Genomic DNA, 140,943 nt, shown 5'->3' with positions numbered 1-140,943 from the left:
GGGCAGATAGGGCGAGGTGAGGATGTATCGCGTGGGGTCATCTGATATTTCGGGGACAACACCGCCGGGACAGGGGTGGGGGGGAGGCTGGGGGGCGGGGAGGGACGGTGGGGGAGGGGGGGGGGGGGAGGGGGGAGGAGGGGGGAACAGGAGTGGTTAGTCTGGGGGGGGGAGAGGAGTGTGATGGGGGGGGGGGGAGAGGGGGGAGGGGGGGGAGAGGGAAGACTAGTCCGGACTAAATGGGTGTTTTAGCGCGTCTGAGGGCGGGGGGCACATGTGGAACTATGGGCATTCCTAGCCTGGATGATGCTGGCCCTGGTCTGGCCCCGGATCTGAGGACACTCTCCCTAGCTCCAGGGGAGGGAGAGAGGGACAAGTCTCGCTTCTAGACGGATGGGGAGACGTGGCCTGAGGGTGGATAAACAACGAGAGAGACGAAGTTGTGTCGATGAGAGAGGGAACATCCGAGACAACACCGCCGAGGGGGGGTCAGAGAGACAGGGGACACGCAGGTGGGTGGAGGGGGGGGGAGGGAGAGGGAGAGGAGGGGGGAGGGGGGAGAGGGAGAGGGGCGAGAGGCGAGGAGAGAGGGGGCCTCGGAGGAGACAAAGAGAGGGGGGGTGGATAGACAGGGGGGAGAGAAATAGAGAGGGCAAAATATAGGGGGTCAGAGGGGGCATGGGAGAGAGAGGGGAGAGAGAGGGGGAGGAGGGGGGAGAGGAGAGGGAGGAGATGAGGGGGGAGAGATGGGAGGGAGAGATCTAGGGAGAGGGACATAGAGTGAGGGAGAGAGGGACAAAGATAGAGAGGGGGGGAGAGAGAAAGAGGGGTGAGAGGGGGGAGAGAGGGGATAGGGAGATAAGAGAGAGGGAGAGAGCGAGATGGGAGAGGGGGGAGAGAGGGAAAGGGCTCTAAAACCGAGGGTTGAAGGTGGGGGCTTTGGCAGGGAGCAACGGGGAGGTTGGGGAGACGGTGGGGGGAGGGGAGGTCAAAGGAGGGAGGTTTGAGGGTCTGGTCGGTTACCAGGGGGGGGGGGGAGAGAGAGAGGGTGTGTGTTTGTCCATGATTGACCCCTCTACCCCACCCCCCCCCCCCCCCCCCCCACACACACCCCCCCCCCCCATCATCCCAAAGGGACCCCCACCCCCATCTGGCTACCCTCGGGGGTCGCTGCTGCGGGGTACGTCTCCTTGTTGTCGCTGTGGGTGAAGTTTCTGTTTTGGGTCTCTTCCTATCAGGGGATGTCCCGTCCAGCCCGGGATACCGGGCTTCGAACCCTCTGTAACATCTTCCTCTAACCCCCCCTTATTCCCCCCTCACTCCCCAAGATCTCTACCCTATAAAAAAACTTTCTCTCCCCACACCTTCTCCCCTCAAGCCTTACCCCTAGTCTCTGCCACCACTTTACCTCTACTACCTCGCTCTACCCCCCCTTCTCCCCTAAAAACTCCCTCCTATCTCTCCTCCCCTCTATCCTAAAAACCCCCATAGCTCTACCCCCTCTCTACCCTACTCTCTCCCTAGATAACTCCATCACCTACGCTCCCTATCTCCTAGAACTTTCCAACTCCCCAATTCCCTCCCCTCACTCCCAACAATCCATGTATCTCTCCCCCCATGCTTCTCTACCTAAATTCTCTCTACATCTCTCCCTCTCGCTTTCTCCCCCTCAATCTCTCCCCTCTCTCTCCCCCTCTACCTCTCCCCCCTCTCCCCCTCCCCATCTACTCCTCTTACCCCTCTCTACCCCAAAAAATAGCTAATCTACCCCTACACATCTCTGCAAACCTCCCTCCCCATCTCTCCCCCCCATCCTCTCTATCTCCCCCTCTCCCACATCCCAATCTCCACTCCCCTCCCTCCTACTCTACCCCTAATCTCTACCCCCAACGGCTCTCACCCCTACTCTCCAATCTCTACCTCCTATATCCCCTCTCTCCCTCCCCCATCTCCCCCCCCATCTCCCCTCTCCTCTCTCTCCTCTCCCCCGCCCTCTCTCCCCCTCTCCCCCCCTCTCTACCCCCTCTCTCTACCCCTATATCCCCCCTCTCCCCCCTCTCTCCCTCCCCCCCTCTCTCTCCCCCTCCCTCTCCCCCCCTCTACCCCCCCCCCCCTCTCTCTCCCCTTCCCTGACGGTGTCCCTGTGTTACAGACACGGCTGCCCAGTGTTACCCGGGTCGGGGAGAGGGTTACCGGGGTACGGCGAGTGTCACCGCCTACCGGCCGCCGCTGCCTCAACTGGAACCTGAGTGCGGTGCTGCGCTCCCGCTACAACGGCCGCTCCGGGCAGGGGCAGCGACAGGGGCTGGAGAACCACAAACTACTGCAGGTAGGGAGCTATACCCCCCCCCCCTCCCCATCACCCCTCCCCCCATCACCCCTCCCCACCTCCCACCCCCCCCCCTTCAACATCGCCCCCCCACCAGCGTACCCCCCCCACCCCTCTCCCCTCCACACTGACACTTTCCCCCTCGGGAACTCCAAACTACTGCTGGGAGGAGCAATACCCCCCACCCCTTTCTGGCACTGACGGGGGGGGGGGGGTGTAGGGATGAGTGTGTGTGTGGGGGGGAGGGGGGTTTGTGTGTGGGGGCGAGTGTGGGGGTGTGTATGGGGGTGAGTGTGGGGGTGTGTGTGGGTGGGGGATGAGTGTGTGTATGGGGGTGAGTGTGTGTGTGGGGGGTGAGTGTGTGTATGGGGGTGAGTGTGTGTGGGGGGTGAGTGTGTGTATGGGGGTGAGTGTGGGGGTGTGTGGGGGTGTGTGTGGGGGTGTGTGTGGGGGTGTGTGTGGGGGGTGAGTGTGTGGGTGTGTGTGTGGGGGTGAGTGTGTGTGTGGGGGTGAGTGTGGGGGTGAATGTGGGGGTGAGTGTGGGAGTGAGTGGGGTCGAGTGTGGGGGAGACTCTGTGTAACGTGTGCCCCTTTGCAGGAACCCCGACAATGACACGATGCCCTGGTGCCACGTCTACATTGGACATGTGGTGAGCTGGGAAAGATGCCGCCTGGACTCCTGCCCTGACCGTGAGTGACCACCGCCACAGGGGGGGGGGGGGGGGGGGGGGGGGGATGGGAGGAAGAGGGGGGGGAGGAGGGAGATACGGGGAGGGGGTGATAGGGATAAGGGGATAGAGGGAGGGTGGGCAAGGGAAGTGAGTGGGATCCCCCCACCCTCACGGTGCTGATTCCGCCCCCCTCTGCCCCACAGAAGCAGCATCGGAGTGCGTGTCGGGCAGCGGCGGGGATTACCGGGGCACGATGAGCCATTCAGTGTCGGGGAGAGTGTGCCTGAGCTGGGACAGCGAGGAGCTGCGGCCGCGGTTGTACAACGCCTGGTCAAGCAAGGCTCATCAACTGGGCCTGGGCAGCCACAGATACTGCAGGTACGGGGGAGAGGGGGGTTATTGAGGGAGGGGAGCATGAGGGGTGGGTGAGGGAGCGAGGGAGAGTATGGGTCGAAGGAGAGGGTGGGCAATGAGTGGCGGAGAGGTCGCTTGGTGTCAAATGGTGGAAAGGACTTCCATTGGAAACTCAACGCAAAGACGTTGTCTGTTTATGTTAAAATGTTATTGTGTTTTTGTGTGTGCCCTTTATCATTGTATCGCTGCTGACATATCATTTCACTTGCACTTTTTGTGCAATGTGACAAATAAACCGTTGTATTGTATTGTATTGTATTGTCCCACTTAAGGGCCTGTCCCACTTACGCGATTTTTTTTTCAGCGACTTGCAGGCACCCGTCAAAGTCGCAGTAGGTTGCCGAAAAATTTCATTATGTTGAAAATCCAGAAAAAGGTGCGACTCATTGGGCGACTGCTCACGACCAAACAGGCGTCATAGTCGCCGAAATTTTCCAAAGTGTTGACTTTTTCCGGCGACCTGCTGCGACAACTACGAGTGCCGGCAAGTCGGCGAATAAAATCGGGGAAAAGTGGCACAGGCTCTTAACGTGGGTGGCTGTGTGTCATTGCAGGAATCCCAGTGGAGACAGCGAACCTTGGTGCTACATCAGGAAGGGACGCAGGGTCATCAAGGAGCACTGTGGCATCCAATCATGTGACCCAGAAGGTGAGAATAACACACCCCCCCCCCCCCCCCCCCCCCCCCCCCCCCCCGAGGTGAAGGTGCTTTCAGAGTTGCATCTTTGCATGTGTTGTTGTGTTGAAGATCTCTGATGCTGGCTGTGAGGGAACTCCAATCCCTTGCTGTCCTGTAGAAAAACGAGTTAGAAAGTTAAAGCAGAGGGTGGTGGGTCTGGCTTAGAACATAGATCAGCAGCACAGCACGACACACAATACTGATGGGGCAGCGGGTAATGCCGCTGCCTCACAGTGCCAGAGCCCCAGGTTCGATCCTCGCCTCTGGTGGGAGTTTGCACGTTCTCCTTGTGACCGCGTGGGTTTCCGCCGGGTGCTCCGGTTCCCCCCCCCCCCCCCCCCCCCCCCCCACATCCCAAGGTCGGTAAGGTTTGTAGGTTACACAAAAAAAAGCTGGAGAAACTCAGCGGGTGCAGCAGCATCTATGGAGCGAAGGAAATAGGCAACGTTTCCGGCCGAAACCCTTCTTCAGACTGATGGGGGGGGGGGGGGGGGTGGGGACAAGAAAGGGAAAAGGAGGAGGAGCCCGAAGGCTGGGGGATGGGAGGAGACAGCAGGGGGGCTGAGGAAGGGGAGGAGACAGCAAGGACTAACAAAATTGGGAGAATTCGATGTTCATGCCCCCAGGATGCAGACTCCCCAAACGGAATATGAGGTGCTGTTCCTCCAATTTCCGGTGCTGCTCGCTGTGGCCATGGAGGAGACCAGGGACAGAGAGGTCGGAGACGGAGCGGGAGGGGGGGTTGAAGTGCTGAGCCACCGGGAGGTCAGCTTGGTTATTGCGGACCGAGCGGAGGGGTTCGGCGAAACGATCGCCCAACCTCCGCTTGGTCTCACCAGGTTTGTAAGTTAATTGGCCCCTGTGTAAATTGTCCCATAGTGGATGAGGATAACATATAACCAGTGTGAATGGGGGATCGCTGGTAGGCGCGGACTCGGTGGGCCGAAGGGCCTGTTTCCGTGCTGTGTCTTTAAACTAAAGTAGTTGTTCGTGCTGAATATGACACTTCAGAGAAAGACACAAAAATGCTGGAGTAACTCAGCGGGTCAGGCAGCATCTGTGGAGAACATGGATAGCTGACATTTCACAGAGTGCTGGAGTAACTCAGTGGGTCAGGCAGCATCTGTGGAGCTAAGGAAATAGGCAATGTTTCGGGCCGAAACCCTTCCGGGTTTCGGCCCGAAACGTTGCCTATTTCCAGAAGGATTTCGGCCCGAAACGTTGCCTATTTCCTTCGCTCCATAGATGCTGCTGCACCATAACTCAGCGGGTCAGGCAGCATCTGTGGAGAACATGGATAGGTGACGTTTCACAGAGTGCTGGAGTAACTCAGCGGGTGGGTCAGGCAGCATCTGTGGAGAACATGGATAGGTGACATTTCACAGAGTGCTGGAGTAACTCAGTGGGTCAGGCAGCATCTGTGGAGAACATGGATAAGTGACGTTTTGGGTTCAGCCTGTAGTCAGTACATGGGAGGTCAGGGCCACTCTCTAGTTGGGGAGAGGACGGTTCAGTTGCCTGATAACAGCTGGGAAGAAACTGTCCCTGAATCTGGAGGTGTCCATTTTCACACTTCTGTACCTTTTGCCCGATGGGAGAGGGGAGAAGAGGGAGTGGCCGGGGTGCGACTGGTCCTTGATGATGATGCTGGACTTGAGGTGTGGGAAGGGGCGGCGGATGCTGGTTTTTTTTTTTTTTTTTAACCGAAGATAGACACAACATGCTGGAGTAACTCAGCGGGACAGGCAGCATCTCAGGAGAGAAGAAATAGGCGACGTTTCGGTTCAAGCTCTTCTTCGGACTTCTGGAGATGCTGCCAGTCCAGCTGAGTTACTCCAGCTGTTTGTGTCTGTCTTCAGCATGAGGTGTAGACGGGGTGGATGGAGGGGACGGTCTGGGCTGGCGAGAGGCGGTGTTAACTCTGTGTGTATGTGTGTCTATGTGTGCAGTGGAGATATGTGGCAAGAGGGAGCCGGAGATGGCGCAGTTCCGGATCCTGGGCGGCTCGCCCGCGGACATCAGCTCCAATCCCTGGCAGGTTGCCATCTTAACCTTCAACCGCAGGGAGAAGTCGTGGAACTTCCTCTGTGGGGGAAGCCTCATCCGCTCCTGCTGGGTCGTGTCTGCTGCTCACTGCTTCGAGAACAGGTACGGGGGCCGCAGGGGCCGGCGATGGGCAGCCCACTGACCAAGGTGTCATAGAGTGATACAGTATGGAAACAGGCCCTTCGGCCCAACTCGCCCACACCAACCAACAACGTCCCAGCTACCCTAGTCCCACCTGCCTGCGCTTGGTCCATATCCCTCCAAACCTGACCTATCGATGCACCTGTCCAACTGTTTCTTAAACGATGGGTTGGTCCCTGCCTCAACTACCTCCTCTGGCATCCCGGGGGCATGAACATCGAATTCTCCCAATTTTGTTAGTCCTTGCTGTCTCCTCCCCTTCCTCAGCCTTCGGGCTCCTCCTCCTTTTCCCTTTCTTGTCCCCGCCCCCGATCAGTCTGAAGAAGGGTTTCGGCCCGAAACGTTGCCTATTTCCTTCGCTCCATAGATGCTGCTGCACCCGCTGAGTTTCTCCAGCTTTTTTGTGTAACCTATCTCCTCTGGCAGCTTGTTCCATACACCCACCACCCTCTGTGTGAAAAAGTTACCCCTCGGATTCCTATTAAATCTTTCCCCCTTCATCTTGAACCCATGTTCTTTGGTCCTCAATTCACCTACTCTGGGTAAAAGACTCTGTGCATCTACCCGATCTATTCCTCTCCTTCCTTTGTACACCTCTACAAGATCTCCCCTCATCCTCCTACGCTCCATGGAATAGAGACCCAGCCTACTCAACCTCTCCCTATAGCTCACTCCCTCTGGCAACATCCTCGTAAATCTTTTCTGAACCCTTTCAAGCTTGACAATATATTTCCTATAACATATTTTCTCTCTTTCTCTAAGAGCTCTAGGGCCTAGTGGAATCAAGGGATATGGGGAGAAGGCGGGCACGGGTTATTGATTGGGGAAGATCAGCCATGATCACAATGAATGGCAGTGCTGGCTCGAAGGGCCGAATGGCCTCCTCATGCAACTATTTTCTATGTTTCTAACACGGTGCCCAGAACTAAACACAATACTCTAAATGTGGTATCACCAACGTCTGATACAACTGCAACATGACCTCCCAATTTCTATACTGTGGCCAACGGGACTATTTTTAGTTGCCTGCATTTGACCTACAGCTGTCTGCGAGGCGGGTCTGGGGGAGAGGGTGTGGGCAGGCATGGAAATCGCTATCAAAACATGGGGGGGACGTGTGTACCCCCCAGGATTTCCGCCCCCTGGGTGTGGGCACATCTACAGCGGGCAGTGACGGGTGGCGCTGGGCGGGTGAAGTGGGTACAGGGCAGGGCTGTGTACGGGGTGTCTGGGGGTAACGTCCAGTCTCTGTGCCGCAGGTCGAGGAAGCCTGGGCATTTGCGGGTGGCGCTTGGCCGCACGGTGAGCTGGCAGGAATCGGCAGCAGAGCAGCTGCTCCAGGTAGATGACTACTTCCTGCACAAGGACTTCGACAGCGAAACATACGACCACGACATCGGTATGGGTACAAAGCCCCCCCCCCCCGAACCCCGACCACTCCTACTCCCCCCCCCTCCCCACTCCCTCCCTACCCCCCCCCGAAAACCAACCCTCCTGCCCTTAATCCCCCCACATCTCTCCTCCTCACACCTCCACACCCCCCCCTTCTGAGTGTCTGTGCCATGCGGTGACCCTCCTGTGATGGTTTATCCCCCCTGCTGCGACCCCAAGCTGGCGTCTGTGTCTGTGTGTCTATGTGTCTGTGTCTGTGTGCCTGTGTCTGTGTCTCTGTGTCTGTGTGTCTGTGTGTCTGTGTCTGTGTGTCTATGTTTGTGTCTATGTCCGTGTGCCTGTGTCCCTGTGTCTGTGTCCCTGTGTCTGTGTGCCTGTGTGTGCTGTGTCTGTGTGTCTGTGTCTGTGTGTCTGTGTGCCTGTGTCTGGGTGTCTGTGTGTGTGAGTGTGTGTGTGTGTCTGTGTGTGTGTGTCTGTGTGTGTGTGTGTGTCTGTGTGTCTGTGTGTGTGTGTCTGTGTGTGTGTGTCTGTGTGTCTGTGTGCCTGTGTCTGTGTGTGTGTGTGTCTGTGTCTGTGTGCCTGTCTGTGTCTGTGTCTGTGTCTGTGTGCCTGTGTCTGTGTGTCTGTGTCTGTGTGTCCTGTATGTCTGTGTCTGTGTCTCTGTGTCTGTGTGCCTGTGTGCCTGTGTCTGTGTCTGTGTGCCTGTGTCTGTGTGTCTGTGTGTGTCTGTGTGTCTGTGTGTCTGTGTCTGTGTGTCTGTGTCTGTGTGTCTGTGTCTGTGTGTCTGTGTGTCTGCGTCCCTGTGTCTGTGTGTCTGTGTCTGTGTCTGTGTGCCTGTGTCTGTGTGTCTTTGTCCGTGTCTGTGTCCCTGTGTCTGTATGTCTGTGTGCCTGTGTCTGTGTGTCTGTGTCTGTGTGTCTGTGTCTGTGTCTTGTGTCCTGTGTCTGTATGTTTGCCTGTGTCTGTGTCCCTGTGTCTGTGTGCCCGTGTCTGTGTGTGTCTGTATGTCTGTGTGTGTGTGTCTGTGTTTGTGTGTCTATGTCTGTGTCTGTGTCCCTTTGTCTGTGTTTGTGTGTCTATGTCTGTGTCTGTGTCCCTGTGTCTCTGTGTCTGTGCCATGGTGCCTGTGTCTGTGTGTCTGGTGTTTGTGTGCCTGTGTGTGTGTGTCTGTGTCTGTGTGCCTGTGTGTGTCTGTGTGTGCCTGTGTCTGTGTGTGTGTGTCTGTGTGCCTGTGTCTGTGTGTCTGTATGTCTGTGTCTGTGTGTCTGTGTCTGTGTCCCTGTGCCTGTGTCTGTGTTTGTGTGTCTATGTCCCTGTGCCATGCGGTGACCCTCCTGTGATGGTTTCTCTCCCCCCAGCGCTGCTCCAGCTGCGATCCCAGGATGGTGTGTGTGCCCGCCCCACGCGCCAGGTGAGGCCGGTGTGTCTGCCGCGGAGAGGCCAGCGTCTAGCCGACTGGATGGAGTGTGAGATCTCCGGCTATGGCCGTGAAACACGCATGTGAGTGACCACTGTCCGCACTGACTGTGTGGGGGGGGGGGGGGGAGCAGCAGGTCGGGGAGGGAATGGACAGACGACCTCTGACCCTCGCCCACCCATACGACTTAACAGATCAGCATGGAAACAGGCCCTTCGGCCCACCGGGTGTGTGCCGACCAGCGACCACCCTGTACACTAGCACTATCCTACACACACTAGGAACAATTTACAGAAGCCAATTAACCTACAAATCTGCACGGCTTTGGAGTGTGGGAGGAAACCGGAGCACCCGGAGAAAACCCACGCAGTCACAGGGAGAAAGTACAAATTCATTACAGACAGCAGCCGTGGTTAGGGTGGAAACGGGGTCTCTACCGCTGTGCCATCATGCCGCAATAATCTAGCTCCTGTGTTGGGGGTGAGGGTGGGGGGGGGGGGGGGGGCTGGGTTCTAGATGGGGAGTGGTACTGTCCCTCACTCCTAGACTCACTGTGGAGGGAGGGGGGGGGGGGGGCGATGGGGGGATGGGGGGTGTGTCACTGTGTGTGTGGAGGAGGGGGGGGGAGGGTGAGTTGCCGTCCCTGACCCCCCCCCCCCCCACTCTGTCCCCCACAGACGACCACAAGTACTCGAAGCAGCTGAAGGCCGCCAACGTGCGCCTGTACCCCCAGAGCCAGTGCACCCCCGCACGGCTGGAGAACCGAACCGTCACCGGCAACATGATCTGTGCCGGAGATACAGTCGGCACCAACGATGCCTGCAAGGTGAGGGGGGGGGGGGGTATTAGGAGGAGGGGGGGGGGGAGGTTGAGATGGATGGGGGGGAGTGATTAATAGGGGGGTGGGTGGGGTGGGGGAGGTTATGGAGGGGAGGGATGTGGGGGCTGGTGAGGGGGGTGGGGTAGTTGATGGTGGGGGAGGGGACGGTGGGGGAGTTGATGGTGGGGAACGTGAGGGGGGGGCTGATGGGGGAAGTGGGTGATGGGGGAGGGGAGGGGATTGATGGAGGAGTGGATGGAGGAGGGATGGAGTGGTGGGGGGGAGTGGATGGTGGGGGGGGGGATGGTGGAGGAGAGAGGGGTGGGGTGGGGGAGTGGATGGTAGGGAGAGTGGATGGTGGGGGGGAGGTGAGGGGGAGGGGAGGGGGTGACGGGGGAGTGGATGGTGGAGGGGGGTGGATGGTGGAGGGATGGATGGAGGGGGGTGGGTAGGTGAGGGGAGGTGGGGGACAGGAGGGTGGTGGTGGGGAGAGGGAGGGGGTGGGTGGGGGAGTGGATGGAGGAGGGGGGGGGTGGGGGGGGGTGGGGGGAGGAGGGAGTGGGGGGGAGAGAGGGGATGGGTGGGGGAGTGGATGGTGGGGGAGGGGAGGGATTGACGGAGGAGTGGATGGAGGAGGGGTGTGGTCGGTGAGGGGAGGTGGGGGACAGGAGGGGGTGGTGGGTGGGGTGTGGATATTGACCTGCCCCCACCCTGACGCTGCTGTCTGTTCTACAGGGGGACTCTGGGGGGCCGCTGGTATGCCTGGAGGGGGATCGGATGCGCCTGCAGGGGGTGATCAGCTGGGGGGTGGGCTGTGGAAAGAAGGGTGTGCCAGGCGTCTACACCAAGGTACAGAACTACCTGGACTGGATGCAGAAGCTGATGACAGCACCGGACATCAGCAAGTACAAGAGCCATCACTGGAAGGAATAGCAGGGTAGGGCAGAGTGGCCTTAGCCCGGGGGTTGGAGGTGTCGGTCACTGCTGTCTGTCTGTCTGTCTGTCTGTCTGTCTGTCTGTCTGTCTGTCTGTCTGTCTGTGTCTGACTGTGTCTGACTGTGTCTGTCTGTCTGTCTGTCTGTCTGTCTGTCTGTCTGTCTGTCTGTCTGTCTGTGTCTGTCTGTCTGTGTGTCTGACTGTGTCTGTCTGTCTGTCTGTCTGTCTGTCTGTCTGTCTGTCTGTCTGTCTGTCTGTCTGTCTGTCTGTCTGTCTGTCTGTCGCCCTCAGGCCCCCAGCGCCTTCGGCAGAATCTCACCGCTCCTGTCCCCACCCTCCCGCGGGCAGGGGGGACACTGCCCCTCCCACAGTCTCCTCCACCCCCACACTCCACATCGTACCAATAAATCTGGTCAGACTGGCAGCTCTGGCTACTGAACCTGGGCCTGGAGTCAATCTCCCACTCACATAGACACACACGCTCACACACACGCTCAGACGCGCGCACACACAATCACACACACACACACGTTGTGCCAGGGGGTGCCCACACTGCACTGAACTGTACTTGACCCACAGCTACACACCGTCCCAGTCCGGCACTGGGACAGCCCCCCTCCCCCGTCCTCAGTTAGCTGGCATTAGCAACATCAACCTTTGCTTCAAGACTACTGTGAATTCATCATTTGCTGCTTTTGCCTGCCTGCGTGCGTGTGTGTGTGTGTGTGTGTGTGTGTGTGTGTGCGTGTGTGTGTGTGTGTGTGTGTGTGTGTGTGTGTGTGTGTGTGTGTGTGTGTGTGTGTGTGTGTGTGTGGGTGTGTGTGTGTGTGTGTGTGTGTGTGTGCGTGTGTGTGTGTGTGTGTGTGTGTGTGTGTGTGTGTGTGTGTGTACACGTGTGTGTGTGTGTGTGTGTGTGTGCGTGTGTGCGTGTGTGTGTGTGTGTGTGTGTACACGTGTATGTGCGTGTGACTGCGTGTGAGTGCCAGTGACCGAGCGAGCAACCTCACGAAGGTTCAGTTTAGTTTTATTGTCCCGTGTACCGAGGTACAGTGAGAAGTTTTTGTTTCGTGTTATCCAGTCAGCGGAAAGTTTGTAGATTAATCGGCCCCTCTGTAAACTGCCCCCCCCCCCCCCCCCGTGTGCAGGGGGTGGATGAGAAAGTGGGATAACATAGAACTAGTGTGAACGGGTGATCGATGGTCGGCATAGACTCGGCGGGCCGAACGGCCTGTTTCCGTGCTGTGTCTCTAAACTAAACTAAAATGCACGAGAATCTGGATTCTGCTGTGCAAGTGTATTTGCACACTCGCGCAGATTGTGAGCAAGTGTGCGAGCCTGTTTGGGAGTGAGTGTGCAGGCACATCTGTGTAAGTGAGTGAGAACACACAATCCACCTTCACAGATCACACTTCCGTTCGGACTAAACTATTTATTGTTCTGTATTTTTTGGATGTTTTAGCTTTTTTTTCTGGATTATATTAATACAATATTTAAATATTTTTTGCAACGTGTCTTCCTTTTCAAAGGACAAGAATAAAAAAATGAATTATTTGCTTACTCCTGTGGTCAGCGTTTCTCTGTTTGTCTGGCATTTCCTGGTGGGGGGGGGGGGGAGTCTGTCTAGCCTGGGTCTCCTGCCCAAAGCCTTCTTGTGAAAACCTCACCCAGCGACTACCATCCCTCTCCACGGATCTTGCAGAGCGGCGCATTGCTGCCCTGTGAGTCAGGGAGATCCAATCTGTACATCCCCTGCTCCAGGCTGTGAGGAGGAGACGCGGCTTAGAACCAGGCTCACTCCGGGTGGGGAGGCGAGGAGAGGGGGGGTTGGTGGAGGATCTTGCATCAGGATGGTGGGAGGGGAGGGGGGTGGGGGGAGCCATCTGTGCCGGGAGGGTGTGGTCGCGGAGTCACACAGCGCGGGCAACAGGCCCTTCGGCCCACCTTGCCCATGCCGACCAACACACCCCCATCTACCTGAGTCCCGCCTGCAGATGCACCGATTTCTTGGTGATTTGTACTGGAGTAAATCACACACCTTCTGAACCACCTGACCTGCCGTCTACTCTACTGGAGACCCCCGGACTATCTTTAATCGGGAATAATCTTGCACTGAACGTCATTCCCTTCATCTGTGGAACTCTCTGCCGCAGAAGGTAGTTGAGGCCAGTTGATGGGCTATATTTAAGAGGGTGTTAGATGTGGCCCTTGTGGCTAAAGGGACCAGGGGGTATGGAGAGAAGGCAGGTACAGGATACTGAGTTGGATGATCAGCCGTGATCATATTGAATGGCAGTGCAGGCTCGAAGGGCCGAATGGCCTCTACTCCTGCACCTATTTTCTATGTTTCTATGTTTCATAAGCACACAATGCTGGAATATTACTCAGCGGGACAGGCAGCATCTCTGGAGAGAAGGAACGGGTTGGATCGCCATCAAGCGATGTGACTAAAATACTTCTGCACCTTCACAAGATATAGGGGTAGAATTAGGCCATTCAGCCCATCAATGCTACTCCGCCATTCAACCGTGGCTGAACTCAGCCTCCTGGTCTCATTTTCCTGCCTTCTCCCCCTAACCCTTGACAACCGTCCGAAAGTTAAAAACCACAACAATGAGTTTCCCGTTGAGGAGGAAGGAAATCCAGTGAGTCATCCAGTGTACACCAGGCCGGGATCCCAGCCAGTGCAATGAGACTCTTAGAACTGCAGGGAGGAACTGCACATGCTGGTTTCAACCTAAGATAGACACAAAATGCTGGAGTAACTCAGCGGGACTGGCAGCATCTCTGGAGAGAAGGAATGGGTGACGTTTCAGATTCTCAGCCCGCCAGTCTAACATTCGGCCCTTCGAGCCAGCACCGCCAATCAATGTGATCATGGCTGATCATCCCCAATCAGTACCCTGTTCCTGCCTTCCCCCTATATCCCCTGACTCCGCTATTTTTAAGAGCCCTATGGAAACATAGAAAATAGGTGCAGGAGTAGGCCATTCGGCCCTTCGAGCCTGCACCGCCATTCGATATGGCTGATCATCCAACTCAGTATCCCATACCTGCCTTCTCTCCATACCCCCTGATCCCTTTAGCCACAAGGGCCACATCTAACTCCCTCTTAAATATAGCCAATGAACTGTGGCCTCAACTACCTTCTGTGGCAGAGAATTCCACAGATTCACCACTGTGTAAAAAATGATTTTCTCATCTCGGTCCTAAAAGACTTCCCTCTTATCCTTAAACTGTGACCCCCTAGTTCTGGACTTTCCCAACATCTGGAATAATCTTCCTGCATCTAACCTGTCAAACCCCTTAAAAATTTTGTAACTTTTAAGAGTTTTGTAAGTTCTAGCTCTCTCTTGAAAGCATCAACTAGGAAGGGTGCTGATCCGAAACGTCACTTATCCATGTTCTCCACAGATGCTGCCTGACCCGCTGAATTACTCCAGCACTTTGTGTCTTTTTTTTTTATAAACCAGCATCTGCAGTTCCCTGACTCTCCGTGTTGCCGCCCGATATTCCCACGGTGAACACCGCCTTTCCCTGGCAAACTGCTCATCACAGGTGGGTGGACAAACCGGTCCAGGAACCACTTTTGGTGCAGGTGACAGAGTGTCGCAGGCAGCAAGGCTCATGCGATGTTGGATCGCAGCCATGCAATCCCGGCCTGCATTGACATCATTCACGCAGAGAACCATCTCCGTTCCCACCCCACCCAGACATGACGACAACTGCGGGGAAAGTACTCTAGCCCTGGCGTCGCCCAGGTGAGGGGTTGGACAGGCTAGATGCAAGAAGATTGTTCGCGATGTTGGGGAAGTCCAGAACATGGGGTCACAGTTTAAGGATAAGGGGGAAGGGGGGGGGGTCTTTTAGGACCGAGATGAGAAAAAAAAATCACACAGAGAGTGGTGAATCTGTGGAATTCTCTGCCACAGAAAGTAGTTGAGGCCACAGTTCATTGGCTATATTTAAGACGGGGTTAGATGTGGCCCTTGTGGCTAAAGGGATCAGAGGGTATGGAGAGAAGGCAGGTACGGGATATTGAGTTGGATGATCAGCCATGATCATATTGAATGGAGGTGCAGGCTCGAAGGGCGGAATGGCCTACTCCTGCACCTATTTTCTATGTTTCTATGTGAGGCATCTACAGCTGGTATTGCCCATGTGAGGCAACTACACCAGCCATCAGAGCCAGGACTAGGCTGCACCAAGGACACTCACACACACGGATGCGGGAGGAAACTGGACCACCACGCGGTCATAGGGAGAGCGTGCAAACTCCACACAGACAGCACCCTTGGTCATGTTCGAACCCCAGTCTCTGGTGCTGTGAGGCAGCAGTTCTACCCTGTGGAGCCCATTAGAAAATTTATTGTTTTAAAGTGCGAGAAGAAATGTTTAAAGGAGATGTGCGGGACCAGTGTTTATACATGCAGGGTGATGGGGCCTGGAAGACACTTCCAGAGGTGGTGATGGAGGCATTTAATAGACGCGGATATGCAGTGAATGGAGGAATATAGATAGTGTGCAAGCAATTATTGGTGGTCTTGACATCATGTTCGACACAGGCACACACACTGACCACCCACAATTCTGGAGTACAGTTACAGTAATTTATTTCCCAACCTCTCTGGCCGAGACTGTCGTGTTTTTGGAGCAGATGTTCGTTTGACCGCAACGTGGCTGCTTCCCTCTGCAGTGGTGTCTGTGAGTTACATGCAGGGAGACATCAGACCACAAACTATGCAACATTCTACAGCTAATGCATCGCAGTTGGTGCAGAGTCCTGGGAAACTGTAGAGCGAGCTCCGACAACAGACACTGCATAAACATGATGTCTCAGAAAGAACTGCAGATGCTGGAAACATCGAAGGTAGACAAAGATGCTGGAGTAACTCAGCGATACTGCCTCACCCGCTGAGCTTCTCCGCCATCTTTGTCTACCCTGGGTAAACATGAGATCGGGGTGGGGGGGGGGGGGGAGAAGAGAGATAGAGAGAGATACAGTGAGAAAGGGGAGATAAAGAGAAAAAATAGAGGTATATGAAGTGAAACAGGGAAAGGTCGAGTGATGTTTTGCGTCAAGACCCTTTTCCAGTCTCTTAAATCTGAAGAAGGGTCTCGACTTGAAACGTCGCCTATTCATTTTCTCCAGAGATGCTGCCTGATCCCAGCTTTTTGTGTCTAAGGGTGAGTATTGTTGGTGGGGAAGGTCTAATCAAGTAAGTGACTGACAATAGAGAATAGATAATAGGTGCAGGAGTAGGCCATTTGGCCCTTCGAGCCAGCACCGCCATTCAATGTGATCATGGCTGATCATCCCCAATCAGTACCCCGTTCCTGCCTTCTTCCCATATCCCCTGACTCCGCTATTTTTAAGAGCCCTATCTAACTCTCTTGAAAGCATCCAGAGAACCTGCCTCCACCCTCCTGAGGCAGAGAATTCCACAGGCAATGGGACAAAGTGGGTTAGTTCTATTCTCTGGGCGGTGCTCCATGTTGCTGGGGGGCCTCCAGGATTGCCATGCAATGGAACTGCTTGGCAGGAGAGCAGACTCCTGCTCCACATTCACATCACAGCTGCCCCGTGGCTTCCCTCTGGCTAACTCTGTGAGTCATTCCTCTCACTCCACCTGGCACCGACCAAGCTGCCTGGTGCCGTGTGGGAGAGGATTGAAAAGTAATTGAGTGATGCAGAGTGGAAACAGACCCAACTTGACCACGTCGGCCAACATGTTGGGGGAGTCCAGAACCAGGGGGCCACAGTTTAAGATTAAGTGGTAAGCCATTTAGAACGGAGATAAGGAGAAACGTTTTCACAGAGTTGTGAGTCTGTGGAATTCTCTGGATGCTTTCAAGAGCGAGTTAGATGAAGCTGTTAGAGATAGCGGAGAGAAGGCAGGAACGGGGTACTGACTCATCAGGGACTCGTTTACAGTTGTGTTGTGTCCTTTCAAAATGGTTGTTTTTTTCTAATATGTAAATGCTGTCTGTTCTATAGTTTTTGCACAATCCGCGAGCATTGCCATTTTCATTTCACTGCACATCTTGTATGTGTATGTGACAAATAAAGTTGACTTGGCCTGACTTGGATGATGTGCCATGATCACATTGAATGGCGGTGCTGGCTCGAAGGGCCGAATGGCCTACTCCTGCACCTATTGTCTGTCCTTGATCAGACGGTGCTGGCTCTACCTTGCACTAAACGTTATTCACCTATCATCTATTTGTGCTCTGTAAATAGGTCGATTGTAATCATGTATTGTCTTTCTGCTGACTGGATAGCTGGCCACAGAAGCGTTTCGCTGTGAAACTCGGCGTGCTGCCAAGCGCTTGCTAAAAGATGTCTTACATCCATCTTGATATAATGAACAAACATGCCGGACATCTGATGACTCACTGGTGTATGTGTACAGCATGGAGCTCGCCTTTGTCTTTGTTCCACCACACTGCTCCCGGCACCAGATTTCGTGCAGTGAGCAGTCTCTGGGACATGGGATTAAGTACCGCAGCCTACTGCCTTTCCACTGCTACTAAGCGGCTCAATAGGCTGATTGTCGGTGGTTTAAAGTCTCAGACAAAGGAAGACAAAGAGTCAATGAGAACCAGCAGCAATCTGGGCACTGTCCCACATAACTCTGATGGGTACAAAGGCAGTCAGAGCAGGAGACCAGCACCTCCCAAAATGACAGGCCCATCTTTCTGTAGCGCCCTTCAATCTTCCTTTGTGACTCGTCGCAGACTCTGGGGGGCATGAACGAGTTTAGTTTAGTTTAGAGATATTGCGCCCCGAACAGACCCTTCGGCCCACCGAGTCCGCACCGACCAGCGATCCCCGCACACTAACACTACCCCACACATGCTAGGGAAATGTACACGTAAACATAGAAAATAGGTGCAGGAGGAGGCCATTCGGCCCATCGAGCCTGCACCGCCATTCATTATGATCGTGGCTGATCGTCCCCAATCAATAACCCGTGCCTGCCTTCTCCCCATATCCCTTGATTCCACTAGCCACTCGAGCTCAATCTAACTCTCTCTTAAATCCATCCAGTGACTTGGCCTCCACTGACCTCTGTGGCAGGGAATTCCACAAATTCACAACTCTCTGGGTGAAAATGTGTTTTCTCACCTCAGTCTTAAATGGCCTCCCCTATATACCATGCCAATTAACCTACAAGCCCGTTGAAGAAAGAACTGCATATGATGGAAAACTCGAAGGTAGACAAAAGTGCTGGAGAAACTCAGTGGGTGAGGCAGCATCTATGGAGCGAAGGAAATAGGTGACGTTTCGGGTCGAGACCCTTCTAGTTGTTTCTGCACTGTATTGATTTGGTTCATCATATGAGATAGGAGCAGAATTAGGCCAATCAGCCCATCAAGTCTACTCCGCCATTCAATCATGGCTGATGTATCTCTCCCTGCTAACCCCATCCTCCTGCTCTCTCCCCGTAACCCCCGACACCTGTTTGCTTTTGAACTTTTTGTTGTCTATTATGATGTCTACAGCCCACTCTGTCTGCTGGTCTGTTGCGCTGCTGCTAGCAAGAATTCCATTGCTCCATTTCGGGCCATATGATAATAAAACACTCTTGACTATTATGCTGAACACCATCAAACCTTCCTTGGTGTCAGGCATGAATGGACACTGCCAAAGATCCTATAGTTATATATAGCTCCGCTATAGGATCTTTGGACACTACCACCACCCTCTGGCCACGCCTGAATCTGCTGGTAAGAATCCCCAAAAGACACAGATGGCTGGAGTAACTCAGCGGGTCAGGCAGCATATCTGGAGAACATGGATATGAGATGCTTTAGGGTCGGGAACCTCCATAAGTGATTGTAGGGGGAAGAAGGGAAAGCTGTGCCAATCTGCTGCCCAAAATGTGACCTGCCACACTTCTCTCTCCCAGCTTCCCCCCCCCCCCCACATCTACACCTCACGCTGTCTCAGCAAGGCCAGCAGCATGATCAAGGGCCAGTCTCACCCTCTTCTCCCCTCTCCCACCAGGCAAAGTGTACAGAAGTGTGAAAACGCACACCTCCAGATTCAGGGACAGCTTCTTCCCAGCTGATATCAGGCAACTGAACCGTCCTCTCACCAACTAGAGATCATCCCTGACGTCCCATCTACTTCATTGAAGGCCTTTGAACTATCTATAATCTGACATTATCTTGCACTAAATGCACTTACCATTTATGTATCCTGCATCTGTACACTGTGGACGGCTTGTAATCATGTATAGTATTTTAGTTGATTGGATAGCCCGCGATAAAAAAACATTGTAGCTTGTTACATGTGACAATAAATGAGCCCAGAAGTCAGGATGGAACCCGGGTCACTGGTGCTGAGGCATCAGCTCTACCCGCTACGTCACTGGGCTACCCTCCAAGGCAGGCAGTGGGCTTTAATGATCCTGCCTGGCTACAGATACACCAGCGAGAAGTGCCACAGGAGGCGTTGTACTTGACATTAACTACAGCCTCATCTAATTAGATTAGATATACAGCATGGCAGCAGGTGCACCGAGTCCAGGCCGAACTTCAATCCCCCAAGTGCACTAGCTCTATCCTACACACCAGGAACAATTTACAAACAAATTAACCTATAAACCCGCATAGCTTTGGGGTGTGGGAGGAAACCAGAGCACCCGGAGGAAACCCACGCAGTCACAGGGAGAACATGCAAACTCCATACAGGCAGCATCTGTCGTCAGGATCGAACCAGGGTCTCTGGTGCTGTGAGGCAGCAACTCTACCACTGCACTACCAGTAACCGCACCTTTCTAATACCTCTCTTGAATGGGCCTCTCATATGCAAAGTATAACCTCATGATCTCCCAATCTACCTGCTTGCGGCCCTTGCACTTTTTTTTGAATGTGCACTTTGTCTGTAGCTCCAGCACTACATTTTCCACTGTTTTCTTTTACCTAGGTATATGTAACGCTATTCAACTAAATCATGGCAGTCCTGTCTACCTCAGTGCCCACGTGGGCTGTTAGCAGCTCGTGTCCGTGGGACCACACAGCGCAGCAGATTTCTGATTCAACCGGGCAGACTAAAGTCAGGGTTGGACATAGAAACATAGGTTTAGGAGTAGGCCATTCGGTCCTTTGAGCCAGCGCCGCCATTCAATATGATCATGGCTGATCAGTACCCTGTTCCTGTTTTTTCCCCCATATCCCTTGATTCCTTTAGTCCAAAGAGTCAAATCTAACTCTCCCTTGAAAACATTCAGTTAATTGGCCTCCACTGCCACCTGTGGCAGAGAATTCCACAGATTCACAACTCTCTAGGTGAAAAATTTGTCCTCATTTCAATCCTAAAAGGCCTACCCCTTATTCTTAAACTGTGACCCCAGGTTCTGGACTCCCCCAACATCAGGATGTTTTTTCCTGCATCTAGCCTGTCCAATCCTTTAAGAATTTTCTGTGTTTCTATAAGATGTCCACTCATCCTTCTAAATTCCAGTGAATACAAGCCCAGTCGACCCATTCTTTCATCATATGTCAGTCCCACCATCCCGAGAATTAACGTGGTGAACCTTTGCTGCACTCCCTCAATAGCAAGAATGTCCTTCCTCAAATCAGGAGACCAAAACTGCACAAATATTCCAGGTGCGGTCTCACCAGGGCCCTTGTACAACTGCAGTAGGATATCCTTGCTCCTAAACTCAAATCCTCTGGCAATGAAGGCCAACATGCCATTAGCTTTCTTCACTACCCGCTGTACCTGCATGCTTACTTTCAGTGACTGCAGTTGTACCTTACCTTTTCCTAATCTGACACCATTCAGATAATAATCTGCCTTCCTGTTCTTGCCACCAAAGACACAAACTCCCACCGAATCGCAACTGATGCCTCTGTGCGTAGCTCAGGAGTCTTCCGCCTCAGAGTGAAGTGGTCAATCACTTTTGTAAACTTCGGTTTCAAAATTCCCATTTATATTTTATTAGTGAGAGATTGTATGTGGCGGGGTAAAAAAAGACAGTGGATTACAGGCAACGATTGTGGGAACCGATGGAGGAGTTTTTCCTCAATCTAACAACAGCTGCTCCTCTGCCTTCTCTCTCTGACTCTTTACACCAACTGCGGTGAAACAACTCGTGCACCCACCAGAAATGGAATACACTTTCTTCCATCAACAGCCACGCACACACTTACATATACACACGCACACAACTGCATATACACATGTACACACACTTACATATATACACGCACTTACATATACACACTCACACAACTGCATATACACACCTGCATATACACGTACACACACATACATATACACACGCACACAACTGCATATACACGTACACACACACATATACACATGCACACAACTGCATATACACATGTGCACACTTACATATACACATGCACACACCTACGTATACACAAGCACACGTACTTAAATACACGCACACACTTACATACATATATATGCACACACCTGCATATACACATGCACACGTACATAAATACAAGCACGCATTTACACACACACCTGCATATACACATGCACACACTTACATATACACGCGCACACACAAATGCACACACCTGCACATACACACATATACGCTCACTTGTACATACACACACACACACACACATCAAGACGATACAAGGTGAAAAGGGGTCAAGTCTCACCAAAATCTGGGGCATGTATATTCCTAAACTGACAATACTGAGAAAGCTGTTAAAAATAACAAAGAATTCCATGCTTCATAATCAAAACAAAAAATCCAGCAAGGAACCGAAACTGAACCTTTCTAGAACTTGTGTTCAGATCTAGCCACTTTAGGCAGGATGTTAGGTAGAGATCTGAGAATTACTAACAAGCAATAGAATGAGGGAATTCAATGATACTGAAGATGTTAGACCAGAGCAGGTTGATGGGAGATTTTAAAGTGATTAGTACAAAATCAGATATAGTTAGACGCAAAAAAGATGTTTCGAGTAATATTAATCAGTAGATGCAGAATTAATATAATTAACAAAAGAAACAAAGGAGAGGTGAGAAAGTTTTTTCCCTTCATTCCTGTCTTGATTTGAAACAAGTTACTTCAAATAGTGAATATTGAACACATAAAGAGGGGACTGCTACTCTGCTTCTGAAAGTACTGCAGCAGGGCAGACGGACCAAGCAGTGACTTTGTGTGGTAAAGTACACATACACATGTGTGTTGTGCACATACAGAAACATACATACATCCAAACATATACAAACAAAAGCAGACTTGAACATATACTCACACCCATATGCTGCACACATACATATGTAAACACACACTCAAACACTCACGGAGTTGTTCTATCTTTGCCGTCAATTGAAGTCAACTAATCTGCAGGAAAGGTGCTACATCCCCCTGAGTTTTTGACGATTGTCTGCTCTCACCCAGTGTGGCATCAAGAGCTTGTGGGCTCTCTACTGCATCCCCAAGCCTCAGTCACGCAAGTGTTCCAGCTCTCTGTGATCTGGCTCCCATGTGCCAGGTGCTGGAGGATTGGGGTCCATGAAGAAGTCATTTGGGGCTTAAGGCCACTCCAGGTCTCGGCTTTGCTCACAAGCCAGAAGACAGAAGGCAGATCACCAGATCACCGACCCAACAGTGTCCAAAACGGTCAAGCCAACTTGGAGCCCGAACCCCAGAGGGAGAGAAGGTGGTCCTGAGGGACTGTCAGACCGGTGGTGAAGGATCAATTGATTTCCAATTTAATAAATGACAATCAACCTGATGTTGCGATTGTTTTAATGCTGAGGGGAAACCCGGTGTCTGGTAGCCCGCTACCCACTCCGCATCCAGGCTGAGCTGATTGCCGGGTTGGTGCTCCCACCCCCCGAGGCTGTCTGCACGTCCTCCATCAACCCTCACCTCCACAGCCTGCACTTTATTTACGTTCTCCTCTATTTACAGAGCTTCTGTTCCCACCACGGCTTCAGCGTGAGGTCAGAATATCAGACAGCTCCAGTTTTCCTGGCAGTCCTGAGGCTGGAAGCTTGTCTCCCGGTTCATGCCCCTTCTCCTCCGGCGCGACCTTTCCGTGTAACACATTGGCCCGTTGTCGTCCGGCGAGGCCATTCTCCGCCGGCAATGGCCGCCCCTGCCCCTCATCCCCGCCCTGCTGGTGGGGCACATGCCGGAGAAGCGCTCCGGCGTCGGCTGCGGTGGGGGTTCGCAGAGGGTCGGCAGGCGGGCGGCTGAGGCCCGGAATGAGTGGCTGGGGTAGCCGGATGGAGTCACCAGCTGCTGCGAGCTGGTCTTGCTGATGCTGGCACAGGAGTCGGAGGAACTGCTATCCTTCTCCTCGTCCTCCTCCTCCCCCATCCCCGTCCCCGTCCCCGTCTTGGCGACCGGCGTAGTGTTCAGGCGGAGGGAGCAGGGCTGGAGACCATGCTCGGCGCTCGGACCATGGAGTTCGGCGCTCGACTCGGAGGTGGACGGCTCGGAGCAGTTGGGGGTCCCCTCGTCGGTCTGAGTCTGTGCGTCCGATAGACAGACGTTGCCCGGGCGGCTCTTGCCCCGCTCCCAGGGCCCAGATCCCCGCACTCTCCCGCGGCCCCGGCCCCACATCTTCAGCCGCACCTTGGCCGAGGTGAGAGGTGGAGAGGGTGGTGGTGGCGGGGGTGGCGGGCGGCGGGGCCGAGGCCCTGCGCCCGGGGGGGGTGGGTGAACACGGAGACTTAGGCCTGGGCCTTGCCGCTGCCAGTAGCCGCCCCATGCGGGTGTCGCCGTGCGTGCGCTTGAGCGAGAGCCCCCGGTCCCTCACCAGTCTCTTGCGGTTGTTGTCGTTGTTGCATCTCCTCCTTTCCTCCTCCTCCTCCTCCTCCCCCTCGTCCATCTCGTCGTCGCAATCATCCAAGTTCTTCCTCTTGCCTCGGCTCTTCCTGCAGTCGTGGGGGACATGGTCCATCGACGTACACGGCCTGGGCAGCGCCTCCACTTCCGGGTCGCTCTCCGTCTCCACTTCCGCCGGGTTGCCCTGGCGACGGCGGCCTGTGCCGCAGGCGGTTGACGGCGGCTCCACCAGCTCCTTCCACCACGAGCGGCCGCGGCCGGTACCGGCACCGCAGACACACCGGGTGAGTCCACGTCCACGTTCCCCTCCGTCCCTCGCCGGTGCTTGCGGCCGTCGCGGAGGTGGCCCCGCCCGCGAGAGCAGCCCTCGCCGCTGCTCACCGGCTCCATGGTGACGGTCCGCCGCTCGCCGCACTCACCACCACCGCCCGCCCGTCCCCGTTGGGGCCCGGCCTCGGCCGCTCACTCGGCATGACGGCGCCGGAGAAGGAGATACCTGCGGGAGGAGAGAGCAGGGCACACGGATGGATAGAGATCAATAATGCTTGTACTCGCTAATTAAGAGGGAGTTAGATGTGGCCCTTGTGGCTAAGGGCCACATCATTTCGTTGTAATGCATTTCGTTGTCTCTGTACTGTACACTGACAATGAAAATTGAATCTGAATCTGAATCTAAGGGGATCAGGGGGTATGGAGAGAAGGCAGGTACAGGATACTGAGTTGGATGATCAGCCATGATCATATTGAATGGCGGTGTAGGCTCGAAGGGCCGAATGGCCTCTACTCCTGCACCTAATTTCTATGTTTCTAATTTAGATTGAGGGGGGGGATAGAAACATAGAAAATAGGTGCAGGAGTAGAGGCCATTCGGCCCTTCGAGCCTGCACCGCCATTCAATATGATCATGGCTGATCATCCAACTCAGTATCCCGTACCTGCCTTCTCTCCATACCCCCGATCCCTTTAGCCACAAGGGCCACATCGAACTCCCTCTTAAATATAGCCAATGAACTGTGGCCTCAACTACCTTCTGTGGCAGAGAATTCCAGAGATTCACCACTCTCTGTGTGAAAAATGTTTTCCTCATCTCAGTCCTAAAAGATTTCCCCGTTATCCTTAAACTGTGACCCCTTGTTCTGGATCCTTAAACTGTGACCCCTTGTTCTGGGTCCTTAAACTGTGACCCCTTGTTCTGGATCCTTAAACTGTGACCTCTTGTTCTGGATCCTTAAACTGTGACCCCTTGTTCCGGATCTTATAGAAACTTACAAAGTTTTCAGGGGTTGGACAGGCTAGATGCAGGAAGATTGTTCCAAATGCAGTATAATGTGGATAAATGTGAGGTTATCCACTTTGGTGGCAAAAACAGGAAAGTCAGCTGTTAATTGGACAAAATCAGGACATGTTATTATTATTATCCGATTAACAGCTGACAATTATCCCATTCCTTAGCTTGCATCTGAGTAAAATTCATTTCAGAACGTATTTATGGTTTACGATTATTTAAATGGTAAATGTAGCTTCAGAAGCATTTTCTTTTTGCATGTTAAAACCCACCTGAGAACCATGGAAGATTTTGCAATTTTAATGATGGATTTTTTACTTTTAAAACTTTTTATATAACAAATTAATAAAGATGAAACATAATGCCTTACTTTTGATGAAATGCAGTGAGCAAACGAGATAATTCCCAATATTTTCTATCTTTATATCTCCACGGCCAATGTTTGCTAACCACTTCCGCTGTTGTTGCCCCTTCAGCTCCCTCTTGTCTTTACCTTTGTTTTTCTTTATCTTCTGGACTCTAAAGTAAGATAACTGTGCCTCAGTCACCCCGACTGGCACAGTTATTTACAGCTTAAAAACGGGCCGTTTTCGCGGTTTTTAACGGGTGTGAAAGTACGTGTTTCCAGCATCAATAACGTACCAGAAGTGACTTTGTACCCCAGTTAAATTTTGCGTCCACGTGGGTGAGGATCTATGATCCAGTGACCTTTCGTGAAATCACCCTATTATCTGAATGGTGGCCGATTAGAATTTAGAAGATTGAGGGGGGAATTTTCATTTGCCATTTTACAGTCGTACCAATAAAAAGCAACAGAACACGCAAAGTACATTTTAACATAAACATCCACCACAGTAGCTCCTCCGCATTCTTCACATGAATGCTAACACATAATGTTAGCTTTCATAGCAAAAGGTTTTGAGTGTAGGAGCAGGGAGGTTCTACTGCGGTTGTACAGGGTCTTGGTGAGACCACACCTGGAGTATTGCATACAGTTTTGGTCAAAGATCTTAGAGCAGAGCTCTAAGACCTTTGGTTTTGGTCTCCTAATCTGAGGAAGGACATTCTTGCCCTAGAGGGAGTACAGAGAAGGTTCACCAGGCCGATTCCTGGGATGTCAGGACTTTCATATGAAGAAAGACTGGACAGACTCGGTTTGTCCTCGCTAGAATTTAGAAGATTGAGGGGGGATCTTACAAAATTCTTATGGGGTTGGACAGACTAGATGCAGGAAGACTATTCCCGATGTTGGGGAAGTCCAGAACAAGGGGTCACAGTTTAAGGATAAAGGGGTAATCTTTTAGGACCGAGATGAGAAAAACGTGTTTTTTAACACAGAGAGTGGTGAATCTGTGGAATTCTATGCCACAGAAGGTAGTTGAGGCCACAGTTCACTGGCTATATTTAAGAGGGAGTTAGATGTAGCCCTTGTAGCTAAAAGGATCAGGGGGTATGGAGAGAAGGCAGGTACAGGATACTGAGTTGGATGATCAGCCATGATCATATTGAATGGCGGTGCAGGCTCAAAGGGCCGAATGGCCTCTACTCCTGCACCTATTTTCTATGTTTCTATCCACTTTGGCGGAAAATACAAGTAAAGTATCCTAAGTCCGATCAACTGAGAATTTATTGGCTGCAACCTTCCCCCCATTGATGAACTGTACACTGCAAGGGCCAGGAAGCGAGCGGATAACACTATCTCTGACCCCTCTCACCCTGGCCACAATCTCTTTGAATCACAAAAATGCTGGAGAAACTCAGCGGGTGCAGCAGCATCTATGGAGCAAAGGAAAAAGGTAAAGTTTCGGGCCAACACTTCATAGATGCTGCTGCACCCGCTGAGTTTCTCCAGCTTTTTTGTGTACCTTCGATTTTCCAGCATCTACAGTTCCTTCTTAAACACTATGGATAAGAAGAAGTGTGAAAACGCACACCTCCAGATTCAGGGGTCAGTTTCTTCTCAGCTGTTATCAGGTAACCGAACCATCCTATCACCAACTAGAAGATAGACAAAAAAGCTGGAGAAACTCAGCGGGTTAGAAGGTAGATTTATATTTAAACAGAAATAACTGCATTGGATTGGATTCAATTTATTGTCATTGCACATTTCAGTGCAACAAAATGGTTTAACATAGAAACATAGAAAATAGGTGCAGTAGGCCATTCGGCCCTTTGAGCCTGCACCGCCATTCAATATGATCATGGCTGATCATCCAACTCAATATCCTGTACCTGCTTTCTCTCCATACCCGCTGATCCCTTTAGCCACAAGGGCCACATCTAACTCCCTCTCAAATATAGCCAATGAACTGGCCTCAACTACCTTCTGCCTTCTACCTACTGTGGTAGAGAATTCCAGCCTGCAGTCATAACATAGAATAAATAACAAACACTCAACACAGTTTAAAGTCCCAAAGTCATTGCCTCTTCCCTCCTTGCTCTCACTCTGCATCTCACTCCGAATATGAAAGCCTGGACAGATCTTGGGTCACCGAAAAAATGTTTCCTTTTGATAGGGAAACTGTTACTATTTGCTTTATGGCTCTTAGTATTCAGAACTGACACTACCTGGTTCCTGTGGAGGGAGACTGCGTGTCATCCCTGGTCTGATAGGTAATTTGATGTCACAGCTTGTTTAAGAAGGAACTGCAGATGCTGGAAAATCGAAGGTAGACAAAAATGCTGGAGAAACTCAGCGGGTGCAGCAGCATCTATGGAGCGAAGGAAATAGGTAACATTTCAGGCCAAAACCCTTCCGGGTATCGGCCCGAAACGTTGCCTATTTCCTTCAGTGTGAAGATGGGTTTCGGCCCGAAACATTGCCTATTTCCTTCGCTCCATAGATGCTGCTGCACCCGCTGAGTTTCTCCAGCTTTTTTGTGTACCTTCGATTTTCCAGCATCTGCAGTTCCCTCTTAAACACAATAATGTGAGGTTATCAGCTGTGGCGGCAAATACAAGGGGGCAGATTATTATCTCAAATTCAAGACAGAGTTTATTGTCATGTGTCCCTGATAGGTCAATAAAATTCTTGCTTTGCTTCAGCACAACAGAACATAGTAGGCAATGACTACAAAACAGATCAGTGTGTCCATATACCATAATATAAATATATACTCGCATGAATAAATAAACTGATAAAGTGCAAATAACAGATAATGGGCTATTAATGTTCAGAGTTTTGTCCAAGTTGAATAGCCTGGTGGCTGTGGGGAAGTAGCTATTCCTGAACCTGGTCGTTGCAGTCTTCAGGCTCCTAGCAGGGAGATGAGTGTGTGGCCAGGATGGCGTGGGTCCTTGATGATCTTACAGAGGCATAAAAAATTATAAAAGGACTGGACAAGTTAGATGCAATAAAATTTGTTCCCATGTTGGGCGAGTCCAGAACCAGGCGCCTCAGTCTTAGAATAAAGGGGAGGCCATTTAAGACTGAGGTGAGAAAAAAAAACGTTTTCCCCCAAAGAGTTGTGAATTTGTGGAATTCCCTGCCACCGAGGGCAGTGGAGGCCAAATCACTGGATGGATTTAACAGAGAGTTAGACACATTACATTGTACTCAAAATGCATTACTATCTAACATTTGCAGTTTCTCTGCATTATTATCTAGATGTAAAGAGACTGTAAATGTGGAAGAGAGAGAGAGGGAGGGGGAGAGAGAGATCAGGGTGTTCTTGTGAAAGAAACACAAGTTGGGATGTACACAGCAAGCAACGTGGCAAAAGGCATATTGGCCTTTAATGTGATGAGCTTGTTTAAAACTAGACAAGCACAATGGTACATGACCTTGGTGAGACTGCGCCTGGTGTACTGTGCATGGTTGTAGTCCCCTTAATGATAACCACCGCCCGCACCTGTAGAATAGATGCTTGAGTGACACAGTCAAAACCCCACACTGATACTATACCCTGAGGAGTCCCTTCCATTGGGTGTGAAAGAGACATGGCCAGTCCGGCTCTGTCTCAACCGCCTCAGAACACAGGTCGGACAGTACAAAACCCTCATGCAGAAGTGGGGGTACAACAACAATGACTGGGAGGGAAGACAACCCAAACTATGGAGCACCTACATACCTGCCCCCTCCACCCAGAGCCATGCAAACCAGAAGATCTCAAGGTCTACAACCCACGTGCCAGTGCCTGTGTTATGCAGTGGCTTGGAAAAGTGTAGTGACAAGACAAGACAAAGATTTAAACGGGTATCTATTGCCATAGGAGGCAATCCGGAATAGATATACCAGTTATTTACGGGGTGAAAAGATTGTCCTATCGTGACTGCTGGAGCTCATGTTAACACGAGTAATAAACTACATGAGAGAGCGAACATATTTTTAAAAAGTTAATTATTAGATATTATTTGAAGGAAATGGGTGGCGGGTGTATGGAACAAGCTGTCAGAGGAGGTAGTTGAGGCTGGGGCTATCCCAACGTTTAAAAAACAGATAGATATGTACATGGATAGGACAGGTTTGGAGGCATATGGACCAAACGCAGCAGGTGGGACTAGTGTAGCTGGGACACGTTGGCCGGTGTGGGCAAGTTGGGCCGGAGGGCACTTCCACACTTCCAAGTTGGGCCGTTCCACACTGTACGACTATGACAAATGCCAGGGATACAGGACGGCCCGAGGGCTTATTCAGAGGCAGGAAAAGTGTTCATGCTAGCACTCGATGATTTCAAAGCTTTTAAATTCCCTGTCCCGGTGTTACGAACATCTGCCCTTTGCTGCCCCCCCCCCCCCCCCCATACAGCATGGGGTATCTGCTGGCTTCTGCCGGGCCTTCTCCCTCAGTCTTCAGTCATAATAATCATGGAGCAAGCAGAGCTGGGAGATGCTGGCCTCCTTCTTTGCTGTTTGTACAGTTTTACTGAAGTACCTACACTGTTGCCACCTAAATAAAAGTTGTGCTTTCCCAGTGCGTGCCCATGACTCTGCCCGGAGACCACAACTGGTTACGGTTCACTTGCAACGAGTGCAGTGAACGATGAAGTGAAATGGGCAGTGGGCAGTGGGCCCCTGCAGGAGCTGGATACCATGTCCAGTTGTATTGCAGCTTTAGATCCTCACAGTGACATTGGTCAGGGGCGTCAGACAGTTGAGGGCAGGTGGACCCTGGTCCACTATCCACAGGGAGGGAGGGAGGGAGGGATGGAGCGCAAGCCTTACTGACATTGCCCCCACCCCTGCGCAGGGACTCACCGCATTTATTGAGTCTCCTCTCCAAAGGCCATGATCTTTCCCTCCAGCCTCTCAGTTCAGATCAAATATAAAGCGGGTAGAACAAGGGCAAGCCGAGATGCAAGGAGGGCAGTGAGTGTGACCTCACAATGGCACAGGCGGTCTCACAATGGGTGAGGTGGCAGTGGCAGTGGCAGGTATGAGCAAGGCGAAGGCCACACACACAGTAGTAGGGTCCTCAACTCACTGCTCCTACATCCACACGCCACCAATGTTGGCCCAGTGAAGAGTTTAATCCTCACCACGGCAACAACGGAAATTTTAAATCCATGTAACATAAATCAGAATAAAAATCAAGTAGCTGAGAGGGTTCCTAAGTTATAGCAGAATTAGGCCATTCGTCCCATTGAGTCTATCCCACCATTCAATCATGGCTGATCTATCTTTTTACCCCAACCCCATTCTCCTGCCTTCCCCCCATAACCCCCGACACCCGTATTCCTCACGAATTGATCAGTTGGCTAGTTCCCAGAATGGGAATGAAGATGTAAAACTCCACATCCTTCTGCAATGTCCTTTTAGTACAAAATAACCCCATCTTCTGTGGGCGATAAATAAGTGATAAATGCTGGACAATAGGCAGGTCTACACTAAGCGTGAAACATCACCCCATGATGTTTAGAGAGAGCATGGAAACTTTGGCCCACCGAGTCCACACCAGTTCTATGTTATACCACTTTCTCATCCACTCCCTACACACTAGGGGGAATTTACAGAGGGCCGATTAACCGACCAACCTAGAAATGATGTTTGTCAATCATTTGAAGATGGTTTTAACATCTCGTCCAAGTAACGCAACAGCAGGTTAGGCAGCATCTGTAGAGAGAATTTTGCAGTCGATGTTTTTGGGTCGGGCCCAGAACAGGCAGATCCACATTAAAGCTACCTTTACATTCCTATTAAACACACCCACTGCAGTACAGGTTAGATGCAAGATGATGTCACCTCTACATTGCACAGATGCAATTTGCAAATCAAATGGAGACTAAAGCACTGCAATGCCACATTAAAGCACAAGGGGGCAGATGGAACCTGGCCTGTTGAGTAGAGCTGGCAGTGTGATAACCAGTTAAGATTTACGAGGCTTTAGAGATACCAAGAAGCACAGGCTCAGCGATCGCTGAATGGCCTGTCCCACTTTCACGAGTTATTCACAAATTCTCACGAGTTTTCCCCTCGATTCAAATTCGCAGAATGTTCGTAATGAGTCCGTAGGAGGTCGTAGATATATCGTAGCGGCTCGTTATGCTATCAGTATCATGTAGGCTAGCTGTAAATGAAAACACGTTCAAATTAAGGATGATCCTAAAGATTTAATTTTAAATACTTATAAATAATTTAAAACACTTAACATCAATTTTTATATATTAAAACTGTGTGGCTGCCGCCTGGCGTCCTTCCGGCTGCCTTTCTTCCTTTGATTCCTTGCCACGCCGAATCCAGAGGCAGAATCGCCGAGATCTTCTCCATTTCGGTAGAGATTTCACTTTTCTTTCATAGTATCCACTCCTGATTACATTTCTACACATTTTTATTCAAATCCTTCTCCCTTCCCTCCCCCCCCCCCCCCCCCCGCCCCGCTTGAGTTGGAGGACCACATCTCCCGTGGGGGCTACGGGTAGGGAACAGCTGCGTTGGGGGAGCAGAGCCAGCGGGTCTGCACTTGGTCTAGTAGAAATTAAAACTTGCTGATCTGTCATGGAACAACCCCATTTAACAACATGACAGTGGTTACCCAGACTCACTGCTGGTTGTGAAGGGGCCTCCATAACAGTTCAAGTTTCAGTGCCCCAAAAATGTAGGTCCACCACCGAATACATCTTTGTAGGTTACATTGCTTTGGTCAAATTGTATCTTGTTCCTTATGTGCGCACAGGCTAGTGCTGGTGTACGGTGATATCGCTGATCAGGGCGGACTCACAGCTGCGATGGGCCCGTTTCTGCTCTGTAGATCGAAAGTCAAATCTTCATAACTACTGCTCTTTAGATTTTTCTGGATATTGTCGGCAGCATCATTGAGGTCCATGTCCTTCAGTGTGTTGAGCAGGACATTGAGAGAGGCGGCTCGGCCTAATTTCTGCAGCCAGGTGTTGAGCATCTGATAGTGGGCTTCTTCAATGTTCTTGCTATTGTTCGTCTCAGCCATTTCTATCTCGTTGTCAGTCAGGTCAAGTTTTCGCATAAATTGCCTCCACTTTTTAAGAGGTACATTTTTAATAAATAAAGTGAAGCTTTGTCGTAAATCTGAAAGCAGACGAAACAAATCATTATAAAACAGTACACCACAGGAGCAGGCCCTTCGGCCCACAATGTCTGTGCCGAACATGACGCCAAGTTAATCTCCCCCTGCCCGCACGCGATCCATATCCCTATCTAAAAGCCTGTTAAACACCACTGTCGTATCTGCTTCCACCACCATCCCAAGCAGACCACCTTCTGTGCAAACATACTTGGCCTGCACAGCTCCTTTAAATATCTCTCCCCCCTCTGACCATAACGCTGTGCTCTCTCCAGTCTTTGGTGCCCCCACTTTAGCTTTACATTTGGCCTATTTTATTCTGTGACCACTAAGAGAACCTCCACACACCCAGTCAGAGCACACACATTGGACAGGGTTACGGAGAGAGCAAGGAGCTGATCAGGCCACAGTAATGGAGGGACATTGCCATCACCAAGCGGGCGAGCACACACTCACACATATACATCATACGCACGCACACACATATACACACACACACACACACACACACACACATCATACACACGCGCGCACACACATATACACGCACACACACGCGTGCACACATCATACGCACACACATATACGCACACACATATCATACGCGCACACACATATACACGCACACACACACACACAGTAAGGGACAGAGGTTAAATACACTGAAAGCTTTGGCAAAGAGTATATTGTAAAGAACATCTGTATTTCACCTCTGTTTTTGTTTTTTGTCCTTCTACACTCAATTTTTTATTTTATATTTTTGTTACACAAATAAAGTGATGATTATTATCTTAGAGCCCAGGTGAAGTATGTTGCAGGAACATGTAGAGGGGGCACAGCGGTAGAGTGGCTGCCTTACAACACCAGATACACAGGTTCAAACCTAACTACGGGTGCTGTCTGTGTGGAGTTTGCACGTTCTCCCTGTGACCACATGGGTTTTCCCTGGGTGCTCCAGTTTCCTCCCACACTCTAAAGATGTACAGGTTTGTACGTTAATTGACTTCTGTAAATTGTACATTGTCCCTAGTGTGTAGAATAGTGCTAGTGTACAGGGATTGTTGGCCAGTGCGGCCTTGGTGGGTCGAAAGGCCTGTTTCCACACTGTATCTAAATTCTAAAGTATAAATTAAATTTGAATGAATACATTTATTGGCGAAGTATTCACATACAAGGAATTTGCCTTGGTGCTCCGCTCGCTAGTGACAACATGACATACAGTGACAGTTAGGAATGACACATAAAACATTCAACATTAAAATTAAATTAAATTTGAAGACGCACAAGGGACCAGAGTGAAGAAACTGTGATCTCGGAGAAAAATCTTGAAGAGAATTAGAGGTCAACGTAATTGTGGAATCAGAATCAGATTAGAATTTGAGCTCCCAGCTCTTCAGAAATAGACGAGGAACTAGAAAAAGATTTTTCAATTCCAATCCCTGCCACCAAAGCCCAACATTTAAAAGCAATATGTTGGAAAATTACCTTCTATATGCCTGGATTTGTTGTCTGAACAATGATGCTTACTGGTTACCTGTTTTTAAAAAAATAACCAACAGAATGAGCTGTTAAATATCTGTTAAAACACAGGAACATACAGCACAGAAACAGGTCCTTTGGCCTAACTCGTCCACACAGATCACGATGCCCCATCTAAGTTAGTCCCATTTTTCTCGTGTTTGGTCCATATTCCTCAAAGCCTTTGCTGTTCATGTACTTGTCCAAATGTCATTTAAATTCTGTTAAGGTACCTAGCACAACCACCTCCATTTGACAGCTCGTTCCATTCACCCACCAACCCTCTGTGTGAAAAAGGTGCCTCTCTACATTCGTATTCAATCTTTCCCCTCTCACTTTAAACTTATGTCCTCTGGTTGTGATCTGGCTAAAAGACTGTGCATTTACCCTATCTTTGCACCACATGACCTTGTACACCTCTATAAGACCAATAGTACAGGTGACAATGATGAAAGTTCAAATCTTGGGCTATCATTTGCTGGACTAAACAGAGGTCATGTAATAATGATACAACAATAGACTTCTGATCCACTAATTATAACCCCCGTGTCTCTAAAGCACCAGGGACTGCTAGAAACTCAAATAAAGCAAATATTGACTGTAAATTAATTTTATGGCAAAGCTTGCGGGTTTTGTGCGGGTGGTGGTTAACCAGTTGTAAGCCCCGGTGAGGGTCTTGGATCGGCGTTGCCCGCGGGGACGAGGCGCCATCTGCCCGGCGGGGTTACCAGGCTAAACCCCCCCCCCCCCCCCCCCAGTAAATTTGCCATCTCTTCAACACACCATGGAGTGAGGCGAGGCCATAAAAGGCAATGTCTTAAGGAGGAAGTATTTACAATGTGATCTTACCGTGTCTGTGTCAGAAACTGAAGGCGTAATTCCAGCAGAACATCTCGCGTTGCTAGCTCCGCCCGTCTCGTTGCCCGTGGCTCCACAGTTACGCAGCGAGGGAGTGTTGAGAACACAATCAAGATCTCTGGAGCTACTCAGTCCATTTTGTTCTATCAAAGAGTTATCCCCTTGGTCTAATGGCAGGTCAACAATCCTGCTGTGACACGGGCTCTGGTCACACGCTCCACCTCGGTCTTCAGGTGATGCTTCAGGCTTATTCACAAGTAAAGTCATCTCCTCAGAATTGTCATTGACCGCATTGTGGCCAGAAGTGTCCACAGAAGTTCCTCCTCTTTCACTTGTGCCCAAGTGATTATCATTTACCTGGAAGAGATGGTGGATCTCAGGCCTGTATCACTTGCTGATGTACACCGAGGGTTTAGGACAGGTCAGGGTAAGGTCATAAGTGATTGGAGCAGAATTAGGCCATTCGGCCCATCAAGTCTACTCCACCATCCAATCATGGCTGATCTATCTCTCCCTCCTAACCCCAACCGTGCCTGTTTTCCGGAGCTCCTGCAGCAACAGCTGCGTCCGCTGGACTGGAGGGCGGCAGCTTCGACCACCCTGGGCCGCGGAGCTTGAACCGGCCCGTTCACGGAGCTCGGTGAGCCGCGGGACTGACTTACCATCGCCCGGTGGGGTATCGCCTCAGCGCAGAGGGAGAAGAGGAGGGAAGAGACAGTAACCCTAAGATTTTTGCCTCCATCACAGTGAGGAGGTGCCTGGTGAACTCACTGTGGTGGATGTTAATTTGTGTTTATTGTGTGTTTTGTTGTTTATTATTACATGTATGGCAGCAGGCAACGACATTTTGTTCAGATCGAAAGGTCTGAATGACAAATAAAGGATCTAAGTCTAAGTCTAAGTCTCCTGCCTTCTTTCCATAAACCCTGACACCCGTACTAATCAAGAATCTATCTATCTCTGTCTTACAAATATCCACTGACTTGGCCTCCACAGTATTCTGTGTCAAAGAATTCCACAGATTCACCACCCTCTGAATGAAGACATTTCTCCTAGTCTTCTTCCTAAAAGAATGTCCTTTAATTCTGAGGCTATGACCTCTAGTTCTAGACTCTCCCACTAGTGGAAACACCCTCTCCACATCGACTATCTAAGCCTTTCACTATTCTGTAAGTTTCATTGAGGTCCCCCCCTCATTCTTCTAAACTCCAATGAGTACAGGCCCAGTGCCGACTAACACTCACCATAGGTTAACCTAACTCATTCCTGGGTCGAGGTTGGAAACAAGCCCTTCGGCCCACCTGCCAGCGATGCCTGTACACCAATACTATCAGCAGGCACAATGATTACAACTTTGCCAAAGCCAATTAACCTACAAACCTGCGCGTCTTTGGAGTGTGGGAGAAAACCAGAACCCCTGGAGAAAACCCACATGATCACAGGGAGAGTGTACAAATTCTGTTCAGACGGCACCCATAGTCAGGACCGAACCCCGGTCTCTGGGGATGTGAGGCAGCAACTCTACACCTACACTAACAATGCTTGGTAACCAGACTATGGGTTGCCAAACCAAAGTATAGAAACAAGCGGTTGCAGATGCTGGTTTATACTAAAGGACACAGAGTGCTGGAGTAACTCAGCGGGTCAGGCGGCATCTCTGGAGAGAAGGAATGGGCAACGGTTCGGGTCGAGACACTTCTTCCACCGTGTACTTACCAACGCTAGGTCTGCTCCCTGCGCCGGTTCATTCTCAGGATCTGCAAAATAGAATGGTGATATTACCACAGCAGCACAAGATTATAAAGAACATGCACTGTAGATCCAACAAGCGCAGCAGTCCTTGTCCATTGTTAGTCACTACACTAACAGCACGATGGCCCAGCGGTAGAGTTGCTGTCTTACAGCACCGGAGACCCGGGTTCGATACCGACTATGGGTGCTGTCTATGCGGAGTTTGTACGCTCTCCTCGTGACCCGCATGGGTTTTCTCCGAGATCTTCGATTTCCTCCCACACTCCAAAGACGTGCAGGTTTGTAGATTAATTGGCGTTGGTGTATGTGTAAACTGTCCCTAGTATGTGTAGGATCGAGTTAGTGTGCAGGGATCGCTAGTCGGCACGGACTCGGTGGGCTGAAGGGCCTGTTTCCACGCAGTAACTCTAAACTAAACTACACCCGAAACGTTGCCTATTTCCTTCGCTCCTTACTGTCCCCTCCCCTTCCTCAGTCCCCCTGCTGTCTCCTCCCATCCCCCAGCCTTCGGGCTCCTCCTCCTTTTCCCTTTCTTGTCCCCACCCACCCCCACCCCCGATCAGTCTGCAGAAGGGTAGTTGCCTATTTCGGCCCATAGATCGACCCGCTGAGTTTCTCCAGCTTTCTTGTGTAACCTACATTTACAATAGTTTGTTCCCAGACTCAGTATCAACCTGAAACATTCACGATTTCCCTCCCCACAAATAATGCCTAACCTGCTGAGTATTTCCTGCATATTCTTGTTTAATTACATCAGAGGCAACATTCCCCGGTCCGAGAACCTTTATCAGAACTGGGAGGGAGACAAGAGGAACTCGGTAGGCTGCCGGAAGGGTCTGATGGCACAAAACCATGGTGACCACGGGGAGGGAAGTAGCTGTAAACAGTCACCTGGTCAATGAGTGAACGGGAGCCATTTTAAGGCAAGGACAGAGACAAAAGAACAAAAGAATGCGAGTTGTGCAATGCAGAGCAGAAGGACAAGCCAGGCAGGTTTAGCCTGAGCACATCACAAACATGCACAACAATCCAAGCCAATATCACAGGCGTATCCGACCGACCAAAATATCACCTGTTTGTTCCCCCCCCTACATGCTGCCTGACCCGCTGAGTTCCTCCAGCACTCTGTGGGTTTTGGTGACGATACCAGCACCTGCAGTTCCTCCTGCCTCACCAATGGGCAAGTAAATTTGAGCTACCCCAGTTTCTAGAATTCAATGTGGTCCCGTGGAACTGTAGTTGTTGGATTAACATAAAAGACCGTGTGCTGGACTAACCTGCTGAGTTACTCCAGTGTTTTGTAGAATTCAGGGTGGAGTTCTAGTTTCTTAGTTTTAGTTTTTACAGATGCAGCGCTGAAAAAGGCCCTTTGGCCCATCGAGTCTGCACCGACCACTGACCAGCACACTGATCCTACACACACAAGGGACAATTTACATACAAACCCAAGCCCATTCACCGACAAACCTGTACGTCTTTGGAGTGTGGGAGGAAACCGAAGATCTCGGAGAAAACCCATGTGGTCGCAGGGAGAATGAACAGACAGCACCCGTAGTGGGGATCGAACCCGGGTCTCCGGCACTGCAAGCGTTGTACCTCTACTGCTGCGCCTCCGTGGATGCCCAAAGGCCTAATGTGAACCAATGTTTTGCCATGCGCCACATATGGAGACCTCAGAACAGTAAATTGACCAGCAGTTCACTTTAGTTTAGAGATACAGCACAGAAACAGGCCCTTCGGCCCCACCGAGTCCATGCTGACCATCGATCACCCATTCACACAAGTTATGTCTTATTCCAGTTTCTCATCCACTCCCCCACACACGGGGGAGGGGGGCAAATTTACAGAGGGACAATTAACCTACAAACCTGCACGTCTCTGGGATGTGGGAGGAAACCGGAGCACCCGGAGGGAACCCATGTGACCACCGGGAGAACATGCAAACTCCATATAGACAGCACCCGAGGTCAGATTGAACCCGGGTCTCTGGTGCTGCATTATTTGAATAAACTCGTGTGGGGGGAAGCCTGGGACTGCCTAGAGTCCCACAGCACACCTGCTTTCTCATCACCCTTCCTTCCCTCACCTGAAGAATCCCTTTCGCTCCAGTGTCCACATATCTTGCCGTAGATACCTGCGGAAAATAATGGAAAGGCTTTGTTGAAACAAGCTGGTTGCTTGACATCGAGCCACCCAGCAACTCTGGCCCTCCTGCACAGCACATTGCCAGTTGTGTGGGCATGACAGGCCTCACAATATCACCGTGTACACCACCAGGACACTACAGGATCACCAAAATGCCCCCAGGGGGGAGTGCTAGCATGGACGATTGGGCCAAAGGGCCTGTTTTGTTGCTGTGTGACTTTGACTCTAAATTAGTTGAGTTTATTGTCACATGTACCAAGGTACAGTGAAAAGCTTTTGTTGCGTGCTATCCAGTCAGCAGAAAGACAATACATGATTACAATCCAGCCATTTACAGCGTTATAGATACATGATTAAGGGAATGACGTTTAGTGCAAAGTAAAGCCAGCAAAGTCCAATCAAGGATAGTCCGAGGGTCCCCGATGAGGTAGATAGTAGTTCTGCACTGCTCTCCGGTAGTGTTTATGTTAGTGGGCTGAAGGGCCTACTCTTGCTCTGTACTGTTCTGTGTTTGATGTTAAAAACTTGAAAACCCATCCCATCAGATTCAGAGTTAGCTTCTTCCCCGCTGTTTTGACACGATTGAACAGTTCTCCCATAAGCTAGGGTGTAGTCTCCATCTTCCAACCAACCTCATTGTGGACCTTGCACTTTAGTTAAAACTGCACTTCCCCTTAACTGTAACCCTATAACTCTGCAAAACCATATTCTGCACGCTGGCACGGCGGTAGTGCTGCATAACGACGACAGAGACCCGTGTTCGATCCTGTCTAAGGGTGCTGTCTGTACAGAATTTGCACGCTTTCCCTGTGACCGCATGTGTTTTCTCCGGGTGCTCTGGTTTCCTCCCACACTCCAAAGACGTGCAGTTTTGTAGGTTAATTGGCTTTGGTAAATTGTCCCTAGTGTGTGTGGGATAGAACTGGGATATGGTGATTGTTGGTCGGCACAAACTCAGTGGGCCGAAGGGCCTGTTTCCACGCTGTATCGCTGAACTAAACTCTGGGATTTTTCTCTTTGTACTGTCCGTTGTACTTGTGAATAGCTCGATTATATTCACGCCCAGTAACGTGGAGACCCATACGTATGATCTCAGTATAATCTATTCCTCCACTCTTCCACCAACGTATGATTGTGATTATGTACAGTAAGACTTTTACCGAGCTCTATGTAAAAGGAATTCCACTGTACCGAGGTCCATGTGACAAAGTCCCACAGTACCATTGGCACGAGGCTGGGACCAGTGGCCGGGCCAGTAGCGAAGATGTTCACAAGCCGGAGATAGACACAAATTGCTGGAGTAACTCAGCGGGACAGGCAGCATCTCTGAAGAGAAGGAACAGGTGTCGAAAAACATCACCCATCCCTTCTCTCCAGAGATGCTGCCTGTCCCACTGAGTTACTCCAGCATTTTGTGTCTACCTTCAATGTAAACCTGCTTCTGCGATTCCTTCCTACACATTCAGAGGACTGCAGCTGTCCATTGTTTGAAGTTTAGAGGGGGGCCAGTGAGCGTTTGACAGCACTGGGCCTCTACTCGTTGGAGTTTAGAAGCTCGAGGGAGGACCTCATTGAAACTTACAGAATAATGATAGAATGGATGTGGAAAGGATGTTTCCACTGGTGGGAGAGTCTCGGACCAGAAGTCACAGCCTCGGAATTAAAGGGCGCTCTTTTAGAAAGGAGGTGAGGAGGAACTTTAGTCAGACGGTAGTTAATCTGTGGAACTCATTGGCACAGACGGCTGTGGAGGCCAAGTCAGTGGACATTTATAAGGCAGAGATAGACAAGTTCTTGATTAGAACGGGTATCAAGAGTTATGGGGTGAAGGCAGGAAAATGGGATTAGGAGGCAGAGATCAGCCATGATTGAATGGCAGAGTGGACTTGATGGGCTGAATGGCCTAATTCTGCTCCTATAATTTGTGAACGTGAATCAGGAGCCGGGGGAGCGTGAAGATGGTGCGTGGGGAGCTGGGGTGCAGCCTGTGGGAGCGCCGCAGAACTGTGCTATCACATGCTCAGGGCTGGGGCCGGGGGGTGGGGGGGGGAGTCCGCGCTGCCCCCTGACAGGGGTGCGGAGTGAGCGGGCTGAGGAGGTTCGTCCCTTATTTCAGATACCTACCACTCTGCTGGAGCTGCGGATACTTCTTCCAAAAGTAACGCACAGCGAGAATGAGACCGAGAAGGAGAGCCAGAAAGAGAGATGGCACGATCACACCAGCTAGCATTCCCCCTGAAAGCATAACACACACAGCTTAGTAACACTCTTATATACAGGTATATAAAATCATGAGGGAATAGATCCGGTAGATGCACAAAATCTCTTGCCCATAGTAGGGGAATCGAGGACCAGAGGACGTCGGTTTAAGGTGAAGGGGAAAAGATTTAATAGGATTTTAAGGGGTAACCTTTTCACACACAGGATGGTGGGTGTACGGAACAAGCTGCCAGAGGAGGTAGGTGAGGCTGGGACTATCCCAATGTTTAAGAAACAGACATGGATAGGACAGGTTTGGAGGGATATGGATCAAGTGCAGGCAGGTGGGACTAGTGTAGCTGGGACATGTTGTCCAGTGTGGCCTGTTTCCACTCTGCATAACTCTATAACACAATGCTGCAACGTCACAGCCACATTCAGACACACATCGACAAGGCACTCACCGCTCATCTGAGGTGAATCTTTGCCAAGGATCTTCTTTTGACACACTGTGTTCGACGTGGGTGTACAGTTGGTCTGCACAATCTCACCATCTGGGCAGCTGCAACAGCATTAAAAGAATCTTTAGGTTCAAGTTTATTATTGTCACGTGTGCCGAGGTACAGCATAAAGATTTTGTTGCATGCTAACCAGTCAGCGGAAAGACAATACATGATTACAGTCGACCATTTACAACATAGAAATACATTATAAGGGAATAACATTTAGTGCAAGGTAAACAGCCAACCCACTGCAGACCAAAGATTATTTGAGACAAATAGTACACGTGGAAATCCCCAAGTGTGAGCCACAGGGCAGCTGGGCCGGACTCACCGCGATGTACATCGGCGACACATCTCACAGACCCGGTTGTCTGTGCAAAAGTACCGCCCTGCTTGGCACTGGCACACCGCATTCTTCTTCACATTGCAAGCCGAAACCTGCTCCTGATCTGTGGAGACACACACTGTCAGTCACTGGCACGCCACAGGCAGCACTAACCAAAGCCTTGTCCCTGACCCACCCCCTCCTCCCCACTCCTGTCCGGCAGAAGGTACAGGAGCTTAAAACCCCGCACCACCAGACTCAGGAACAGCTTCTTCCCCTCTGTTATCGGGCTTTTGAATGGTCCTTCCATAAGCTAGGGTACTGTCCGATTCACCTCTACCCCATTGTGGACATTGGATTTTGTCTGTGGAACTGATGCGCTACAATGCTGAGAACTATATTCTGCACTGTGTATCTTCCCCTTTGCTCCACCTGTTGTACTGGAGTTTGGCTGGATTGTGTTTATGTGTGGCATTATCCGATCTGATTGGATAGCTTGTAAATCAAAGCTTTTCACTGTACCTCGGTACACGTGACAATAATAAACCTGGGCCAATACAGAGAGATGCTCGCGCCGCTGTTACAGTGCTTGCCCCAGAGGCAGGGAACAGACCTTTCAATGCCCCCCCCCCCCCCCCCACAGTGCGGCCTTCCCTCACCCCCACCCCCCCTCCCCCCGCCCCCTCCCTCACCCCCACCCCCCCACAGTGCGGCACTCGTTTACCCCCCCACCCCCCCTCCCCCCCAGTGCCCCCCAGTGTGGCCCTCGTTCACCCCCACCACCCCCACAGTGCAGCCCTCCCTCACCCCCACAGATTCAGATTCAGCTTTAATTGTTATTGTCAGTGTACAGTACAGAGACAACGAAATGCAGTTCGCATCTCCCTGGAAGAGCGACATAGAATCTGACAATAACTACATCTATTTATGTATTTAGTGCAGCCCTCCCCCAGTAGCACCCCCTCAAGAGACAACCACTACCAAGCAGAACCCGACTTTAACCCACGCTGCTTACCATCGCGACAAACCGTGCAAGGCATGCACTTGTTCAGTCCGTTTTCATACTTGGTGTAAGCCTCTCCCTTCACGCACGGTTCACACTTTGCCCTCTCTTGATCTTTGCGACAGTGCTCAGTGACGTGGGTTCCTGTGAAGACAGGGCGGGGTGAGGACCATGTCTCTAAAGTCAGACGCAAATCCCAAAGCTGACAAGCCAGTGGTGGACAGAAGCTGATAGACCCCCGCGTTATCAGAACGTTGCCTGGATTACAGGGCATTAGCTGCAGGGAGAGAGTGGACACACTTGGAGATTGGAACGCTGGAGGTTGCGGGGAGATCCGATAGAGGTTTATAAAATGATGAGAGGTATAGATAGGGTAGACAGTCAGAACCTTGTACCATGGATGGAAATATCAAATACTACAGGCCATAGCTTAAAGGTCAGAGGGACAGAGTTCAAAGCAGATGTGTGGGACAAGTTATTTTTACACACGGGGGTGGGTGCCTTGTACTGTATGGCCGGCATGATTGAAATCATGCATTCTCTTTCCGCTGACTGGTTAGCATAGAAACTGAAAAATAGGAAGGTAGATTAAAAATGCTGGAGAAAGTCAGCGGGAGAGGCAGGTTCTATGGAGCGAAGGAAATAGGGGATGTTTTAGGTCGAGACCATTCTTCAGACCCACCCCCTTAAGTTCCTTCTTAAACAGAAAAATAGGTGCAGGAGTAGGCCATTTGGGCCAGCACAGCCATTCAAGCCTGATCATCTAAAATCAGTACCCTGTTCCTGCTTTTTCCCCATATCCCTTGATTCCTTTAGCCCTAAGAGCTATATCTAACTCCTTCTGTGGCAGAGAATTCCACAGATTCACAACTCTCTGGGTGAAAAAAGCTTTAGACTGTATTTTGGTCATCATCATCGGTGGCCACTCGAAACGAGTATGACTATGCTCTCATGGAGGACACCTGTGCGTGACCTTATTTAACGTGGGGAGACTGGTGCACAGACAGCCACCACATGGTCCTTGACAGATCTGGGTCAGGATCCAGTGGCATGGAGTCCTAGACGACCGGAGACCCTTTCCTGCTGCAGCCTTCATCCGCCTTCCCAGCCCTTGTGACGCTCCACTAAGGTCAGCCATCGTCCTCCACCTGTTCCACCGTTGAGGTCTTGGTACAGGTGACAATAATAAACTAAACTAGATGGGGCATTGTGGATGGCATGGTTGCATTGGGCCAAAGGGCCTGTGTCCGAGATGATTACCTACCTGCTGGACAGTTTCTGCAGCACAGGTCACTCCTCACCCTGTAGTATTCCTCGGTTTTACAGCGGTTACGCCTGCCGTGGTGCAACATGTCTCCCAGTCGGCCGCCCTGGATCGGAGGTCGTACCCAGCTCTCTCTGCCACTAGCCGGGTACACCGCCGAGCTGTTGACCGGGAGTCCATCGGTGGTGCGGGCCGCAAGCAGACACAGCCCCACAACAAGAAGCTGGACGGAACAACAGTGTGTCAGAGCATGACTGAATCCCACACAACACCTACTAACTTCACTGCATTCAAACTGTTTCACAGGAGACAGATTCATCAGCGTTTAAGCCGCATCGAAACATACAGCACGGAAACAGGCCCTTCGGCCCACCACGCCATGCTGGCAAGATGCCCATCTAAGCTAGTTCCATTTGCCCGCATTTCACCTATATCCCTCTATACCGATCCTATACCTTCCCCCCCCCCCCCCCCCCCCCCCCCCCCCCCCTTTGCACATCACCAATCCTTTCCACTCGTCATTTTAATTTCATGTTTCATGCATCTTGTGTTTTATAACTGTTGGCAGATCAATTTCCCTCTTAGTCTTTGGATAAATAAAGTTCTATTGTATCGTGTATTCATGTATCTGTCTTTTAAATGTCAAAATGTCTTTTAAATTTAGTTTAGTTTAAAGATACAGCGCAGACAGAGGCCCTTCAGCCCACCGGGTCCGCGCTGCCCACACACTAACACTATCCTACACCCACTGGGGACAATTTTTACACTTGTTACAATTCCAGCTTATGTCGCCAGGTCATGTGATGCAGGGCAGTATTAGTGGTTTTATGGGCCTAGAACTTTCTAAAGGGGTTTTCCTCACACCACATGGCCCGACAACATTCCCAGAATTCCGGGAATAATCAAGCATTCTGTCCAGCTCCACAGTAACTCGCTTCCTAATGGAAAAGGGTGCGGCATTTCCCAGACGAGATTGGACAGGTTCCAGAGGATATAACGGCAGCCTGAGATGGCCGAACACAGTCTTCATTGGTATCCACCCATCACTTGTGCAGGAAGGATCTGCAGATGCTGGTTTAAACTGAGTATGAAGAAGGGCCTCGATCCAAAACGTCACCCTTCTTTCCAGAGATGCTGCCTGTCCCGCTGAGTTACTCCAGCATTTTGTACTCCAGCTTTGTCCTGCCTTCCTCTCTTCCAGATTCCCCCCCGCCCCCCCTCCTCTACCCCATTCTGTCCCTAATCCAAAACAGGGCCCCATCCGTTTACTCCAGAGGTGCTGCCTGAACTGCCGCTGAGTTACTACAACATGCCTTTTTCTGGTTCAGGAGAGTTGCACAACACACGCGCACACACACACACACACGCACACGCACAAACCCACGTGCACAAACACACACGCGCACACACATACGTGCACACATACACACGCACAAACACACGCCCACATTGCACACACGCACCTGCACAAACATGCACACGTACACACAAACACACACATGCACACACATAAACGCACACACGTGCACAAACACGCGCGCACACACACATTTGCACAAACACGCGCGCACATTTGTACAAACACACGCACGTGCACACACACGCAGTTTCCTCACACAATCCAAAGATACCCGGCGACTACATTGTGTTTGGTACGTTTCCCATTAGACGGGGCCAGAATGAATCTATCAAAGATGAAGCGGGCATGCAGGAATACGATAATGAAGGGGGTCTGTTTGTCCGCTTGGTCCTCAGGGATGGAATGGAAAAACCTCATGCAAATTCAACGGATGTCAGTGAAGGAAAAAGGTCATGTGTCAATCACACCGACTTCCAGCGAATTAAACTAATTTTAAAACTCCAGTCATGTTTCTCAATGCAATTGTACCATCATTGCATCATCTTGCCCAGCGATTAAGAACTGTGCTCCTGTGTCAGTCCCTGGGGGTTAGGCCACTACTTGGACCATCCCCCTCGGCTACTGAGGGACAGGGGCATTGGTCTGCCACGGGGTTTCCCCAGGTCCCTCTCGGGTGCCTACGTGCTCTCGCTGTGTGATTAGAGACTACCGTTTGAACCTGCCTGGCGTCTGGCCTTTGCCGGACCTCGTCCAGGCCGCTACACAGCAGATTTACACGTGAAGCAATGCGATTAGTTCAATGAGACGTCGCCCTGCGTTGGCAGCCATGTGGAGCAAAGGACAGCATGGTTGCTGCAAGGGAACTACAAGAGGTGGGCTCCAGACACCGGGACCACCTCTGGAAAAACCACAGCCCCTCCACACCACACGTCCAACATCACCAAAGACTTCATAGAATAAAAAGGAACTGCAGATGCCGGGCTTTACCAAAAATAGACACCAAGTGGAGTAACTTTGCGGGTTAGGCAGCATCTCTGGAGAGGATGGATAGGTAATGGGTCGGGTCGGGACCCTTCTTCAGACCGATTGTAAGGGGTGCGAATTGGAAACCGGTGGAAATTTCTCACCCAATGTTGGCAGCCCTGGGGTACTGTCTGTTTCACCTCTACCCCATTGTGGACATTGGACTTTGTCTGTGGGGCTGGTGCACTACAATGCTGAGAACTACTTTCTGCATTCTGTATCTTCCCCTTTGCTCTAACTGTTGTACTCGAGCTTGGCTTGATTGTATCTGCAGTATGTATGGCGTTTCTGACCTGTTTGGATGGCATGTAAACAAAGCTTTTCACTGTACCTCAGTACACGTAACATTAATAAACCTAAACCTAATTGGGCTGAAAACTCCTCTTTGGAACAATCATTATGAAGAAGGGTCCTGACCTGAAACGTCACCTATCCATGTTCTCCACAGATGCTGCCTGACCTGCTGAGTTACTCCAGCACTCTGTGAAACGTCACCTATCCATGTTCTCCACAGATGCTGCCTGACCCGCTGAGTTATGGTGCAGCAGCATCTATGGAGCGAAGGAAATAGGCAACTTTTCGGGCCGAAATCCTTCTGGAAATAGGCAACGTTTCGGGCCGAAATCCTTCTGGAAATAGGCAACGTTTCGGGCCGAAACCCGGAAGGGTTTCGGCCCGAAACGTTGCCTATTTCCTTAGCTCCATAGATGCTGCTGTACCCGCTGAGTTACTCCAGCACTCTGTGAAACGTCACCTATCCATGTTCTCCACAGATGCTGCCTGACCCGCTGAGTTACTCCAGCACTCTGTGTTTCCCTTTATACTTAGTGGTTTCCCGGAAATTTATTATAACACGGCATAACATCTAAAACTAGTGAATAAGGGAGAATATGCAAAATACCACCCTCGGGCAGGAGGCCAATTAGATGGTGGAGTAATCTGATCAAGGCAGAGGAACCCATTCAGATTTACACGCAAAAACACTTTGCTCCATAGATGCTGCTGCACCCGCTGAGTTTCTCCAGCATTTTTGTGTACCAGGCAAAAACACATTGTCTGTTTATCAATAGTTATTTCTGGGATCTTGCTGTGTAAACAATGTCTACTTTCCAACAGAGTCACAATGCACAGAAACAGGCCCTTCGGCCCAAACTAGTCCTTGCCAGCCAAGATACTCCAAAATTTGCCCACGTTTGGTCCATATCCCACAAGACCATTCCACCACGCACCTGGCCCAGTGTGTCAAATGCTATTGTTGTACCTGCCTCAACTACCTCCTGTGCCAGCTCGTTCCCTACACCCACCACCCTCAGTGTGGAAAGGTTGCCCCTCGGCTTCATATTAAATCTTCCCCCTCTCAACTTAAACCCGTGTCCTCCGATTCTTGATTCCCCTCCCATGTGTGACAGTTGAGAACAGGCCCTTCGGCCCACCGAGACAGCACCGACCCTCACACTGACACACACTAGGGACAATTTACACTTGCACCAAGACAATTAACCTACAAAACCCGTACGTCTTTGGAGTGTGGGAGGAAACCGAAGATCTCGGAGAAAACCCACGCAGGTCACGGGGAGAACGTGCAAACTCCGTACAGACAGCACCCGTAGTGGGGATTGTTTTAAATATCTGGGAGTCCGCATCTCTGAGGATATGACATGGTCATCACACGCCTCAGCACTGGTGAGTAAGGCAAGGCAGCGCCTTTACCACCTCAGGCAATTGAGGAAATTCAGAGTGTCTCCGAGGATCCTACAGTGCTTCTACGCAGCGGCGGTGGAAAGCATCTTGTCCGGGAACATTACCATCTGGTTCGGGGATTGCTCTGCCAAGGACAAGAAGGCTCTGCAGAGAGTAGTGCGTTCGGCCGAACGCACTATGGGAACTTCACTTACCCCCCTGCAGGAACTATACAACAGGAGGTGCAACTCCAGAGCAAACAAAATCATGAGAGACCTCTTCCACCCCTGCAACGGACTGTTCCAGCTGCTACGGTCAGGCAAACGCCTCCGTTGCCATGCAGTGAGAACGGAGAGGTTGAGAAGGAGTTTCTTCCCAGAGGCAATTCGGACGGTAAACGCCTTTCTCACCAGGGACTAACTCTACAGAACGTTTTTCCTTCTATTATTTATTATGTAAAAGAATATGTGTGTTATGATTGTGTTTATGATTTGTTTGGTTGTTTTGTTGTTTGTCTTTTGCACAAAAGTCCGCGAGCATTGCCACTTTCATTTCACTGCACATCTCGTATGTGTATGTGACAAATAAACTTGACTTGACTTGACTTGATTGAACCCGGGTCTCTGGCGCTGTGAGGCAGCAACTCTACCCGCTGCACCACCGTGCCAGCCTAAAGCAGAGTTGTGGAATGAGGTGAGGTTGCCACCAGCCTCAGTAAAGGGTGGGGCAGCCAGTTGCTTTTGTACTTAGTCACCACATTCCTGTGCCACTCTCGGCATTAAGATGCAAAGTCCAAATCGCAGTTGAGTAGCTTCCTTCTTAGATAATTGCCTGCAGGAAATTGTTAAAAAGAAATCTCCATAGGAGGGCGGGCATGTAATTGCAAGGGGAGGGTGGGGTGGTCAAGTGTGCAGGAGGCAGTGACGCAGGTGTGACCATCCACACACACACACAACATAGAACAGCAGAGCAACAGGTCCTTCAGCCCCACAATGTTCGTGCTGATCATGAAGCCAAGTTAAACTGATCTCATCTGCCTGTACATGTTCTATACCCCTCCACGCTTATATCTGCCTCCACCACCCTCTGTGTAAACATCGACCCAACACATATCTCCTTTCCCCCTCTCACCTTATAGCTGTGCCCTCTACTGTTGCACATTTCCACCCTGGGGAAAATGACTGACTGTCTACCCCGTCTATGACTCTCATCATTTAAATATACCTCCATCAGGCCTCCCCTTCACCTCCAGCATTGCGGGGAGAATACAGGAGTTGGTGTTCTGACACTTGGGGTTTCGGGGGGGAACAGGCGAGTGATAAATAACTGGACGTCGGCTCCATGTAGCGCTAGTCCGACACGTTTGGGTTGGTGGGGAATAAAGAGGCTGCAGATGCTACAATCCGGAGTTCAAGACAGAAGTCTGGAAGAATCGTGCAGGGCAAGCGCGTCTGTGGAGGTAATGTGTTTGTATGTCGATGTTTAGAGCAGAGGTCCCACACTGGGATTGCTGGCACCCGTCATAGGAGTCCGAACATTTTCAACATGTTAAAAATCCAGCGGCGATCAGAAAAAGTTACGACTCTTCGGGCCACTACTCACGACCATGGTCGACACGCGACGCCTGTATGGTGGTGAGTAGTCTCCCAAAGAGTCGTACCTTTTACGGCCCACCGACTCTGCGCTGACCAGCTATCCCCGCACACTAACACTATCCCACACACACTAGGGACAGTTTACACTTATACCCAGCCAATGAACCTACAAACCTGCACCTCTTTGGAGTGTGGGAGGAAACCGAAGGCTTCAGAGAAAACCTACGCAGGTCACGGGGAGAAGGTAATAACTGCGTACAGACAGCGCCCGTAGTCGGGATCGAACACGGGTTTCCGGCACTGCAAGCGCTGTAAGGCAGCAACTCTACCGCTGCGCCACCGTGCTGCCCGATAGGAGTAGGCTCCTCCTGCTGCTGTAGGAGTAGAGATTCAAGAGTGTGGAACGATAGTAGATCTGCTTCTGTGGCTGGCACACAACCAGTGGCCTGGGTGGTGGGAACAGGGGAACAAGGATGAACACGTGTAACATCGGGACGCTACAGACCACAGTGAGGGTGGGCGGAGGGGGCAGGCCAGGGTCAAACCTCCACAAGGGAACTCAATGGACCCTTTGATCAAATGGAAATGAAGTCTATGTGTGGCTTCATTCTTTCCCTGCAAAGCAGAGTTTTGTTTAATTTTTACAAAAAGCTACAGAATACTGGAGTAACTCAATGGGTCAGGCAGCATCTCTGGCGAACATGGATAGGAGGCATTTTGGTTCGGGCTATTTAATTCAGTTTAGTTTAGAGATACAGCACGGAAACAGGCCCTTCGGCCCACGCCGACCAGCGATCCCTGGTTCATACTAGTTCGACTATGCTATCCCACTTTCTCATCCACTCCCTGAATTTACAGTTGGCCAATTAACCCACAAGTCTTTGGAATTCTTTGTTGGAAGATGCTGGAAAAGTCGAAGGTGGACAAAAATGCTGGAGAAACTCAGCGGATGAGGCAGCATCCACGGAGCGAAGGCATCGGGTCGAAACGTCACCCATTTCCTTCGCTCCATAGATGCTGCCTCACCCGCTGAGTTTCTCCAGCATTTTTATCTACCTTCATCTTTGCAATTCGGTTGGAATTTTTCTGACCTCAATCAAGGCATCCTCAAAAGAATTTAGAAATGTTTGCAGATTGTAAACAGATTAATTAGTCACAGACGTCAGCACATCGAGCATGGGACACTAAATGTTGGCGACCCCACTTCAGAGCCTGTATGGTCGTGAGTAGTCGCCCAAAGAGTCGTGCCTTTTTCTGGTTGCCGCTGGATTTTCAACATATTGAAATTTACCGGCAACCTGCTGCAACTATGACGGCAAGTAGCCGGAAAAAAACAGGTAAGTGGGACAGGTCCTTAAAGAATCATCCTAAGAGGAGCATTAGAATCACCGAACTCAGTTTTAATCAACGATCTGCACAACACCATCATCTGAGATCATCACAAGAAACAAGAAGCACCCAGATTCCTGGAACATGACTCATTATACGTCATTGTTGGAGCTCTGGTTTGAACCAAACGCACCTCCTCCAGGCATCAAATACACTAAATGCCCCATCACAAACCATCCATATCAAACATGTTGGAAACCCTACAGCTTGAAGAAATGAGATTCCTCCTAACAGACAAACTAGACCAATTCCTAAGAATTTGGTCTCCATTTGTCGACTTCTTACAAGCATATGGTGCAACACAAACTTAGAAGTGATCCGTTTCAGGACTGGGTGAATGGTGGTCAGGAACAACAAATATCTATCTCCCCTTATTCTTCTGCTCCCTACCTCTACTTCTTTTCTCTTTATTCTCTTTCCTTTCTCATTTTCTTTTTCTCACTTTCTGATATCACACACACTTCGCTATTTCTTTTCTATTCGCTTTTTATCTGCTTTTTATTGTTAAAAAAAAAAAATTTAAATAAGAAGCTGTACATGCACTGTAACATGTCAATATATACTAGGTATCTATGGTACCATATTATTGTACTTACTTCTAATTAAAAAATTTTTTTTTTAATTTAAAAATCATCCATATACACAGTCAGTCCCTGTTGTCAGAGGGTGGTGAATCTGTGGATTTCATTGCCGCAGACAGCTGTGGAGGCCAAGGCAGTGGATATTTTTAAGGCAGAGATAGATAGATTCTTGGTTAGTACGGGTGTCAGGGGTTTATGTGGAGAAGGCAGGAGAATGGGGTAGAGAGGGAGGGATAGACCAGCCTTGATTGAATGGTAGAGTAGACTTGATGGGCTGAATGGCCTAATTCTGCTCCTTGAATGTACGAATGTGGATAGGACAGGTTTGGAGGGATATGGACCAAATGGTGGAACGTAGCACTAGTGCAGCTGGGACATTTTGGCCGGTGTGGGCAAGTTGGGTCTAAGGGCCTGTTTCGATGACTCTAACGTGTCTGTCACCATTCAGTGATTAATCAAGTCAATGGCTTCCAACAAGTACAATGGTTGGTGCACAGTTTTACCACATTACATAGGGTGGCACGGCGGTAGAGTTGCTACCTCACAGCACCCGAGTCCCAGGTTCAATCCTGACTACGGGTGCTGTCTGTATGGAGTTTGTACGATCTTCCTGTGACCTCGTGGGTTTTCTCCGAGTGCTCTGATTTCCTCCCACACCCCAAAAACGTACATGTTTGTTGGTTAATTGGCTTCTGTTGAAATTGTCCCTATATGGACAAGATAGTGCTGGTGATTGCTGCTCTGTATCTCTAAACTAATCCCCCACAAACTATCTACATTCACTTTTTGTCGCCATTCAGTAATTAATCAAGTAAATCACATCCAACAACAAGAAGAATTAGTGCACACTTTTACCATGTTACACGTGACTACAGCCTTGGGCCTGTCCCACTTAAAGACGATTTTTCTGGGCGACTACTGCAAAATCTTCAACATGTTGAAAGATTTTCGGCGACAGTGGCGACAATTTTTGCTGTTGTAGGTGAATTCCATTAAAACTGGTCCCTGGCAGTCGCCCAAGTGGGTCCACAACACTATAAAAGCCCAAAGGTTGCTGGAGTAACTCAGCGGGTCAAGCAGCATCTCTGAACATAGAAAATAGGTGTAGGAGGAGGCCATTCGGCCCTTTGAGCCAGCACCGCCATTCATTGTGATCATGGCTGATCGTCCCCTATCAATAACTCTCTCTTAAATCCATCCAGTGATTTGGCCTCCACTGTCCTCTGTGGCAGGGAATTCCACAAATTCACAACTCTCTGGGTGAAAAAGTTTTTTCTCACCTCGGTCTTAAATGGCCTCCCCTTTATTCTAAGACAGTGGCCCCTGGTTCTGGACACACCTAACATTGGGAACATTTTTCCTGCATCTAGCTTGTCCAGTCCTTTTATAATTTAATATGTTTCTATAAGAACCCCCCTCATCCTTCTAAACTCCAGTGAATACAAGCCTAAATATGGTAGGTGACGTTTCTGGTCAGGACCCTCCAGACTTTTTTTTTGTAAACCAGTGTCTGAAGTTCCTGGTGTCTACAGCAGTGCAACACATGATGTCACATGAGGCAAATCACTAGTACTGATTTCAATAGTAATCTGCGTTCTGAATTCGCTTTGTGGCTAGTTATCAACAATGCGAGTCAGACAATTGTGGGTTTAAAATACCCGAGAACCTTGAGAAGATTAACGGTATGAATATCCAGTGGTCGAATGTTTCAGAGTAATGCTGTCTCTCGCACACACACACACGTCTGTTTCCTGTTGCTGTTTATCGCACAGGCTCCCTGCACCAACCCCCTCAGGCTGTGACACAAGGAATGCCGATGCATGTTTATCAAAAAACCCATAAACTGTTGGACTAACTCCAAGATAGACACATGCAGCGTATCTGGGGGAAAGGAATTGGTGTCGCGTCGAAACCCATCCTCAGACTTTTTTTTTGTAATATGGCTAATTCCAAATTGGAGATACTCTGGAGACACAAAGTGTTGGAGTGGGACAGGCAGCATCACTGGAGGACAGATGATGTTTCCGGTCAATGCCCTGCCACAGACTTCAAGTCAAGCCAAGTTTATTTGTCACATACACATACGAGACGTGCAGTGAAATGAAAAATAAAAAGACTTGGATAGCTTTCTCAGCAACGCCGGAGTGATTTGATAGAATTTTGTCAACTAATGAGCCGCACAGATGGGGTAGACAGCCAGAATCTTTCCCCCCCAGGGTAGAAATATCAAATACCCGAGGGCACAGCTTTCAGGTGAGAGGGGCAAGGTTTAAAGGAGATATGCAGATATTTTTTCCCCCCACACAAGAGGGAGGTGGGTGCCTGGAACACATTGCCAGGGATGATGGTGGAGGCAGATACGATAGTGGCATTTAAGATACTGGAGAGGCGCATGGATATGCCGGATATAGACTTGGCTTATACTCACTAGAATTTAGGAGATTGATGGGGGATCTTATAGAAACTTACAAAATTCTTAATGGGTTGGACAGGCTAGATGCAGGAAGATTGTTCCCGATGTTGGGGAAGTCCAGGACAAGGGGTCACAGTTTAAGGATAAGGGGGAAATCCTTTAAGACCGAGATGAGAAAAACATTTTTCACACAGAGAGTGGTGAATCTCTGGAACTTTCTGCCACAGAGGGTAGTTGAGGCCACAGTTCATTGGCTATATTTAAGAGGGGGTTAGATGTGGCCCTTGTGGTTAAAGGGATCAGTGGGTATGGAGAGAAAGCAGGTATGGGATACTGAGTTGGATGATCAGCCATGATCATATTGAATGGCGGTGCAGGCTCGAAGGGCCGAATGGCCTACTCCTGCACCTATTTTCTATGTTTCTATGTATATGCAGGGAATTGAAGGGATGTGCAGGCAGATAAGACTTCCTGTGCTGTATGTTCCATGTTTACGTAATGCAACGGGTCAGGCAGCAACTCTAGAAGATGGAGAGGTGATGACACCCAGGTCTCGTTGTACCTCCCCTTTCCCCAACTTGACGCCATTCAGATAATAATCTGCCTTCCTGTTCTCGTCACCAAAGGTGATAACCTCACATTTATCCACATTATACTGCAATCTGCCCACTCACCCAACCTATCTATCCAAGTCAGCGGGTGCAGCAGCATCTATGGAGCGAAGGAAATAAGCAACGTTTCAGGCCAAAACCCTTCTTCAGACTGAAGGAAATAGGCAACGTTTCGGGCTGAAACCCTTCTGGGTTTCGGCCCGAAACGTTGCCCATTTCCTTCGCTCCATAGATGCTGCTGCACCCGCTGAGTTTCTCCAGCATTTTTGTATACCTTCGATTTTCCAGCATCTGCAGTTCCTTCTTAAACACACTATCTATCCAAGTCACCCTGCAGCCTCATAGCATTCTCATTGCATCTCACACTGCCACTCAGCTTTGTGTCATCCACAAACTTGAAGATGTTACTTTAACTTTTAATTCTCCTTGTCTAAATCACTAATGGATGTTATAAATAACTGGGTTCCCAGCACTGAGCCTTGCGGCACCCCACTAGTCACTGCATGACATTCTGAAAAGGTCCCGTTAATTCCTACTCTTTGCTTCCTGTCTGCCAATCTATCCCATGTCAATACCCTACCACCAAGTCAAGTCAAGTCAATTTGTCACATACACATACGAGATGTGCAGTGAAATGAAAGTGGCAATGCTCGCGGACTTTTGTGCAAAAGACAAACAACAAAACGAATACCATGTGCTCAAGTTTTGCACACTAATCTCTTGTGTGGGAACTTGTCAACTTGTGACCTGGGTGTAGAGTGGCCCATGTGTTCTGGTCAATGGTAAGTGAATAAGTTTATTGGCCAAGTATTCACATGCAAGGAATTTGCCTTGGTGCCCTGCCCGCAAGTGACAACATGACATACAGTGACAATTAAAAAAAATATACATAAAACAAGTGGCGGGCCTGGAGAGGAAGTGGCAATATCTGCTGATTATTTCCACAAGGTACTTGCTCTGGTGATCACTCATACCACACACAACATTACTAGTTGCATTTCCGCTTTGCAACAACGCCCACTGTTATTATATAATTAATACACTACACAATTGCACAATATCATCACTCAATTATTATTGTTTAAACCAAATGATTCATTCAATAGCTAGGTTTAAATAATTGGAGGTTGAGTTCGCTGTTCAAAATGCACCCGGACCACAAAGTGCTTTAGATTATTTTACAAAAACAAAACGTGTTCAGCAATCTATCCCCCTTCATCGCGCAAACCACAAATCAGAATTTACATTTTTGCAATATTTTACTCTCAGTTTTTATTTGTGGGCAGTAAGGTATCATTATGTCAATTAAATGTTACATAGAAACATAGAAAATAGGTGCAGGAGTAGGCCATTCAGCCCTTCGAGCCTGCACCGCCATTTGATATGATCATGGCTGATCATCCAACTCAGTATCCCATCCCTGCCTTCTCTCCATACCCCCTGATCCCTTTAGCCACAAGGGCCACATCCAACTCCCTCTTAAATATAGTCAATGAACTGTGGCCTCAACTACCTTCTGTGGCAGAGAATTCCACAGATTCACCACTCTCTGTGTAAAAAAATGATTTCCTCATCTCGGTCCTAAAAGTCTTCCCTCTTATCCTTAAACTGTGAGCCCTTGTTCTGGACTTCCCCAACGTCGGGAATAATCTTCCTGTCCAACCCCTTAAGAATTTTGTAAGTTTCTATAAGATCCCCCCTCAATCTTCTGTTAAGTTACGTTTCCCACCACCAATATACTCAAATGTTGGGAGCAACTATCAATAATATAAAAACTGAACAAATAAATCTTCTCAGGTACACAAAAAAGCTGGAGAAACTCAGCGGGTGCAGCAGCATCTATGTGGAGCGAAGGAAATAGGCAACGTTTCGGCCCGAAACGTTACCTATTTCCTTCCTGAAGGGTTTCGGCCCGAATCGTTGCCTATTTCCTTCGCTCCACATAGATGCTGCTGCACCCGCTGAGTTTCTCCAGCACTTTTGTCTACCTTCGATTTTCCAGCATCTACAGTTCCTTCTTAAACAAACAAATCTTCTAATTCATTCATTAACTGAGCACAATTCGGGAGGTGGAGGGGAGTGGGGGGGGGAGAAAGAGTGGGGTGGGGGGTAGAGTTGGGGGGGCGGGGGGGGTAAGAGGGGGGGGGGGGGGAGAAGAGTGGGGGGGGGGGGGGGGGGGGTGGTGGAGAGGCAAGAGTAGGGGGGGCAGTTGAGATGGGATGGGGGGGGGGGGGGGCTCGGGAGAGGAAGGTCCGCGTTAAGATGGGGGGGGTGGGGGGTTCCCGGAGGGCGGGCAGTGAGTGAATGGGCGATGATGCAATTGGCGGCGCTGCTGAAGGAAAAAAACAACAAAAGCTCAGAGGAGACGGTGGGAGGATTCGGTGTTGCTACTTCCCCGGGGGGAAGAGAGGGGAAGGGAGAGGGAGAGGGGATAGAATTAGAGAGGAGGTGGGGGGGAGAGACCGGGAGCCGCGGGCGGGACTGACCGGGAATTCCATGCGCTCCGTGATCATGTTCATCACCAGTACGGAAACTTTCTCCAACTACAGTTAAAGTTGTCTTCAACTTTCTCAGCGGCTCCAGCCCCAGAGGGAGGGGGGTGAGGGGGTAGACTCAGCAAAACTGGGGGGGGGGAGTAAAAGTTAAAATAAAAAACTTTTCCAACTTGCTAGGAGCAAAGACTCGGACGTCCAGTTGCACACTCCGACTGCTCCACACAAGAGTCACAGACTGACAGTGAGCGAGTGAGTGAGTTCAAGCAGTGTGGGCGGCACCAAAGTTCAGAATTCTGTGGGGTGGAACCCTCTGCAAGACAGACGTGAAGCTCACCGTTTGACCTGTTTTTACAAAATGTTAAATGGTCAGCTCGACATAGACTACAAGCCCCACACCAACCCCAAACCGATTAGGAGCAGACGAGGGCACATTCGATCCAATTTGTGATCCCAGCTACAAAGACAGATGTGTACAGCAATTCGTTCTTCCCCCGCACAATTAAAGCATGGAATAATCTCCACCCAACTATAGTTACACAACCAAATGCAACTACATTTAATCATTCAATCATAGAAACATAGAAATTAGGTGCAAGAGGAGGCCATTCGGCCCTTCGAGCCTGCACCGCCATTCAATATGATCATGGCTGATCATCCAACTCAGTATCCCGTACCTGCCTTCTCTCCATACCCCCCTGATCCCCTTTAGCCACAAGGGCCACATCTAACTCCCTCTTAAATATAGCCAATGAACTGGCCTCGACTACCCTCTGTGGCAGAGAGTTCCAGAGATTCACCACTCTCTGTGTGAAAAAAGTTCTTCTCATCTCGGTTTTAAAGGATTTCCCCCTTATCCCTAAGCTGTGACCCCTTGTCCTCCATTATGTTAGTAAAAACGCCCGACCGACTTGATGCCACGTCCTACTTACGACCTCCTACGACCTCGTGACGACCATGCTGCGAGTATGAGTCAAGGGCAAACTCTGTCTTCTAGTTTTCTGCTGCCTGGCCCGCTGAATGACTCTTGTTTAAGAAGGAACTGTAGATGCTGGAAAAATCGAAGGTAGGCAAAAATGCTGGAGTAACTCAGTGGGTGAGGCAACATCCATGGAGATAAGGATATGGGCGACGTTTCGGGTCGAGACCCTTCTTAAGACGACCCGAAACGTCGCCTAATCCTTCGCTCCAGAGATGCTGCCTGACCCGCTGAATTACTCCGGCACTTTGTGTTGTTTTTTTTGCAAACCAGAATCTGCAGTTCCTTATTTCTCAGCTAGTGGATCAAATTTAGCCAATGGAACCCATGTGCTCCAACCAGCTGAACTTGTCGAACAGGTTGTCAAATAAAGTCCACTCCTATTGCGCAGACCGCGCATCACTTTTATTAACTTTGCACAGAATTTAATCAAATTGGTCAGACAGGATCTGCCCTTCACAAAGTCACGTTGGCAGTCACTGATTCATCTTTGGCTTTCCAAGTCCATTAATCTTGATGTTTAAGAAGGAACTGCAGATGCTGGAAAATCGAAGGTAGACAAAAGTGCTGGAGAAACTCAGCGGGTGCAGCAGCATCATAGATCATCATAGATGCTGCTGCACCCGCTGAGTTTCTCCAGCACTTTTGTCTACCATTAATCTTGATGTTGAACAGCTCCCCTTCCACGCTTCCCCCCGCTGCCCTTGTGCACAAATGGACCACGTTTGCCAGTTTCCAGTTATCCTTAAGCTGTGACCCCTTGTCCTGGACTTCCCCAACATCGGGAACAATCTTCCTGCATCTAGCCTGTCCAACCCCTTAAGAATTTTGTAAGTTTCTATAAGATCCCCTCTCAATCTCCTAAATTCTAGAGAGTATAAACCAAGTCTATCCAGTCTTTCTTCATAAGACAGTCCTGACATCCCAGGAATCAGTCTGGTGAACCTTCTCTGCACTCCCTCTATGGCAATAATGTCCTTCCTTAGATTTGGAGACCAAAGCTGTACGCAATACTCCCGGTGTGGTCTCACCAAGACCCTGTACAACTGCAGTAGAACCTCCCTGCTCCTATACTCAAATCCTTTTCCTATGAAAGCTAACATACCATTCGCTTTCTTCACTGCCTGCTGCACCTGCATGCCTACTTTCAATGACTGGTGTACCATGACACCCAGGTCTCGCTGCATCTCCCCCCTTTTCCTAGTCGGACACCATTTAGGTAATAGATCAACCTTTATTGTCATCTTGCAAGCAACAGTTGTACAGTGCAAAATGAAAAGACGTTTCCCAGGGAATAGCGGAGCATCGCACATGAAATTTAAAACATTACACACATAATAACACTAAAAACAATCCAGTCCCTGATGGAACTATAAATAGTTAAAAGCAGGTAAAACACAACATTAAAATACAATAAACCAATCATAAAAATATCCGGGGCAGCTGATTTGAGTGGCCAGTGCCAGCCGCAGAATCAAGTGACTGTGAGTAGAGTGAGAGTGTAAAGCAAAGATCTTACAGCAGAGACCCGCTATAAGATCTTTGATTTAAAGTAGCTCTTTTTTCCCAATAACCCTTTCTGGCTTAAGCCCTCCCTTCACCACCTCCAGTTTAAATTCCATTGGAATATTTTGGAGGACCAAGAAACCAAGAACCAAGGGGAGAGGGGCGGGAGGAGTTCGACGGGACGCGGTGCCTCTAACCGCGCAAGCCCGCTCACGAGGTGCAACTCGCGAGCAAACAAAATCATGAGAGACCTCTTCCACCCCTGCAACGGACTGTTCCAGCCGCTACGGTCAGGCAAACGCCTCCGTTGCCATGCAGTGAGAACGGAGAGGTTGAGAAGGAGTTTCTTCCCAGAGGCAATTCGGACTGTAAACTCCTATCTCACCAGGGACTAACTGTACAGAACGTTTTTCCTTCTATTATTTATTATGTAAAATAATATGTGTGTTATGATTGTGTTTATAATTTGTTTGGTTGTTTTGTTGTTCCGCGGGCATTGCCACTTTCATTTCACTGCACATCTCGTATGTGTATGTGACAAATAAACTTGACTTGACTTGACTTGACTTGACTTGGGGCGGGACAGCAGGAGAACAGGACCTTCGGCCTGTCTCACACACACACACTCTCTACCTCCACCTCCACTCAGCCGGACAGGCAGCGAAGGTGGAGGGAGATGGACACGGGGAGAAGAGGAGAACCTCTTCAGAGTGGAACCTCTCTTCCCCCCTCTCTCTCCCCTCCCTCTCTCTTTAACCTCACTCTCTCTTTTACCCCCACTATCCTCTCTCTTTCATCCCCACTACCCTCTCTTTCACCCCCCCTCTCTCTCCCCCCCCCACCTCTCTCCCCCCCCGTCCCCTCTCTCACCCCCCATCTCTCCCTCTCACCCCCTCTCTCACCCCCCCTCTCCCTCTCTTTCACCCCCTCACCACCCCCTCTCCCCCCCTCCCTCTCTCCCTCCTCCCTCTCTCTCCCCCTCTCTCCCTATCTCCTCTCTCTCCCCCTCTTTCTTTCTCCCTCCCTCTCTATCTCACCCCTCTCTCTCTCCCCCCCCCTCTTCACACACTCTCTCACCCCTCTCTCTCTCCCCCCTCTCTCTCTCTCTCTCTCTCTCCTCCCTCTTCCCCCCCCCATCTTCAGTGTGAGTGAGGACTGAAGAAGGATCCTGATCCATGTCACCCACCCACACATCCTCCACAGATGCTGCACCATCAGTGAGTGACATTTTGTTATTTGCCTCAAGATTATTCCATCGTCTGCAGTCTCTCCTGAGCTACCATCTCCAAACACCAGCTTCATTTTATGGCCATCGACCACTCTCAGCTACACACCATTTCCAGTGGCCAGGTTCACCAGGTTTTGGTCCCCTAATTTGAGGGAGGACATTCTTGCAGCGTAGGTTCACCAGGTTAATTCCCGGGATGGCGGGACTGACATATGCTGAGGGAATGGGTCGACTGGGCATATATTCACAGGAATTTAGAAGGATGAGATGGGATCTTAGAGAAACATATAACATTCTTAAAGGACTGGACAGGCTAGATGCAGGAAAAATGTTCCCGATGTCGGGGGAGTCCAGAACCAGGGGTCACCGTTTGAGAATAAAGGGGGGGGGGATATGAAGGAGTGGCCAGGGTGCGACTTGTCCTTGATAAAGTTGCAGCGAGTAAGAGTGACATTGTTCCATTCCTGATACACGTGACGAGTTAACACACTTGAATCCCGACTCAGGTTCAGAAATCCCTGCCATCTTACACAGACGGTGTCTCGTAGAAATGCAATGAGGAATTGAATGAGGAAAACTGTACATGCAACTTGGTGTGGTAAATTTTAATAGACATTGATCTGTCATAGTCAAGAAATTTAATTAAACAACAGTTTTTTTTCTGTAGATAGAAGAGAAGGCAATTTAAAATATTTACAATTCAGACACTGAGGACAATTGACTGAGGGGAAGCGGTGAGCTCCAATGAGGATAAGTTTGCCCTCACGATTCGAGCTCCCACCCCCTAACTCACAGCACCCGCAGTCTCTCACAGCGGGAGACCCAGAACCACATCTTGCCCCCCTGTAGAGGGGCCTGAGTTTGGAAAAACCGCAGAGGGTCCATTAAATGTTCTCATGCATTTTCAGGATGCTTTTATTTAACTGCTCTCCCAACTCTCAGCACTTTTCTCCAGGCAAGAGATTATGTCCGGGCTGCTCATGGTATTGTTTGTTTAACCCAATTCCCCAGTGGTTCTGTCGTAAAGGAAGTGAGTTGCCAAGCCTTTCTGTTAGGCCTGAGCTGAGGTCTTCCTGTTAGGCCCAGCTTGAGCTACTGAGCCTTTCCATTTGGCCCACCTGGAGTTACTTGAGCCTTCCTGTTAGGCCCAGCCTGAGTTGCTTAGCCTTCCTGTCAAGCCCAGTCTGATTTACTGAGCATTTCCATTAGGCCCAGTCTGAGTTACTTGAGCATTCCTGTTAGGCCCAGCCTGAGTTGCTTAGCCTTCCTGTCAGGCCCAGTCTGATTTTCTGAGCCTTTCCATTAGGCCCAGCCTGATTTACCGAGCCTTTGCCTCCAGGCCTTTTCTCAATGTTGAGAATGTGGAAACGCCCTGCCTTCGCAAGGCACAGCTGAGCCTCACAGATCTGTAAAGTGAAGGATGTTTTTTCTCCTTTCACACGGGGAGGCCCAAAGCCAAGCGACCAGGCTGAACAAACATTGCACAAGGTGATAGGCAGCATGCAGCCCGCAACATTGATGTGGCTCCATCTTCACAGTGGGCAAGCTGTCAATAAAAGTCGGCACTATCAACGTCCTTGACTCCCTGGGTTGAGCAGGGACCACCTGGTACTTGTAGACCACTCTTGGGGAGCAGCCAGCCAGGGACCGGGGCTCAATAAGTCTCGAACACAAACCAGGTTGTTGAGCTCACTCTGGCCTGGACAACAATTGTTAATGCAACAAGTGCCGTCACATCTACATCAGAGGTGAAGTCTCTCTTGTTGCTCCTCTCCAGCTGTTCTGCCTCCGGCCTTTCGTCTGTTTCATGGTGTTCAGGGTAGATGATTCATCTGACCATTGGGCCTCTGCCAAGAGGTCCACCATGGTTTAAAGTGGCGGCCAGTGACCTGATGCAGGGATCCTCTGGGCCTGAGATGGACGGAGGAGAGAGGTGAGGTCAATGGTCAAGTGACCCAGGGAAGGGTCAGACATTGTTGTTGGTGCAGCCCAGGTGCAGGGAGGCTTTGGAGAGCTCAGTATTGACGGTGGAGAGGGGGAAGGTCTCGTACCTCTCCCTGGGGCCACTGCAACGACACTGGTACAACATGGCCTTCACCTCCTTCTGGAAGTTGGCGTTGAGGAAGCCGTAGATGACGGGGTTGACGCAGGTGGACAACATGGCCGTCAGGTGGCAGAGGGAGAAGATGAGGTTGTGGTGGCAGATGGATATGGCCTCGTAGTCCCAGTCGTAGACGGTGTTAAAGACGGTGAGGGGCATCCAGCAGAGGCCAAAGGCCACCACGATGGAGGCCAGCATGATGTTGACCCTGCGGCTGTGACTGACCTTGTGGTGACGGTCACCCCGTGGCCGGTCCACCATCTCCTTGCGCCGCCGCAGCCTGAGGAAGATGCGGAAGTAGCAGGTGAGCATGAGGAGCAGCGGGAGGCCGTACTGGAAGACAAGGAGGCTGGTGGTGTAGGCTAGTTTCTGCCCCTCAGACGACCAGTGCTCCACGCAAGCCACCTGGTCAGCCACGCTGTCCGGGAGGAAGGAGATGTTGGTGTAGGGCTCGCTGGTCAAGACGTTGAATGACACCAAGGGCAACGAGATGAAGCAGCCCACCAGCCAGCTGAGGACAACCGCCAGATAGGCATGTCCCACCGCTGGCTTCCAGCCCGTGGGGTGGATGATGAGTTGGTGCCTCTCTAGGGCGATGAGGACCAGGGAGAGGACAGAGACGGTGATGGAGGTACACTGCACAAACGGGGTCAGCTTGCAGAGCAGCGAGCCCAAGATCCAGCGGTCCATCATAGTGTAGATGACAGTAACCGGCAGGCAGATGAGAGAGACGAGAATGTCCGAGCAGGAGAGGTTGGCGATGAGGACATTGGTGACGTTACGCATCTCCTTCTGCCGAGTAATGACCAGCACCAGGCAGGTGTTGCCGACCACGCCCACCGCCATGATGGCGCTGTAGGCCAGGAGCAGGAAGGTGGTGCTACTGAGAGAGTCTGGGCAGAGGGGGAAGCTCTCCATCAGCAGCGAGGAGTTCAGCCAGGAGACCCTCCCAAACCTGCCCGTTATGTTCAACCTCCAATCCATCCTCCCGGCCGGTGAGCGGATCGTCCTCCACTGGCCTCCGTCCGACCCTCCGTCTGTCCTTCAGCCCATCTCCCACACCGCCTCCTCTTCACCTGAAGCAAGAGCGCCCGCGGACAGGCCCTCACCACCGTGTCTGTCGTCTCCCCAACATCTGGGTGGGATCTCCTGAGTGGGAAGAGCAAAGGCAGTCAGTTATTCCCGATTCACAAGAGGCAGGTCCACAGACATGTTCCCAACGTTGGGCGAGTCCAGAACCAGGGGCCATACACAGTCTTAGAATAAAGGGGAGGCCATTTAAGACTGAGGTGAGAAGAAACTTTTTCACCCAGAGAGTTGTGAATTTGTGGAATTCCCTGCCACAGAGGGCAATGGAGGCCAAGTCACTGGATGGATTTAAGAGAGAGTTAGATAGAGCTCTTGGAGCTGGTGGAGTCAAGGGATATGGGGAGAAGGCAGGCACGGGTTATTGATAGGGGATGATCAGCCATGATCACAATGAATGGCGGTGCTGGCTCGAAGGGCCAAATGGCCTCCCCCTGCACCTATTTTCTATGTTTTTATCTAAATCCGATTTGATCCTAACCTCGGGTGCTCTCTGCGTGGAGTTAGCAGGCTTGCATGGAGTTAATGATGTTATTGGTGGGATTTGTGTAAATTTGAATGTGAGTACAGACTCTCTCTGGACTGATGTGCCCATGTGTTTGTGTCGTGTATGACTCAATATTACATTTAATGATTAAGAAAGAACTGCAGATGCTGGAAAAATCGAAGGTAGACAAAAACCTGGAGAAAGACAGCGGTTGAGGCAGCATCTATGAATGCTGCATAGATCATAGATCATAGATGCTGCCTCACCCGCTGAGTTTCTCCAGTTTTTTGTCCACCATATTACATTTAAAGTGTGTTAGAAGGAACTGCAGATGCTGGTTTACACTGAAGATAGACAGAAAATGCTGGAGTAACTCAGCGGGACAGGCAGCATCTCTGGAGAGAAGGAACGGGTGATGTTTCATCGAAACATAGAAAATACGTGCAGGAGTAGGCCATTCAGCCCTTCGAGCCAGCACCGCCATTCAATATGATCATGGCTGATCATCCAAAATCAGTCCCCCTGTTCCTGCTTTCTCCCCCATATCCCTTGCTTCCTTTCGCCCTAAGAGCTAAATCTAACTCTCTCTTGAATACATCAGGTCTAGACCCTTCTTCAGACATTTAAAGTGATGTTTGAAAGATGCAGGGGAAATGTGTGGTGGACAAAAATGAAGGGGAAACTCAGCGGGTGAGGCAGCATCTATGGAGCGAAGGAAATAGGTGACGTTTCGGGTCGAGACCCTTCTTCAGACTGAAATGTGAGGATATGTTTTTAGACATGGTATCATTGCCCACAAGGACAGGATGGAACTAAATACTAAAGGATCTTTAAGGTGAGAGGAACAAGGTTTAAAGAAAATATGTGGGGCACGTTTTGGGTCGAGACCCTTCTTCAGAGGGACATGGATTAAGTGCAGGTAGATATGTGATGGTCTTGGCAACAGGTTCGGCATGGACATTGTGGGCTGAAGGGCCTGTTCTTGTGCTGCACTGTTCTATGAATGTGTTTGTTTTAGTTCCAACATCTGCAGTCTCTGTTGACTTCAGGTTTTTTTTAAGGAGAATCGAGAGAAATTTATTCAAAGAGCTGCAGAGAATAGGCAGGAAATGGAACAGACCAGCACTCTGCAAAGGGCTATCATCGACTAGATCGGCCAAATGGCCTCACTTCAAATTGTAGCACGGCAGCACCAGGAGTCCATTCCTCTCTCTGAGCCCGTCACTCGGGGATAGGAGGCGGCCTTTCCGCCCCATTTCGCAGGAAGAGCCGATACTAGCCCCCACCGTCATTAAATAAGACCGGGAGGCCATTCGTCCCATCAATAAACACATTCCAGGGTAGCAGAAGGACGCCTCGGTCGCCCGGGAGGGGCAGGGGCAGGGGGAGGCCGATCGGCCCGTCGAGGCTGTACACAACACATCCACTGCAGTATCCTTACCTGCCGAGGTGTCCCGGCTCCGAGAGTCGGCGGCGGCGGCTTCTTCTACTGGAAGGTGCGGTCTGCGCGGGTTCCCAGGGCGGAGAGGGAGAGGGAGAGGGAGAGGGAGCGGACACGGTGTGTGTGTGTGTGTGTAGACTCGGACGCCGCAGTGTGCGTGCACGGTGCGGGCGCAGGGTCCCTGAGGACCGGGGTTGGAGCTCTCTCTGCCCGGCCTGGCCTGGCCCCGCTCCCCGCTGAACGGACCCTGCAGCCACCGAGCCCGGCTTGTTGTAGCCCACGCACCGGGCACCGGGCACCGGGCAGCGAGACGCCCCCTGAGCGGGTAAACACCTCCCTCCGTCTCCAATCCCCACCCCCCTTCCAGCAGCCAGCCTCTTAAAGACCCACCAATCTGCTTCAGACAGTGAAAATAATCCCCCCTCCTCCAGTTCGTAGACAAAGGCCCTTCGGCCCATCTTGTCCATGCTAACCAGGTTGCCATTCTGGGCTAGAAGTACCATTTGGCCCATATCCCTCTCAATCCTTGGGTAAAAAGAGACAAAGTACTGGAGTAACTCAGCGGGCCAGGCAGCATCTCTGGAGGACATGGATGGGTTTTAGATTGGGACCCTTCTTCAGTCTTAAGAAATGTCCCGACCCAAAACGACACTTATCCTTTTTCCCCAGAGAAGCTGCCTGTCCCACTGAGTTACTCCAGCACTTTTGTGGGGTTTTTTTACTGAAGATTCCAGCATCTGCAGTTCCCCCGCCTCTCTCTAAATCCTTCCCATCAGTACCTCGGTCCAAATAAAAGTCGTTATTGAACCTGTTTCAACAGCTTCCTCTGACAGCTTGCCCCAGATATAGACGCCTCCTCTGAGTGAAAATGTTGCCCCTGAGGTTTCTCTTAAATCTCTCCCCTTTCACCTGAAGCCTGTGCCCTCTAGTTTGGAATCCTCTACGCTGGAGAAAAAGACTGTGAGTGTTCTTGGTTCTTGGTTTCCTGGTCCTCCAAAAATATTCCAAATGGAATTTAAACTGGAGGTGGTGGAGGGTGGACTTAAGCAAAAGAGGGTTCTTGGGGGGAAAAAAGAGCTACCTTCAATTTAGTTGTGTCTGGTCGGGTAACTGTGGGAGGGTGGAATGGTCATGAAGGAACTGCAGATGCTGGAAAATCAAAATAATTCTGAAGAAGGGTTTCGGCCCGAAACGTTGCCTATTTCCTTCGCTCCACAGATGCTGCCGCACCCGCTGAGTTTCTCCAGCATTTTTGTCTACCTATGGTAGGGTGAAGACTGTTCACCTCCACCGTGCCCCTCATGATCTTGTGCACCTCAATAAGGTCACGACGCCTCAGCCTCCTAAGAAGGCCCAGCCTGTCCAACCTCTCAGGCCCGGGTAACATCCTGGTGAATCTCCTCTGCGCCCTTTCCAATGGAATCACACCCTTCAGAGGGAAATTGATCAAACATGGACCATGTGTGTGTAGGAAGGAACTGCAGGTGCTGGTTTAAACCGAAGATAGACACAAAATGCTGGAGTATCTCAGCGGGACAGGCAGCATCAATGGAGAGGAGGAATGGGTGACATTTCGGGTCGATGCTGCCTGTCCCGCTGAGTTGCTCCAGCATTTTTATTCCATCTTCGATTTAAACCAGCATCTGTAGTTCCTTCCTACACACACAAGGCTCCTTACTTTTTGGACTTACTACTTACAATTGGGACTAGCTTAGATGGGCACCTTGGTCGGTGTGGAGGGAGGGAACTGTTGTAATGCTCCATGAATCTTGTCCCTGAAGATCAGCCTGCACCTCTCATGAGGGATAAACCCTTTCCTCCATCTCCTTCACCCTCATGGATAATGTGGAAACATATAAGATTGTTAAGGGCTTGGACACACTAGAGGCAGGAAACATGTTCCCCATGTTGGGGGAGTCCAGAACCAGGGGCTACAGTTTAAGAATAAGGAGTAAGCCATTTAGAACGGAGACGAGGAAACACTTTTTCTCACAGAGAGTGGTGAGTCTGTGGAATTATCTGCCTCGGTGGGGGCCAGTTCTCCGGATGCTTTCAAGAGAGAGCTAGATAGGGCTCTTAAAAAATAGCGGAGTCGGGATATGGGGAGAAGGCAGGAACGAGGTACGGATTAGGGATGATCACATTGAATTGCGGTGCTGGCTCGAAGGGCCAAATGGCCTACTCCTGCACCTACTGTCTATTGTCTATTGTCTAATGTGGAACATTCACACTCGTTTCCCCGGGGTCTAAAATTAGAGGGCACATGCTTATGGTGAGAGGGGAGAGATTTAAGAAGGGACATCAGGGGCAACCTTTTCACTTGGAGGGTAGTCTGTATCTGGAACGAGCTGCCAGTTTAAGCTGTATACAATGACGGCCTTTGTGTGGATGGAGATATGGAACCCCTCCCCTCATTCCCACCACCAGCCCCTTGTCATTGGGGGGGACTGAGTCTCGGCCCCGCACACCCCTCACCCGCAGAGGGGATCTGTTACCCCTCCCCTTGCCCATGGAGGTGAATATTGCCCCAGCCACCCTGTCCAGGCCTTCGGAAAAGTGATGCCTGCACTCATTTATCGAGAGTCAAGAGTTTTTAATTGTCATATGAACTTGGCAAGGGAACAATTAAATTGCGACTTGCTGCAGCTTAACAGACCCGTTAATGCAAAATACACAAACAAATATACGATAATCGATGTCAGGAAATTAATAATCAGTAATACTGCATAACCAGACCATCACCATAATAGTGCAAAACTATTTTTCTCTCTCTTGTTTGCTGGATGAGGAAGAGACCCAACCTTATATATATATATTTTTTTTTTTTAGTTTACAGATACAGCTTGGAAACAGGCCCTTCAGCCCACCGAGTCCGCACCGACCAGTGATGCCCGCACATTAACTCTGTCCTACTACTAGGGACAATTTACACTTATACCAAGCCAATTAACCTACAAACTCATACATCTTTGGAGTGTGGGAGGAAACCGTAGATCTTGGAGAAAACCCAGGCAGTCACATGGAGAACATACAAACTCCATAGAGACTGCACCGAGAGTCAGGATCGAACCCGGGTCTCAGTGGTGCCCGAACCACGCCTGCCGTTGGGGATAGGCCACGGATCGTCGGGATTCAGACGATGGAGTGGTATGGGACAGGCAGAAGAGACTAGTTTAATCTGGCATCTTGTTCGGCATTGATATCACCCAAGCGAAATATGAGGTTCTGTTCCTCCAATTTGCACTGGGCCTGTCTGAATAGTTCAATGTCGAGAACACATTCCACTCTGGCGCCAATGTTAAAAGCAAAGAGCATCATCTCAGGTTAATTAATCTCTTCCAATTCTAGATTTCAAGTGATATTTGTTGTCTTTTAGCCAAGATTGGTCTAAGTGAAACACCCCATCAGACTGAAGAAGGGTTTCGGCCCAAAACGTTGCCTATTTCCTTCGCTCCATAGATGCTGCTGCACCCGCTGAGTTTCTCCAGCATTTTTGTGTACCTTCGATTTTCCAGCATCTGCAGTTCCTTCTCAAACATTAGACACAAAAAGCTGGAGTAACCCTGTGGGACAGGCAGCATCTCCGGATAGGAATGGGTGACGTTTCGGGTCAATACCCTTTTTCACGCTGAGTCGTGGGAGGAGGAGATACGGAGATAAGGAAGTGTAAGTTGTGAAACCAAGACATCAAAGGGGATGTAACAAGGAAATTGTAGAGCAGCTTATTGTTACCTAGGAGAAGGTGACAACGAAACATACAGAGATAAAAATGAATCAGGAGGACAGTCAGACTGGTCGGAGAACTCGGATGCGGGACGGATGGAGAGGGAAAGCAAGGATTACTTGAAGTTAGAGAGGTCAATGTTCATACCGCTGGGGTGTAAGCTGCGCAAGTGAACTATGCTCTGACAGTGGAGGAGGCCCAGGACAGAAAGGTCATATAACCATATAACAATTACAGCACGGAAACAGGCCATCTCGGCCCTTTGTGGGAATGGGAAGGGGAGTTGAAGTGTTGGCAATCAGGAGGTGAATGAATACTTTATTGTCACATGTGACAATTCACAGTGAAATTCTTTGCTTGCACACCCAAGATATGCAAATAGTCGACACATAAAGGGTGATTACTAAGTTACAAAGTACCCCCGTGCCATGTCCCCCGTTGTTCTTCCCTCTCTCCCCCCCTCCACAACGGTCCCCCCACGCCGGCTCCTCTATTGTCCATTAGGTTTAGTAGCCGGACTGAGCGGAGGTGTTCGGCGAAACCATCGCCGAGCCTGCGCTTGGTCTCACCTGGAACAGCGGCTACAGTAGATGAGGTTGGAGGAGTTGTGAATCTGTGGAATTCTCTGCCACAGTAGGCAGTGGAGGCCAATTCACTGGATGTTTTCAAGAGAGAGTTAGATTTAGCTCTTCGGGCTAAATGAATCAAGGGATATGGGGAGAAAGCAGGAAAGGGGTACTGATGTATTTAGGAAGGAACTGCAGATGCTGGAAAATCGAAGGTACACAAAAATGCTGGAGAAACTCAGCGGGTGCAGCAGCATCTATGGAGCGAAGGAAATAGGCAACGTTTCGGGCCGAAACCGGGGTACTGATTGTGGATGATCAGCCATGATCATATTGAATGGGGGTGGTGGCTGGAAGGGCCAAATAGCCTACTCCTGTCCTACACCTAGTTTCTGTGTGCACCACTGCATCATCGAGAGCATCCTTACCAACTGTATCACAACTGTATGGCAACTGCTCTGTCTCCGACCGGAAAGCACTGCAGAGGGTGGTGAAAATTTCCCAATGCATCACCGGTTCCTCGCTCCCCTCCATTGAGTCTGTCCAGAGCAAGCGTTGTCTGCGAAGGGCGCTCAGCATCGCCAAGGACTGCTCTCACCCCAACTACAGACCGTTTACCCTCCTACCATCCGGGAGGCGCTACAGGTCTCTCCATTGCCGGACCAGCAGGTCCAGGAACAGCTTCTTCCCTGTGGCTGTTACACTACTCAACAACGTACCTCGGTGACTGCCAATCAGCCCGCCCCACCGGACACTCCTTCCACCAGGAACAAAATAATTGCACTACTATGACTCTATGCACGTAAATATATTTATTTATTGCTCATATTCTATGTTCTCTCTTCTAGGGAGATGCTAACTGTATTTCGATGTCTCTGTACTGTACACTGCACAATGACAATAAAGTTTGAATCTGAATCTGGTGTGCCTATGTTTCTATGCAAGTGAACCTCAAGATTCAAGAGAGTTTATTGTCATGTGGCCCTGACAGGACAATGACATTCTTGCTTTGCTTCAGCACAACAGAATATAGTAAGGCTGTGGGCCGCACTAGGCCCGGCGCCGCCCGTCGCTGGGCAACCGAGGCGGGAGGGCGCGGCCTAGTCTGACGTTGGGCGGCGGGTCACGTGCTCCAAGTTAGTGACGCAACGCTGGGCTGTTGACGTGACGTCGGGCGGGGTAAGGGAGAGCCGCTGACGTAACGACGCGCGCCGGGCGGTTTACGTGATTACGTCCACCAATCCGGTGACGCAACGCTGGGCTGTTGACGTGACGTCGGGCGGGGTAAGGGAGAGCCGATGACGTAACGACGCGCGCCGGGCGGGCGGGTTACGTGATGACGTCCACCAATTCGGTGACGTAACGACGGGAGCTTGGGCGGGGCACGTGACCGCGCTGAGGCCCCGCCCCCGGGAGGGGGAGGTCACGTGTCGCGGTGCGAGGTGCAAGATGGCGGCTCGGGCAGCGGCGGTGTTGGGTTTGCTCGGCGGGCGGCGGGGCCTGGGCCTGGTGGCTACTCGAGCCCCCGGCTCTGCCCTGGCTATGGGCCGCAAACACATTCGGGGGATGGCCTCGGGCGGTAAGTGAAGCGCGGGCTGAGGCGGCGCTGGTAGGCCCGGGCCTGAAGGTCACCCGGCGGAAATAGGAGGTGAAGCGCCCGAGGAGGAGGAGGTGGGGGTGGGGGAGGACCATGGGGGGGAAGGGGGGAGGGAGTGTTTTGGAGGACCATAGAGGAAGGGGTGGGAGGACCATGAGGGTGGGAGGGAGAGGGGGGGGGGGGGGTTTGGGAGGACCATAGAGGAAGGGGTGGGAGGACCCTGGGGGGGGGGGGGGTATTTTTGGGAGGACCATAGAGGAAGAGGTGGGAGGACCATGGGGGGGGGGGGAGGACCCTGAGAGGAGGGGAAGGGGGGGGGGGTGTTTGGGAGGACCATAGTGGAGGCGGTGGATGGACCAGGAGCGGGGAGATGGGAGGACCATGGGGAGGGTGAGGACCAGGGCAGGACAAACATGAGGGAGGGTGTGGGGATGGGGAAGTGAGGGGTGAAGAGAGTTGGCAGGGTGGTTTGGGTGGTGGAGGGATGGGTTTGAGGGGAGAGGAGGTTGTGGAGTATAGAATATTATCATGAACTATCATGAAGAAATTGCAATGGATCATAGACTCAGCGTTTCTGGCTAAACACGATTGGAAAGGCTTTGCAGTCGCCATGCCACTTCCCTGCTGAACTGCCCACCATTTCTTTGGAGCTGCTGCCACGGGTGTTAAATTGCCCGCCATCTTTCACGGCTGGAAGGGTAAGGCCACTGAGGTTTGGTCGGAGCCGTTGTTGTTTGCGACACGGAGCTCTGTCTCCTGCATGCTGCTCTTGCTGTGAATCTGCACGATGGCATCTCCCTCTGGTGATCCTGGTGAACCAGGGTGCTTGTGTGGCTTCATGGTAATCAGGGTGGGAGCAAGGATATACTGGGCTGTGAGGTTAATGGTTGCAGTGGGAAAACAATGCTGGTGCCCATGGAAGCTGTTGTGGGAACTTGGATGTCTGCTGAATTCATGGCACTTGCTGTGTGGTTTGTGCCTCGCAACAGGGTAGAGATGTGGAATTGGGACATCAGTCCCCACCAGGGCTGTGCCCATTCATTTTGTTTAAGGAGGAACTGCAGATGCTGGAAAATCGAAGGTTGACAAAAGTGCTGGAGAAACTCAGCGGGTGCAGCAGCATCGATGGGGCGAAGGAAATAGGCAACGTTTCGGGCCAAATCCCTAGGGTCTATTTCCTTACCTCCATTGATGCTGCTGCACCCGCTGAGTTTCTCCAGCACTTTTGCCTACCTCCCATTCATTCTGTGACTGTTCACTCACCACAGACCTCATCTGGCACGTGGCGGATGTGCACTGGTGCTATGTCTATTGAATATTGAAGTCCATCAGCTAGAATCCCAACAAGAAAGCCTTTCACCGTACCTCAGTACAAGTAACAATAAACTACCATGAAATCCCCTCTGTTCGTATCACTGATGTTCAGCATTCATTATTTATCCATCAGCTGAGCGGTTAACACCAGGTTTCTGTTCACCTTTCATCTAAAGGCAGTAGAGCTGGGGTACAAGGCAGTGTTGAGGGTTAGCTGGACCACCACGTGTGATGGCTCTGACTGTGGCCCCACCCGCGGTAAAGAGGTTCTGCATGTTGCCTGTGAGTTTGACATGACAAGTGATACTAATCTAGACACCTGTCCCCGGATATTTACACCTGTCCCCAGATGTTTGTAATCTAGACACCTGTCCCCAGATGTTTGTAAGGAGGTCTTTAGTAGTGACCAAGTTTTCCGTATCCGTGTCTGGTGCTGGGGTTGGTGGTCTGACCATTGTACCTACGGCGAGGTTTTAACATAGACGTGAGGCAGTTTGTGGAAGGTACAGAGGGTTGCTTGTGTTGGTGTGGGTCGGCTGGCTGGACCACACGCCATTGTGGTGATCTCGTGGTTATCATTGCTGATATTGTTGCTTTAACAAAGGTTTATGCATGGTGGGAATGCAAATGAAACTGATTTCTAGATTGCTAGTTTGGTCACGGATCCTGCACACTGCCATGACTGCGCATTCTACGTACTGCATTTTGTCAGGTGGCCAGCCTTGGTGACAGAGGGAGCCGTGTATCGTGCCTGGTCTGCAACCGAGGGCAGGTGGAGGAGTCTTTGTTCTCTGTCTGCACGTTTGGCACCTGAATTGTAAACTTGAGTCCATCACAACTGAGATTGCCCCTGCCTATAGAGGATGTTCCTGGGACCTAGAGTGACGAGAGCTACACGGGAGAGCAGAGAACATCGTTGTGGTTTCCCTCGTGTCCGCGCGCACACACACACACACACACACACACACACACACACACACACACACACACACACACACACACACGCACCCACACACACACACACACACACACGCACGCACATCTCTATTGCTGATGAGGCTTTGGGCCCATGGTTGGATGAGTCAGTGTTTAGACCACAGCTGGTATTTCTTTATTTCCTGTCAGAACAAACCTTTCACAATGCACTCATGATCTGAGGCTGTCCAATCTATCATCATGGAGATATTTTGAACTCCTTAAGGCTTTAAATTGAGAATAAACTTTCCCAAACTAAACTCGAATGAGGCAAGGTCAAGCTTCCAAAGTCCTGTCGGTTGGAACGGGGGGAACGATTGCAGTAGCAACCGTTCTCCAGAGTTGTGGAAAGGAAATGTTGCAATTTTCCATGTTGCAGCGGTTTATACAGTAATTACTCTGACAGTCGGGGGCAGCGACACAAGCAGGCATGAAGTAGGTGTAATGTTGGCGTTTAAAGCCTGCTTTCTGTGTGTGGTGCAATGTCGGTTGCAGTGAATTGGTTACAACATTAAGAGTTTTCACATCTGGGTTGTCAGGAGCAACAAAAAATGAGCCTTCTTTTTTGCCACTTGGTAATCGAATTAATTACTATGATCTGAGAGATGGAACTGCAGATGTTGGAATCTTGAGCAAAACACAAAGTGCTGGAGGAACTCAGGGGGTCAGGCAGCATGTGTGGTGGCTGTGGACAGAATATATTTTGGGTCGGGACTCTTCAGCCTATGAACTGCGATTGGTTACAGCAGAGGAAATGTGTAGGAAGAAACTGCAGATGCTGGCAACTCAGTGGGACAGGCAGTATCTCTAGACCAGTGGTTCCCAACGTGGGGCGTACGCCCCACAGGGGGGAAATTTGATTTTTAAGGGGGGCAATTGAGCGCGACTGAGGAGGTCTGGGTCCAAATTTTCGATTTTTATTTTTTTGGATTTTCCATCAGGTAAACATATGTAGTTTATGTTTCAGATGTTATTTTGAGTAAATAATTTTTTGGGGGTAAAAAAGGTCTTTATTGTGTAGTTATTACATAATCACCGCGCCATCGCTCTTCATGCACGTCGCACGAAGCGCGCGAGGTCATGGGAGAACCTTATTTATTGAATTGGATTTAGAAATGCGATTCAAAGAGCTTTTGCTAAGTTACCCTTATAATATCTATTTCCTCCGTTTTCTCTCAAGGGAAAGCAATCCATTTTCTGAGAATTATTTATTTGTCTGCTCGTGCTAAAATGAGTGGTGCAAGCAAGAAGAAAGTTCGTCAGTATTCAGAGGAATATTTAAAACTTGGTTTCATACCCGCTGTCCATGATGAACGGTCTCCTTTCTGCCTCTTATGATAAGAATTATATATCACCACATGGGGGGGGGGGGGGGGCATCAGGATTTTAGAGGTGATTAGGTGGGGCATGGCCAAAAAAAGTTTGGGAACCACTGCTCTAGAGAGAAGGAGTGGGTGACGTTTCAGGTCGAGACCCTTCTTCAGTTACAGCAGAGGCAGCTCGCCTGACACTATCTCCCACTCGGGCATCGGTATGAGTGTTGATTCATTCAGTGGTGTTCTGCTGCTGTGATGTGACAGGTTCACTTACTCCCAGATCGACACCTTGTGTTGCTCGTGCCTCCATGCCCCCTTGCTGACTGCATGAACATTATTACTGGCCTCTTGACATGCTTTCCCTTCTGAACTACAGGCATCCCAACTGATGAAGAACAGGCAACAGGATTGGAAAAGATCATCATGGAGGCTATGAAAGCCGGGAAGGTACGTAAGGAACTCTGGCCATTTCCTTGCAGACGCTGTCTGAAGAAGGATCTCGACCTGAATTGTCACACATTCCTTCTCTCCAGTGATGCTGCCTGTCCTGATGAGTTACTTCAGCAATTTGTGTCTCCCTGCAAACGCTGGTGATCCAAAGCAGTCCAGACGAGAAGGGAAGGAGCCTGGGTTTGTCGAGTGCAGCTAGTGGCATGGGCCCTGTAGATTCACTAGGCTTTGAGCGCTTGGGGCAAGATGTGTGGACATAGCTGTACTGCCTGGTGGTCACAGGTCCTTCACGCTTGGTATAATCTGCCTGGTGGGTTAATTGTGGGTTAGCTGGACGGGTGCCTGGGCTGTGTCCACTTGTAAAGGATTCTCAATTTTATGGATTCCACAGATTGAGTCTGAAATATGTTTGCATCATTTATTTCCTGAGAGAATTAGCTAAAAAACGATTTGATGCAAGATCAAAATGGCACTCTCAAAATGATCACAATCAGTGGTTTCCTCCCACACTCCAAAGACGTACAGGTATGTAGGTAAATTGGCTTGGTAAATGTGAAAATTGTCCCTGGTGTGTGTAGGACAGTGTTAATATGCGTAGGTTGCTGGTTAGTGCGGAGCCGGTGGGATGCAGGGCCTGTAACTGGGTGAAGGTTCAGTATTTAGTGACTGCCTTGATGTTGAGGCAGACAGTGACTATCTCTGTCGTTCCTTACAGGATCCCTACAATGTGCTGAAACCAAAGGAGTACGCTGGGACAAAGAGTGACCCCCACATTGTCCCATCCATCACCACCCAGAGGATTGTGGGCTGCGTGTGTGAGTAACATTATCCATTGGTTGCTGTTACCGGACGTGATGTTTGTTGAGTCACAGGTGCCCGTGTGCTCAGGATCCGAGCCCAGGCAGCACTGGTGTGGGCAGGAACACTGATGCAGATGGACACTGAGTTCAGTAGCACCAGCCAGTGTGGGGATACCTCCCACAGCTGATAGTCATTGTCCTGGTGTTGACCAGTGACCACCTTCGACCAAACCCACCAGAAAAAAACCACTTCAACCCAATTCCAGCTCAAATCAGATCATTCCATCCTGACTGACTGGAAAGTTGGCTTGTCTTCTAGCAGCCCGAGCTTGCCCACTAGTGGACTGTACAAGCATTGCAATATCCAAGCCCATGTACCCTTGCTATTCATGCCTGGATAGTGGGGGCCCTGTCAATGCAATCCGCTGCCTGTCTCACTTTCCCTTGTACCTTGTGTGTATAACTCGTGAGGGTTCAGTCGCTAGTGTATCGTGTTACTACCTTGAGGATGAAGCAGACTTTCTCAATCTCAGGGATTATGATTTAGTGAATAGGAAGGAACTGCAGATGCTAGTTTACACTGAAGATAGACACAAAACGCTGGAGTAATTCAGCGGGACAGGCAGCATCCCTGGGGAAAAGAAATGGGTGACGTTTCAGGTTCAGAGTCTGGAGAAGATCTCAACTCGAAACGTCACCCATTCCTATCCAGAGATGCTGCCTGTGTATAATATAGTGAGACTGAAATAAGCAGAGTGTAAGAATCCAGGGTGCAGAGATGAGGGTGCCAACACTACTCAAGCCCACTGAGGGATTTGAACGGGGATATTTAAATGATAAAGGTGATTAAGGAAAGCATTTGCATCCAACCATTCAAGGAGCGGTAGGAAGTATGTCCAAGGGTGTTTTGATTTGGTACTGCGGTGATATGTGGTGGTGCCGACACTAATGGAGACTTTGTTCCTGTAGGTGAGGAGGACAACACTGCAGTCATCTGGTTCTGGCTTCACGAGGGCGATGCCCAGCGCTGCCCATCCTGTGGGGCTCATTACAAGCTGGTTCCTCACAAGCATTGAGTGGAGCTGCCTTCATGGTTCGGGACCTGACGATCACCACTCCGTGGGCATCTATCTGCCCGGTGTATTGTATTGTTTACACAAGTATAAAATATTAAATAAATCTTATGTCCACAGCCTTGTTTCCACAGCTCTTTATTTCTTGTTACCCTCAGAGACAGTAGTGGATGGAGCCTTGTACCACACTGGGGGTCAGCTTTAGTACCACCACTGGGGAAGATGAAGTGAGTGCTGCAGTCAACAAATCCGGCAATTATACACAGCCAGTAAAATATTACAAAAATAAGCAGTAAGCAACGACACTTGTCCCTGTCCTACAGACAGTGTGGGGGAGGTGGTGATAGTCACTGCTGCCCGCTGGTTGCCAAGGATCCCACCAGGCAGGGTGTTGCAGTAGTGTGGATGATGGTGCTCCCTTGGTCCATTACTGAGGGCACTTTGCCCAGTGTCTCTGTACTTGCAGCCCCAGTGGCCAGGCTGAACCTCTCCCCTCCTGTAGCGGCCGTGACGAGGTTGGTGGGGCCGGAGGAGCTCCTGAGGACAGGACCGACCTTGGACAGCATGCTGACGGTGGAAGGACTCATCACTGCACCCACTGTGCTCAAAGTGGGAGTCCCCAGAGTGCGCGGAGAGGACACTTCGAGAGGACTGATAATCGATTTGGTGAGGGCAGACATCTTGGCATCAGACATCACATAGAGAGTCTTGGTTGGACTTGTTGTAACTGGAAAATAAATAAGCAAACATTGAGCAGTGTACTTAACATTCAAGCATGCAGGTCCTCGATACTAGACAATGTTCCCCAAACACGCCTGCCCCAGGTTACAGCATGCAGGGGGTGTATGGATAAAAACTTAATGCTGGAGCAACTCAGCAGGCCAGGCAGCAATCTCTAGAGAAAATGGATGGGTGACATTTCAGGTTGGGATCCTTCTTTAAATTGACTGACATTAAGTTACTCCAACATTCGTAGTTGCTTGATTCTATATCAAACACAGGGTGTGCCCACATTGACTGCAGACATAGAAACATAGAATATTAAAAAAAATAGGTGCAGGAGTATGCCATTCGAGCCAGTACCGCCATTCAATATGATAATGGATGATCATTTAAAATCACTATCCCGTTCTAGCTTTTTCCCCCATATCCATTGATTCCTTTAGCTCTAAGCTAAATCTAACTCTCTCTTGAAAACACCCATTAAATTGGGTGCAGACTCACCGACAGTTGAGGAGAGACTCTGGGGGTTGGGGTTCGTCTCCAGGGGGGGCTGAGCTTTGATTGCGTCCCGTGCCGCGATCACTTTGGTCTGGTCAATGGCGCCGACACCTTGGCCTCTTGGGATTTGGAGCAGAGGGTCCGAGCACTGCAGAGAGGAAACAGCATCAGGGTGAGTTTAGTTTAGAGATGCAGCGCGGAAACATGCCCTTTGGCCCACCCAGTCACACTAGTTCTATGCTATCCCACTTTGATACACACCAGGGGCAATTTACAGAAACCAATTAAAAATCAGTCACCCAACTCACAGGTTGTGAGTCTGTGGAATTCTCTGCCTCAGAGGCCGGTTCTCTGGCTACTTTCAAGAAAGAGGGCTCTTAAAGATAGCTGAGTCAGGGGATATGGGGAGAAGGCAGGAACAGGGTACTGATTGGGCATGATCAGCCATCATCACATTGAATGGCAGTGCTGGCTCGAAGGGCCGAACGGCTTACTTCTGCACCTATTGTCTATTGTCATAACCTCTGCACCGTTACCCTGCAGTGAACTTCCAACCCCATACGCCAGAGATTCCAATCGTCCTCCAAGTGAGAATAACACAGTAAGAACGACCCATGTCTCTGAGTTTGGTCGACTGGGGGACCTGGTTAATGGCAACCGGAGGTAGCTGTTCAGCCTCCAGCACTGTCTCACCACCAACATACAATACAAATTTATTGTCATTTGAACCTCAAGAGAAGTTCAAACGAAATTTGGTTTCTGCAGTCATACAACAAGAAAAGAACCAAGACACACAAACAACCATCACAGTGAATCTCCTCCTCACTGTGATGGAAGGCAAAGTCTTGGCTCTCCCCTGTGTTCCATTCTTCTCCCAATGTTAAAGCCCCCAGCGGACGATGGCAAGTCCCGCGTCCGTTAAGGCAACTCGGATGGGAGAAGTTGCCATTGCGAGGTTGAGGGTGACCCGGAGCAGACCATCAGACCATCCTCACTGTATCTCCAATCCAGCAGTTCAATACCCGTCCTAACAGCTATTCATCAAACTTGGCCAGAACATGATCTACTGATGCAAGGTTTTGTGTGGAGGGGGAACTCGGCGTGAGGGAGCTTTCTTACTCCACTGAACAACAGGCCTCCCTGCTCCAGAACCTCCCACGTCAGTGAAAACGCTACCAGTCAGTAAATGCGTCCGTTCTATAGATACAATGAACTGCAGATGCTGGTTTACAACAAAAAAAAGACACCGAGTGCTGGAGTAGCATCTCTGGAGAACATGGATAAGTGACGGTTTGGGTCGGGGCCCTTCTTCAGACCTGAAACGGGTCTCAACCTGAAACTTCACCTATCCATGTTCTTCAGCGAAGCTGCCTGACCCGCTGAGTTACTCCAGCACTCTGTGTCTTCTATTGAATTGTGTGTTTGCTTGTGGGGGTCACCGAGTCCACAGCGACCCACGGTCACCCCTACACCAGTTCTATCCCACACACACACTAGGGACAATTTACACAAGATAATTAACCTGAAGTCTGGAGAAGGGCCTTGATCCGAAACATCACCCCTTCCCTCTATCCGGAGATGCTGCCTGTCCCGCTGAGTTTCCTCAGCATTCTGTGTCTACCTACAAGCCCGCACGTCTTTGGAGTGTGGGAGGAAACTGAAGCACCCGCTGGAATCTCACGCTGTCACAGGGGGAACGTGCAAACTCCACACAGCTCGAGTGAACACCTCGTGCCACTAACTCCCGCGGTTGCAAGCTGTTCTTTTTAAACCCAGTAACACCAGGAGGAGCGGCCACTCACCTGCTGGGGCTGGGGCCCTCTCACCTCCGTCTCCGTCCCCTCCAGCACCAGGGTGCCGGCGGCAGTGCCGGGCTGGTTCAGGGTGGGTCCGCGGACAGCCTGGGCCCTCAGCGTCACCGTGATAGTGGTGGGAGGCTTGACGCCTGGCATGAGGGAGGACAACACACGGGGTCAATGCAAGGTCAAAGCCAGGCAATTGTGCATTACCGAGCCAATCCCACATCCCCGTCAGGGGTGGAGCTGGGGGAGCGCTGCCCAGTTGGTGGAGGGGGGGGGGGGGGGGGGGTCTGTGGGGGTGTGAGAGAGAGGTGTGGTTGCGCATGAGGGGTGGGTGGTCGTATAGTTGCTCGGGTTGTGCAGGGCGTGTGCGTGTGCCGTGTGTGTGTGTGTGCGCGCGTGCGTGTGTGCGTGTGCAGGGCATGTGTGTGTGTGTGTGCATGTGCAGGGCGTGTGCGTGCGTGTGCATGTGCAGGGCGTGTGCAGGGCGTGTGCGTGCGTGTGCAGGGCGTGTGCGTGCGTGCGTGTGTGTCTGTGGTGTGGGGGGTGTGCGTGTGCAGGGCGTGTGCGTGCGTGTGCAGGGCGTGTGCGTGCGTGCGTGTGCAGGGCGTGTGCGTGCGTGTGTGTGTCTGTGGTGTGGGCCGTGCTGCTCTACCTGTTGTGGTGCTGGTGCCGGCGGTGCCGGTGAGCTTAGCCAGGCCCCCGTTGCTGATCAGCTGCTGGATGGCGCTGGGTTTGGCGACCGGCATCGCCGCAGCAGGGGAGGCGATGGTCCTCACGATGGGAGTGGAAGTGACCGGGACAAGACCCGCACCCTTCACATTGCCCGCCTGCAGCAACAACACAGCCCGTTAACCCACACCTGCCCGACTGCCCCATATCCTCACACCCACCCCCCTCATTCCTCACTCCCCCTCACTACCCTTCCCCCCGTCACTCCTCCTCCCCCCCCCACTCACACCTTCCCCCATATCCTCACACCCACCCCCCCCTCATTCCTCACTCCCCCTCACTACCCTTCCCCCCGTCACTCCTCCTCCCCCCCCACTCACACCTTCCCCCATATCCTCACCCCCTCACTCCCCCTCCACCCCTCACTCTCACCCCCCCCCCCCCTTCACACTCTCACCCCCCCCCCCACTCTGACACCACCCCACTCCCCCTCATTCAAACCCTTCCACCCCAGGCTGTGACAGTGACAGTGGGGAGGCCGGGCTGGGCCTGAGACGTGAGCCGTGCTGTACCTGGCCGGTGGTGCTGGCCTTGGTTCCCATGTCCTGCAGACTGAAGCTCAGGCCCTGGAGCAGGCTGCTGGCAGACGGAGCCCCTGCATACAAAGCCCACAGTTTAGTTTAGAGACACAGCTCGGAGACAGGGCCTTCGCAGCCGCCCACAACCACCCGTACACGAGCTCAATCCTACACACATCAGGGACAATTAAACATTGGCTATCAAACTTTACAACTGCTCCCCTTCTGTTGTGGGGTAGACTGAGACTGACCCCCCCCCCCCCCCCCCCAATCTCTGCACATCCCCAAAGCCTTTCCACTCATCATTTTAATTTCATGTTTCATGTACTTTGTGTTTTTATTAATTTCCCTTCCTGGGATAAATAAAGTTCTATCGTATCGTCACCTGGTCTGAGGAAGGGTCTCGACCCGAAACCTCACCCATTCCTTCTATCCGGAGATGCTGCCTGTCCCACTGAGTTACTCCAGTACTTGGTGTCGGCCTATAAACCTGCACGTCTTTGGGATGTGGGAGGAAACCCACACGGTCACAGGAAGAACGTGCAAACTCCACACAGACAGCAGGGGATGGGAGGGGAGGGGTGGGTCAGAGCCACCTACCTGGCGTGGCGGGGCCCAGGTGAGCCTGGGCTGGCTGTGTGGAGCCGGGGGCAGCGGTCACTCTGGCCTGGATGGTGTGGAAGGCGCTGGTGTTGGTGGGCAGGGCGGCAGTGGTCACCGTGGCACCGGGGCAGCTGCTGAACGAGTCACCGCGGCCACAGGGAGAGAACAAGGAGTCAGTGGGCTGTACGGCACGGGGACACACCCACCACCCACACCACCGGGGCCGACTGGGCTGGTCCCCTTGGCCTGCATTCCGATTCAATTTTTTAATTTAATTGTCATTGTCAGTGTACAGTACAGAGACAACGAAATGCATTTAGCATCTCCCTTGAAGAGCGACATAGCAAACGATTTGAATAAAAAATAAATAATAAGTGTCCGGGGGGGGGTGATTGGCAGTCACCGAGGTACGTTGTTTAGTAGAGTGACAGCCGCCGGAAAGAAGCTGTTCCTTGACCTGCTGGTTCGGCAACGGAGAGACCTGTAGCGCCTCCCGGATGGTAGGAGGGTAGTTGCTATTTTTCCCATTCTAGGGAGACACAGGGCGTCGCGGTGTGCCCGCGCCGCCGCCATTTTGGTCAAGATGGACCCCAGAGTAATCCCACGATATAACGTACCATGGTGGGGGGTGTATATACACACACATGCATCACTAATCCTCCCACACACACACATCACCGATCGCATGTCCCCCCTACACACACAGACACACACACCGTACACATAGACACCAGACATACATACACACACACACACCAACAACAATAGCACAAAAAGACAAAACCTTTGCCCCCAAGTCTATGTGGTTGCGAGCTTATTTGGAGGTTGTTGGGAAGAAGCTGCTCTTGAACCTGGGCGTTACAGTTCCCAGGCTCCTATACCTTCCCCCCCTGTGGCAGGGTTGCAATGAGAAGGTGGCCAGCGTGGTATGGCCACATTAGTTGCCCCCACACAGTCCACAGTCCACAGTCATAGAATAAAGGGGAGGTCATTTAAGACTGAGGTGAGAATAAACTTTTCAGCCAGAGAGTTGTGAATTTGTGGAATTCCGTGCCACAGAGGGCAGTGGAGGCCAAGTCACTGGATGGAGTTAAGAGAGTTAGATGGAGCTCTAGGGGCTAGTGGAGTCAAGGGATATGGGGAGAAGGCAGGCATGGGTTATTGATTGGGGACGATCAGCCATGATCACAATGAATGGCGGTGCTGGCTGGAAGAGCCGAATGGCCTCCTCCTGCACCTATTTTCTATGTCTCTGGCGCTGTTCTACCCACTGTGCCACCCTCCACATACACCAGTTACACGGGCCCCGTCCACTTACCTCTGACTGGCGAGCAACTCCTTGGTGACGGAGGCTGGCTGGCTGACGGAGAGGGTCAAGGGCTTTGGGGCACCGCCTGTCAGGAGGGAGGGACACACACGCGAGGTCAGCACTGCCGTGGGTTTGCCCAACTTCCCCGCGGCACCATCACCAACCCTCACAAACACCGGGCCCAAACTCCCCAGCCCACACCCCCGTCACCCACTGCCCCACACACCGCACGCCTGGGGGGGGGAGGGGAGCACACCAAGAATGTTCTGAGTTCTCCAGACCAGAGAGAACATTGTTCCACACCGCTTTAGATAGACGGGCACAATGTAATGCAAGAGCTGGTTTATTAAAAAAAAACACACAAAGCGCTGGAGTAACTCAGTGGGTCAGGCAGCATCTGTGGGGAACATGGATAGGTGTTGTTTCATGTCGAGAAGCTCCAGTCTAACGTAGGGTCTCAACACGAAACTTCACCTACTCAGTCCTCCAGAGACGCTGTCAGACCCGCTGAGTTACTCCAGCATGCTGTGTCTTTTTTTGTAAGATAGGCAGGGAATGGAGAGATATTGGTCACTCCATTCCCTGAGTGGTGAATATCTGGAACTCTCTGCCACAGAGGGTAGTTGAGGCCAGTTCATTGGCTATATTTAAGAGGGAGTTAGATGTGGCCCTTGTGGCCAAGGGGATCAGAGGGTATGGAGAGAAGGCAGGTACGGGATACTGAGTTGGATGATCAGCCATGATCATATGTCACGTGCAGGGAGTTTGACTTTCAGCACGGATATTGTGGGCCGAAGGGCCTGTTCTGTGTTCTATCACTGCACTTACACTCCAGGCACCTCCACCTGGTCTATTCTCCAGTGTCTCATCATCCCCAACCCTTCCCCCAAACTACAGCCCTCTTGTTGGGCCCCTGCACCACAGGGACCGTGGGGTCGGGAGAGCGGTGCCCAGCAGCGGCAGAGCTCACCGTCCTTGGCTCCAGCATAGGGCAGGGCGGTGGAGGCCGGCACGTCTCCGTGGGACAGGATGGTCACCTTGATCTTGGCCTTCTTGGCGGGTTTGGAGACGAGGGGCGTGGGGCTCGTGGCCTGCCGTCGCTTCAGCTGCGCCTTAGCGTCGTCCTTGTCCCCGACATCCTGCGGCTCCGATGTCACAGGTACTGTAGGGGGCAACACAGCGCTGGGCGTTAGCGGCACCGGCGGGGACTGGCGCACGGTACATCACTACCGGGCATTTGCCGCACCAGGAACATAACACTTACAGCCGGAACAGCACCGGGAGTTGCGGCACCAGGCACGAGGCTGACGTTGGGGAACATCGCACGTACAACAGTATCGCACAGGAACAGGCCCTTCGGCCCACAATATCTGTGCTAAACACAATGCCAAAATCATCTCTCGTCTCTCCGCATGTGATCCATAGCCCTCTATTCCCTGCATGTCCATGTGCCTTTCAAAAAACCTGTCAAACACCACGATCGTATCTGCCCCCACCACCATCTTGCCCCACACATCTCCATTCAACATTGCCCCTCTCCCCTTAAAGTTAAGCCCTCTAGTATTTGATTTGTTCCATCCTGGGTAAAAAATTCTGACTATGCCTCTCATAATTCTATACACTTCCATCAGGTCTCCCTGCAACCTCCAGTGCTCCAGAGAAAACAATCCAAGTTTGTCCAACCTCTCCCTGTAACTAATGCCCTCTAATCCAGGCAACATCGTGGTAAACCTCCCCTGCACCCTCTCCTGAGCCTCCAGTAATGGGGTGACTGGGTATGAGATCAGCAATTACATCATAAAATGAGGCAGCGGACATGAGGGGTCGAATGGCCTGTTCCTGCTTCTACCTCTAGCACGGCGGACTGCGCCATGGGCTTGCGGCTCAGGGAAAGACTGCGCTCGCCAGCAGGTCAGGGGTCACCTGCAGCACAGGTGGGCTGCGGCACTGGGGAGGGGGGGTGGGCTGCACTGTCAGCAACACTGTGTGGGAAGGAACTGCAGATACGGAGACTGAGGGTCAGGGGAGAGGACACACACGCACACACAAAAATAAACACATACACACACACACACTCAGAAACAAACACACACACATACTCACCGAAGACGCAGGATGAGTTGGCCGGACTGGAATTCTTCTTCACCAGCACGTTCTGCTTCAGGAATGCAGCAAACTGAGCTGAAACCAAGGACACAGACATCAGTAAACCACAGAGGACAGAGCCGCATGTATCTTAGTGCATTATTGTCACATTTCAGTTCAGAGAGTTGTGAGTCGGTGGAATTCTCTGCCTCAGAATGGAGGCCGGTTCTCTAGATACTTTCCAGAGAGAGCTAGATAGGGCCGCCATTCAATGTGATCATGGCTGATCATCCACAATCAGTACCCCGTTCCTGCCTTCTCCCCATATCCCCTGACTCCGCTATCTTTAAGAGCCCTATCTAGCTCTTTCTTGAAAGTATCCAGAGAGCCGCCCTCGGAGGCAGAGAATTCCACAGACAACTCTCTGTGTGAAAAAGTGTTTCCTTGTCTCCGTTCTAAATGGCTTACCCCTTATTCTTAAATAGTATCCCCTGGTTCTAGACTCCACCAACATGGGGAGAGAAGCAGTGATTACCTTGAGCTTGTTTCTGGGTGAGGACAGTGCCGGTCTTCTGCATGTGCTGTTTGAGGATGTGTGAGAACTGGGCGGAGAGGCTGGGCGACTGGCTGGCAGCGGTGGCCGTGGCAGTGATCAGGCTGGCCTTCTGGGCCGGGGACAGGGACAGGGACGCGCTCTTTGTCTTCGGGCTGGAGGTGGGGCTGCTCGACACGCTCGACGTTCCCTGCACAGGGTTCAACAACGTTAGACATTAAAGGAGCTGTGCAGCACAGAAACAGGCCCTTCGGCCCACCACCTCCATGCTGACCAACAATGGCGGCAAACTGGCCGAGATCCATTTGCCTGCATTTTGGCCTTTACCGCTCAATTGCTGGCATGGTGGAGCAGCGGTAGAGTTGCTGCCTCACAGCGGCAGAGACCCGGGTTGGATCCTGACCACTGGTGTTGCCTGTACTGAGCTGTATTGTGTTCCTTTATTGTCATTCAGACTTTTCAGTCTGAACGAAATTTCATTTTGCCTTGCAGTCATAACATAGAATAAGATAACAAAACACACAATAAACACAGGTTTAACATCCACCACAGTGAGTTCACCAGGCACCTCCTCACTGTGATGGAAGGCAAAAGTCTGAAAGTCCTTGTCTCTTCCCTCCTTATTCTCCCTCTGCGCTGAGGCGATCCAGGCTTCCGATGTTGGGACCCCGGCGGGTGATGGTAAGTAAGTCCCGCCCGCGGCTGAATCCGAGCTCCACGTGACCAGTTTGCATGTGACGTGCGTGGGTTTGCTCCGGTGCTCCACTTTCCTCCCACATCTCAAAGACGTGCAGGTTTGTAGGCTAATTGGCTTGGTATAAATCCAACATTGTCCCTAATGTGCGTAGGGTAGTGTTAATGTGAGGGGATCGCTGGTCGGCACGAACCTGGCGGGACGAAGGGCCTGTTTCCACGCTGTATCTCTAAACTAAATTATCCACATATCTGCCCAAATGTGTTTTGAAGTCGTCATTGTGCCCATTGGATGAAGTGATTTGAAGCCTTTAGACGTCTTGTGTCGTCTCCTGGGCAGTTTGAGGCCGGCACTAAATGCTGGATGTGCCAAGGATAACTGTATGTACTGTGTGAATTTACAGAAAACGCAATGTAATCATGGCAGGGTAATCATCTTGTCAGGCTGTTGGCTGATGCATGAATATTGGCAAAAGTCCACGAGGAAATCTCAGCTGTTTATGAACGAACTGCAGATGCTGGAAAAATTGAAGATCGACAAAAATGCTGGAGAAACTCAGCGGGTGAGGCAGCATCTATGGAGCAAAGGAATAGGTGACGTTTCGGGTCTCGACCCGAAACGTCACCTATTCCTTCGCTCCATAGATGCTGCCTCACCAGCTGAGTTTCTCCAGCATTTTTGTCTACCTAGGAAAACTCAGCTGGTTAGTTTTGGGGGATTTTTACACTTTAGAGATACAGCGTGGACACAGGCCCTTCGGCCCACCAAGCCCTGCTGACCAGCGATCACCATGTACACTAGCACTGTCCGACACACACTAGGGTCAATTTGCGCTTTGCAGAAGCCAATTAACTGGCGAACCTGCCGTCTTTGGAATGTGGGAGGAAACCGGAGCACCCGGAGAAAACCCACACAGTTCACGGGGAGAACGTGCAAAGTCCTTACAGACAGCACCCGTGGCCAGGATGGAGTACGAGTCTCCGGCGCTGTGAGGCAGCAACTCTACTTCTGCAGTGGAGGGGGGGTGTGCAGAGACGGCACAGTTTGAACCCACGGCCTTCGCTACTGATCACAGAGCCGGAGGAGAGGAGTGCGATGGGCGACTGGGAGCAGGTCAGTGAGCTCGGGGATGGGGTGGGGGGGGGGGGGTGAATGTCACGCGACTCACCTCTGAGCCAGAGGGAGAGACCGGGACGCGGCTGAACGGGGACGCGGGCCGGCTGTTCCTCTCCGACAGCTCGAAGGCCAAGTCCCGCCGCGTGTCCCGACATCTCCTCTTCTTGTCCAGGTCAACCTCCTTGGCCTCAAAACCCGCCTGCGACTCGCTCTTGGTCAGCACACCGGTCAGGAAGTCGCCTATTTCATCCTGAGGTGAAGAGATGGACAATGAACGCGGGGCTATCAACAACTCCTCCCAAGATACGGAGGCAGCAACTGCAGATGCAGAAGTGCTTCTCTGCTCCTTTTCCAGCTTTAAAACACTTTTCCTATAACATGGTGACCAAAACTGAACACAATACCCTAAACGTAGCCACAGCAATGTCTTAAACAATTGTAACATGACCTCCCAACTATATGACACAAAATGCTGGAGAAACTCAATGGGACAATCAGCATCTCTGGAGAGAAGGAATGGGTGGCGTTTCTTCATGACGTACACTTGGAACACTGAAAAGACGACAAAAAGTGGTAAACACTGCCCAGTCCATCATCGGCTCTGACCTCCCTTTCATCGAGGGGATCTATCGCAGTCGCTGCCTCAAAAAGGCTGGCAGTATCATCAAGGACCCACATCATCCTGGCCACACTCATCTCCCTGCTACCTTCAGGTAGAAGATACAGGAGCCTGAAGACTGCAACGACCAGGTTCAGGAATAGCTGCTTCCCCACAGCCATCAGGCTATTAAACCTGGCTCGGACAAAACTCTGAACATTAATAACCCATTATCTGTTATTTATCAGTTTATTTATTCATGTGTGTATATATTTATATAATGGTATATGGACACACTGATCTGTTTTGAAGTCAATGCCTACTATGTTCTGTTGTGCTGAAGCAAAGCAAGAATTTCATTGTCCTATCAGGGACACATGACAATAAACTCTCTTGAATCTTGACAATTAACTAAAGTAAACTACACAGTGTGCAGAGAGAAGGTTGCCCCTAAAATCTTTCCCCTCTCACCTTAACTCTGGTTCTTGATTCCCCTACTCTGTGCACAAGATTGTGCATTTACCCAATCTATTCTCTAAAGATCACATACATCTCTATACAAACACCCCTCATCCTCCTGTGCTCCAAGGAATAAAGTCCCAGCCGACACAGCCCGTCCCTACAGCTCAGACCCATGAGTTCTGGTATATGCGGTAAATCCGCTCTGCACCCTTTCCAGCTGAACGGCAACCTCACAGCACAGGTGTGTCAGGGGACAGACTCACCTGGATGCACCTGTCCACCATGCTCTGCGTTAGACCCTCCATCTTCTTCTTTGCTTTGCTGATCCTGCGGTGGAGAAAGTCAGCGTGAGGTGAGACCCCCAAGCAGCTAAACCCTCTCCCCTTGGTCTGCCTCAGAGGGCGGTGGAGGCCTGTTCTCTGGATGCTTTCATGAGAGAGCTAGATAGGGCTCTTAAAAATAGCGGAGTCAGGGGATATGGGGAGAAGGCAGGAACGGGGTACTGATTGGGGATGATCAGCCATGATCACATTGAATGGCGGTGCTGGCTCGAAGGGCCGAATGGCCTACTCCTGCACCTATTGTCTATTGGTCCCCAGACCCATCAAGACAGCTCGTCACCGTGGGGTTAAGGAAGGCAGGGCCAGAAACATGGACAATAGGTGCAGGAGTTGGTGCAGGAGCGTGAAGGTCGAAGACAGTCGCTGAAAGGTCGCGTCAGTGGGACAGGCCCTTAGTGATCTTTGAAGTTGACCTCCAAGAGCAAGCAGGGGCCAAATCTCACTGGGGTTGGCACCACAGAGACTGGAGCATCAACAGTCCCGGTGTGAGGATTGAACCCTCGGCCCCAAGCTTGGAACAGCATGGCAGTGGCGCGGTTACCTGAGATTATCGTCAGCACCACCAACTATCACCAGGCTGTTTTCAGCCCGCAGCTTCTCCCGGAAATCCTCAATGGAGTCGGCATTGCACTGCACAGAGTTCTGGCCAATCACAAACAGCACGGGCGTCTTCATGTCCAGCAGAGGGTCATCTACATCCTGAACAGAGACGTCCAGAGTATTAGATAGCACGGGGGCACACAGCAGCCTGGCTCAGGAACTGCCCCTTCCCAGTGACAGACGGCAGACTGGGCTCAGGAATCCCAGACACACAGGGCAAGTCTAGTTCAGGAACAGCTTCCTCCCACCAGCCAGTGTCCGTCAGCAGCACAGCACAGCACTGCCCTCAGTTGTGGCAATGTGACAAGCTTGATGCGTTTACCTCTCTATGCACCGGTGAATGTGGGGAGGGTGGGAGGTGCGGAGGGTGAGATGAGGGGAGGGTGAGATGTGGGGAGGGTGGGAGGTGCGGAGGGGGAGATGTGGGGAGGGTGAGATGTGGGGAGGGTGAGATGTGGGGAGGGTGAGATGTGGGGAGGGTGAGATGTGGGGAGGGTGGGAGGTGAGAGCTGGGGCACAGTGCTAGTAACCCGATCCAGTCCCTCAGCAAATACTCACACACAGGGTTTCTGCTACCCGCTGTGGCCACCCAGTCTCAAACACGCCGTACCTGCTCGAGTCCAACGCACTAACCTACCAGCTTGGAAACTGGCTCTTCGGCCCAACCTGCCCATCTCTGCATGATACCTTCCACGTGACGAGAGTCATTACTAATTTGTTTTATTTCAAATCCAATTCAGACTGTCCCTGCCCTGAGAGTATGTGACAGCAGAGTGCAGGGAGAGCGTTACTTTGTACTCACCCTGTTCTATCCTCGAGAACATCACTCATAAAATAGAAGATAAAACTGTACTGCACAGGAACAGGCCTATCAGTCCACAATGTCTGTGCCAAGCATGATGCCAAGGCCCACGTTACCAGCCATGTCTCAAAGTGTAAAGTAACATGCCATTTTTAAGCACCACTGCTTCCTCCAAATATACTTTTACCCCAAAAGAAATTAAACAAGTGGCCACTCACTCCTCTTGGTCCTTCTACCGTGAGAAGAGGGAATCCGAGGCAAACTACGGCAGACACAAACTCCATCACCGAGACCTGCAGAGAAACAAGCGGAAGGCAGCATCAGGCAGAGTCAGTGTCGGCACGGACAGCCCTCCCGTTACGGATTCGGTGGGGTGTTCACTCCGTGAAAACGCGTGTAGGACAATTTCCCGTAACGCAAAGCCACGTTTCACGACGCATGCACAGATAATGCAAGTTGAAAATAATAAATCGGTTTTGATCAATTCACTTTTTTTCTTTCCATTCAAGTCACAGGAGAGCAAATTTTATTCCACATCTCAACTGTGGTTTTGCATGTTGTGGGGGTGGGGCTTGCTGGTCTAGTGACTACACACCAGCATCTACTTCACATTGTCTGGGAAACACCTCGAAAGATCCCTAAGTTGGAAAGGGATGCAAAATAAATCTCTGTAATTCACTGAGCGGTTAGCAGCTTGCTTTTCACCCATGTTTTTTAGGCACCGGCAGTTTGCAGTAATATTAGCCGAACACATGGACACACAAGGAACTGCTGATGCTGGTTTACAAAAATAAAAGCGCTGGAGGAACTCAGTAAGCAGCATGTAAGGTGTGTACAAAGCTGCCGTGTAAACTAACACAAGGACATGGTTTCATCCCAGACGGAGGATACCAGAGATGAGCAATTCATCAGAAGGAGACAGCTTACTAAGTGTGAACCCAGACCGCACAGTCCTAGCTACTTACATGACAAGCCACGAGAGCAGCCACGTTCCACCCCATCAGTACAATCGGTCGGCTCGGAAAGTGAGTCTGCAGCTGCAAGAGAGAGATATACCGACCGATTAGAATGTGTACTGGGCACCTCGAGCTGGGTGGGAGCTAACTAAAATGCCCTACATCCAAACGCTGCAAATCCAGATGCCGTCCTCTACAGATGTATGGTAGAGTACTGACTGGGTGCATCGCGACCAACACACATTTGCCTGCCCTGGTAAACATCTAGAGCTCCCATTAGCTGCCTTTCCGGTAACGGGAGAGTCTAGGACCAGATGGGAACAGCTTCAGAATAAAATGAGATAAGGAGAAATGTCTTAATCCAAAAGGTGGTGAATCTGCGGAATCCATTGCAACATACGGCAGTGGAGGCCAAGTCAATGGATATTTCTAAAATGGAGATTGACAGGTTCTTGATTAGTAAAGGTATCTAAGGTTATGGCGTTAAGGCAGGAGAATTGGGATGGGAGGGTAAAATAAATCAGCCATGATCAAATGGCGTGCCCACTCGATGGGCCGAATGGTCTAATTCTGCACCTATTTTATGATCTCAGATGTCCTCTGAGTGAGGGCTATATGTATGTATTTATGTATGTACTACCAATGTAAAGCACTTTGGCCAACGAGAGTTGTTTTTTAAATGTGCTACGTAAATAAAAGTGACTTGACTTGATCTATGTTCTTAGAATGACCATGAGCAGACAGACAGTGGGATTATCGGACTGTGTGGGTTCAGGCTCCATGGGGCCCCTGTGGTCACTAAGTGGAGCATCGATCGCAGCACCAACCTCCAGGACCTTTGTGCGGACGGCCCCAATCATGTGCTCCAGGCACTGGGACACGCTCACTCCAGAGCCGCCGTTGACAATGTGCATGGTGACCGGGATTACCTGTAGGACAAGGAACAGTGGTCACACTCGCGCCCACGGCCAGCCCCACCCTCGACACCGACTCTACCCTGACCCTCACCACTCACACCCGAACCTGACACGCAGCACTCACACCTTAGCCCGCGGCCAGCCTGACCGTCCCCTCCCCATCCCCCCCAGACACACACACACACACTCACAGCACCGCAGGCAACTCCTGGGGCTGCCCCCACCCACACGGGGTCCCTACTGCCCCATGTAAACAAATTGCACCCCCCCCCCCTCCACACTCTGCCCCAACCCTGCCAGCAGCCCCCTCCTCCACGCACCCTATGTTCCCTATTCCCAACATCTGCCCCCTCTCAATCCCTCATCACCCCAACCCCTCCTCCCCACCCTGAATGAAGGCGTTGTTACTGCCCAGCCCAGCCCAGCCAAGCCGACACACTAAAGGTGATCAATCACCTCTCCCCATCCGACAGAGATGCGCGCGCACACACACGCAGCACAAACACGCGTGCGCACACACACACACGCATGCACACACACACAGCACAAACAGACACACCACACACACACACCACTGACCTTTCCCAAACAGGACAGCTGGGACAACCAGAATCGGGTCCTGCGTGAGGCAGAGGCCATGTTATTCGTGGGGCCGCCAGGAGCGATGAGAAGCAATGGGGCACCTGGGACCTTAGTCTGCCGGGGAGAGAACAAGCATTAAAACCCGACAGGGTCTTATCTGTGTGCACCGTCTCACTGTGACCGCGTGGGTTTCCTCCGGGTGCTCCGGTTTCCCTCCACATTCGAAAGGCGTGTGTATTTGCAGGTCAATGGTGTGTAGGGAGTGGGTGAGAAAGTGGGATAACATGGTGATCGATGGTCGATGTGGACTCGGTGGGGCAGAGCCCATTGCCATGCTGTATCTTTAAACTAAACTGAACCTCAAGTAGTGGTCAAAATGTGTGGGAAAGACCTGCAAATATGAATCGAACGTAGACACAAAATGCTGGTGAAACTCAGCGGGACAGGCAGTATCTCTGGAGAGAAGGAATGGTGTATGTTTCGGGTCGGAAAAAGAGTCTCGACCCTATTCCTTTTCTCAGACGCACAAAATTTCCAAGAGGTGTTTATCCCCCTAGATGCCACCCTGACCTGTGTGTAACTCATGGGAATGTTGTGGGACAAGACTCGGCGGTAACTCACGGGCTTGTTGTGGGACCAGACTCGGGGTAACTCACAGGCTTGTTGTGGGACCAGACTCGGGGTAACTCACGGGCTTGTTGTGGGACAAGACTCCGACAGCAGGATCCCACGGTCGCTTCAGCAACAAGGGCAGGGCCTCGGCACCGGCTGCCCCAGACTTGGCCGTGGACGAGATGATCATTTTATCGATCAGCGTTGGCAGCTGTAGTAAAACATCCAGAGAGGGAGCAGAGGATGAGGGTAACACGTGGTGGCACCGTCAACTCAAGTAAACCACGGTTCCGACGGCACGTGGGGCGTGTAGGGAACAGAACAGGATCTTTGGTGAACAGAGAGCCTCTGGGCATTAGACACCTAAATAAACTGGGCATTACGGGAAACGGCAGAGAGATTAACAGCGAGAGGGCAGCAACAGGGTCTGCATGCAGTCGCCAACTGTGTATTCCAGTAAGATAAGGAGGTAGGAGCAGAGCAAACCTCTCATTCAGAGAGAGCATTCGGAACAGAACACAAAGTACTGGAGTTACTCAGTGGCTCAGGCAGCATTTCTGGAGAACTCTGGATAGGTGACGTTTCGAGTCGGCACCCTTGCTCCAACACTCTGTGTCCTTTTACATTACTGTGTGCTCTGTCCTAGAGGGGCGAGGAGCCCAGTGGGGCCAGCGCGCGAGGAGCAGGAGCATCCATCCATACCTTGCACTTGAGGGTCTGGAGGACATCGAGGTACGCGGCCAGCATGGAGAGGCTGAGCGTATCCACCAGGGTGGTGTGCAGCCACTGCGTCAGCTTGGTGTCCCAGTTCAGGCTGGCCAGGGCCTGGCGGATGCGGCGAGCGCACTTGTCCACTGCGATTCTCCGTAGCACCGGCTCGTTGCTGGCCTGCAAACAGTTTCCGGTCTCACAGTGACCACCGATATCAGGGGAGCAGTAACTATCCACGGCAGTGCAGGGGGTGCAAGGCAGGGCCTGCTCCTCACCAGCAAACTGGGCACATCATTGTGTTTAAGAAGGAACTGCAGATGCTGGAAAATCGAAGGTAGACAAAAGTGCTGGAGAAACTCAGCGGGTGCAGCAGCATCTATGTGGAGCGAAGGAAATAGGCACCGTTTCAGGCCGAAACCCTTCCGGGTTTCGGCCTGAAACGTTGCCTATTTCCTTCAGTTTGAAGAAGTGTTTTGGCCCGAAACGTTGCCTATTTCCTTCGCTCCATAGATGCTGCTGCATTCGCTGAGTTTCTCCAGCACTTTTGTCTACCTGAGCACATCATTGTTCCCAGTCTCCCGTTACCAAGTGCTTTGCTTCCCCCCCAGTCTCCCAAAACCGGGGGGACTTCATTGCTTGCCATCTTGCAGGTAATATGGAGAATATGTGGCGCTCCCAGTCAGACACCCAAGCCTCTGGCTCAGTGCCAGGCATCCAGCTAGCCAGCTCTGGTCGACCGTGTGTGTCCCCCTCCCTCCCTCCCCTCCCCTTCTCGCCCATCCATGAGTTAGTGAGAGCCGACATTAACCGGGGCAGCTGACCACGCACACTCACCCCTTCGTTGGCCAGCCTGGCCAAGCGGTCCGAGTACAGCACCTTCACGATTTTGTTGAACAGCTTGTTCTGCGCCACACTCCACCCTGATCTGGAGGGGGGGGGAAAGAGGGAGACCATGTGTCAGGTGGAGCCGGAGACAGGAGCAGCGATCAGCCATCGAGCACCCGGTGTCGCGGGGAAGACGGGAGCGGTGGGCCGCAGACAGCGAGGCGGCAGCTTCTGACTCCAGCAACCGATTTGAGTGTAACGCGGCACAGCACAGCAAGCTGAGACCATTCAGTCTTCACGCCTGACCTACCATTCAATGGGTCAGCGGTACATCACTGTCAGTGTGTAGGAAGGAACTGCAGATGCTGGTTTAAACCCAAGAGAGACACAAAATGCTGGAGTAACTCAGCGGGACAGGCAGCATTTCTGGAGAGAAGGAATGGGTGACGTTTCAGGTCGAGACCTATCTTCAGACGTTACAGTCATGTGTACCCTAGCACAGTGGCATTATTTTCTGCATAAGGTTCAGTGTCTATCCTAGCATACATGAAGCAGACTCGTACCAAGTACCAGAGTGTGAGACATTGGACCACACAAGAGTTGCCATTTAGATCTTGGTGAATCCACAGCCTCATCTCAAACCCAGAATCCCCAACAATTCTAGATTTCAAAGTCTTTATTGTTTGATTACTTCAACAAGTGTGAGGTTTCCAGAGCAGCAGCCCGACCCCCCCTGGGAAAGGCCAGTAGTGCGCTACGCGTGTGTGTCACCCGCTCACACTCATTCGATGTTATTCCACTTTCACATCCACTCCCCTGCACACTAGGCGGCAAGTTACAGAGGGTCAATTAACCTGTAAACCCGCACGTCTTTGGGATGTGGGAGGAAACTGGAGCACCTGAAGGAAGCCCACGCAGTCACAGGGAGAAATGTACAAACTCCACACGGACAGGGGTCGAGGTCAGGATGGAACTTGGGTCCCTGGTGCTGCGCCACAGTGTGGCGCACTTTGACAATAGACAAGAGGTGCAGGTGTAGGCCATTTGGCCCTTCGAGCCAGCACCTCCATTCAATGTGATCATGGCTGATCATGCACAATCAGTACCCCGTTCCTGACTTCTCTCCATATCCCCTGACTACGCTATTTTTAAGAGCCCTATCTATCTCTCTCTTGAAAGCATCCAGAGAACCTGCCTCCATAGCCCTCTGAGGCAAAGAATTCCACAGACTCACAACTCTCCATGAGAAAAAGTGTTTCCTCGTCTCCGTTCTAAATGGCTTACTCCTTATTCTTGAACTGTGGCCCCTGGATCGTGATTTGAGATTGTGAACCAGGGATTGGTTGGCTATGGGGAGTGAGTGGGTCTAGGCACAGCGATGCAGTAACCGATCTACCGGCGAGGTGCGCGGAGATCACCACGTGGTGACGGGGAGCTCTTACCTGCTGATGTGCTCCTCCCAGTCGTCAGGTGGGAGCGGGGCGTCCGTGTCTGACCTGGCGAAGATGACATGCCGCTCACATTCATTCATCACGCTCCATGCCTTCTGGTTGTCGTAAAGAGGGGTCGGTGTTGGAACTACCGTCTCCACATCCACAGACACCTCACAGTCGCTGTAAAACGCAAGGTTGCTCAGATGTATTCAGGTATCAACACAAAGCAGAACCGGCTAGAAATAAACTGAAGAAGTGTCTCGACCCGAAAGGTCACCCATTCCTTCTATCCATTATATGCCCCAGTGCAAATCATCCTCAGAGGTAGACACAAAATGCTGGAGTAACTCAGCAGGACAGGCAGCATGGAGGGGAGATGGGGAGGAGGTGGAGGGGGGAGGAAGGGAGGAGGTGGAGGGGGGAGGAAGGGAGGGGGGGGGGAGGAGGGGAAGCGGAGGGGGGAGGGAAGGGGAGGGAAGGAGGTGGAGGGGGGGATGGAGAGGGGGAGGAGAGGGAAGGGGGAAGAGGAGGAGGGAGGGCGAAGAGGAGGGAGGGGGGAGGAGGAGGAGGGGAGGGCGAAGAGGAGGGAGGGGGAAGAGGAGGGAGGGGGGGGGAGGAGGGGAGGGGAAGAGGAGGGAGGGGAAGAGGAGGGAGTGGGGGAGTTTGGAGAGAGGGGAGGTGGGGAGGAGGTGGAGAGGGGGGGGGAGGTTGAGAGGGGGTGGGGAGGGAGGGGGAGGAGAGGGAGGAGGGATGGAGGGAGGGATGGGGGGAAGAGGATGGAGGGAGGGATGGGGGGAGGAAGAGGGAGGGAGGGATGGGGGAAAGATGAGGGGAGGAGGGGATAGAGGGAGGGGGGAAGAGGAGAAAGGGAGTGGGGAGAGAGGAAGGGGTGGCGCGGCCGTTCGGCCCCTCACCTGGTGCTGTCAGGGTGCCGCCGCGGGGTGAGGAAGAGCCTGCGTGCGGGCCGGGAGCCGCCGGCCTCGGGGTGCGCGCTCCAGGGTTTGGCGTAACTGTGGTCGAGGAAGACGAGGTCGAGCTCCCGCTCGTGGGCCGACAGTTGCTGCAGCAGCGAGGCGCCCATCCGCCTTGCCGAGCCCTGCAGGTCCCGCTCGCCGCCGCCGCGGCAGCACATCGAGCCGGCCTCCCGAGCCCGGCCGCAGCGCTCGGCTCCGCTCCGGCACTAACTCAGGCCCAGGCCTCAGGTGTAGGCCTCGCAGCAAAATGGCCGCAGCTCCCCCACTGGCCGGCCGCCCACAGCCCCGCCCACACCCCACAGCCCCGCCCACACCCCACAGCCCCGCCCACACCCCACAGCCCCGCCCACATCCTACAGCCCCGCCCACACCCCACAGCGCCCCCACTGGCCGCCCGCCCACATCTCACAGCCCCGCCCACATGCCACACAGCGCCCCCACTGGCCGCCCGCCCACATCCCACAGCTCCGGCCACACCGCCAGCACTCCAGCTACAGCGCCCCCACTGGTCGCCCCGCCCACACAGCGCCCCCACTGGTCACCCGCCGCCCCCACAGCGCCCCCCACTGGCCGCCCGCCCCACATCCCACAGCCCCGCCCACACCCCACAGCCCCGCCCGCCCACAGCCCCGCCCACACCCCACAGCCCCGCCCACACCCCACAGCCCCGCCCACACCCCCACAGCCCCGCCCACATCTCACAGCCCCCGCCCACACCCCACAGCCCCGCCCACATCCCACAACGCCCCCACTGGCCGCCCGCCCACATCCCACACCCCACAGCCCCCCGCCCACACCCCACAGCGCCCCCACTGGCCGCCCGCCCACAGCGCCCCCACTGGCCGCCCTCCGCCCACAGCGCCCCCACTGGTCACTCGCCGCCCACAGCGCCCACACTGGTCACTCGCCGCCCACAGCGCCCCCACCGGGAGACACTGGCCACCCCCTGCCAACAGCGCCACCCAGAGACACGGTACACCTGCATTCCTTCCTCTAGTTTCACAATTCACAACTCTTCAATCCTGTTGTCTGTCTCATACCCTCTGCCTCTACATCTCTGGCCTTTGTCCAACCATCTGCCTACCAACTCCCTCCTGTACACTGACAATGACAATAAATTGAATCATTTCATTTCATTTCTCCTCTCACCTACTGTATCAACCTACTACTTGCCAGGCTCTGTCCTGCCCATTCCTTGCAGTTTTCTTCTCTCTATAATCAGTCCAGAGATGAGTGCTGTCACCCATCCATATTCTCCAGCATGATGTGCCTTAGGTGCTGTGTTACTCCAGCACTTTGTCGTTTTTTTTGTGTGTTGTAAACCAGCACCTGCAGTTCCTTGTTTCTAAAAGGCTGTACATTTGCTATCAGGATTGCAATGTCATAAGACACAAAAAGCTGGAGTAACTCAGCAGGACAAGCAGCATCTCTGAAGTGAAGGAATAGGTGACGTTTTGGGCCGCGACCCTTCTTCACACCGTGCATTAGGGTTCATAACGCATAGCAATGTAGGACTGTATAGCATTAACGAGCTATCCTGATGGAGCAATGGTTTCCCAAAGGAATAATAAACACCAGGACATTAGTTGGATCTTTCTCGGTTGCAGGCAGAAGTGCCATAAAAGAGGATTGGTTGTCGAGGATGGGTCCAAATCTTGTTGGAACTGATGGAAATTAACTTTTCCTTCGCTCCATAGATGCTGCTGCACCCACTGAGTTTCTCCAGCTTTTTTGTGTAACCTTCGATTCTCCAGCATCTGCAGTTCCCTCTTAAACAATAATAAACACCAGTTGGTTTGACTACTTCCTCCAACCCCATCTCCTGTAATTCTCCATTCCATCTGAATTGTTCCAATGAGACTTTCGGTGGCACAGCGGTAGAGCTGCTGCCTTACATCGAATGCAGTGCCGGAGACCCGGGTTCAATCCCGACTACGGGTGCTGTCTGTACGGAGTTTGTGCATTCTCCCTGTGACCGCGTGGGTTTTCTCTGAGATCTTCGGATTCCTCCCACACTCCAAAGACGTACAGGTTTGTAGGTTCATTGGTTTGGGTTTGTATACTTGGTGTAAGTGTAAACTGTCCTAATGAGTGTAGGCTTGTGTTAATGTGCAGGGATCACTGGGCGACACAGACTCTGTGTGCCGATGGGCCTGTTTCCGCGCTGTACCTCTAAACTAAATAAGCTAAAAAAAGCCCTCTCCTCCTGGACAAAACAAGAGCAGAGCTCCCTCCCCTAGTCCTTGCCTTTCGCCTCGCCAATCTTTGTATTCAGCAGATCGCCCATCACAATTTCCATCAGTTCCAACAAGATTTGGACCCATCCTCGACAACCAATCCTCTTTTATGGCACTTCTGCCTGCAACCGAGAAAGATCCAACTAATGTCCTTTCACCTCTTCTCACCATCCAGGGACCCTCTCAAATCTCAAATTGTGGAGTACAGAGTCAAATAAATAAATGATGGGTCTTTGTCCCAAACATTATGTAGGGCACTGTATGTGTACTGCGTGTGCAAGCCTGTTTTGCTACTAATTACACTTGACTTGAGAATATTATTCCTTATTCTCACTGCAGAGCTGAATGATTAGCTCCATTATTGGGTCTGAGGGTCAAAGTTGGGGTGGGAGATTGCAACCTTCACGTGGTCTGCACTGTTTCGACGAATGCAATCAACCCGGCGTGCACAATCAAATAAGATCAAATAGTACAAGTTGTCCTACAACTTTAGGCTGTGCACGCCATACGCAAGAAGAAGAAGGGTCAAAGCTACATCTCAATAACGACAATGAGCAACAAGTGAGTCAGAGCAGAAACCAGCCACCAATTTATTCACACAGCTTAGGAAAGGACTTTGCATATTGGAACACACTGTTAAAAAAGACAGAACACTACATGGTACCAACACGAGGCTAGATCATTCGGTGAAAACCCCATCATTTATTTTAAACTTAAAAACCATGTATATTTATCTTTTCCATTTCAAATCTTAGTTTTTTCTTCATTTTAAATCAATCCATTCGAGTTTACGGAAGAGATTAAACCTTGGCTGGAAATGGACATCAGACGTGGCAGCAGAGTGGTCAGGAGGCCACTTTCCACACGCAGTGCTTTATTTACAAACTCACTCCAGTCCTACACAAGGGATTTTCCACGGCCTGTTGCAGCACTTAGTGTTGAGATGCTGCAGTGAGACAAGAACTCCCCACCGCCCAGGGCTACAACCCAGCCATTGCCCACACACCTGCAGCAAGCAAGTGGGTCAGAAGGTGGTGAAACATCATAAGATCCTTGAGCAAAATCACTACAGGACAGGTCTCGATTCTGATCACTGTTGTCTCTTAATGTTCAAAAGTTAATTAAACAACAGGAGCCAGACAGGAACACCCACTGAGGCTTCTGCAAGGTTGCATGCACGAGGAAGATCCCATTGAGGAGGACTTTGGAGTGGTGTCTCCCTTTCTGCGGAGTTAGGCCTCAGCAAGGATGTAGAATGGCTGCTACAGTAGTCTCAGAGCTCATGTGTAAATGGGTGAAAGACCAGCTATGTCCGTGCTCCTGGTTGCTGCCACAAAGCTAGTCATTGAGAAGCACATCAGCATCGGCTCACCGCAGGGATTTGGTTTAAATCACACCCAGAGTAGAGGACCAGCAGCTCCTATCATCCACTTGCAAGGGCAGTTTCTAAGGGGCTAGGTACTGCTCCAGTCCACATACGTGAGGCTTGAGACTGCAGTGCCAGACGTGGATCTCACTCTAGATTGTGCACACCAGTACCACCACAGTGACAGGACCTCTAAGATTTGGAGGAGGACCTCCACCATCAGATGGAGGACCTCCACCAGCCAATGGAAAATGCAAGACCTCCACCATCAGATGGAGGACTTCCACCATCAGATGGAGGACCTCTACCATCAGATGGAGGACCTCTACCATCAGATGGAGGACCTCTACCATCAGATGGAGGACCTCTACCATCTGGAGGAGGACCTCCACCATCCGATGGAGGACTTCCACCAGCCAATGGAAAATGGAAGACCACCATCAGATGAAGGACTTCCACCATCAGATGGAGAATCTCCACCATCAGATGAAGGACTTCCACCATCAGATGGAGATTCTCTACCATCAGATGAAGGACTTCCACCATCAGATGGAGAATCTCTACCATCAGATGGAGGACCTCCACCATCAGATGGAGGACCTCTACCGTCTGGAGCAGGACCTTGCTACATCTGAAGCCATGCCTTTTTGTTGATGGGATGGCGATAACGAAGAAACCAACCAAACGTGTACTGTCCATCCCTAGTGGGTGGTGTGGCAGAAGCTTAAAAAAAAAAAGAATCCCGGGTCACATTTTTGGCTCCCGTTTCTGGCCAGCCCCACAAGGGCTTTCAAGTGAAGTGAGAAAGGGGGGGGGGGAAGCGGCCGGCAAGAAACATGCACTGGAGAAGGAGGATGGGGAAGGACACACAACCGAGTGGCAGCTTGGGACAGAACCAAAGTGTTGGCATCAGCGGAATCCAAAGAAAGTTGGGTATGTGGGTGGGTGGCTGGCCGGCCGAGAGATTTGCACCAGGCTGCATCTGCAGAGGAACCTCCAGTTCCAATGAGATTCAGAAGATGCAGAGCAACCGAGTCGACCATGCCACGAGTCACAATATTCACTAAAACTGTGCTACCGGGGGAGGCTGAGTTCTATATGTGTATATACAGACACAAGTATATAATCTATATATAAAAAAGCACACTCACTCTACAAGATGAACTGCAGACAGCATAAATAGATTAGGGAAACAAGCATCACATTTCCAAAACAAAACACTTACAAAGTTGCTATTGCCTCCCTTTCCGCCTGTGACCGGTACAACGCTGGATCACCAGCGCACAACTGACTGCTGTCACAGACACTGGCGATAAAAAAGAAATATATATATTATTTATATAATATGTATATTTCAAAATGCACATCCATATATGGCAGGCTGACTGCTCAAACCAAGGCCAGAGCCTCAGCTTCCAGAGAGAACTCCTCGCCCTTCACCAAGTATAAAATTCATTGGGAACGGCACAGGTGAATCCATAAAACTGCAGCCAGCTTTTATTTTTGCATTCCAGATTATGTAAAGGAGTTTCTGTTTCTTGTTTTGTCACTTTTACATTGCATATTTGTTTGTCCAATCTCTGGCCAGTTTGTTGTACCTAGAAAGAAAGAGAATGAGAATTATTACTTTAGTTGCAAGTCACAAACTCTCCCCACTGCTTCAAGATGCTTTATAGATATAGCACAGAGTCCACGTCGACCCGCGATCCCCGCAACTTAACACACATTAGGGACAATTTACATTTATAGAAAGCCAGTCTCTAACCCCAATTATGAACTGCTATGGACTGCTTACAGCTGCAGTAAGGACTCTGGGTTTAATTTTGCACCAGTATTGTGGTTACTAATTCATTGTTTTTTTTAAATTATATATTATCTACGTATACTACAAACCTGTTATTCTGCTACAAGCAAGAATTTCATTGTTCCTTTGTCAGTACATAACAAAACACTTGTGCGTCATTAGAATAACCCTCCTGCCCCAGAATTTCACCACCTCCTCCCTACACAACCCGACTACCTTTTGTACATGGAAGCCACGTCCCAAAACCTCTTCTCAGTCATGTCGCTCCCCCCAGAGCTGGGACCTTCACATAGAAACATAGAAAATAGGTGCAGGAGGAGGCCATTCGGCCCTTTGAGCCAGCACCGCTATTCATTGTGATCATGGCTGATCGTCCCCTATCAATAACCCATGCCTGCTTTCTCCCCATATCCCTTGACTCCACTAGCCCCTAGAGCTCTATCTAACTCTCTCTTAAATCCATCCAGTGACTTGGCCTCCACTGCCCTATGTGGCAGGGAATTCCACAAATTCACAACTCTCTGGGTGAATTTTTTTTTTTCTCACCTCAGTCTTAAATGACCTCCCCTTTATTCTAAGACTGTGGCCCCTGGTTCTGGACTCGCCTAACATTGGGAACATTTTTCCTGCATCTAGCTTGTCCAGTACTTATATAATTTTATATGTTTCTATAAGATCTCCCCATATCCTTCTAAACTCCAGTGAATACAAGCCTAGACTTTTCAATCTTTCCTCATATGACAGTCCCGCCATCCCAGGGATCAATCTCGTGAACCGAAACATGAACAGGCAGAACCCTGGAGTACTCTGGTCAGGCCTCACAATACCCTCACCCATGCTGCTTTCAGCTCAGGTACAACTTTGTAGCAGCACTGTCGGTTCACTTTCCCCCAGTCAAGTGCATCTGAGCATTGGTGAGAGAATGGACAAACAACGGTTTGTGTCCGGACCCTCTTCAGTCTGAAATAGGGTCGGAGTCGAAACGTTGTCTGTCCATTCCCTCTGTAGACGCTGCCTGACCCACCAAGTTCCTCCAGGACTTTGTGTTTTGCTGAAGATTCCAGCATCTGCAGTTTCCTGTGTCTCAAATGGCACGTGCTCGGTACATAGACTACACACTGATCAAGCCAAGGGGGTTCCTAAATACTTACTTTTCCCTGTCAGATTTGTAGGTATGCGCAATCTCTGGTACCAAAGGGTCATCAGGATTTGGGTCGCACAGCAGTGAACAGATAGACAGAAGAACTGTGGGGACAAGGTGGAAACACAGGTTAGTAAACTGCATATTGTATTCCGGATAAACACAAAATGCTGGAGTAACTCAGCGGGACAGGCAGTATCTCTGGATAGAAGGAATCCAGAAATGCAGCCTGTCCTGCTGAGTTACACAAGCATTTTGCGTCTATCAAATATCGAAAATTACCAAAAAACATAAGAAAATTTAGTCGAAGGTAAATTAAATTTTGTGATAAAGACTCAAGGGTGAATGATACTGAAATAGTTCTTGGTTCTTGGTTCTTGGTCCTCCAAAATATTCCAAATGGAATTTAAACTGGAGGTGGTGAAGGGAGGGCTTAAGCCAGAAAGGGTTATTGGGAAGAAAGAGCTACTTTAAATTTAGTTGCATCTGGTTGGGTAACTATAGTTGGGTGGAGAGTTTAAGAAGCTCTGGTCTAACCTATGTTTCTGTCCGTGTACTCTACTCGTGCACTATCTATTCTAGCTAAGTGGTCGTTACCAGATTAGTCTATGGTCATGAAGGGAGGGCACAGGCATGTAAACCAGTCAAGATGTGTGCGAATGGACTGCCAGCCAGCATCTTGGAACAAGTGAGCTGGGCAACAATCTAGAACCAGCACCAAGCACCGATCCTGCCGAGATCAGCCAAACACAGACTGGAGTGAAGAATCTTTCCAGCCGGAATGACGAGACCAAACATGTCAGTAGCTGCATCCACCAGTCGACCTGAAACAAAACAACAACGGGCGCCCGGATGCTGAAAAGCTTTTCACTGCACCTCAGTACACGATACAATAAGCTGAGCTAAATGCTCCCCATACCTTTCGATAGTGTTAAAGCTGGAGACCACTGTGAGCGCAGAATATCGAGGCAAATGCTTCCATTACTGTTAATGTTTGGATGATAGATTTTTGTGGTAAATGAAACCTGTGGAGGAGAGCGGGCAGACTGTTACTCCATCTGCAACATACATCACAAACGCTGCCCAATGACCCATCTCGCGGCTTTTACCTTGGGTGGTTTGAAAGGATAATCGGAAGGGAAGTGTATATTCAGGAAGAAGACCCCACCTTGGTAAGGGCTGTCACTCTGCAATAAAACAAGGCACAAGGTGTCAGCAATAACATTGGTAATGACAGTGAAAGGGACTCTGTACAAAGAGACGATACTTACTGGCCCCATGATAGTAGCTTGCCAATGAAAATCTGCAGAAGAAAGACAGTCAATTGTTTTTTTCTTAAAGTTCACAATTACTTTCTTCATTCCTGTCCTCTACTCACTCTCAAAATGACCAAGGCTTTGACTCCGACAGAACATATCTCCCCTGAAGATTCTATACAACACAATATTCTCTGGTTGCACTTGAAGGGTAATGTTACAGAGCGGAACTGTGCACAAGTCAATCCTACTGGGTTGTTCTGTATGGGACAACACTCTCATCCCAGAAACAAAGCCAGTGAATATGCCGCACTAACTCCCGAGGCACGAATGTCCTTTTCCGGGTACGGAGACAAAACACTTCAGAGAATACTCTAGGATGCGATCTACATACCAGCAGGATTTCCTTTCTCTAACTCTCCAAATCTCACAATTAAATATAATAACACACCATTTGCTTTCCTAATTGCTTGAAGCATGTTAACACCAATGCTGACCAGCCAACATTTACAAATTTCTAAGGAGACACAAAATGCTGGAGTAACTCAGCGGATGAGGCAGCGTCTATGTCAAGTCAAGTCACATTTATTTATATTGCACATTTAAAAAACAACTCTTGTTGGCCAAAGTGCTTTACATTTGTTATAAGAATAGCACAACAAAATAGACTACATACATATATACATGTTGCCCTAACTCAGAGGACGTCAGGAAAGGCTTGGGAGTATAGATAAGTCTTTAGTCTTGACTTAAAAGAGTCGATGGAGGGGGCAGTTCTGATGGGAAAGGGGATGATGTTCAAAGGCACGGTCGCCCGAGCTTATACCTAGACAGTGGGATATTCAGCAACCCCAAGTCGGCCGATCTGAGTGGCCTGGAGGTGAAGTGGTGGGTGAGAAGACTTTTTATGTAGGTGGGGGCAAGCCCATTGAGGGCTTTGTAGACGTGGAGGAGAATCTTGCAGTTTATACGGAACCGCACAGGGAGCCAGTGGAGAGATGCCAGGATCGGGGTGATGTGATCCCTTTTTCGGGTGCCCGTCAGGAGTTTCGCTGCGGCATTTTGGACCAGTTGCAGGCGGGACAGGGAAGATTGGCTGATGCCAGTGTAAAGGGAGTTGCAGTAATCTAGGCGGGAGATGAATGTGTGGATGATCTTTTCCAGGTCATCAAACTGGAGGAATTGTTTTATTTTAGCTATCGTCTATGGAGAGAAGGAATGGGGTCGGGACGCAATAAACAAGAGTGTCATCAAGTACATTCCCATACTGTGGCCTTGTCCGGGATTAACAGCGGGTGGGAACCGCGCTGCATCTTTCTGTCAACTTACAATCATCTCCTACTGGACCTGCTGAACACAGTGCTGGAGGATCACGCTCCAAGTCCTGGTATTCCTGATGGGACAATAAAAAACAAATGTAAGCCACACTCTCTGCGTTTTGATGGAACTCTCAAGAGTTCTGCCATGTTTTATTTGAGGGTTAACTCATATCAAGAGAAGCAGCCAAAGGGATACACTGAGTTAAGGGCCTGTCCCACTTATGCGATTTTTTTGGGCGACTTGTCGGCACCCGTCATAGTCGCAAGCAGGTCGCGTGTAAAGTCGTGAGTAGTCGCCCAAAGACTCGTACTTTTTTCTGGTCACCGCTGGATTTTCAACATGTTGAAAATTTTGGGAGACTTGCTGCGACTATGACGGGTGCCGGCAAGTCGCCGAAGAAAATCGCATAAGTGGGACAGGCCCTTTATAACGTTTATGCACTCGTATCAATTCTTTACACAAAGTAGACTTCCTAATCCCAACCATAATTTGAAGTGCACTCAAAATCACAATACTATCAATGGGAAAAGAATGGCATGCAATAGCATTATTCTATGCTCTCTGGAATATGCCTCTCATATCTGTGGCAGATCTTGGAAAAAGTATGGAGATCAGTAATCTATTCTCAGGCACACAAAAATGCTGGAGAAACACAGCGGGTGCTGCAGCATCTATGGAGCGAAGGAAATAGGCAACGTTTCGAGCCAAAACCCTTCTTCAGACTGAAGGAAATAGGCAACGTTTGAAACGTTGCCTATTTCCTTCACTCCATAGATGCTGCTGCACCCGCTGAGTTTCTCCAGCATTTTTGTGTACCTTCGATTTTCCATCATCTGCAGTTCCTTCTTAAACACATCTATTCTCAGGCAGTGCATTCCAGGTACTCACCACTCTCCCGATGAAGATGGTCTCCCATACATCCCCTCTAATTCTTTTCCCCTTACCAGAGATGCAGAGCTCTCTTTTTCCCTTCTCCCTGCCAAATCTCAATAAATGCTCCAGGTAGAAAAATTATGAATCTATATTCCCCCCCCCCCCCCCCCCCCCCATTGTTACTGTTGCCCACAATCTCCCCTCCCCCTGCCCCCCCCCCCCCCCACACACACAAAAAATTGCCCACAATGCGGTTTCCTCTGCAGGGCAGATTTGTAAATTACTACTGTGCAGATCTTCAGTCGACCACAAAGCTGACCACAAACCTCCCTTCCTCTCTCACTTTCGTTTCAATTCCATTCTGACCTCGACATTTAACCTCCTGCAATGCTGCAACAATGTTCAACAGGATCACAAAGAATATCTTTCATATCTTCATTCATACAATGATCCAGACTAGATCTTGATCTCAACACTTTCAGGTAATCAATAAATCCGGCTTTTCCATTTCACATTCCCAGCAAACTAATTTTTCTTTGGTATCTTCTGATAAATGTATTCTTCCTCTATTTTACCTCCTCCAGACTTGCTTCTTCTATTCGCCCATGTTTGCAAGTCACATGAGCAGAATTAGGACATTCGGCCCATTGAGTCTACGCCGCCATTCAATCCTGGCTGATCTATCTTTCCCTCTCAATCCCATTCTCCCCTAATCTGTTCATCTCTGTATTACACAATGACTTGCCACCACAGCCGTCTGTGGCAATGAATTCCGCAGATTCACCACTGTCTGATTAAAGAAATTCGTCCTCATCTCCTTTTTAAAGGTATGTCCTTTTATTCTGAGGCTATGCCCTCTGGTCCTAGATTCTCACGCTAGTGGAAGCATTCCCTCCACATCCACTCATGCTGACCTTTCACTATTTGGTATGTTTCAATGAGGTTCCCCCTCATTCTTCTAAACTCCAGCGAGGACCATCAAACGCTCATCATACGTTGATCCAGACATCCCTGGGATCAATCACATCCTCCCTCAGATATGGGGCCCACATCCATCTCACATTGCTCTTTTACCCTTTAATCTCTTCTGATCACATATCAACTTTTGCCTTCTCAGTATCTTAAGATTTCTTCATCTCCCCTCAGGTTAGATGAAAGCTCATGGAATCTGAAATGTTGACCGCTTCTCTCCTCCCAGATGCTGACTGACTACAGTGTGGTCACAAATTTGTGTTTTATCTCAGACAAGTATCTACAGTATTTTGTTTTTCCGCATTAATGTGGTTTCAAAACAACCTACAGACCACGGCATGAGCTTCGCCTCTACTCGTGTTGTTAAAAGTATGTGTTGTGGGTGGGGAAAGGTGAATTTTTCTGAAACCAACAGCATAGGTTTGTCTCTCGCTTACTTTTCTCTTGGAGACAGAATCATTTTTCTCTTAAACAGAATGACTTTACTCGTGCACAAATTAGTTTCTTTTTAACTTCATAATTTTGCCGCAGAACATGGAAGGATACGTTCTTTGAAACAAGATGGGGCTATCTTGCACAACACAGGATTTTAGTGCACAAACTGTCATTTCCATGGGACAGACTAGATGATCCAGAGATGATCATTTAGGATGTGTGTGGTTGGCTTGAGTTGACTGCCATTGGTTTGTTATCACAAGTTCACAAGTTATAGGAGTAGAATTAGGCCATTCAGCCCATCGAGTCCACTCCGCCATTCAATCATGGCTGATCTCCGCCTCAAAATCCAATTTTCCTGCCTTCTCCCCATAACCCACGACACCGGTTCAAATCATGAATTTGTCTATCTCTGCCTTAAAAATGTCCACTGACTTGGCCTCCACAGCCTTCTGTGGCAATGAGTTCCACGGATTCACTACACCCCGACTAAAGAAGTTCCTCCTCACCTTCTTTCTAAAAGAGCACCCTTTAATTCTGAGGCTACAACCTCTGGTCCTAGACTCTCCCACCAGTGGAAACATCCTTTCCACATCCACTCTATCTATGCCTCTCATTATTCTGTAACGTCACATCAGGTAGAATTGGTGCAACTAGGAGCACATCCTCAGCTAATAAGAGGTCCAGCCTAATATTAATTCTCACCCAGGTTAAAAGTCTTTAGTTAGCAATGTTACAAAATTTTGATATTTAAAAAATCAAGTCTGCAATTTATCCCATCAGATAAAGCATAACAATAAGTTTAATTTGACACCAAATTAACTTTCATATCTCAAGTATTAAAAACGTTATGACCATTTTCATACTCGGAAATTAGCATCTTGTTCCCTATTGATTTTCAATGGACATTACAAAAAACCTGTGATCTTGGATAGTCAAACGCCCATTTCTTAAGGAAAGATTAACATTTTTAAATAGCCTAAGTGTCCAAAGATTATTCACAAATAATTCACAATATAACATGACTTTTATATCTAATTTACATTAATTTATAGGCCAAATGGAAGGAATTTAGTGTTCAATTGCTGTAAATAAATGCCCATTTAAATCGGCTTTCTAGTGGGTTCATGTGGAACGCGCTGGTTTAGAACGTTGACATAGCGCTGGATTAGTGCCCTCAAATGCCGAGAAAAAATCGCGTTTAATACCCGCCCCCTCCAAACAGCGCCAAAATCGCCGACATGGCTCAGGGCAGATTCCTAATGACGATTCAGGTAGGTTTTGTAACATACCTACTTTAGTTCTTTCTCTTGTTAGTTTGCAAATCACCTTCGTTACCGACCCCCCACTGAAACTCTCAACAAATTCAAACTCTAATAGCAACTCGTCCATTGTCTGAGGAGAATAGCGCCAGACTTGTCTTTGAGGTAGTGGGGATGATGTAGCAAACCCAGCATTAATCACCCCTCAGCAACTTCTCGTTCCCCAACCAAAGTTGCCCAAGGATGAGCTGAGATGTTTGCTGGATCTTTTTCTCGTTGTTTTTGTGGCGGTTTGATGCAACTGATGGCTTGCCGGGCCAGTTCAGATTAGTTTGTTGTCAAGTACATTTTCAATGTTCTGACCTTGCATGTAAACCAGATTAAAATGGCAGATTTTATTTCCTAGGACATAATGCCGTACAGAACAGACCCTTCGGCCCAAAGGATCAAAATGTCCCATCTCTGCTTGTCCCACCTGCCGTGTTTGGCCCATACCTCTCTAAACCTTTCCAATCTATGTATCTGTCCAATGTTTTTTAAATGTTATTATAGGTACCTGCAGGGCTCGAAATTAGTGGTTGCCCGGGTGCCAATGGCAACCTACAGTCCCTCCGGGCAACCTAAAAGCCATGCCATTTTGCCCGGCTTGGCAAGCACCTAGCATTTAATTCTGAGTGGGCCCCCTCTCTATCATTGACCATAATTCCGACTGGTAACTACGCACTTCGTCCAAGCACATTGCCGTCTTAAATGACCACCTAAACTGTAACTTGGCAACTTAAAAAGCTGCCGAGGTTGCCCAGCTGGCAACATGGGAAAAAAGTTAAGTGAGAGCCCTGACCTGACTCAACTACCTCCTCTGACAGCACATTCCATACACCCACCACCCTCTGGGTGAGAATGTTACACCTCTCAGTTTAGTTATTTCGACTACATTCCAACTTGTGGCTTCTGTTTTTAAAGCTGGAAGATTCTGCAGTTTATTGGCAGTATTTGAGAATGTGGATGTACATTTCATGGAGCTTTCTGGCTCACAAGAGGGACAGTTTAATTATAAAATTCCACTTGGGAATATTCATAAGCGCCACCAGCTGATGTGTGGTTGGATTCATTTCTGGATCATTATTCCAGCTCTGGGATTTCCTTTTACATCGATTCCCAATCTATTCTCCAATCTCCATTGTCAATCCTGCCACCATTTACACTGCTCAACGAGTTATATTTAGTCCAATTCTCCTTTGCATTAAGAAGATAACATCTGTTGTGCTCCACCTTCCTGCTTCACCCTACGCTACCAAGGAGCTGTGTTCAGCATTTTGCATCTATTATTTGCATCTCCACCGTACCATCCTGTGGAACACAGAGCTCAGTTACAGATGCCCTAGTCGTTGTTGGCAAGCTGCAGTGTCTTTTGGCTTCAAGAACACAAGCTTGAGGAAGCTACAAAATGCCCTCTTGATCCAGCTTGGCCAGTTCAGTTTAGTTTATTGTCACGTGCATCGGGTTACAGTGAAAATGTTTTGTTGCGTGCTATCCAGTCAGCCGAAAGACAAGACATGATTACAATCGAGCCATTTACCGTGTATAGGTACATAAGGGAATAACGTTTAGTGCAAGGTAAAGCCAGCAAAGTCCATCAAGGAAAGTCTGAGGGTCACCAATGAGGTGGATAGCAGTTCAGCACTGATCTCTGGTTGTGGTAGGAAGATTCAGTTGCCTGATAACAGCTGGGAAGAATCTGTCCCTGAATCTGGAGATGTGCGTTTTCACACTTCCATACCTTTTGCCTGATGGGAGAAGAGGGAGTGGCCAGGTTGTGACTCTTCCGTGATTATGTTGCTGGCCTTGCCGAGGCAACGTGAGATATAAATAGAAGGGAGGTTGGTTTGTGTAATGTTCTGGGCTGCGTCCACAATTCGCTGCCATTCAGCAAAAATTATCAACCTCATCCAACGCGTCTCCTTTAAGCCACATCCTCCAATACCCTTAGGACCTTCAGTACATACATTGCTCTGCAACCATAGTGTGGAGCTTTGATGTTTCATAGATCAGCAACTTTCTGCTTGCAGAGTTCAATGTGTAGCCCTGTGTAACTTCATATCCATGACTATTTCATTAGTTTTTCTTATTAAGAGATTTATATAAGTTTTGCTGTGACTATGTGTTTTGATGTCATTAGCTGGTTCACATTGATATGCACTACTGCCCCTTTAAATAGTTTTCTGCAGTGTACTTGGTGAACATGTGTGGTAAACAGCATACAACCTATGTGGATGGATTTAAATGCATTTGATTTGTTGTTAATGAGTTAGATCATTTTTCCTGTGTGGTGATTGGTTTGGGGGCAGGAGCTGGGGATTGGGGTTAATCGGTGAACAGAAGAGACACAGAAGAAGTCCCGGGCGGAGCAGAGAGAAATACGAAGAACAGAGACTGAGAAAAACAAGTTTTGACTGTCCTACTCGGTCTGTAAACAGTTTAAATATCTTTCCTCGCGGTGAGGTAAGATAATGACTTTTACAGAGAACGTGGTTATTGGACTGTGAGCTGCAGCGGCATGCTGAGCTCAAAGACTTTTTCTCTGCCGCTGCCTTCCGTCATTAGCGTAGTTAGCCGTAGCCTAGCTGCTACCCCTTCAGCTCGGAGGTGTGGATTAAAGACTGTTGCCGTTTGGACTTTGTGAGTACGGGGAGAGTGAGAGCAGCGGTTAGCTGAGCCCTGGAGACAACGAGGTAGAAGGAAGATTTCTGCCACATGGGGTCCTCTCTGGTCAGCCAACTCGCCAGCAGCTCGCCATTCGCCCGTCAGCCGTCATCACCAGCAACGTGCCTTTCGCCCGCCATCTTGTGAGCTTCTGCACTGTGCACTTGTCGGCTTCAACTGTATTTGGCCGCAACGCTCTCCAGCTTCGACCAGGCCTGCAACGTGGGGTTATTCTTGTTTCGTTTTTCATGTTGCCGGCTTGTGTGAGTGAGTGTGGTGACCCACATAGTAATTAATACTTAAAGGTACTATAAAAGATTGATTTATTGAGTGGTGTTGTTTCAACATCTGTGTGAGAAACACCAGTAAAACACCATATTTTTGGTTATTGATATTTTAGTTTGTATTTCCCTGACCAGCATATTATTTATTTTAATTAATAGAATAAATGTGAAGGTAATTCATTGGAACATAGTTGTCAGTTGATTTATTTTAACGGTTTCTACAGTAAGGTATCTATCTATCTATCTACCTATCTATCTTCTATCTATTAATATATAAAACTCTCGTGCCATCCGACCGACTGCCGTCCGGTGCCCTTCCTGCCTTTCGTTTCTTGTTCCTCTCTCCGAGGTTGTTAGTGTCACTTTGGACATACACATGAATGAGTCAGAGGGAGACATCCTGGTGTTTTTGACAGGTAAGGGGCTGGCAGTGCTGATTAACTGCTGCAAATAAACATTTAATTGTTCTGTCGTCGGCGCATTTAACATTTAAACATTCTTGACATGTGTGCACTGGTGGGAATGATTGAGAACCTCATCAACTAACTCTACAGTGAGCTACTGCAGCATGAAATCAAACAGTAAAAAAAACAAAACTTGAAGGAACTCAGTAGGCCAGGTAATATCTGTTGAGACAGAGATGCCACAGAAGGCTGTGGAGGGCAAGTCAGCGGATATATTTAAGGTAGAGATAGATATATTTTTGATTAGTACGGGTGTCAGAGGTTATGGGGAGAAGGCAGGAGAATGGAGTTAGGAGGAAGAGATAGATCAGCCATGATTGAATGGCTGAGTAGACTTGATGGGCCGAATGGCTTAAATCTCCTATCATTTATGATATGGTGGGCATTTTGGGTCGAGACACTGTCTCAGTCGTGGGGGGGGGGGGGGGGGGGGGGGGGGGGGGGGGTTGTCCGGTGGTTTGTTTCACGCTCCAGATGACAGCATCTGCGGTTTCTTGTGCAGCACGAGGACCTTGGTTTGGCGTAGTTGAGCTGCAGATGATCTGGTATACAAGCAGGGGAGTTATTTGTTGAGCAAGGCCCACAGTGTAGGCACTGCTAACTGCCTAGATTGGCTCAGTCATAGAAGGATGTGACTGCTTCAGATATGAATGGCCACCTTGCCTATTAAGTGAACGGTATTGTCTGCCTGCATGTGGAGTGCACAGGGAATTAGACCATTCAGAAAGCAGGACTGAAAGGTAACGTGATAGCCATCTTGTTGTTTGGAACCATTGACATAAGTTAACAATGAGAGTAATTCTGCACATGTGAGAAGGTTCTGGATTATAACTTAAGTCACCTACAAACTTGCACAGGGTCAAACAGAACAGTTGAAAGTGTCGCTCAAAGAGAGGTGAAAATCAAAAAGGTTTTAAATCGCGGGGCATTGGCACCAGTATTGAGAAAAGTCTCGACCCGAAATGTCACCCGTTCCTTCTCTCCAGAGATGCTGCCTGTCACGATGAGTTACTCCAGCATTTTGTGTCTATTTTGAGAAGAGGACTCTGTTCCTTGGAGTGGACTTCACTAGATTTAAACTGGTCAAACCGAGTAACTAGAGCTGTAGCCAGAGAGGTGAGGGTTTGGGGGAGGTGGGGGGCTTGGAAAGTCAGATAGTGGTGCAATGCAGTAAAATGGACAATGGTAAACAGAGTGACAGGGACGGAGTATGAAATAAGACAGAAGGCAGCCGCAAACAGGATCAAAACTGGGTAAAATATGGTGACACCAACACTAAACGGTTTGAATGTGAAACACTCATAACAAGGCAAGATGAATTAGTACCACCGAGAGATAAATAGGTTTGCTTTGCTTTAATAGCAGAGCAGTGAGTGGTTGGGAGATCACGTCACTCCGTATTGCATGCTGGTGTTTGGCATGTTACAGCTGCCACCACTCCTGGCTAGCTCCGCTACACTTTATTAAATGTCAATTAGTATCCCGCTTGAATGCGAGGGAATGGCGAGAGATATACTGGATCTGGGCGTTACACATCGCAATGGACCACAACAACTTGGTGCCCATCAGCAGAAATGGTCCTGTTCAATCCACTGAGTCGATCATATCTACCAAATGGTGATTCACCGTAACATGCTAGAGGATGCCCGGGAGAGAACATTGAATTTTGTTCCCACTAGGACAACATAATAATCACTCCACACCAATGCAGTCATAACTAGTTATACCTGCATCTATGCAGCCATATACCTGCACCAACACAGACATATAGGGTCCCAACCCAAAACGTCTCCTCTTTTTCTTCAGAGATGCTGCCTGACCCGCTGAGTTACCCCAGCACTTCGTGTCTGCTTGCACCACCACCGAGTTATACCTGCATCTATGCAGCCATATACCTGCACCAACACCTAGCTATACCTGGCACTATGTAGCCATATACCTGCATCAACACCTAGTTGTACCTGCAGCTATGCCTCCATCTACCTGCACCAACACAGCCACACGTAGTTATACCTGCAACTGCTATGCACATGGTCAAGGTTTATTTCAGGTGTTGGTTCATTCAACACATGGAGACACATCCTGGAAGCTATGTCCTTCAGCATTCAGTTTAATCTGTGCTGGCAGGACAGAATTAGTGGACATTAAAGTCTCCCACCAACATTTTTTGGGGACTTTTAAATTTCAGTGGTTCTTCCAATTTTGGAAGAGCAGCAAATATCAGCTGGTGGAAGATGGCACAAGGCAGTTTTAGCCCGTGTGTGAAATGATGACTCCACGAGATTCAAAGTCAATATTGAAAAGCCCACTCCTTCCTCCCTGTATTCCGTAGTACTATTATCTCCAGTGGGCCAGAGGCAAGTGAGATAAGACTTAGTAATGGATTGCGGCTGAAGAGCCTGACATTTTATCTGTGATATGTGAAGCTGCAAATACTAACGAGTCAGCCTGCTGTTTCTCCGTTGGACAGCCCTCCAAATTTAGACATGTACCAAGGGGAGGGGGGGGGGGGGGGGGGGGGGGGGGGAATGCAGCTGTCAAATGTACTTGTATTTGTGCGATGACATTAAAGTTGAAAATGTATGTGAAGTTTGTTCATCAATGGAGTAGATGCAATAATACAAAATGCGGTAGGAAACAGCAGAACCAAGTGGGAAGGTCAGACTGGTCCAAACATCTAGAAACATAGAAAAATAGGTGCAGGAGGGGGCCATCAGCCCTTCGAGCCAGCACCGCCATTCATTGTGATCATGGCTGATCGTCCCCTATCAATAACCCGTGCCTGCCTTCTCCCCATATCCCTTAACTCCACTAGGCCCTAGAGCTCTATCTAACTCTCAAATCCTACATGGATCAGAAAGGTGTTGGTCTTGACCTGAAACGTAACCTATTCCTTTTCTCCAGAGATGCTGACTGACCCGCTGAGTTACTCCAGCTTTCAGTCTGAAGAAAGGTCTCGACCCAAAATGTAACCTATTCCTTTTCTCCATAGATGCTGCCTCACCCGCTGAGTTTCTCCAGCATTTTTGTGTCTATCTGAAGTGTAGGGGGATATAGGCCAAACGTGGGATAATGGGGGGCAACTTGATCCTCGTGGACAAATTGGGCCAAAGGGCTTGTTTCCGTGCTGAATTCTCCACAAATGGGACGATGAGGCATGAACATCCAACAGAAGTACATATGGTAGCTCCAATCAGAAGGCTGCAAGTAATGTTAATTGTACACCAGAGGCAGAACATCGAGTCAGTGACAGCAAAACACCGTTTGGATGCCAAGGGGTTAATTAAACGTTTAAATTAAATATGATTAAAGGAATGTAAATTAAAAGTAGGCTTGTCACACATTTCAGTCTTTGAAATCACAAATTCAGACTAAGATCCATAAGACATAGGAGCAGATGAGGCCATTTGGCCCATCGAGTCTGCTCCGTCAGTCCATCATGGCTGATCTATCTCTCCCTTTCATCCCCATTCTCCTGCCTTTCCCCAGTAACTTTTCATGCCCGTACTAATCAAGAACCTATCAATCACCGCTTTAAAAATACCCGATGCCTTGGCCTTGACAGCTGTGACAATGAATTCCATAGATTCACTACTCTCTGGCTAAAGACATTCCTCTTCATTTTCATTCTATTCGTGTCATAGGAGCAGAATTAGGCTATTCAGCCCATCAAGTGTACTCCGCTATATTAAACCACGACTGACCTAACTTTCCCTCTTAACCACATTCTCCTGACACCTCCCCATAACCTTTGACACCCTTACTAACCAATCCGCTTTAAAAATACCCACTGACTTGGCCTCCATTGCAATGAATTCCACAAATTTGACATCCTTTGACTAAAGGTACATTATTTTCTTCTGAGGGTATGCCCTCTGGTTTCTAGACATTGCTGGAAACATCCTCTCCATGTCTACTTTATCTAGGCCTTTTGCTATTCAGTAAAGATCTTCCCTCATCCGTCTAAACTCCAGTGAATACAGGCCTATAGCCTTTAAACGCTTCTCATATGTTATTAACCCAATCATCCCTGGGATCATTCTCATAAACCTCCTCTGGACCCTTTCCAATGCCGGCACATTCTTCCTCGGATATGAGGCCCAAAACTGCTAACAGTATTCCAACTGTGGCCTGACTGGTGTTTTATTATGCATCAGGTGACACCAATGATTACATCCCCAAGAAACACTCTACTGGAAGGACTGAACAAAAAAAGGTATATAAACAAAGGCCTGGAAATGGTTGTGTTGCATAAAGTGCAAGTTGCTAGCTCAGCATGATCAACCGATAATATTGAGAAGGATTACAAGTGCTTCTCCATCTGCTAAATATTATTGACCATATCAATTCTTCATTCCCTGTTACTGACCAGGCTTGGCGCAACTACCCGTTATCCTCTTGCAGTGTTATTTTTCACAACCAAAAGGCTTTTAACATTCTTTTTCCCTAATTGTCACATTCAGTTGGACCTGGATAAAGGCAAGATTACTTTACTTAAGAATATTAACAAAATAGCTGGGCTGTTACATCAGTCCAGAAGCTTCATATACCCAAGCTCATCTTCATTCTGGCACAATTTTTACTACTAGATGACAATTAACCAAATCTTCATTTTCTACTGCTGTGGTGAGGATAACACTGAAATAAGAGGCGTATTATGAACCTCCTAGGAATCGTGGAGTTTGAGAACAGTGGATATTTGAAAAACTTCAATGGATAATTGAAAATAATTATAAAGACGGAAAATAGAATATGAACAAGGGAGACAAGAACATTGGGTGTACTTTTCCATTCAGAGATAGAAAAAAGTAAATAGCAGTCCCTTTAAAGTTGACACAAGGGGAATTAATTATCCAGAAAAAATGGTAGACATGGTAAACATTTTAAATACTATCACAGTAGCATACACCGTAGCAAAAAATATTTTGAAGAGTGAAAGTAGTGGACAAACTAGTGGGTGGGTGGGGAGGAAAGATTGGGTAATCCCTTGAGGTTGATGAGGTTGATGGGGTGGTGAGGGGGAAGAGGGGGTCAGAGGGAGGACATTGAGAGGCGGTTGGGGGGACATTGAGAGGGGGTTTGGGGGGGGGGGGCATTGAGAGGAGGTTTGGGGGGGGGGGACATTGAGAGGGGGTTGAGGGGACATGAGAGGGGGGGGGGGGGACATTTAGAGGGGTTGGAGGACATTTGGGGGGGGGGACATTGAGAGGGGGGGGGGCATTTAGGGGGGGTGGGGGACATTTAGACGGGGTTGGGGGGGCATTGACGGTGGGGAGGGGGCATTTAGACGGGGGGGTGGGGGGTACATTTAGACGGTGTGGGGGGGGGGCATTTAGACGGTGTGGGGGGGGCATTTAGACGGGGTGGGGGGGGGGCATTTAGACGGGGTGGGGGGGGGGGCATTTAGACGGGGTGGGGGGGGCATTTAGACGGGGTGGGGGGGGGGCATTTAGACGGGTGTGGGGGGGGGGCATTTAGACGGGGTGGGGGGGGGGGCATTTAGACGGGGTGGGGGGGGTACATTTAGACGGTGTGGGGGTGGGGCATTTAGACGGGGTGGGGGGGGGGCATTGAGACGGTGTGAAGAGAGTTTGAGATGAGGTGGGGGTAGGATATTGAGAGGGGGTGAAGGGAGGACATTTGGAGGGGCTGGGGAGACATTGGGAAGGGGTTCGGGGAGGATAGAGGTGGTGGTGGGGGACAGGGAGACGGTGGGGCAGCGGCGGGTGTCCGGGCCGGGAGCCGCTTGAGGCGGCGGACCGCCTGAGTTCAGGCCGCGGCTCTCCGCTCGCCATAGGCCCGGGGCCTCGGCTCGGCCCACTGTGATCACCGGTAACTGTGGCGATGAGGCGGGCGGGCGGCCGGCGGATGGGGCCAGTCCTCGGAGGCCGGCATCGGCATCGCCCTCGCTTACCTTCTGGATCCGCCTCAGCGCCATGCCCCGCCGGACCCGGCCCCGCCGCCGCTCCGCCCCGCACTCGGCCCACCGACGCAGGCGCACTGCAGGCCCGGCGCAGGCGCAGTAGGGCCGGGAGACGCGCTTCTCGCCCATCCCCCACACACACATAGCCCCCCCCCCCCCCCCCCCCAGCCCCCCCCCCACACACACACAGCCCCCCCCCCACACACACACATAGCCCCCCCCCCCCCCCCCCCCCCACACACACACACCCCCACCCCCCCCCCCACACACACACACACACACACACACACACACACACACATACACACACACACACCACACCCCCCCCCCACTCACACACCCCCCCCACACACACACAGCCCCCCCCCACACACACACACATAGCCCCCCCACTCACACACCACCCCCCCCCCCCCACATACACCCCCACCCCCACCCCCCCCCCCCCACACACACACACCCCCCCCCCCCACATACACCCCCCCCCACACACACACATAGCCCCCCCCCACTCATACATCCCCCCCCCCACACACACACATAGCCCCCCCCACACACACACACTACCCACATACCCCCCATTCATACCCCCCCCCCCCCCCACACCACACACACATAGCCCCCCACTCACACATCTCCCCCCTTCTCACCCCCACACCACACACACACAGATCCCCACCACACACATAGCCCCCCACTCACACATCCCCCCCCCTCTCACCACCCCCCACACACACATAGCCCACACACATAGCCCCCCCCACTCACACACCACCCCCCCCCCCTCCTCACCCCCCCACTCACACATCCCCCCCTCCTCACCCCCCCACACACACAACCCCCCTTCTCACACACCCCCACACACACACATAGCCCCCCACTCACACATCCCCCCTTCTCACCCCCACAGCCCCCCCACTCACATCCCCTCCCCTCCACACACACGCCCTCCCCCCCCCATACACACATCCCCCCCCCAACCCACTCATGCTCTCTACCCTTACCCCACTACCAGTCCCCCTAACCCTCCTCATCCCTACCCCGTCCCCCTAACCTCCCTCCCTCTTTCACTCCCCTCTCGCACCCCTCCCCTCTCGCACACCACCACTCTCTCACCCCACCCCTACACCTCACCTCTCACCCTCCCTTCTCACTCCCCCTGCCCCTTTTACCATACCTACCCCCCCTCGCTCTCGCTACTCCTCCCACTGATCCCTCGACCCCTACCCCTCATAATCCTGTCCCCCTACCCTCCTCCCACCATACCCTCGCTGTCGCTACCCTCCTCATTCCCCCTACCCACCGTCCTCTCACTCTCCCTGCTCCACCCCCAACACCACCTCAAACCAGAGCCGAGGGGACGGAGGCCACTGGCATGAGCCTCCCGCTCCCCAACAACCCACCCCCCCCCCCCCGCAACCCACCAGCCACCCTACCCATTGCCCTATCCCCAGTGCCTCCATCCCCACACTGCCTCGTCCCCGCCGAACTGGCCCCGTCCACTCCACCACTCCGTCATTGCCCAAATCACCCTCCCTCTCTCCCCCTGCCCATGCCCCCTGACCCACACCCCCATTCATTTCCCTTTCAGCTAACCAGGCATTTAATATAAAACATTCCGCACTCTGGGGCCCAGAGACGATCATTTTTTGCTACAACTCTCACAGAAATGCTGCACATACTCATCAGGTCAGTCAGCATCTGTGGAAAGTGAAATAGAGTTGATGTTTCAGCAGAACAGTGCTGGCAAAGTCAACGTGTGTACAGATTGCGCATGAGAAGAAACAGAAGCCTTTGAGCTGCATTGCCCGCTCCTATGGCAGAAGGTACAAAAGTTTGAAAGCGCACACAACCAGACTCAGGAACAGCTTCTTCCCCTGCTTAGACAAAAGTGCTGGAGAAACTCAGCGGGTGCAGCAGCATCTATGGAGTGAAGGAAATAGGCAACGTTTCGGGCCAAAACCCTTCTTCCGACTGATGGAGGGTCTTCCCCTGCTTATCAGGCTTCTGAATGGTCCTTCCACAAGCCGGGGTACTCTCCGATTTGCCTCTACCTCAGTGAGGATATTGGACTTTGTCTCTGGACCTGATGCGCCACAAAGCTGAAAACTATATTCTCCACTCTGTATATTTCCCTTTGCCTTACCTATTGTACTTTGAGTTTGGCTTGATTGTATTTAAGAATATTATTATCTGATTTGATGGCATAGAAAACAAAGCTTTTCATCGGGCCTCGATCACAGGACAATAATAAACCTGGGGTAGACAAAAGTGCTGGAGAAACTCAGCGGGTGCAGCAGCATCTATGGAGCGAAGGAAATAGGCAACGTTTCGGCAACTGTATTCTGAAGCCTCCATTTCAATAATGTGGTGGGAGATTGCAACCGTCACGTGGTCCGCCCTGTTTCAACAAATGCAATCAACCTGGCGTGCACAATCAAATAGAACAAGTTGTCCTACAACTTTAGGCTGTGCACGCCATACACAAGAAGAAGATTTCAATAATAATCCCCTTCTTTATTTTCCTTCTCAAAATGGATAACCGCACCTTTTCCTACATTATACCCCACATGCAAGTTCCCATCGTAGGCTCTGTCCTCACAGCATGGCTAACATTTAGCAACATCAACAAGAGGTGGAGCATAATAAAGCACAATTTAATTTTAGAAATAATCAACAGCTAATATAGGACAAGTCGCAGAAGAATACAGGGAGCTATCTGTAACCTTACATCTTTAACAGTGCAGTATTACCGTCATCTTGAACTGGTATGTGGGTTTGGGACTGCAGGTGGAACCGAATGGTATCCACTTCAGAAGCTCAAGTTAACCTCAACTGAAGAATATGAGAGGATGGGTCTTATTCTAAGATCTGCTAAACGCAGATCTTCAATCAATGTCTGTTGTCCGATAAAATATCTGTTTATTTATGTGTGTATATATATATATATATATATATATATTCATTAGTATATGGTCACACTGATCAGTTCTGTTCTGTATTTATTTATGCCTACTATATTCTGTTGTGCTGAAGCAAAGCAAGAATTTCATTGTCCTATATGGGACGCAACGACCAGGTTCAGGAATAGCTACTTCCCCACAGCCATCAGGCTATTAAACTTGGCTCGGACAAAACTCTGAACATTAATAGCCCATTATCTGTTATTTGCACTTTATCAGTTTATTTATTCATGTGTGTTTATATTTATATAATGGTATATGGATCTGTTTTGTAGTCATGCCTACTATGTTCTGTTGTGCTGAAGCAAAGCAAGAATTTCATTGTCCTATATGGGACACATGACAATAAACTCTCTTGAATTTTGAAGAACTCCATACTCTGACAATAATGGTGCACGACAAGGCCCCGGGAAATGTGGCTGGTTTCCCACTACTTGGCAGCTGCCTGCCACTGAAAGTACCCTGAAGCTCACCTCATTGTGACAGCACAACCACGCTCCTCTGGGGAAAGGTATTTGAAGATCGAGAACTCAAATCCCACATAAAGTTTAAGTGTCCCTGGAAGAAGTGATCCCTGAGAGATTCCGGGACTACCCGTTACAGACATTGGTGAGATACCACCAACTCTGCAAAATGCTCAGAATCCTTTCAAACCAAGGGCAGTGTCCTCTATTGGGCCAGATGCCCCAATCACACTAACCGTCTCTGATGGGCAGACCACATCATGACACACATTTGACCACATCAAAGATTCTTAAGGGGTTAGACAGGCTAGATGCAGGAAGATTGTTCCCGATGTTGGGGAAGTCCAGGACAAGGAGTCACAGTTTAAGGATGAAGGGGAAATCCTTTAGGACCGAGATGAGAAAAACATCTTTGGAACTCTCTGCCACAGAAGGTAGTTGAGGCCAGTTCATTGGCTATATTAAAGAGGGAGTTAGATGTGGTCCTTGTGGCTAAAGGGATCAGGGGGTATGGAGAGAAGGCAGGTACGGGATACTGAGTTGGATGATCAGCCATGATCATATTTAATGGCGGTGCAGGCTCGAAGGGCTGAATGGCCTACTCTGGCACCTATTTTCTATGGGTCTATGTTTCTATGACCATTCCCGGCACCAAACTCCCCAAAACAGTCCTTATTCCAGGCCCACATCACAGGGAAATGACAGGAAAGGTCCCAGTTTGAGTCCTAAAGCCTCCATCCTTGTGACAACTTCTTTACACACAATAATTCAGTGCTGCATGTATCTGCAATCCTAATTCTTTGGAATTTATCTCACCCCATGGATTGCTTTGGTCTTTGTCCAACTTGACTTTTTAAATCATTATTTTAATTACCTATGGTTTGCCTGGAATTAGATTTTCCCCAGTAATAACTTCCTGCTTGGGTTAATTTCCTCTTACAAGCATCCGTAACAATGCCTCTCTGTTCTTTTTTAATACTACGTACAGCACTTCACGACAAAATCCCTTGGTCACAATCATCCCCAAACATAATCTAAAATAATATTTTCATATTTTCACTTTGTCTAACTAAACTCTTTTTGACGTGTCTCCAACGACTCTTACAAACTTTTACAGGTGCACCACAGGAGGCATTCTGTCAGATTGCATCACAGCTTTGTTGGGGAGCAGCTCTGCCCAAGACTGCAAGAAATTGCAGGGAGTAGTGGATGTTGTTGTAGTCAACACACAGACCCCATCATCGACCCCATCTACACTTCATACTGCCTCAGGAAAGCAGACAACATAATCAAAGACTTGTCCCACCCCGGTCTTTCCTTTTCCCTTCTCCCATCCGACAGAAGGTACAAAAGTTAGAACGCAAGCACCACCAGACTCAGGAACAGCTTTTCCCCCTCTGTTATCAGGCCACTGAATGGTCCTTCCAGAAGTTCGGGTACTGTCCCAGTTTTCAAACATACGTCATGCAGATATTGGACTCTTTATTCTTGAACTGTTCTGGAAGAATGCTGAGAACTATACTCTGCACTCTGGTATATTTCTCATCGCTCTACCCATTGTGTTTTGGCTAGATTGTATTCATATATAGGATTATCTGACTTGATTGGATGGCTCGCGAACAAAACCTTTTCACTGAACAGTGGCACTCGTCAACAATAATAGACCTCTCTTTTAACCATGTGAGATGTTACCCTTTTTTACACAATCCTTAATTGTTTCTATATTAACTGGTAGATTTGAGATCCGCAGTTTTCTTACATCCAGTAACAATGTGTTGGAAACGCACCTTTAAATCTAATGAAGGTGGACAAAAATTCTGGAGAAACTCAGCGGGCGAGGCAGCATCTATGGAGCGAAGGAATAGGTGACGTTTTGGGACTGAAGAAGGGTATCAACCCGAAACGCCACCTATTCCTTTGCTCCACAGATGCTGCCTCACCCGCTGAGTTTTTCCAGCATGTTTGTCTACCTTCGATTTTTCCGGCATCTGCAGTTCTTTCTTAAACTTTAAATCCAATGAGATGCCCCAAGATCTTTACCTGGAGCATCATCAGGCAAGATTTGGCACCAGACCAAAGGAGGCACAAGGACATATGACTAAAATGTGTTCAATAAACCCGTGACAAGCTACACGCATTGTGTAGCACTCGTTTAACTTTCAGTTTCATTTCCGTATTAACCTGTATTTATCAGATCAGATCGCTGTACGCCGTTTCCAATTAAATGTTCCCCAGGCGTCCCAGTGGACATTTATCCCCTAACCGGCAGCTACAGATTATCTGATCATCATCACATTGCTACTCTGTACAGCCGTCCTAAACTTATGATATGGAGATCATCCTTTGGTCCAGATACACAGTTTAATCCAAGTCTCCAATAGGGGCCTGTAGTGTTGCACGTACAGCTCTCAAGTGCTTATCAAATATATCTTAACTTTGACTCTACTGCACTCTCAGGCACCGAGTTCCTGAGGGGAAATAAAGACACAAAATGCTGGAGTAACTCAGCGGGTCAGGCAGCATCTCGGAGAACATGGATAGGTGCCACTTCAGGTCGGGACCCTTTATCAGACCCAAAACCTAAAACCCTTCTTCAGTCCCAACCCAAACACTACTTTTGATGGCCAAGCTGTTCACTATAAAAAGACACAAAGTGGTGGAGAACTCCACGGTTTAAGCAGCATCTCTGAAGGACGGATCCAAGTTGCTCCACAGTACTCCCCATCCCCTCTTTCCCCCCCATTCTATCCCCTCCATTCCTTCCCCAGCCATCTCCCATCCAGTTCCCCAACTCCGCCTTCTCCCATCCCTTCACTTCCTCTCCCCATCCCTTCTACCTTCACCATCTCCCATCCCTTCACCTCCCCTCTCCCCATCCCGTCCTCCTCCCTTCCCCATCCCAAACCCTTCCCCCGCCACCCCCCTCTCCCCTTCAACCACCCCTCCCCTCCTCTCCCCCCACCCATCCCTCCCCTCACCCCTCCTCTCCCAATCTCTTTTATTCCCGGGGAGTGGTGGAAGAGGGACAGAGGGGTAGGGGGAAGGGGGCGGAGGGAGAGAGGGAAGGGGGTGGGGTAGAGAGGGCAGTGGGGTTTGGGGAGAGAGGGATGGGAGGAGGAGGGGAGGAGAGAGGGGGTGGGGGAGGGGGGAGAGATGGGGTACCACCTCCACCTCCAGTTTAAATCCATTTGGAATATTTTAGAGGACCAAGAAACCAAGAAGAAGAATCTCCCCCCCCCCCCCCCGGTTCTGGGCCCACGTCCCTCATGGCGGCCTGGGGGGGGGGAGTCTTCTCCTCTCGGTGCCCCCACCGCCGCCCTAGACACGCTGGTCAGATGCTGCCTGGAAGAGAGTGTCCGGCGGGCCGGGGCCGGGGCCGGGGCGTGGGCGGCTGCTGTCCTCCCCTCTCCCCGAAGAAGGACACAAAAAGCTGGAGTAACTCAGCGGGACGGGCAGCGTGTGTGGGGAGAGGGTACGGGTGACGTGTCGGGTCGAGACCCTTCTCCAGCCGCCCGCTTACCTTCAGGATCCGCCTCTTCGCCATCCCCGTCCGTCCGCCCGCCCGCCTCGCCGCCCGGCGCCTTACGTCACTGACGGTCGCCCCGCCCGGCGCAATGCGTCACTGACGGTCGCCCCGCCCGGCGCTTTGCGTCACTGACGGTCGCCCCGCCCGGCGCATTGCGTCACTGACGCCCGGCGCGCTGCGTCACTGACGGTTGCTCCGTCCGGCGCCTTGCGTCACTGACGGTCGCCCCGCCCGGCGCCTTACGTCACTGACGGTCGCCCCGCCCGGCGCATTGCGTCACTGACGGTCGCCCCGCCCGGCGCATTACGTCACTGACGCCCGGCGCGCTGCGTCGCTGACGGTTGCTCCGCCCGGCGCCTTGCGTCACTGACTGTTGCTCCGCCCGGCGCCTTGCGTCACTGACGCCCGACGCGCTGCGTCGCTGACGAACGCCGCTGACTGCACGATGTGCTCACGTCACTGACCGCCAGGGCAAGGATCTGCGCCAATGCTGCACCGTTCGTGCAGCCTCCTGGTCAATGCATTCAACTCAGCCCCGTCTGCAGTCCAACCAATGCAGCACCATGCACAGCCCCATCTACAGGACACCCAATGCAGCCCCGTCTACAATAGACAATTGGTGCAGGAGTAGGCCATTCGGCCCTTCGAGCCAGCACCGCCATTTAATGTAATCATGCACCCAATGCAGCACTGTGCACAGCCCCGTCTAAAGAGATAACTCGGAAACAAAGTGACTAGGAATGCCAGCTGTAGAGGGAACCACGGTAGAAACACAAGGAATGCTGGAATCATGAGCAAAACACCAGGAAGGACCCCACCCCTTCTATACGTCTGAAGAAGGTTCCGACCCAAAACATCATCCATCCTTTTATTCCAGAGATGCTGCCTGACCGGCTAAGTTACTCCCAACACTTTGTGTTTGTTCTACACCGTCTTTTGAGAGGCGGCGTATAACTCCTTCCAAACTCCCAGCCCCTCCAATTGCCCTCACTGCTCTCCCACCCCCTCACACAGGAAACTCAGTAATGGTTTACACAAAGAGCTAACTAACTGCGGCTGAGGGGCTCTGTAACTAAGACAGGAGGCTTTGCTCGGAGCGCTCAGCGATGCTTACTGCAGATGTCGGAGCCGAGGACATCTCCCTGGAGATCGAAAAGCAAAAAAGGCATCTGACAAAAATATGAGAACGCGTTTGCTGGAAGCACACGGGGGAACAAGGACATTGTTGAAAGATTGGAAAGAGTTAACCTTTCCCAATCGTTGTCCTGAAAATGCCAAGTCATTCTTGCCATAGATTATGCCTGCTGACCACTTCCAGATTTTTCACAAAAAAATATTTCATTAGTGAATATTTGCAAATATATGTCTAGTACGTGTGGCCATTCTCAGTAACAGCCGCATCATTCCATTCACATTAGGTCAGCATGTCAACATTCCTGTACACAGAACCCTCGAGCAAACAGACTTTATTTTGTTTTAAATAGGTTCCAGTCCTTCGCTGTGCAACCACGGGAGGTCCGGAGCCCCACTTAAAAAAAACCCTCGCAGCGTCTGCTCAACTGGTGCTGGCTCAACAATGCAGAAGTAAAGAACTGCAGATGCTAGTTTGTACCAACGATTGACACAAAGTGCTGGAGAAACACAATGGGGCAAATCTGGAGAAAATATTTCTCCAGAGATGCTGCCTAACTCGCTGAGCTACTCCAGCACTTAGTGACTGTATCTTCAGTGCTAAACAATGGTGTGTGTCAGGTTACGACATTTCCTTGTAATGATAAATCAGTAGGTTTCGGGCTGGAAACCTTTCTCTAGGTTTCAGTTGAAGTTTGTAGCAGTGTCTGACTAGCCAACAGCCCACAGAGTTGATACACATTCCAGAAATCTTCCCTGGTGCAGCCACCAAGGGCAGCAAACAGTGGGTGTGCAAACTAGCGAGATGTGCTGCAGGTTCTCACAGCAGGACCATTCTCATCACCAGCCAAGCCACGATTTTGTTTGGTGTTTGAGTTAGATACAAAGTGCTGGAGTAACGCAGCGGGTCAGGCAGCATATCTGGAGATCATGGATAGGCGACGTTTCGGGTCGGGACCCTTCGTGAGGTTTGAGCGTTGTCCCAGCTTTCCCTGGATGTCTGCTATGGGAGCCTTGTGGCACCATCCTTGGTTCTGATGAACGTGATCTGACCCGGAATGTTAACCAAAGGCACAAGGAACCAGATGCGGGATTGCAAACAAGACGCAAAGGGCTGGAGTAAGTCCTCCGTGGGATAGGTAGCATCTCTGGAGAACATGGATTCTATACTCAATACTCTGAATATTCCTCTCAAAAATATTGTGAAAGTCCAAATGTACATTAACTTGTTTTATCCTTATATCTACAAATGCCAACATAGATGAGGGGTGGTCTTATAGAGGTGTATACGATCATGAGGGGAATAGAGAGGGTGAACGCAAATAATCTGTTACCCAGAGTAGGAGTAGGAGAATGAAGAACCAGAGGACATAGGTTTAAGGTGGGGGGGAGAGATTTAATAGGAATCCTAGGGGCAACATTTTTACACAGAGGGTGGAGGATACCTGGAACTAGCTGCCAGAGGAGATAATTGAAGCAGGTACTATAACAACATTTAAAGGACACTTGGACAGATGCATGGAAAGGAAATGTTTAGAGGGACATGGGCCAAACGCGGGCAGGTGGGATTAGTGTAGATGAGGTCTACGACTCTAGACAGCTTTGTCAAAATTGAGGCGAATGCTGAGCTGAGGTGGGGGTGAAGGGACTGCATCTGCTGGTTTATGACGGGGGGGGGGGGGGGGCAGTGAAAGGGCCGTTTGACGTGATCCACACCCCTCCATTCCCTGTGCCCGGTTCATTAAATGCCTCTTGAATGTTTAAGGGGGAACTGTAGATGCTGGAAAATGGAAGGTAGACAAAAGGGCTGGAGAAACTCAGCGGGTGCAGCAGCATCTATGGAGCGAAGGAAATAGGCAACGTTTCGGGCCCGAAATGTTACCTGTTTCCTTCGCTCCATAGATGCTGCTGCACCCGCTGAGTTTCTCCAGCACTTTTGTCTACCTCTTGAATGTCACTGACCCCTCTCTCTCTGACCACTGACTCTCACGCCACCACCTCCACTGACCCCCACCAATATCACTGACCCTCATCAGACCCTTCCCACCACTGCCCCCCCCCCCACTGACCCCCTGACCAGTGACCGTCCACTGACCCATCAGCACCAGACCCCTCACTCATCTCCCCATCAGTGACCACTCACCACTGACCACTCTAATTGACCACTCGCCATCACTGCCCCCACTGACCGAACCTTCTCCTCCCCCGGTGCGGGTGCCCGTGCGCGCTCCCGCCTACCTTGTTGATCCGCCGGTGCGCCATCCCCGCGGCCGCGCGCCTCAGACTCGCGCCGCTCCCGTCTCCGCTGACGTCACGCGGGGCCGCGCACCCGCGACGTCACAATGGCGGGCGGCACGCATGCGCCGACGGCGGAGCGGACCCGCGGCAGGTGTGAGCTTCAAGGTGGGGGCAGTGGAGGGAATGCATGACATGCAACGGTGCACAGAGGGGGGGGATGCATGGGCGTGCACTGGTGGCAATGCATGACGTGCAATGTGGTGCACAGGGAGTAATGCATGGCGTGCAATGGGGGCCGTACATGTACAGCTGCGCACAGGGCGATGCATGTCGTGCAACGGTACACATCGGGCAATGCACGGCATGCAACGGTGCACAGGGGGGGCGATGGGGTAATGTGCAGCTGTGCACAGGGCCAATGCAATGATACGCGTGCGGCAATGCACGGCGTGCAATGTTGCACATGGGGCAGTGCAGGTGCAAAGGGCCAATGCATGACATGCAACGGTGCACAGGGCCAATGCATGACATGCAACGGTGCACAGGGCCAATGCACGTCATGGAACGGTGCACAGGGCCAATGCACGACGTGCAGCTGTTCACATGGGGCAATGCACGGGGCCGATGCATTTCGTGCAATGGTGCACAGAGGCGATGCATATATTGCAACCGTGGCCAGGGACGATGCATGGCATGAAACTGTGCCCATGGGCCACAATGCATGGGTTGTAACTGTGCCCAGGGACATTGTATGACATGCAACGATGCACAGGGGAGTGCATGGCATGTAATGGTGTTCAGGACATGCGACAGTGCCCAGCGGACGGTGCAATGGGCAATGCATGGCATGCAACGATGCACAGCGGCAATGCAAGGTGCATTAGTGCAAAGGATCGTGTGTGACTTGCAGCAGTCCACACGAGTAGTATAACAGTGTAACGTGTGGTGTAGGGGGCGATGTGTACGTGGAATTGGTGACGTTTCAGGTCAAGACCCTTCCTCAGAATCACATAGAGACTGTTCCATAATATAACATATAAGATTATTGAGGGATTGGACACGCTAGAGGCAGGAAACAAGTTCCCGATGTTGGTGGAGTACAGAACCAGGGGCCACAGTAAGAACGAGGGGTTGGCAATCAGACTGAGACGAGGAAAAACATTTTCACCCAGTGTTGTAAATCTGTGGAATTCCCTGCCTCAGTAGGCAGTGGAGACCAATTCACTGGATGCATTCAAAAGAGAGTTATACAGAGCTCTCAGGGCTAGAGGAATTAATGGATATGGGGAGAAGGCAGGATTGTGGATGATCAGACATGATCACAATGAATGGCGGTGCTGACTCGAAGGGCCGAATGGCCTCCTCCTGCACTTTTGTCTATAGTCTAGGACGTTTGTAAATGAACACACAGATAAAGACTGTTTGACTTAATTCCAAAACGTTGATTTTTTAATATATATATATTTTTTAAAAGCGAATACAAAACTATAAAAAGTCGATGGCAACTTGTGCACCAACTCTTTGCAGCGAGGATACGCCCCTCCTCCGGCTCATTGGTCCACTGGGCCGAGCGGCGGCGCTGAATGGTCGAGCCGGTGCCCATCATCGGAGGGGTGGGCGGGACATCGCGGGACATCGCGATTGATTGGCCCGGCCTGGTGCCCATCATAGGCAGGTGGGCGGGATTACTCCAGAGATGCTGCCTGTCCCGCTGAGTAACGCCAGCTCTTTAGATACAATAGACAATAGGTGCAGGAATAGACCATTCGGCCCTTCGAGCCAACACCACCATTCAATGTGATCATGGCTGAAGGGCCGAATGGTCTCGAAACCATTCCTGCTTCCCCCCCCCCCAAATATACCTAGATCCGAGGGGGGGGGGGGGCGAATCGAAGGGCTGAATGGCCTACTCCTGCACCTATTTTCTATCCTGCTAGCCCTAAGAGCTCTATCTAACTCTCTTTTGAATGCATCCAGTGAATCAGCCTCCACTGCCTTCTGAGGCAGAGAATTCCACAAATTCACAACTCTGTGTGAAAACTTTTTTCCTCATCTTCCTTCGCTGCTCTATGAGACTGCAGAGTGACCTGGATTAGGATGGGTGAGTGGGCAGAAGCATGGCAGACGCAGTATAATGTGGATAATATCGGTCTGAAGGAGGATTTCGGCACGAAACGTTGCCTATTTCCTTCGCTGCATTGATGCTGCTGCACCCGCTGAGTTTCTCCAGCATTTTTGCCTACCTATAATGTGGATAAATGCAAGTTATCCACTTTGGTGGCAAGAACAGGAAGGCGGATTATTATCTGAATGGTGTAGGAAAGAAATGCAGATGCTGCTTTAAATCGAAGGTAAACAAAATGCTGGAGCAACTCATCAGGACTGGAGCATCTCTAGAGAGAAGGAATGGGTGACGCCTCGGGTCTAGACCCTTCTTCAGAATTATCTGAATGGTGTCAGATTAGGAGAAGGGGAGGTGCAACGAGACCTGGGTGTGCTTGTACATAATCACTGAAAGTAAGCATGCAGGTACAGCAGGCAGTGAAGAAATCTAATGGCATGCTGGCATTCGTAACGAGAGGATTTGAGTGCAGTTTTACAGGGCCCTGTTGAGACCGCACCTGGAGTTTTGTGTGCAGTTTTGGTCTCCTAATTTGTGGAAGGACATTCTTGCTATTGAGTGAGTGCAGCGTAGGTTCACCAGGATAATAATAGGGATGACGGGATTGATGTAGGATGAAATAATAGGTCAACTGGGCTGGAATTTAGGATGAGATGGGATCTAATAGAAACATATAACATTTTGAAAGGATTGGACAGGCTAGATGCAGGAAAACTGTTCACAATGTTACGGGAGTCGAGAACCAGTGGTCACAGTTTAAGAATAAGAGGTAGGCCATTTAGGATTGAGATGAGGAAAAATGTTTTCATCCAGAGAATCTGTGGAATTCTCTGCCACAGAAGGCAATGGAGGCCAATTCACTGGATGCGTTCAAGAGAGTTAGATTTAGCTCTTGGGACTAATGGAATCAAGGGATATGGGGAGAAGGCAGGAACGGGGTACTGTTTTTGGATGATCAGCCATGATCATATTGAATGGCGGTGCTGGCTCGAAGGGCTGAATGGCCCTATTGTCTGTTTCTATGGCACTGATTGGTCAGGTCAAGTGCCCATCACTGATAGGGGCAGGACAACCTGGGAAGGAGCGTTATGATAGGTCAATCGATGGCAGGAAATTTGAATTGTGAATTTGAAATGACCAGCGTGGAGCAGATGAATGAGGAAAGTGGAGAGAGAGAGAGAGAAATAAAAATGAACGAGGTGCAAAAGACAAAGAGCTGGAAGAACTCGGCAGGTCAGGCAGCATCCGTGGAGACAGAGGGATAGGCGATGAAAGGTCTCGACCCGAAACATCAACCATCCATTCACCTCCACAGATGCTGCCTGACTCGCCGAGTCCCTGTCCGCTCTCGATTACACCGTGTGCAGTCTCAGCCTCTCCAACTGTATGGACTGTGTCTCCTCTACACTGGAGAGAAACAAGGGGCGACAGATTCTAGCAGACGCCTTCATTCAGTCTAACCCCGAGCTTCTATTTGTCCGTCTCACAGCTTTAATGCCACATCCCATGGAAAATAGTACTTGACCCTCAGAGATAATTCAATTCAACCAGGGCTGAGCAGACAGATGCATTGCCCTGCTTTTGTCCCTAGATATCAACTCTCACCAACATCTACAGCGACAACCAGTGATGGTGATTGTACGTCAAGATACAGATACACCATGGATTGGGAACAGCCCCGTGCCAAGCCCGCATGGAATTGCAGAGAATTGTGGACGCAGCCCAGACCAACCTCCTTTCCATTGACTCCACCTACACTTCATGCTTCAAAGGGCTGGAGTAACTCAGTGCGGTCGGGCAGCATCTCTGGGGACTGAGTGGTAATCAGATGCAAAGGTGAGGAGTTTGGAGCAAGGACTCCAAAGAAGGGTCCCGACCCAAAACGTCACCTAACCATGTTCTTCAAAGATGCTGCCTGATCCACTGAGTTACTCCAGCACTTTGTGTGTTCTATTGTACACTCATGCATAGTTTAGACAATAGACAATAGGTGCAGGAGTAGGCCATTCGGCCCTTCGAGCCAGCACCGCCATTCAATGTGATCATCCCCAATCAGTACCCCGTTCCTGCCTTCTCCCCCGTATCCCCTGACTCCGCTATTTTTAAGAGCCCTATCTAGCTCTCTCTTGAAAGCATCCAGAGAACCTGCCTCCACCGCCCTCTGAGGCAGAGAATTCCACATTATTTATTTGAGTGATACGGTGTGGAAACAGGCCTTTCGGCCCAACTTGCCCACAACGGCCAACATGTCCCATCTACACTAGTCCCACCTGCCTGCATTTGGTCCATATCCCTCCAAACCTGTCCTATCCACGTTGCTTAAACATTGGGATAGTCCCTGCCTCAACTACCTCCTCTGGCAGCTTGTTCCACTCTGTGAGGTTTCTTCAACATTTTCATTCTACAATCACGTTCTACAAACTGAAGCTTTGGGAATGAAGTAGCAAATGAATAATTAAATGCGCCACCCCCCCCCCCCCCCCCCCATATTACCCCCCCACCTCCCCCGTTACTATTCCTTCAAAGTTGGTGTTCATCGCTCCTCTCTCCAAAACAAAATCTCAAAGTAAACACATCGGAGAACAAAAATAAAATGTAAACTGTAAACTATAATTTTTCTTATATAATATGTTTATGCAGAAATTTGTACATGTTTTAAACAAAGCAAAAATAAAATCAATGGATGGGATATGGAGGATGGAATGGTCTTAAATGGCAACAAATGTGACTGCAATGGGTCTGGTGGAAGTTCGCTCACACTGACAGGTCCGACAGACAGGGAGAGTAACTCTGGCCGGCGCGGAGATTTTACCCAGCCACGTGGTGGACGGTGTGTGGAAGGCTTGGTAAGGCCACTGGACCATGAGGGAACCATGCCCTGACCCAGCCTCCTGCAGAGAAGGAGCAGGTCCTGGACAAGCCAACAGCGCAGGTGAAGGGACTGAGTGAGAAGCCAATGCACTCTGTACAAGCAAGGGGTTGGGCAAAGCCAGAACTTGCTCCCAAGCATTGGGACAGTCCCCCTCACCTAGAATGCAGAATTCACAACCCTACTTAACTGGGCAAAGGACTGATGTTGTTTCCAGCGTGTGGGTGGGGGTGGGGGTTGGGGGTGGGGAAGAGTCTCAGCATCATTGATTGTCTACTGACTGTCAGGGTGCCCCACATAGGCTGGCATTCTTGCCCAGCGACAGGGAGAGACGGGGAGATCGAGTAGGCGATCACCACCACCCCCCACAAGCTCGGTGATGTTGGATCCTAAACCACCCCCTAGGCCGTGCCAGGGATCGGCTCTGGAACTGACCCACCCTACGCTAGGCTACGCCTCCACCCTGCGGACCAGCCATTTTAACAGGCAGCCCAGTGATGCTCACCTCCACTAACCCTGGTGAGGATGCCCCAAGCTGCAGCCCAGCAGGCCCCCCCTTCCTCCACCCCCGTCTTCCCCACCCACTGCAGGTCCTCCTTCGCCTTCCTCCAGCTACAACGTTATAAAAAAGTTATTTACAGGTATCAATATAAAAAAAATGGGGTCAAATATTGACCAGCTTCAAAGAACATCTTTTAAAAAATTCTCCGGGAGGTCAGGTGTCAATCAGAGAGGCAGATTGAGCAGGGGGTCGGGGGTCAGGGGTCGGCGGTCACCGGGGACTTGGTCACCAGGGACAACGGCTGTGTCTGTGAGGCGTAGTGAGGGTGAGTGGCTGCCTCCACTGAGGAGGGGGGGGTGAGGAGGAAGGTGGGGGTGGCGGCCTGAGAGAGGTAGCGGGAGCCCGGGCTGGAGCTAGGGGGCCGTGGTTTGGACGGGTAGTCCTGCCTGGCGGTCAGCGAGGGAGGCGGCGACTGGTCGGGGTCTCGGCCGGGCGGGGACGGAGGGGAGTCCAGGACGCTGGCCGAGGCAGAGAGGGGCAGGGAGTAGATCCCGTCCACGTGCGCTGAGCGGCTCCTCACCCGCCGATGGGCAACAGGCACGGATGCATCTGTGGGAGAAGGAGGCCACCATTAGAGAGTCACACACAGTGGGTCAGCATGCACGCAGTGGGCCGAATGGCCACACACTAGAGGCAATGAAATCCACAGATTCACCACCCACAGTGGATATATTTAAGGCAGAGATAGACAAATTCTTGATTGGAACGGGTGTCATGGGAATCAGGCAGGGGTGGGAGATTGCAACCTTCACGAGGTCCGCCCTGTTTCGACTAATGCAATCAACCTGGCGTGCACAATTAAATAAGATCAAATAGAACAAGTTGTCCTACAACTTTAGGCTGTGCATGCCGTAAGCAAGAAGAAGAAGAGATCAGGCAGGAAAATGGCATTAGGAGGCAGAGATCAGCCTTGATTGAATGGCAGGGTAGACTCAGTGGGCCAAATGGCCTAATTCTACTCCTCTAACTTGCGAACCCTCCAGACTTGGTTCCTCTATTCACTCATGTTCATAGGTGATAGGAGCAGAATTAGGCCATTCGGCCCATCAAGATCTACTCCACTATTCAAACATGGCTGATCCATCCTTCCCTCTCAACCCCATTCTCCTGCCTTCTCCCCACAACCCGTGTCCACCTTACTAATCAAGAATTTGTCAATCTCCATTATAAAAATACCCACGACTTAACCTCTACAGCCTTCTGTGGCAACGGATTCCAGCCATTCATCCCCCTATGACTAAAGAAAGTTTTCCTCATCTCCTGTCTAATGGTACATCCTTTTATTCTGAGGCTGTGCCCTCTGGTCCTAGATTCTTCCACTAGTGGAAACACCCTCTCCTCATCCACTTTATCCAGGCCTTTCACTATCACTATTCGGTAAGTTTCAATGAGACCCCCCCCCCCCCTCATTCTTCTAAACTCCTTCTATCCTTCTAATCACGATAGTTCTATGTTATCCCATTTTTTCCTTACACACTAGGGGCCAATTATCCTACAAACCCGCACGTCTATGGGATAGAAACATAGAAGATAGGTGCAGGAGTAGGCCATTCGGCCCTTCGAGCCTGCACCGCCATTCAATATGATCATGGCTGATCATCCAACTCAGTATCCTGTACCTGAGTTGGATGATCAGCCATTGAATGTAAGTACTCTCCCAGAGATGATCGTCACATTGAATGGCAGTGCGGGCTCAAAGGGCCGAATGGCCTACTCCTGCACCTATTTTCTATGTGGGAGGAAACCGGAGCACCCGGAGGAAACCCACGCAGGTCACAAGGGTAACGTGCAAACTCCACACAGACAGTACCCAAGTCGAGGATCGAACCGGAACTCCCCCCAGCATCCATCTCAGCCTTGCCCACCGGTGACCCACAGTAACCCCCGGCCGACCTGCGATAACCCAGTGACCCCTTGCGGTGACCCCTGGCTGACCCTGGGGTCAGAGGACACACCTGGGTTACTCTCCTCGGTCATCTGCTGTTTGCCTCGTTTCCTCTTTTTCCGCTTCCCCTGAAAAATGGAAACCAAGTCAGTGAGCTCAGCACGGCCCGGCCATTCCCTGACCAGCTGACCCCTTCACCCACCCGGTACAGCCCTCCGACCCCCCACCACCACACCCGACCACCCACTGACCAGCTGACCCCTTCACCCACCCAGTACAGCCCTCCGGCCCCCCACACCACACCAGGCCACCCACTGACCAGCTGACCCCTTCACCCAACCGGTACAGCCCTCCGACCCCCCACACCCCTCTACTGACCACCCCGTGACCAACTGATCCCTCACCCACCACTAAACTGACCACCCACCATCCCCCCCAACCCAGAAAACCAAATTCTGGCCAACCCAAGGGGCCCCCCCTGACCCCTGACCCCCCCCTCCCTGCCCATCGAGAACACGCCCCCCCCCCCCCCCCCCATTCCCCCTCAATGTCACATGTCAACCACCAAGCAGAATGATTCAGGATGTTAGTTGGGCTCGAGTTAGAGGGAGAGGCTGGATATTGAGGTGTACAAGATCTGGCACTGGGCACGGACAAAGTGAAAGTGAACGAAAAATGCTGGAGAAACTCAGCGGGTGGGGCAGCATCTACAGAGAGAAGGAATAGGCGACGTTTGGGGTCTCCATGGGTTCTGCATCACTAGACTCCATCTCCCCTTGGGTCCGTCCACACGTCTGGCGGGGAGACGAGAGTCACGGCGGCCAGCGGCGCAGACTAGGCTGGGAGAGTACTTACATAGTTGTCACGTGCCGACCAGCCAGGGTAGAGCTGGGAGTGCAGCTGCCTCTCCATCCTCGCCAGCTCATAGTACTTGGACTGCTGCTCACGTGTCAGGCCGTGCCACTGTGGACACAGGCAGAGGGGTCAATTGCTGGACAGCACAGACCACCCCCCTCACTCACTCCCTCCCTCCAAGCTCCGTCTGAACCAGTCACCCAGTGCAGCCACTGTCCGAGATCGGACACTTGACCCCAGCAGTAATGAGATCCCAGCTACTCCACACCCTGGCGTATGGTAGACAATAGACAGTAGGTGCAGGAGTAGGCCATTCGGCCCTTCGAACCAGCACCACCATTCAATGTGATCATGGCTGATCATCCCCAATCAGTACCCCGTTCCTGCCTTCTCCGCATATGATGAAAGAATGGATCGACTGGCCTTACATTCACCGGAATTTAGAAAGATGAGAGGGGATCTTATAGAAATAAACAGCAGGAAATATGTTCCTGGTGTTGGCGGCAAGTCCAGATCCAGGGGTCACAGTTTAAGAATAAAGGGGTCGGCCATTTAGGACTGAGATGGGGAAAAACTTTTTCACCCAGAGAGTTGTGAATCTGTGACTGTGAGCGGAGGTGTTCGGCGAAACCATGTCTGAGCCTGCACTTGGTCTCACCTGGAACAGCGACTACAGTAGATAAGGTTGGAGGAGTTGTGAATCTGTGGAATTCTCTGCCACAGTAGGCAGTGGAGGCCAATTCACTGGATGTTTTCAAGAGAGTTAGATTTAGCTCTTCAGGCTAAAGGATTCAATGGTTATGGGGAGAAAGCCGGAACGGGGTACTGATTGTGGATGATCAGCCATGATCATATTGAATGGCAGTGCTGGCTGGAAGGGCCGAATGGTCTACTCCTGCACCTACTTTCTATCTTTCCACGTAAATCCAAACCCAACTTAACATCCCCCCAACATTTACTAAAATATTTACAAATCACAAGAGATCCAACTAACAGCGCGGAGGCATGGTGGTGCAGTGGTAGAGATGCTGCCTCACAGCGCCAGAGAACTGGGTTCCATCCTGACTATAGGTGCTCTCCGTAGGGAGTTTGTACGTTCTCCCTGTGACCGTATGGGTGTTCCATTGCTACCATTACCCCACTGCTATAAAAGCACTAAATGTAGCCGCCAAGGAACGCAGGGGCGATACATACTAAGGGACTGTGGTACACTGTGAAATCGACAGAAGGATGGAGGGTTGGGTGTTTATGCGTGCTATTTTCGTGATATTTATTTAGTTGTTTATCTTTTAATATTTTACCTTGTATGTATCGTTAGCTTTTAGAAATGTTTGAATGGTGCACTGACTGGCTGACATTTTTAAATTTCGTTGTACATGGTTCATGTTACAATGACAATAAAGAAACTATTCTACTATTCTACACAGGTGCTCCAGTTTCCTCTCACATCCCCAAAACGTACAGGTTTGCAGGTTAATTGGCTTCAGTAAAAAAAATTGTAAATTGTCCCAGGTGTGTAGGATTGTCCTACCGTACGGGCATCGCTGGTCGGCACGGTATCTCTAAACTAAACTAGTGTTCGGGTGATCGCTGGTCGGCACGGATGTGGTGGGCCCAAGGGCCTGTTTCCGTGCTGTATCTCTGCACTAAACTAACGGTCTAAACTGGGCGGTCACGGTGGCGCAGCGGTAGAGTTGCTGCCTTACAGCGAATGCAGCGCCGGAGACCCGGGTTCGATCCCGACTACGGGCGCCGTCTGTACGTTCTCCCCGTGACCTGCGTGGGTTTTCTCCGCGATCTTCGGTTTCCTCCCCCACTCCAAAGACGTACAGGTATGTTGGTTAATTTGGCTTGGTACAAGTGTAAAAATTGTCCCTAGTGGGTGTAGGATAGTGTTATGGTGCGGGGGTTTGCTGGTCAGCATGGACCCAGTGGGCCGAATGGCCTGGTTCCGTGCTGTATCTCTACATTAAACTAGTGGTGGGGTGATCGCCGGTTGGCGCGGACTCGGTGGATCTGTATCTCTAAACCAGTGGTTCCCAACCTTTTTTTGGCCATGCCCCACCTAATCACCTCTAAAATCC

The 140,943-nt window shown here is 50.5% G+C and overlaps 9 protein-coding genes across 33 annotated transcripts in view; 4 read left to right on the top strand and 5 right to left on the bottom strand.

Annotated features, from left to right (window-relative positions):
* Positions 1–2,928: 2,928 nt before the first annotated feature.
* On the top strand, positions 2,929–12,402 carry plat (plasminogen activator, tissue). The gene is made up of 8 exons (XM_055662245.1): positions 2,929–3,019; positions 3,204–3,378; positions 3,969–4,063; positions 6,043–6,241; positions 7,540–7,679; positions 9,031–9,172; positions 9,753–9,915; positions 10,645–12,402. The coding sequence occupies exons 1-8, from the start codon at positions 2,947–2,949 to the stop codon at positions 10,840–10,842; spliced, it is 1,185 nt and encodes a 394-aa protein (XP_055518220.1). The 5' UTR covers positions 2,929–2,946; the 3' UTR covers positions 10,843–12,402.
* A 19,324-nt stretch (positions 12,403–31,726) lies between these two features.
* On the bottom strand, positions 31,727–57,252 carry LOC129713374 (uncharacterized). 2 transcript variants are annotated; one of them, XM_055662382.1, is made up of 11 exons: positions 57,113–57,252; positions 43,975–44,197; positions 42,723–42,854; positions 41,714–41,831; positions 41,344–41,441; positions 40,805–40,915; positions 38,622–38,669; positions 36,500–36,540; positions 34,775–35,140; positions 33,893–33,941; positions 31,727–32,412 (listed from the first exon to the last, which is right to left on the bottom strand). In XM_055662382.1, exons 1-11 carry the CDS (start codon positions 57,143–57,145, stop codon positions 32,075–32,077), a joined length of 1,557 nt encoding a protein of 518 aa, XP_055518357.1. In that variant the 5' UTR covers positions 57,146–57,252; the 3' UTR covers positions 31,727–32,074. The 2 variants fall into 2 exon arrangements, with proteins under 2 accessions (XP_055518357.1, XP_055518356.1); XM_055662381.1 differs by lacking the exon at positions 57,113–57,252 and having other exon boundaries at positions 43,975–44,585.
* A 4,171-nt stretch (positions 57,253–61,423) lies between these two features.
* Positions 61,424–66,257, bottom strand: npy8br (neuropeptide Y receptor Y8b). The gene is made up of 2 exons (XM_055662393.1): positions 65,947–66,257; positions 61,424–64,081 (listed from the first exon to the last, which is right to left on the bottom strand). The coding sequence occupies exon 2, from the start codon at positions 63,914–63,916 to the stop codon at positions 62,798–62,800; it is 1,119 nt and encodes a 372-aa protein (XP_055518368.1). The 5' UTR covers positions 63,917–64,081; positions 65,947–66,257; the 3' UTR covers positions 61,424–62,797.
* A 5,381-nt stretch (positions 66,258–71,638) lies between these two features.
* Positions 71,639–77,880, top strand: LOC129713395 (cytochrome c oxidase subunit 5B, mitochondrial-like). The gene is made up of 4 exons (XM_055662423.1): positions 71,639–71,815; positions 75,815–75,885; positions 76,604–76,703; positions 77,658–77,880. Exons 1-4 carry the CDS (start codon positions 71,686–71,688, stop codon positions 77,762–77,764), a joined length of 408 nt encoding a protein of 135 aa, XP_055518398.1. The 5' UTR covers positions 71,639–71,685; the 3' UTR covers positions 77,765–77,880.
* Positions 77,881–77,883: 3 nt separating this feature from the next.
* kansl3 (KAT8 regulatory NSL complex subunit 3) lies at positions 77,884–98,483 on the bottom strand. 3 transcript variants are annotated; one of them, XM_055662366.1, is made up of 22 exons: positions 98,145–98,481; positions 97,240–97,410; positions 95,807–95,897; positions 94,964–95,149; positions 94,341–94,472; positions 93,647–93,763; positions 92,978–93,079; positions 92,160–92,231; positions 91,413–91,487; positions 90,334–90,491; positions 89,715–89,778; positions 88,444–88,641; positions 86,564–86,771; positions 86,047–86,124; positions 84,914–85,105; positions 83,953–84,028; positions 82,632–82,768; positions 82,026–82,108; positions 81,437–81,611; positions 80,785–80,927; positions 78,986–79,130; positions 77,884–78,488 (listed from the first exon to the last, which is right to left on the bottom strand). In XM_055662366.1, the coding sequence occupies exons 1-22, from the start codon at positions 98,360–98,362 to the stop codon at positions 78,109–78,111; spliced, it is 3,201 nt and encodes a 1,066-aa protein (XP_055518341.1). In that variant the 5' UTR covers positions 98,363–98,481; the 3' UTR covers positions 77,884–78,108. The 3 variants fall into 3 exon arrangements, with proteins under 3 accessions (XP_055518341.1, XP_055518343.1, XP_055518344.1); XM_055662368.1 differs by having other exon boundaries at positions 82,632–82,765; XM_055662369.1 differs by lacking the exon at positions 78,986–79,130 and having other exon boundaries at positions 78,434–78,488; positions 98,145–98,483.
* On the top strand, positions 98,452–99,201 carry LOC129713292 (uncharacterized). The gene has a single exon (XM_055662243.1). It carries the CDS (start codon positions 98,452–98,454, stop codon positions 99,199–99,201), a length of 750 nt encoding a protein of 249 aa, XP_055518218.1.
* A 1,805-nt stretch (positions 99,202–101,006) lies between these two features.
* Positions 101,007–130,605, bottom strand: LOC129713392 (ubiquitin-conjugating enzyme E2 D4-like). Of its 22 annotated transcripts, none has more exons than XR_008726229.1 (10): positions 120,236–120,349; positions 107,338–107,401; positions 106,024–106,055; positions 105,862–105,939; positions 105,672–105,777; positions 104,763–104,856; positions 102,387–103,405; positions 102,194–102,281; positions 102,110–102,130; positions 101,007–102,018 (listed from the first exon to the last, which is right to left on the bottom strand). XR_008726229.1 is itself a non-coding variant. In XM_055662418.1 (7 exons), the coding sequence occupies exons 1-7, from the start codon at positions 130,588–130,590 to the stop codon at positions 103,360–103,362; spliced, it is 444 nt and encodes a 147-aa protein (XP_055518393.1). In that variant the 5' UTR covers positions 130,591–130,605; the 3' UTR covers positions 103,283–103,359. The 22 variants fall into 22 exon arrangements, 2 of the variants coding, with proteins under 2 accessions (XP_055518393.1, XP_055518391.1); XR_008726227.1 differs by having other exon boundaries at positions 101,007–102,039; positions 102,110–102,172; positions 102,261–102,281; XR_008726232.1 differs by lacking the exon at positions 102,110–102,130 and adding an exon at positions 102,131–102,172 and having other exon boundaries at positions 102,261–102,281.
* On the top strand, positions 102,069–102,578 carry LOC129713396 (tropomyosin-1, isoforms 33/34-like). The gene is made up of 2 exons (XM_055662424.1): positions 102,069–102,243; positions 102,283–102,578. The coding sequence occupies exons 1-2, from the start codon at positions 102,080–102,082 to the stop codon at positions 102,440–102,442; spliced, it is 324 nt and encodes a 107-aa protein (XP_055518399.1). The 5' UTR covers positions 102,069–102,079; the 3' UTR covers positions 102,443–102,578.
* Positions 130,606–135,301: 4,696 nt separating the features above from the next.
* LOC129713291 (transcription factor 7-like 2) overlaps positions 135,302–140,943 on the bottom strand; it is a 23,470-nt gene continuing 17,828 nt past the window's right edge. The window contains exons 11-13 of the mRNA XM_055662242.1: positions 138,860–138,967; positions 138,075–138,132; positions 135,302–136,668 (exon numbers count right to left, since the gene is read on the bottom strand). Coding sequence (XP_055518217.1) covers positions 136,316–136,668; positions 138,075–138,132; positions 138,860–138,967 — 519 coding nt within the window. The 3' untranslated portion in view covers positions 135,302–136,315. The remainder of the gene's footprint in view (positions 136,669–138,074; positions 138,133–138,859; positions 138,968–140,943) is intronic.

This window comes from Leucoraja erinacea, chromosome 35 (genome assembly GCF_028641065.1).
Source record: "Leucoraja erinacea ecotype New England chromosome 35, Leri_hhj_1, whole genome shotgun sequence".
Taxonomy (NCBI): Eukaryota; Metazoa; Chordata; class Chondrichthyes; order Rajiformes; family Rajidae; genus Leucoraja; species Leucoraja erinaceus.
The sequence above is the reverse complement of the archived record's forward strand: the minus strand, read 5'-3'. Positions and strand labels throughout refer to the sequence as shown.

Bases quoted from the DNA above. Each gene is read 5' to 3' on its own strand.
- plat (XM_055662245.1), top strand. From the start codon at position 2,947: ATGCCCTGGTGCCACGTCTACATTGGACATGTGGTGAGCTGGGAAAGA. The intron at 7,680-9,030 runs GTATGGGTACAA...CTCTCCCCCCAG, and splicing joins AACATACGACCACGACATCG to CGCTGCTCCAGCTGCGATCC. The intron at 9,916-10,644 runs GTGAGGGGGGGG...TCTGTTCTACAG, and splicing joins GCACCAACGATGCCTGCAAG to GGGGACTCTGGGGGGCCGCT.
- LOC129713374 (XM_055662381.1), bottom strand. From the start codon at position 44,293: ATGAATCTGTCTCCTGTGAAACAGTTTGAATGCAGTGAAGTTAGTAGG. The intron at 41,832-42,722 runs GTAAGCAGCGTG...GTGTCTCCACAG, and splicing joins TTGCACGGTTTGTCGCGATG to ATCAGGAGCAGGTTTCGGCT. The intron at 40,916-41,343 runs GTGAGTGCCTTG...TTATGCTTTCAG, and splicing joins AGATTCACCTCAGATGAGCG to GGGGAATGCTAGCTGGTGTG.
- npy8br (XM_055662393.1), bottom strand. From the start codon at position 63,916: ATGGATTGGAGGTTGAACATAACGGGCAGGTTTGGGAGGGTCTCCTGG.
- LOC129713395 (XM_055662423.1), top strand. From the start codon at position 71,686: ATGGCGGCTCGGGCAGCGGCGGTGTTGGGTTTGCTCGGCGGGCGGCGG. The intron at 71,816-75,814 runs GTAAGTGAAGCG...TCTGAACTACAG, and splicing joins TCGGGGGATGGCCTCGGGCG to GCATCCCAACTGATGAAGAA. The intron at 75,886-76,603 runs GTACGTAAGGAA...CGTTCCTTACAG, and splicing joins AGGCTATGAAAGCCGGGAAG to GATCCCTACAATGTGCTGAA.
- kansl3 (XM_055662366.1), bottom strand. From the start codon at position 98,362: ATGTGCTGCCGCGGCGGCGGCGAGCGGGACCTGCAGGGCTCGGCAAGG. The intron at 86,772-88,443 runs GTGAGTCGCGTG...AACCCTGTGCAG, and splicing joins TCTCTCCCTCTGGCTCAGAG to GGAACGTCGAGCGTGTCGAG. The intron at 84,029-84,913 runs GTGAGCTCTGCC...CCCTCCTGACAG, and splicing joins CTATGCTGGAGCCAAGGACG to GCGGTGCCCCAAAGCCCTTG.
- LOC129713292 (XM_055662243.1), top strand. From the start codon at position 98,452: ATGGCCGCAGCTCCCCCACTGGCCGGCCGCCCACAGCCCCGCCCACAC.
- LOC129713396 (XM_055662424.1), top strand. From the start codon at position 102,080: ATGGAGGACTTCCACCATCAGATGGAGGACCTCTACCATCAGATGGAG. The intron at 102,244-102,282 runs ACCATCAGATGA...AGATGGAGAATC, and splicing joins CCAATGGAAAATGGAAGACC to TCCACCATCAGATGAAGGAC.
- LOC129713392 (XM_055662418.1), bottom strand. From the start codon at position 130,590: ATGGCGCACCGGCGGATCAACAAG. The intron at 107,402-130,566 runs GTAGGCGGGAGC...TTGTCCCATCAG, and splicing joins CGCACCGGCGGATCAACAAG to GAATACCAGGACTTGGAGCG. The intron at 106,056-107,337 runs GTAAGTTGACAG...TTTCTTCTGCAG, and splicing joins AGGTCCAGTAGGAGATGATT to ATTTTCATTGGCAAGCTACT.